The following is a 144,179-nucleotide window of genomic DNA, read 5'->3' on the forward strand; positions in this document are numbered from 1 at the left end:
ATCCTTCAAAACTGATATTTGTTTTTATGAAAAATAAAAATGAGGAAGAAAGAAAAAAGAGAAATAAGAGGGCTGGGTATTAAATAACATCATACCTTGACCTAGAGTATAATTACCTGTAGTTCTAAAACGGTGAAAAAAAATGCAGAGTAAAGATTATTTAAAGTCTTAATTCAAGCATACTCTCTATGGCAAATTGTTATTTAAATTAACTAATCCAGTCTGAAGGATTTATTCAAATAGTAAAACATGTATGCTAAAATACAGGAAATTTGGTGGGGGGGAAAGAACATTTAGGTCTTGAGAATTTCCTGAAAGCATCCTCTCAGTTTTGTCAGTTACAAAGTTTGATCATCCTTGAGGTGACAATGCACAAGTTTCTGTGTGTGTGTGACAGAGACAGAGAGAGAGAAAGAAATAGAAAGGGTAAACATCAAAATTGCCTGTTGTCTACATTGATTTTAATTCAGTACATTACCAAATTATGCCCACAAAGGAACCATCATCTTTAAATATGTCCATGAAAATGTGGAAAGATAATATAGAGGCACAGAACTTGACAAGTACAAGGTTATTGGGCTGATTTCAATACAGATATTTATATACACACATTCACACCCTTACACATATACACTTCAAAAACTCATGATTCTTCCCATTAATTTAGTTTCATTAGATCCTTTTGGGCATTTGTAACAATTATAACATCTGAAGGATGTAGGGGGTTATACTTCTTAGGCTACAGATGAAAACAGGTGCACATGGTGAGTCTTTATCTTCTGAAAAGTGGCTTTGCTTTTGGTACAGATGGCACTTGAGCTATTCACACCAAGTTTCAGAAGATGGCTTAGAGGGAGGTGTAGGTATGAAGACATCCAAGCAATGCTCAGGAGAGGCATGCTCAGACAAATCTGAGGATAACTGGTTCTTAATTAAAATATTTTCTTCCAAGAACCATTAAGAAGGTCAGAGTTATGATACCGCTGTATATAGTCTGTGAAAGTGACCATTTTGAAAAGCAGCAATCTGTTTAAGGAAAGGACAGGACACCATATTGGGAGTGCACCGAAGCTCTAGGCATTGTGGCTGGCAGAGAGCCACAGGGAGACGAGATGGCAGAAGGTTCCTCTCAGTGTTTTTCAAGACATGACTCTCAGATGGGTGTACCATTCTGTATAGCTCCTACCTGGAAAAGCTTAGTTGGATGAAATTATTTGCATTTCACCAGTGCATTCCTGTCCGTGATCGTTTTCTCTGTTTTTTACAAAGGCAATAGATAGGAAATACAAATAAACCTGAGAATTAAAAAAAAAATTAAAAGTTATTAGTAGGAGAGACATTTAGTTTTATAAATAAAAATTTCCATTTCCCAAACCACTTACAAATAATCTACTACTTGGCAATAAGTGCACAAGGAGAGGGGTGATTTCTATGTATGAAATATATTTATTTCTACAGCATTTTATTCTCTTCTATTTTTTATTAGCTTCTTTCCCCTTTTCCATTGTGGTAACATTGGTTTACAGCACTATATGATTTAGAAATAAAGGCTCACTCCTTTTCAGTTGTCTGTCACCACACCACACCTACCACCAAGGCGCCCATAATCCCCCCACCATAGGCTACCAGTCCTTTACCCCTTTGTTCTCAAATCCCTGCCCTTTAGTACTCTCAGTTCTGCAGTCATATATCTAAGGTTTGTTTTGGTTTAGTTTTATCTGTTCCTTTATTTTGTTTCTCTATAATCTACATGAGTGAATCCATAGCAATGGTTTTTATAAATATGTTAAGCCTGGCCTTTAAGCCTTCATTATTATCCCTTATCATTTGCACACTATACCCATCTAAGTTCAGGCAGTATAGCCTATTACTTAAAAACATGGGCTGCAAAGCCAAATGTCAGGTTTGATTCCCATTTCTACCACTTCTGAGGTCCTAATAAGTCTTAATTTTTTCAACTGTAAAATGCAGTTAACCGTATACCTATATTATAATGTCCAAATCATTAAATGTCTTTTACTTTATAAGTTTATCTGTTCTACATATGCAAATTGCTTTTGCTCAGTAGAACTTCACATATGAAATGCCATTTTATTTAGAAATAAAAAAGAAATCCCATCTATTACATGGAACAATTGTGAAAGCAGTCTTTCCCAACAGCCTTTAGTTTACAATTTTCTAAGGCAATGGTTCTCAAGGTACAGTCCCTCAAGCAACATCAGTATCACCTGGGAACTTTTTCAGAACTACAGATCTATGGGCCCAGAAATTGTGGGTAGGAACCCACAATCTGCATTTTAACCAGCTCTCTAGGTTATTCTAAAGCATACTAGAGCACAAGAATCAGAGCTTTTAAAATTTGTATTTTGATACTTGTATGAATACATCTGTACAAATCACTGATGCATTTTTTTTTAATTTTATTGACTTGCCAATCATAATTATATACTTTTGGGAGTACAACTTCACCCCTTTATATGTGCACAACTTCACTCACCCTCTACCATAGCTCCACACCAATGCCTGTCACCTTCACTCCCCTCTTCTCGCCTCCTTCCCAGCACTCCCTCTGGAGTGTACATTTTTTCACAGTCTTAGGATATTTTTTGCTATTCTCTGCCAGTTTTTTTCTTTTGTAGTTCATATTCTACAATGAGTGAAACATTTTCTATTTATCAATGCTTAATATGTTGGGTATATGATTCTATAAAAACTGAAAATAATTTCTTTAAACCCATGGTACCCTTTTACTAGACTAAATCAAACACATAATTATTGGTGTATAACAGTCTCTTGTTTTTGATGTTTCAGTCTGAACTCAGAAATACTAGTTGTATTAACCATGGTGTTAAAGGGGGCTCAAAATGCTTTAAAAGACACCTGAATCAAGCTATTTATAGATTGTACAATATTTGTCACACAAACACATCCTGTATGAAGCATGCTTCTCTGAATCTATATATCATATGCTGATTACCTCTCTAAACATGGAAAAGAAATCATGTCCACTTAATAGCTGACTCACATTACTACACTTACATTCTCTCTATGGCACTCAGAGAAATCTAATCTCAGATATGTTAAGTGTTTCTTACCGATTACAACTGCTATGGCCCCTAGTGCTAATCCCAAGACCAGGATTAGAGGCGCAACGAATAATTTTCCAGCTGGAAAACAAAAGGCAAAACATAAGCCATTTTAAAGAGTCTTAAAACCATTGCCCAAATATTTTCAGCAATGCTTTTCTAAAATAACAGTGTTCTGCTATTTTCCAATTAAGGCTATATTACTCTAAGGAAATGTATCAGGTACAGAACACATACACAGATGTAAATTTAGTAATAACCCTGAAGTTCTGGACATCTAAGTCAAACAGCTCATAAGTCATTTCTCCTTTACAACCAAAAAATATCCAAAGCAACTGGCTCTCTTTATCTACCAGGACCCTTCATCTTTGTGACTTTATCTTACATCTCTTCCATTTTCAATTTTCAAGATTCTGAAAGATTAAGAAGGAAGCAACACATTTTGAATTGGCAGGAGAAAATTTAGTTAGCTTACAAAATGGAGAGCTAGAAGGAGCTACCAAGGTCAGCTGCCCAAGTTCAAATCTGAAAAGGCAATTTATTTACTTTGCAGGTTGAAAGAAAACCAAAAATATGAACACCTAACAGACTTAACTATAAATGGGATATTTGAATACTACTGTTACGAGAAAATTACCTACAACATACAACATGTTCAAGGTTATTCAAGTGAATCATTTTAGCAAATTTAAACTTTTAAGATGCACTGGGAGGATGTCAAATGTTATCGAGCAGCATTTTTTCTTCTAAATGAATAACTGAGTAGTGATAATGATAAACTTCAGTCATATGTGAACAAAGTAGAAGTTCACAATTGGAATATCATTAACTTTGAAAGACACTAGCACACACAAAAAAGGAGGCTAGTAGTTAATATCTCATCATTATATAGTAATCTTGATCTTAAAGAATGTGATACAATATTATAACTACATAAGCAACAGCATTTATGAAGTGAGGGACTAAGCAGTAGAATCACACAGCCGTTTAAGAATAAACCAGGGAACACCATTCCCCGAATTACATTAAGAACAGTACTCTGGAGTAAGCAATTATATAAAAAAAAAAAAAAAAAAAAAACAGGGAGAAAATAAAGTCTAACCATGGATTTTATTTATCTAGAAATCAGTTAAAAATCTCTATTTTCTTTACTATTATATGCTTTGTTTAAATACTGAATAACTGCAATAAATAATGAGAATTAAACATCTTTTCTTAGTAACTCCTATTCCCAACACCATCCATTAACTAATATGCCTACCTACTCCCTAACAAGTGAGATCTCTCAAGGCCAGAGACTGCTAATCACTCCCAAATCTGTTCTCTTATTCTCTAAGAGCAAGACTCTAATTACAGCTGGACACTTGGCCACACGGATGGGGGACCGTATTTTTCATCCTTCAGCTGTGACAGGACAACAGGATCTTTCTTCAACTCTTACCACAGATATCTAGAGGCCACAGTCCCAATCTGAGTGAGCAAGAGAGTTACATTACACAAGGACAGAGGGCAGGAGGCCTTTGCTATAATCTACCTTTTCTCTCAGATTGCAAGGAGAAGGTAATTTGTGAGTTACAGAGTAACCCCTTGTCCTGCTCCGTACTTTGTCATGTTTGTCCTGACACAATCATGAGTACACATGTGCATGTGCACAAGCATGAAGTAGAAAAAGGCAAAAAAGAAAACTACTTACAGAAAGCTGACAATAAAGTTTTAATAGAAAATAGTCTACAGAGACAATATTTCCCTGCTGACAATATCAACAGGCTATCCAGTCTACAGAATATTAAATGATATCAAATATAATAATGTATATACTATATATTTATATCATTTATATATATTATATTTTATAACTTATGAAGAAGGTTCTGGTGGCATCCAGATAAATAGTGAGAGCCCCAAAGAGAATGCATCCAAAATATTACATTTGGTGAAACAGGGCAGAAAATAACTTCCCTTATTGAAGAATGACTAAACAAAAACAAAAAGGAAATCAAATGGTCAAATCAAAGATTATTAAAAAATAAAGATGGAAAAACATCTTACTACAAAATGGCAATGAAATGGAAATAAATGACCTTAACAATGCAGAAAATAAGAGCTGTCTTTTTAGGTTGCTTTCTGTATATACAGACTGACAAAGAGTTTATAGCTCAAAACTTAATTTGCAATTGGTTTTCTCATTGTTAGTATTGATATAAATATGGCTTAGCCCCTTAGCTCTCTCTCCAAAGTATATTTAACTAAGTAAACACTGGTTATATAATTACATACATTTTAAGGATCAGAAAAACATTGAAAAACCATTAACCCCAATCTTGACTATACAGAATGCTATTAGTTATGGAAAATTATGTTTAACTAATGATGTAAGGATATTTTCAGATATTATAAGGTTTTAGAAATGATGGGACTGATTTCCAGATACTGCAGTGAATTTTAAAATATATGTCCTGCCTTTTACCTGATAGAAATATATTATTAACACCAACTTCATTTTGATCAGCCAGCCAGCATATGTTGCTGGTGAAGGGATGTGATTTACAGCAGTAATAAGGTGAGAGAGACCCAAAGAGAGAAAAGTAGGTCCTCCCCTGGTGGTGCAGTGGTTGAGCACTGGGCTGCGAAGCTGCCCACAGCCTCTGCAGCGCCGGTTCTGCAGACCTCTCCTGCCACGCCCGCTGCCCCCCTCAGCAGTGTATTTTTTCAGTCTGCCTGTTCTGCTCCCCGCTCTTGCTCTGGTGAATTCTCTCACCCTCCTGCGCTTCTGACTGTACCCAGTGCTTGTATAAATAAATAAATAAATCTTTAAAAAAAGAGAGAGAGAGAATAGGAAAAAAAAAAGATTTATAGACGTTAAAAAGCACTCCATATATAGGAGAAAGACTGCCAGAAAAAGAAATACTATAGTTCTGCATTTTTATTTTTTAATAATCTTTGATTTGACCATTTGATTTCCTTTTAATTTTTGTTTAGTCATTTTTAAATAAGGGAAGTTATTTTCTGCCTGCATGATGAAAGAGAGGAAGAAATCTCACAGTGGTACATTCCAGAGGAATAGGGAGCTACTGTAGGAAGAAATATTAGGTCAGGAGACACTTCATCACACTAATTTGGTGGCTTTAGGCCAGAGCAGGAATTTGTTTGCATATCTGCATATATACAGCATGTTGTTAGGGATGAAGGGAGGGTAAAAAAGGCAATTCATTGAAGCATTTGTACTTGGATATTTAAGCTAGTGTCTGCACACAATGAGCGCATTTGATGCTATTTCCTTAACTATTAATGACAAATATTAACTATTAACATGATACAAAAATATATACAATAATTTATCAACTATAGAGATGTGAAGGGTACTCCATTAATGGGTTCTGGAACATTTTGATTTATTTTATGGTGCTGCATATCCTCTATGAATGAAGGGAATTTATATGCAAGACCCACTGGTAGGAATTATCAGTACAAAAATAAATGATATTGTCCATTTTGTCACATTGCTTAAAATGTAATTTCAAAATTTAAAAGACTATAAAGATTTCATATTTCTGTAGTATAATTAATTATTTGCTTTTTGAAGAAAATCTGCTTGTTTATATAAGTAATGTCCTGCTAACAAACTAAAAGTTTTTAGGTTTAAACTCAAAGGGACAGAGAATATGTTGCTCTTGTTTTGGAATAAAGGCTCCATTAGAATACCTGGCAGGTGTTTAGAATTATCATGGCTATTACATTTCTAAGTTCTGTTCACTTCCCAAGAAGATTTCCTGTAAGTCATAGCAAATACTCACCACAGACAGACCCTCGCACTAATCTCCTTAGATGAGGTCTCTCTGGGAGGTAGCGATATTTGCATCCAAATATACTGAGGTTTGATGTGTGGTCTCCAAAGAATCGGAGCTGGCGGTATCTCTCCCCACATCGATAACAAAAATTAGTGTTACATTGTGAGCAGGTCATATGGTCACATCCTTCAGTTCTCTGGATGTGGATCTGTAGTGACAAAGAAGGAAAGAGAAGGAGAGGTTACTAAAATTTTTAAAAAGTAGAATCTGGCAAACATAATGGAACAACAATTATGAGTTTCTCCAAAATAAATGCCTTGCAGAAGATTCATGAGACTGTCAATTTGTTTATAATCACACTCTCCAGGATTGTATTTACATCAAATGGTTTCCATGTGAAAAGAACATTTCAGGTACTCATGCTGTTAGCTTAGTTTGACCAATTTATAAACAAACACATCCCAAAGGAGACTCACTTATCTTTCTAGATGAACACCTAATTCAACTCAATGGTTTCAGGCAATTTAAAATGCAGTAAAGGTTAATTTTGTTTATGCTGTGATCAGCAAGAACTAGGTAACTTGGGAATAGAAGTGATGAAGAGTATTTCTTAAAAGCAAGGATTATGTAAAACTTTTCATCAACAAATCTCAATGTAGAGGAAATGATAGCAGCTGTAAGTGTATTCTCCATACCATTTTAGCTTCCAAATCTAGTATCATTTGCAGTATGTTTAGTGGACTGTTTATAAGATGCCATCAGTTCAACTAAGCACCTTTATTATTGCAGCAGTTACATTAAATACAATTTCACCCATAAAATAACAAGGACTTTATTCTTGAATCATTCATAAAATTTCTAATGTGGGACCTCCCTTGTGGCACAAGGGGTTAAGATGAAACCTTTGAAGATATCCACAGCCACTGCAGCACAAATTCCATCCCCGGCCGGCCAAGGAGCAACCCACATGGCACAGCAGACTTCTCCTGCTGCCCCCCTCAGCAGTGTACTTTAATCTGCCTGTTCTGCTCCCCACTCTGTCTCTGGTGGGTCCTCTCACCCTCCACACCTCTGACCTATACCCCAGTTCTTGTATGCATAAATAAATCTTTAAAAAAAATTCCTAATGTGGTAGTCAATCAAGTACCAAGGCCATGTTATAATCAAAAAGTTTTTCTTTGATACATAATTGGATACTTGAGACCCAGAATCCTTGTGGACACTGCATATAAATCAGAGGCATAGTTTAAGATGTACACACTTTCAGTAAGCACCCATGGAAAAAAATAACATTTATTACATTAAAAAAAAAGATTTGGTTACACTGCTCAATTCTAGTGACTAAAAGAGGATCAACTAAAAGGCTTTCCCATTTCACTACTTGAAGTCAGTTCTCATCTACTGTTTATCCAAATGCTCTTACAGAGCATTCACCAGACTGTTTATCAATTTATGATATATATATATCATATATATGATATACATGATATCTGACACACATATGACATACATGAATTTTTCTATGATGTCCCATTCTAAATACTGGTTTCATCTGCAGGCGCGCACACACACACACACACACATATTTGATTTAAAATGTATTTAAAATGTCCCTAATACCGTTTGACTATTGTAAGTTTCTAGGAATGACTTGGACTAGTGTGTCAGTGAATGCATTTATGCAGTGGGGAACGTCACAATTAACATATGTTAAACTCTCCAGTGGTCACTTGACTTTTAGTTTAGTCTTGGCGACAGTCCACAAATTTACATATTTAATTTGAAATCATGCTGTCCGTCACCTGATACACAGTGTGGTTCCCTTGTGCTCTTGCAATATTGCAATTATATTTTTCAAAAATTGGTCAATGTTTATGGAAGTGGAATAAAATCATCCGAAAAAAGAAAAGATCTTTAATGTGAAAAGATAACTTCAAAGTTTGAGAGATAAATTACCCATTTTAAAATATAACCTTATTTATAGGTTTTGAGAATATAAACATTTTGAAGTTGAACTTCAAATCATATATTGTATTTCATTTAGGTGATTAAATAACCAAATTTTAAAGGAACAATGTGAATTTTAAAAGGACATCTGAGGACCCTATTAAAATAAAAACAGATAATAACCATAGTAATGCTGTAAACTTTCATTTGAGCAATACATCTACATACTTTCCTACCTACCTATCTGGAGAATGTCCTGGTATTTACAATATTGAGGAAGCAATGACTAAGCAGAAGGCAGCGCATTATAGGCAACACAATGACTGACCCACAGCAGGTGCTTAACATGATAAGTGAATGAAACTAGAAAGAAAAGTTTACTAAGTAGCTATCAAAATCATTAGGTATATTGTAGGTTAATGTCCTCTGGCTCCTAATGGGTGATGGTTTTCGACAGGTAAGCTTGAGGACAATAGGAAAGTTGAAATACCTGGATTTGGACTAGAAGATGACCTGTGTTAGAAATCTGGCTCTGCTAGCTATGTAAAAAAGAACTGATTTCTCTCAAGCCTCAAGTTAAACATTACTAATATGAAAATAAAAATGTGATTATATATATATAAATTTATATATTATATATGTCAGGCACTATATATGTATATTTAGTGCCTAACTTACATGGCACATTCTGAGTCAGATCAATACACTACTGATTCCAATCTATCCCTTTCTCCTACCCATCAAAAAAATGTGAGTGATTAAATACATGAGCAATACAATGCTACAATACAATTGTCAGCAATCCCCTTTCTCACTTCTTCACATGGTTAGTTCTGTGGCTGACATTTGACAAGAGAGAACTTTCCTTGATAGCAGGGGCTAGTTTGTGGTCAAAGCATATGAGCCTCTGTGAAGAAGGATTACTAACAAATCATTATTTGGTCAATATAAGCAAAATTTCCTTTTGCTGGGATTGACCACCTTATTCTTTTAAATTATATTGAGGGCCTCCCTGGTGGCGCAGCGGTTGAGCGCTGGGTTGCAAAGCTGCCCGCGGCCTCTGCAGTGCCAGTTCGATCCCCGGCTGCTCCCCAGCCCCCAGAGGAGGGTCCCGCATGGCGCGCAGACCTCTCCTGCCGCCCGCTGCTCCCCTCAGCAGTGTACTTCGGTCCTTCTGCTTGCTCTGCTCCCTGCTCTGGCTCTGGTGAATTCTCTCACCCTCCTGTGCTTCTGACTGTACCCAGTGCTTATATAAATAAATAAATCTTAAAAAAAAAACAAATAAAATTATATTGAAATCTTTTTCCTTAACTAGACAGTCCAGTCAGAGTAGATCAGGTTTTATGAAGAAGATTATGTAACTTGAGGAGCCTCTGAGGCTTAAGCTCTTTAGCTTCTTGGTAAATCAGCCTCTAGCTTAGAACTTCTATGTTGTAACAGTTTCTCAAGGATCCCATGACTGTATCCATTTGGCACAGTACATGGTGCTAAGGAGTGAGGCAGGTCAAAGGCCCTACTGGGCTCTTGAACTATTTCTGATCCTTCTTAAACCACCTGAGCAATAGCAGAAAACATGTTCAAAGACAACCCTGAGTACCCCAAATAAAGGTGATGTCAATGTACATTCAACTTTTGACTGTGTAATGTATTTAATCTTAAAATGGTGACAATGAGGCTTAAATTCCCTGGTCACATGGCACAGTGTTGTATTAAACCTGTAATGGCAAAAGGGCTAATATTTGTTTAGAGCTCGATATTTGCTAAGTATTGTAGATAGATTAGCACCTTTAAGCCTCATAACCACACCATGAGATTAGCATTCTTATTCATAACTGGAGCTCAGAAAGCAATCTGCCTGAGTGAATGGAGACAGGATTTTGATTCATGTCTGTTTCTTTATTATTCTAAGTAGCCTCTTATTATAAATTTAAAGATAAAACCAGAGGATCGAGGGTATTCTTTGTTGACAGCACAACCTTTGTACTAGCCAGACAAACATGTCTGCTCTCCTTGCACAAGGCACATCTGAGTCTTTCTGCTTGCTTGATCTGCTCTCCGGGTCAATTCACAGTCTTCCTTCAAAACAACATCAAAACTTTTTCTTACAGGAAACTTGGTCTAAAAAGCTAAATTTGTCACTAACAGTTCATTTGCCTCAAAATTTCACAAACATTTTTCACTGTCATTTCATATCTGCTGAAAATATGGCTTTGCTGGACTGTAAAATCTGTATGTGGCTCCTTTATTATTTCATTTAAATAGTGACAACTGTTCTCTTTTAGCGGTCTTTTCCTATTTCTAAAATAATATTCTCAACATAACTGGCAAATAATATATTGTTGGCTCAATAATATTTCTGTACAGGAAATGATAAAATTCTAAGCTCTGATAATACTCCATCGTAATCTTGCACAAAGCAGGACCTGTAGATCAATTTGAATATTTTATACGTACAATGACAGTGACTTAATTATGAAAAAGTGGTTTCATAATTCACCAGCTGTCAAGTACTCAGTGCTTCCTTTAATATTATTGTGACTATAATTGACTATATATGAACATTTTAATTCGATATTAACAAAAAAAATACTTAAAAGTGCAAATTAATGTACACCAAGAAATATTATTTTCACATTTGCTGAGCAAGTTGTAATTTTGAACTCTTAACACCCGGGGGATACTAAATTTGATATGTTCAAAGAGTTCCATGAGGATACCATTAAAGGTCACACTCTGACAATGTGACAATGGCATTTTTATTAATAAAATATAGGGCCTTTAAATACACATAAAGCCCATTTTATTTTGTCCATGAAGTTGCTTTTATTTTTTAACAACATAATATTATTTTAATAATAAGCATTTCAAAATGCTTATTATTTAACTTTGCTTAAAAAAAAAAACAAAAACAACTAATCACCCAAACTTGTTCTAATTTAAAATTAAGATTCTGTTTATACATGAGAGATAAAGCCAGCTTACAACAGGCAAATTATTCCTAATCCATTAGATTAAACTGACTACTCATAAAACACAAATGGCATCTGATTTGTTATCATGCATAGGATTTCCTAATCTATAATAAAGATGGTGATATTTAATGATATGAATAAATAGTTATTTTTGCTTATACTTCTCCACACTTAAATGTCATGATAATGTGTCTCTGGACCACATACAGCTTTGTAATCCAATGTTACCTCAAAAAAAGTAATATTATGAAATGTTCATAATATACTAGGTAATTATTTAATAAATTTGATATTAAGTCCATATTTTAGTGGACAGAAATGGACTATTTTGAGTCTATGATATTCAGTACTTGTAATAAGAGAACAATCAAAACATATAATATATATAACACATATGCATACATACACCCCTTTGCCCTCCTTGAGGTGTTTATATTATTAAAAATAAAATGCCAACAAATCATCTAAAAATAGAACTAGAATAGTTTTTTTTAACTTTCACACACATTCCACTTAATCATAGATTGGATGAATAACAATAAATGATCTGCCAAATAACCAACTCATTTTATAATTAAATCAGTACACATCTGTTCATACATATTTATCTCAATTCACCAAGAAATAAAAGCTCTTTTATTCTTTAAGCAAGAAATGATAACCAAATTAACTGATGTATTACTATCACCAACAAATATTTTACTCTACATAGAATAGTTCACTTTCATTTATGCTAAAAAATACCTTTTTATGTATGTGTTTACTCTTATGGCTTTGGGTATCTGGAAGAATTAACTAGAAGTAATGATTACAAAGGAGGCTTAAAAATATTACATGAGTTATGCTCAGTTCATTACTTAATGCACTATCCTAATTCTCTGTAACAATGATTTTTCAAAAGTGAGATTATATGTAAAGCCTTTAAAGCTATGATAAAAAATATTATGAATATAGAATGCTGCACAACTATAAAATAAATATGGGGGCAAAATATCATAGTTCTAGAGATGCTATGACTTCTCTGCATCTTTCCTGGGGCCATGACTTAATAAAGCACTTCTTTAACCAAATGTGAAAGGACAATGTGAGCATATACAAAAATGGTATAAGAAATCTCAGAGGAAAAACTGGAAAGCAATCAGTTCCATTTAGAATAGGAAGTTAGTTAGTTTCAGGAATATCTTCCCAAAAAACAAGGTAATAAAATCCCCGAGGAGCTAGCCATTAAATAACATAATAAATATAGTGGTCATCTTTCTCTTGATAAGGAAAAAATCAATGAGAATTTTACAAAGCATGTCAACGTCTCCCTTCTTCTTTACCATATTTCCCTGGGCCCATGTTCCATGTTCATAGAAATCTTCAGATGCCAGTTTTTCTCTCTACATTCATCTTTACCCTCTCCCACTGTAATTGCATACCATGGGGCCTGTCAATGGCCCAGGTATCTGTTTATCCTAATAAATCCTTTCTTTTATGCCACATGACTTCTAGCCAATAATTGCCCTTAAGTTTGCATTTTTATCAAGCTTCTTAAATGAATACTCTAGTCTCACTGCTTTTCTTAAGGCACCCCTCAATTTCCCCTTAGCTGACTGCCACACCGCTTTACTGAAACACCCAGATCAGCGGTCTTTCACCAGAAGACATTCATTCATTCATTCATTCATTCACTCAACAAATATTTCTTAGTTCATTGGTAAAATCTGACATGGCTCCTGCCCTTAGGAGCTTGTAGTCTAACATGTAGACAGATATTAATAAATTGTACATTAATAAATTGACTGATGCTATGAAGGAAAATTTTGGACAGAAGTGAAGGAGCACCTAAGAGAGGAGCCCAATCTAGTCTAAGGTTCAGAAGAGGCTTCTCTAAAGAAGTAATATTCAATCTAAGAAATGAAGGATAAACAGCCATTCACCAGTTAAAAGAAGAGTTAGGAAGAGCATTCCCAGCACAGCATATTCAAGGCAATGTACCCATGAAAGGAGAAGCCACCTGCACTAGCATGTGGCAACATTTCTTACTCCACATTTAAAAACTTTTTAACTTTTTGTATCCTTCCACTCAAAACTGCTCTTCCAGTTGATAAGATTTACAAGGGCCTAGATCACATGCAACTTGTTTATTATTTTATTAAAGGGAGTTGCACAGGTCAACGCATGTTCTCAATCAATAGTTATTAAAATAACAAATGAGTACTACCCAGGAACCTTTAATTGCCAACTCCAGTAAAATTTTAATTCTTATCTTATTGTATTGTATCTCCCAGTGTCATTTAATCAGTTGATCAGCACCTCCTACTGACTTTTGGTAGAGTCTTACTTCACTGACTCCTTTTTTTCCAGGTGCTTCTCTTATCTCTCTTAGGTCCTATTTCTCCACCTATTCCTTAATCCTATCTGTGACTCACCACTGTGCACATACTGTTTGGGTGACCTCCTCCACACTCAAATAACTTCAACTTCCCTCCACTGAATCTCATTTCTTACCTTTTACAGTGGATCTGGCTCCTAAGTTTCAGACTCACATAGCGACTGTTTACTGTTCATCAACACCTGCCTCCCTTATAGTCATTTCAAAGACAAATAAGAAAAAAAAAAACATCATTCCCCAAACCTGCAGCTCAATGACAACAAAATAAAATGAGGCTCACTTCCATTATCTTATCTCAGTTTTATGGTATAACCATCCATTTAGACACCCAAGCTGAATACTTGGGTGTTATCTTCTTATTCCCCACATACAAATAATCATCAATGTCAGACTGTTTTAGCCCCAATATATTTATCCAACTCCTCTTCTCCAGCTTTTTGATCATGGCTTAGCTCATATTTCCTTCTAGATGCCTAAAACTAGCTTCATATAACGAAGAGTAACTAACTTAAAATATAAATCTAATATCACTATCGCCCTGCTTACAACTTTCAACTTGGAAGATAAAATCCAAGTTTCTTAACAATGCACACAAAGCTCAGTCTTCTGTTTGCTTCTGCAGCTCCACCTTTCACCACTTCCTTACTCTAAGGGAACCACAGAGTGCTTGTGGCTCCCACACATAAGGCACATTTCCTGGTGCTGTGCCCTTTACATGTCATTGTAATACTCCCACTCTTAAATATCTTCCATCATGTCAACATCAATCCAATAATCCTTAACACCTAGCTCTCTCTGGATTTCCTAAGATGAATGAGATGTTCTTTTACTATGAACCATCTTGTAATACTCTATGCAAAATCTCACTGAAGTGAAGAGTATTTTATCATAATCAGTGTAAATGACCATGTCTCCACTTCTGTGAGTTTCATAAGGAAAAGGACATTGTATTATAGAGCACATAATGGATCCTTAGTAAATGTCTGCATAAGTAAGAAAGAAAAATGGCATTTACTCATTCAACAATTATTTGTTTAGTGCTCCACAGTGACTATCTCAATGCTAGATATGCCTGTCTCAATGCTAGAGATGCCTCCAGGATCAAAACAGATCAAAATCCCTGCTTTCATGATTATAATATAAAATATACCCACTATTTTAAATAGTAGTAAGTAATATGGTGCTGCAGAGAAAAAAAAAATAAAGCACATAAGAGACATAGCACCAAGTGAGGTAGGGGAAGTGGTTACTGAGAAGCTGCATTTTGCTCAAAGACATGAAGTGAGAAGGCTGGACATGCAGATATCTGGGGAAAGGAGCTTTCAGACAAAGATAAGAGCTAGTAGGGAGATCCTGAGAAGGGAACATGCCTAGTGAGCAAAGAGGGCTGTGTGATGAAGCAAAGGAAAGGAAGAAGACGAGTTAGAGGAGGAATGGTGTAGAGGTGTAGTGAATGTGAGAGGTCAGATGGTCATTATAAGGATTAGCTTTTGTTCTGCATGAGACGAGCACCATGGAAGGTTTGGAGCTGGAGCCATGCAAGATGCCTTATATTTAATAGCTTCATATTGGCTGTTGAGTTAAGAACACCATGAAAAGTAAAAACCAGTGAGGAAGCCATTACAAAATCATAGAGAAAGAAGGTTGATGATGTCCTGTGCCAGATTAGTGACAGTGGGGTGCAGAGGTATTGTCAAGTCTGAACTGATTTCAATCTTACAAAGTACACAACTAAATGACTGAAGGGCTATGGGTGTGAGAGACACAGTCTGCAATGATACACTTGCATGTGGAATTTAAAGAAACCAAACAAAGGGTGAGACAAAGACAAATGTTAAAAACAACCCTTGAGAGCTGACCACAGAGCTGAGGCATCCAGTGGGGGGAGTGGTGGGGCGGAGGACTATAGGTACTTTGGGGGTGGGAGTACTATGGTGACTACACCTGAGGGGAAATCCTATTCTGTCAGAACATTAACAAGGATGTAAAACAATGATACTTAAAAAAAAAATTCTTGACTTGAGCAACTAGGAGGTTAGAGCTGCTATTTATTGTGATAAGGAAACTACAAGAAGAACAATTTTGGGGAGAAGAGAATAAATTGTGTTGGAGAAGCTATTAAGGTAAGGAAATACACTGAGTAGCCATTTGGACGTATGCTTTTTCTTTATGATCTGTCTCCCTACTACTGCCATCAGAAAAACCTGCGTCCTATTGTGAAAACTGAGTTTGCTGCAGAAGGAAAAAGCAATGTTTAAAACTTGAAATGAAAATGAAAATAAATGAGTCATCTAAAAATGCTTTAAAATCTTTTAGCAGAATTGGCACTGTCAGTATCCACATGGAAAATGGGCAGCTTTTTACTGATTCTCCTTTCTACACAGTTCGCTGGACATCATCCCTTTCAGGAGTCCTCAGTTATAACACAAGTTTTAGCCCTTTGGAGATGCTTCCAATTTTTTGGCAGGGGGATGTCTGGTTGTCATAAAGGTGACTAATGCTGTCATTTATAGTGCTTTGCAATGCTTGAGGCATTCTACATAGTATAAAATATGATTCTATTCATAAAATGTTTTAATGCATTAGATACTTGTATAAGTAAAAATGTGTTTTTAAATATCTAGATATAGACTGAAACTTTATTGTACATATAAACATGAAATAATGTTTTCATGGTCTTAATAAGCAAATTTTTATTTATATAATTACTTAGTAAATTGAGGACAGAATGACTATATTTGGGACCTAACTCCATTTTACATATAAAGCCAAAATGTGTTTGCATGCTTTCAAATTATTTTGAATATTCTAGCAATATAACTACAAATATGCATGCATATGCATACACATACATACCTACTTTTTGTCCTCATTTAAAAATCTCAGAAATAAAAGACAGTCATTGATAATATTTAAGTTTCACTTAAATGCAAATCCAAATTATAATAGGTGCAAAAATCGGACTGCTTCCTGCTTCTTTGTCTTTTAATATCATGGTACTTGAGTATCTGCATGTTAGGAAATAGTATTTTTTATAACATTTTTACTTATTTCTAGTTTATATTAAAATTAGGACAATCCATTGATTTTTTTTTTTAATGGCTTGTTATATGTAGTCATATACATTTAAACATTCAGGATAAATAAACATTCAGGATAGTAAAAAAATGTATTAAAATTATTTGTCATAAAAATGGGACATCAGCTGCAGTCTAATTTATAACTTAAAAAGTATTTGTCATCAAATAATCAGACTCTTCTAACAACTAAGGTCTAGACATTGGCACACCAAAAAAAAAAAAAAAAAAAACCAGCAGCAGTCATAACCACTGCTCCAAATTTGGCAGTTTCAAGCAATGTGGAAAGGTAAAAATGGGTAATCAGTGGTCAAGGGGAAGCTATTTTATTTTCTGAATGGGCACTATTTGTACTTCTGTAATGGTAATATGAAGTGCTAGTGAACTGCAGGATTATCTATAAGATCTTACATTAATACTCCAAGTTCTTTCTTCAGCAGCCACAGGCTGCATAGCTACTACTCAAATATAAGAGCTCAAAGACATGGTCTTTGTGCTAATTTTATGTGAACAGGGGCAAATTAATCATCCTTGAGTTAATGCATACTAGCCCAAAGCATTCTATTACAGGATTGAAGGAAATAAATAATTACTTGAAGGGAAATATCATACCAAGTAAATTCCTCTAATTTCAAATTTACAATAAAATTATGAATGAACATACAACTCACTTTCCTTTGTCTTCTTTTTGGTCACTTATTTAACCTCTCTGAAACTGTTTCTACCTCTTGAAATGGCAGTAATTACCCCTTTCTGTCGCTTTCCTTTGAAATAAATGAGATAACAAATTTACATACCATCATTTTATTATTGCTGTGTAGCACCTCAAAATTTTATCAAAATACATTTAACAATTTATATCTAGATTGCACATTGGAACTCATCACATCTAAGGATGTGATGAGACAAAAATATACTTTGTTCACAACAATATTTTAAACACAATGGATTATCATTATTTAAAAGCATTCAAATGAAGGTATATGATCGTTTTTTCACCTGGAGGTATAGTGGAATTATTCTTTTTTTATAAATTCCTGTCATATTCCTTATTTATAAATTTTTTAAAAACATTTATTTATTTATTTATATAAGCACTGGGTACAGTCAGAAGCGTGGGAGGGTGAGAGAATTCACCAGAGCCAGATGGGGGAGCAGAGCAGGCAGAAGGACCGAAGTACACTGCTGAGGGGAGCAGCGGGTGGCAGGAGAGGTCTGCGCGCCATGCGGGACCCTCCTCCGGTGGCCAGGGAGCACCCGGGGATTGAACCAGCGCTGAAGAGACCGCGGGCAGCTTCGCAACCCAGTGCTCAACCGCTGTGCCACCGGGGAGAACCTATTTATAAATTTTAAAGGATTATTTATGAGAATAAAAACTGAGAGCATAAAGCAAACATTAACTCATTGAGTAATATCTTTGGGAATTTCTATTATAGGCATAGAAATGTTTCATGCAGAAAATATAATCTTAGGATCTGAATTATAAATCAGAGACATCCTGCAGGGGAAGAGGAGGGAGAGGAATCAGAGGGAGGGAGGGAGAGGAGCACAGGGGACTGAGGTGATGGTGCACAGGTGCATTGGTGAAGGAAACTCCATGGGGACTACACCTGAGGGGGTGGGGGAAGCAAATATTGTTTAAACATGAACAATGATGTAAAAAATAAAAAAAATTCATATTAAAAAAAGAAACAAATTGGATAATGAATATATCACTTTGGAAAATGTAACTTTGCTTTAGCATTGTTGCAGTGTGGAAAATTTTTTGCTAGTTTACTGGCTGTTTGTATAAAGTTTAACTCATGAAACTGGTAGATGATAGAAATAAACATTTTTGTCAGATACAAATGGCAAAAAAAAAACAATAATAATAATCTTAGGGTCCAAACCAAAAAAAAATCACAATTAAAAAATATAAAGTTTTAAAGACTTATGCTTAAAAACCTGAAATTACTTGTATTTAAAGCTAGTCATAAAATATGATTTAAACTGACATAAATTTTATGGAACTTGAATCTTATAGCAAGTAGATTCTCTGCTATACACAAGATAAACTAATGCCATGATCCTTTCCTTTCAGTTATTTAAGAGCAATTCCTCTTAAATCCCAAACTTTTAGTTATTACGTGGAAAGGAAGTCAGCATATATATTTTTCCTTCACTGCTTATTTACATTTGTTAAAATTGTGGAAGTTGTCAGAACATTAAGTAAACTCCTTACAGTTGGGTGCTTTTTCTTTCTATACACCGCAGGCCATTTAATGTTAGGTTGAGGGAGTACAGTAACAAATACATGTTTTTTTGTTACTTCAATTCATATAATATTTCCCCAGTATATAATGCTGCAGTACCACTCACTCAAACTAGAGCCTTAGAGCCGGGCTAACTGGTAATGGAGTTTTGGCTTTCCAAACAAATATAATGTATACTTCTAAACAAAGTGTTAAAGTAAAATGACTAAATAACACTAGGAAATTCCTACTGGCTTTATTCAGCTTGAACTGAACAGCAGCGATGAATAAACTAAAAAGGCAACAGAAAGGGGAAAGGCCTCATTTTCTCACTGTTCTTCATTGGGATGGAAAAAAAAAAGTGTACTGAGTAATTGATGCAGGACCTGAAGCTGCCATAAGGCAAATGAGTACTTGTGGACAAATTTGCCATCTACAGGGAAAAAAACAAACTTTAGCTAAAATATCTTTAGACATTTGGTCATTCCCCAAAATTTCTTCCAACTGTTAAGTATGTAACATATTAATTTAGGGAATATTTTTACTTTATATATACATTAGTATGTGATTCAGCATATTCAATCTGTGCATTGCATTTATGCTTATAAACAGATTTCAAATATACTTTTACCACTTCAAGTTGGAGTTATAGTTATTAATTTTTAAAAATTTTCTGAAAATTCAAATTTCATTTATGTGATGCTAACTCATCAGGAAGGAGTTGCAGAATTTAGATACAATGTGAAAGTAAATTTGGCAAAAGACATATGTAGACAGACACATAATTTTCAAAGTGAGATGAAATAATTTCAAACTTTAATAGATCCCTATCCTGAAAATATCAAATCCAGGGTTTTCTGGCTAGAATTACTAGTTGATTTCTCTGCAGGAGTCTCTTCACTGGTTGTTTGCATGGCTGCCTTTCAATATCTCAGCTCAAATTCCTGCTAACTCTTGATTACTTGCACCATTATCAAAAGCAAAAAATGAAAATGAGATTCATAAAATCCCTAAGTCCTGATGTTAGTGTTAGCTTCTACTTTACTAGCTTTAAGAGGGAAATGATCAGTTGAATTTAATCCTAAAATGATAAGCAATAGCAGAAGGAACATATAGAAAAGGACTGCAGGGACTTAGACTCTGTCTAATCAAGAAGTGATTCCAGTACATGTGGCAATCTAAAAATAGTACTTTAATAACATTTTCATACTAGCTTTATCTTCTGCACACATCTCCATTTTTAATGGCAAAAAAAAGGGTTTTGAAGTTCAAAACCATAATTTTAAACTTCCTTAAATACTGAAATGCAATGCAAATAATATGTAACATTTATATATAATATCTTTAGATTAGTTATATAGTATAATTACTCTTCCAAAGTGAAATGGCAAATATCTTTTTCTCTACAATCCCATTAACAGTTATTATTCACTAATATCCAGATCATTTTTTTCCCATCTGAAGATGATCTCACCTTGCACTTTGGACACTTCTGGGCATTCCTCTGCCCATGTTCAATTTCACTGGCCCAGTGACGCAATAATTTGTCTCCTTTCTTGTACTCTTTGCAGTTGACACCTTCATGCCAAGGGGAGTGGCACTTAAAACACCAGACGAATTGGCAAGTGGGGCACTGGATCTGTGTGAGGAAAACAGTATTAGTGGATATACTGAATGTATTTAAAAGAGTAAGAATGATATGAGGAAACTAGCTAAAAGGCTCTAATTTGTCCAGGTTTAAATATCTCCACCAATATGAGCCCTGAACTACATGATGATTCTGTTATTAAAGAAGGAAATCATTACTTTGGCAAGGGTGATTTAACATTTTGCAGACTATATTGAAATCAAATACTTTGAACATTCTGGAAATCAATTTGGCCTTAGGAAAATCTCCTTGAGGAAAATGGAAGCATAGAGCAGAACTTGTAATCTTACAACACCTCAAATTCATATACTCAGGCTGCTGCCCTTAAATTTACTTCTCCCTTGAATCAATTTTCCAGCCATTTCCATTGCTCTTCTTATTGTTGACTTCATTTAATTTGATAACATCAAAGCCCCACAGATGCTTCTTTAAATGAATAACACACTGGCAACTAAACTATTCTGCCAGCATTTGCTCAAAAACTCTATCTGAAAATAATGGATGCCCTCTGGTTTGCTATTAATCGAAGAGAGGCTAACTATAAAAATATCAAGGATTCTACTGCAAGAAATAGATCCGTATGGTGATTCTGTGACATGTACTAGGAAACCATCAGAAAGATGTCTTTGTATTTTCATGATGTGGAGGTATATGGAAGCGTGCATGCGTATGTTCATTGAAAACATCTGCCTTTTACTTGACAAGGAAGACATTGTATCTGACTGTCTTCATTTCAAATGGCAACAGTGGAGTATGCCACTCTCACTGAGGACTTCTGGTCCTCACTCTTAGAAAGACTGTAGGGACTTAGAAAAAGGACTTGGGCATAACTTTGCCAGTCCTGTTTGATTAAAGTGAATTAATTCAATGTCTCACTATGAACAACACTGATAACTGATTATTTGGTATATTGCTACTATAGCATGATGAATTTACTGACTACACTTTGAAGATTATAATTTTTTTTTTGGTTAAACTGTACATAACATCACTATTTAGGTTTTTGGACACTCTGACAATGGTTCGAATAGATAGCTTAACTGAGTGGCAATTAAAATCAGGATTGGGGTCAGAATGGGGGGTTTGCAATTGTATGGGGGAATATAAAAATAAAATTTATTATTTAAATAAAAAAAAAGAGTTAAATGTTCCAATGATATTAAAAAAAATAAAATCACACTTTTTACATTTATAACTCAAAACACTGCAGTTTTTATAGTTAGTGTTCTTCCTATGCAAATATAAAGCAACAAAAATACTTTTGCATTTACCTTACATCAAAACAAAATGGCATTTTGTCATAATATTGTAAAGATCATGTTTATCTAATGATTGTTATTTCTGTTACATGGTAATGTTTATTACATGTATTTAATGCTGTATTAATGCTGCATTACATGTATTATTTATTTTTAGAAAAAATAATGCTGAAAAGTCGGTATGAACATCTCAGGTTTAGAGATTAGGAAACAAGACTCAGAGATTAGATAACTTGCCCAAAGTACACAGCAAGCATGTGTTAAGAAGAAATTTAAGCATTCTTTTCCCCATTTCAACATACTTCTACATACTAAAACATCATTCTTAATGATTAAAGCTTAAAATACCAAAGCCAAAGTTCTTGTGGTTGAACTATTCTGTGAGTTGGAATTCTATAAGAATACCTACATAAAGTAAATTCTGAAAATCCTTCTCAAGATTTTACTCACATAATTTAAGAGATTCTTTGACTTAAAAAAAGTGGGTTATTATTACTAGTCATTCGTATAAAATAATAATTTTTATTTTACTGACCATTAAAAATTAAGTAACTCATTTTGAAAATAACAATGATTTGAAGTGGGTGAGTGCCAGATACTAAAACAATATAAAATGATCATTCCTTTATGACACTGAACAATGAAGAATAGATGTAAATACCACATGAACACAATTTTTGAATAAAAGAAATGGAGAAATGTCAAAAAGACTTGATTTCCCTCATGCATCTGCCATTATAACAGAGGATTTCAATATTTAATTCACTTCCCTTCTATTAAACATTATTCATAATTCAAAGGGCTACTATTTCCAAAACAAAACGAAACAAAACAAAACAAAATCCTCTGGTTTTTAATCAGTAGGTCTCAGATTATATTTATGAAACGAATAGAAAAACGAATGTAATAGTGCTTTGAAACAAGCACTCACTCTTTGGATGTTAGATATAACAGGTCAAAGATCTATGTGATCAGAGGCTGAATTACCACATCTATGATCTCTAGTGAAGATTAATTAGAAATGCGGTTCTGGAAACTACCAGAGTGATAAAGAATCAGACACTATGACCACGCCAGGGACTCTGGCTTTCAACTTCTCATAATAAAAAATAAAATCCCACTGCAGATCCTACTGCCAGTCCTCACCCACAACACAGACGTGGTAACACACTGTGAATGGAGTTATGCGGCAAGCTTTCAAGTGAAGAGGACTAATTTAAATTCAGACAGTACTGCTTACTGTCCTGCACTGAACACATTAAAATACACGTTTTTATTTGGCTTAAAATAATAAAAGGACTAACAACCAAACGCAACAATTTGGTATGCAGAGACTGCTCCTGAATTGTCTAAATACTGACTTTTTGGTCTGAAGATGTCTTCTTAACTTGACCACACTCAAAATTGGCCTTATATTAAACACACAGACATCAACAAAGCATCTTCCTCCACTCCTTTATTTATTCTTAATCCTCCACATGAAGTGCCATTTCACAACCTCCCACACTGAGTGCCTGCTGTCTGAGTAATTATATTCACACAGGTCACCGTGCTCTATCAATGTTATTCAAAGTGAAGTGGAGAAGCAACATCAGTGTCACCTAAGAACTTAGCTTGTTGGAAAGTAAGCACTCATGTCATTCCCCAGACCTACTAAATCAGAGTCTGAGCTTTCATGTGGGTCCCTGTTGATTCATATGGTTACTAAAGTTTAAGAAGTGCCGCTCTATCCCATGTGACCCCTGACCACAATTGATTAGATCCAGGATAAATACCAAAGCCATAAGCAAATGTCCAATGGCTGGCAAGCAACCTATGAGGTGGCTGGCAAAAACTGTTCAATTGGGTTTGCACTGCTGAATAAAGATAAGCTGAAAGATATTTTCTCTCTAGGGTGAAATGGGGATATACATATATCTACCTTTGCAATGGAGGCAAAGACAAAATGGATGAGTGGCCGCACTGCAGCTCACTGGTGATGGGAACAATGGCGTTCACGTCTAACGAGGCAACAGAGGGACTCTCGTGCTGCCAGAGTTAATGTCCGATTCTCCATGAGACCTGTCTGGGTGGCTGCTGAGACTGCTTTCCTGACCTTCCTACTTACTTGGAGAGAAAGCTCATTAACTGGTCTGTACCCCAGTTCTTGTATACATAAATAAGTCTTTAAAAAAAAGAAATGGAGAAATGTCAAAAAGACTTGATTTCCCTCATCATCTGCCATTATATCAGAGGTTTTGAGTGCATCTGGGCTTCTTATAATTGGAAAAAGTCCAACAAACAGAATCCATTGAAATCATATCTGTAGCAAATGCTACTTGGTTCAAGATGTCTTCCCTATTCCTCCCAGGCAGGTTCAGCATCTTTCTTACAGAATTTTCATTTGCCATGTAGATGTCTAATTTCCCTACAAGTTTACTGAGGGCAAATGGTGTGTCTTATTCATTCTGTATCTCCTTAGTTAAGTACAGAAATTCTGGCACATGGTAGGCACTTAGTTCTTTGTAAAATGAATAATTTGCACAAAGCAAGTACTACCTACTGGCTAACATTAAATGAATTCAAGGAAAAACCAACATACTTGATTTACAATCAATGACTGTTAGTGTATCACTACCTCTGAGATTACCAGATGATGTTTACTAAATATTTTATCCACATTTCACTGAGCATCATGATTAATATGCAAATTATTCTATAACAGCAGGACTGAAAGTGTTTCATGAATAAAATTATCAAAGTTAGGAATCTTTTTTTTTAATATGCTCATAATCCACCATAGATAAAATAATTTTACATTATATTGTGACTTTTGAATTCCCATTGACTTTTCAGAAATCTGGGCTACAATGACAAGTAAAACCAACCTACTTTACTTGCCCTAGACAAGTGATATTTTCTCTTGACAATTCATCATGCCAAATAAAAATATGACCCACAAAATAAAAACAGCTCAAAACCAAAGGGCACTCAGATATGTATTTCCTTGTCTAAATTCTATATTCTCCTATATACACAGTATTTTAAATAAATCAAAAAGTCATTATTTAATAAACAAAATATTAGGCAACATCCACCCTTCGATGTAGCATTGCAAATATAAGAGCTAATTCAGTTTTCTAGAAAGAATTTGCTTTATTAAAACTTTGTATTAAGATAGATACTCAATAAAGAAACATCCATTGCTTCATCTTCACTTAACAAATATTTACTGAGAACGTGCAAGTAGTAAGCACTGAGTATACTGATACTAGGCACAGGATGCAGAATAAAAACACTTGTCCTCAAGGACTTTCCTCAAGGCAGACAAATACAAACCCAAAGAGCCATGAAGTCAGGCCCTAACTGCTAGAATAGAAGGGAAGGTTGCAACAGGAGGAGTCAGACAGAATGTAGCCTTGAAAGATGAGTGGAATGTCATTGGGATAAATGATGGGGCAACACTTTAGGCAGAGGGCCCCACCTGGACCACCATAAATAGGCTTTCATGTACCTGGTGCAATGCGGAAACAGCAGGTGTTCTAGTGCAGTTGTATCAGCAATGGCACTTCAGTTGGCTCATCTTGAGCCTTGCTGGATTGTCCAATAATAAGGGTCTAATTAATTATGCATTAATGTTCCTATACTCCTGATGTGCTTCTCAAAAAACACTGTGATTGAGAAACCCTTTAGAGGAAACACATAAAACTTTAGTGGTCAGACTAGCATGTGGGTTAAAAAAATGAATCAATACGTAAATAGAAAAATTTGGTAGTCATAAACAGTTTTCTAAGAACTGAAGATCACTTTCATGAAGAGGAAACAATTGTGAAGAAGTGCTGAGTGTCACTGAGAGGAGAAAAGAGATCTTCCATGCATCAAAAGCTTCAAATACTGTAAAGGTGGTTACTCTGCTCCCTCATAAGGTCAAATCCTCAAGCAAGAGTGGCAGTGGAGGGAGATGTTCCAGATGGGAAAACATGACCTGAGGTCTTGCCCTGATTCTTATTCCCTAAGGTAACACCTCTGAATATAACAAAAATATTATTTCAAATGAAAGGAAATTATTTTATAAGTAGTGATTTCCTTGACAAGTGAAGAGTTCAATCAGAGTCTGAATAGCCATTTGGAAGAGAGGATTTATAACATGTAGTTACATGACGATCCCTTATAGATGTGAGGCAGTAAATGTAGAAAAGTAGGGAAAAAAAGAGTATGGTAGATGAGAAACGCACTGTTCTAAGATCTTACAGACCATTTAAAAATGAGCAATAGGCTTGGTTCTTTACCCACTATCCAGCAGATCATCAGAGAGAAATGATTTTCACTTGTCTCTTGTGCTGCAGACCAAAAGGACGATGTGATGAAGAAAAAAACAAACAGTACTCAATCCAGTTCTAGGTCATTTATGGTAACTATGAACTTTGATTATTATAGTTTTTTAAGGTCAGATGTAGGCTAAAATAGCAAATGAATCCTAATATTTGATTTTTGTTGTTAGGAATTCAAGCATGTGTAGTCTATAAAACATTATAGCTAATTTATGCATCAAAAAAGTAAACAAAGAACAATGGTAGCAAAATGCCTCATTAGTAGCTAGAGGGAGAAATGCATCCTAATGAAATTTAATAGGCCTGCATCATTGGTAAGCAATATAAATCTTTCAGTGCTAACATATATAGCACAGCCTTTAAGTCGGCTTCTTTAAATTGGGCTGGACAGTTTTCTTTATCTCCTTCACAAATGTATGCCAATAATAATCATTTAAGAAACTATATTTATTGTCTATTAGCTTCTGACATCAGTGATGGATTAATGCCAAGAGAAATGAGTATGTGTCATAAGCTGAACTGACCTTGCAGGATATGTACAAGCTGAATCTCAATTTGTAAACAGTGTCAATTTAAAGTGATGGTGTCAGGGAAAAACAGTAAAAAAGCAGCACACCAACTGTACTTTCATGGGAAAGCAGTAAACGACTTTTATATATCGAAAAAAATCCCCCAGGCCTTATTAGAAGGAAGTTAAGGCACATGATCTTGCTCTCACTCTCTTAAAGTGAAAATTGTTTATTGGAAGCACAACTGAAGAAGTGTGGCTGGGGTTGGAACAAAGGATGGGTAAATCCCCAGAAACAGAAATCACTGGAAGCCACTGCCATACTAGGGCCAAAGAGACAAAGAAGGAAAGAAGTTTCTGGAGCCCAGTGAGAATTGGAAACATGAAGGAGGGACTATCCAGGGAAATTATAACCATGGGGATCATAGCTACTGTCAAACTCCACATTGAATTATAAGGGAGTAACTAAGTAAAACACCTATTCTTTCTTCCACCCTCCTATCTCCTGCAAATGCTGGCTCTTTGCTGAACCTGAATAGTAAGAGATAGTGTCAAGGCTCTAGAGAAGCAATTCTAGAGGCAACTTTCTGGAGTACAGGGCAGGTCAATCATTATAATGATAAAATGCCTGAATAATAGACACAGGAAGAGAAAAATTGAGTATGACCAGAATTCCAGTCTTCACTTTAGCACATTTTAAAGTACACCAATTAGGAATAACAAACTCATAGATTTGACTATACCCTTAAAGTTCTTAGAGAAGTTCTTTCACCACATGAAGGAATAATGTATTTGTGCAGTTTTATAAAATGTGATTTCTACCTGGAGAGTTGATAATTACAAGAGAGGAAATTGAATGTTAGATGCTAAAGATACAATGTAAGAACACAGAAGGCATTTCCATAGGACATTCTGTTGTTTTTTTCCCCCTTTCATTTCTATGCTTAATCAAGGCACCATTATGTAAATTACATAGATTCTGCTTAATATCTGTGGTAAGAAGCAGAGGAATTATGCATTGTTTTATCTTAAGGAAACCATAAAGAGAATCACCTCTAACATGTCTCCTGTGTTGATTTATGCATTCCCTTCAAGTCACTCCAAACTGATATGAAATGGGAAATCATTTCTTGGCCTTCATTTAGAAAAAGGAAACCTAACTGTATCTACTGCAGAAAAAAAATCCTAGGAGTGAAATAACTGCATCTAATCATTTCCAAATCTCTCCTGTGAATAACAGTTATAACTTTTCCTACTTTTCAGAGCATTTGTTTTCATTTTTGTGAATTCAATCCCTCCTTCCACCCCGCCAAGTATTAATTCCATCAGATTGCTCCTGAGCACAGGGCCTTCAAACCTCACATCAACATATTTCCAACTGAGTTAGTTTTCCACTCCCCCAACTGCTCCTCTTCCTCAAGACCTAGTCACCTTCATCCCTCCATTATGCTTATCACCCATCAGTCATCCAATCTTTATTCCAATCCTATTCTTCCTAACTCCTCAATAACCCAAGTTTCTCATTTTGCTGTCCTTGCCTGATCACAAAGTCATCATAGTTTCTAGCACTTGGGATTAAGCACTTTAAATGTGTGATCTCGTCTCATTCTTACTACACTTTTATGACAGGTACTAATCCTCCTCCCAGTTAAAGATGTAGAAAATGAACTCAAGGTTAACAGCTATTGTAGTATGTGGCAAGGTGAGATTTTAAATCTAGTCTGAAGTCAGTGCTCTTTTATTTTTTTTTACAGATATATTTATTTATGCATGCAGGAACTGGGGTACAGGTGAGAGGTGCGGGGGGGTCAGAGGATTCACCAGAGACAGAGTGGGGAACGGAACAGGCGGACTAACTGAAATACACTGCTGAGGGGAGCAGAGGGCGAGACAAGAGAGGTCTGCTACGCCAAGTGGGTCACCTCCCTGGCTGGGGATTGAACTCGTGCTGCAGTGGCTATGGATAGCTTCAGAGGCTGCGTCTTAACCCCTTGCTTCACGAGGGAGGCCCCTGAAGCCAGTGCTCTTGCAAATTGAACACTTCATGGTTTAGTTTAATGTTTCCTTTTTAATGAACTCTTCCAATCTCTTCTGTCTTTTCCTTCCCTATGCTCCCAGCATTCTCCACATGTATATATTATAGTACACATTATTATTCATGCATTGACCCGTTTGCTAGTTCCTTCAACAAATATATTTTGAGGGTATACTTTATTAGATAGTGCTTGACACAGGTAATCAGCAGTATGCAAACCTGGTCTCCTAGAGACCAGTGGGAAAGAGGGACTTTAAGTAAACAGCTACACAAATACACCATAAAATCCCAGATGATAATTACTATAGAGAAAAACTGTAAATGCTGGTGCTGTTTCCCAGATCTCACATGAGCACCATTACAGCCACAACTTCAACATTTTTATTTTCCCACTTCTATCTTGTTGCCTGTACTGATAAGCAGTTGGAGTTTTGTTTCTAAATTATAGGAACTTTATAGGTTAGAAACTAGATTTCTAGTTGGAAATTAAAATTGACCTTGTACAAGTGGAATGGAAAACCATTTTTTGGCCTCATTGTAAGAGATACAGGGACAAGAAGACAGAAATACAAATAAGACTAGATGTGACCAAAGGCAAGGTTGCCTCAAGTTCATAACTCCATTCAAGAATGCACTTGATCAGGCTGTATAGTGTCAGTTTAGTGGAGTTTAGAACATCATGATAAGCTGCATTTACTCAAACTTAAACTAGAAGGAGTTGTTGAGACTAGAAAGATAAACTGAGACCTAAGAGTTCTTGTTATTGCCTGTTGATATTATTATTTACCCCTTTTCTATGTGCTCAGTACAAAAAAATTAACAATCAGTATTCACAAAAACCTATTTAAATGAAACCCCCACATGTGGTATTTTAGATTTCAAATTTCCTAAAAAAAGTGCTAAAGTATTTTCTGATATAAAGTACTGAGATATTTTCAAGCATTTTTAACCTTCTACATTAAGTGTTTCTGCATTGTTTGCAGAAACCATAATAAATGCTCAGACAGTGATGCCTTAGATCAAGACATTGTGCTCAATGACTCAAAAAAGAATAATATTGAAATATGCATCATAAAGGTTTTGTCAATAGATACAAAGCACACCTTAGGCTGTAAACAATATTATTAAGAGGTTTTATATTTTTTAGGCATGTTTCACTTTACGGTAACCTTTGTTTTTCTATTGTTGTTGTCTTATCACTCAATTTATTGCACTTTATGATGTGAACTCACTATTCTTAAAGTTATGATAAACTGCACCTAGTTGGAAGTAGATTCCGTTATTAGGGAAAATGAATTTTAAAAATATGGCAAACTAAAATATATCCATTGTTTCATTACAAAGAGTAAAGGCATTAGTCTCAGTTTAGAGTGCTGTACTTTAATTCATGAATGTCAGAATTAGTTTGCCAGAGTATCCATGACCATTTTCTCCTTAACACATACTTTCCAGAGAGGGATAGCCATGTAAATTGGGTAGTTAATGGTTATGTAAAAACGTAGTGTTTAATGGTGTAAAAACTACATAAATATTGTATTAAATAGGGAAAATCATTGCTTCAGGAACTGTACGAATTATATTGCGAACTCTAGACAACAAAGAACAGGGAGTTTTTTGAGATTTTTTATCTTTTCTGTTGTAGACTTTCTCTCATACAAGAGTAGTTAAGATTCATCCGAAAATTCTGTGGTAGTTTTACTTTTGTTAAAAGTTGCTCCGTAGTTTCAGTTTATATTGATGTTTTTATCCTTCACCCATTCCCATTAATTAACTGCTTCATGATAAACACATTCATTTTGTATTGAATTCCCTCTCTTTCTGAAGCAAATTTCCTTCTCCTTTGCTCATCAAAAGTAAAAAATCCGAGTTGACTAGATTTGAGATCTTGATCCATTTGCCACACCCACCCCTGACTTCTCTTGCCTACAACCCTCTGATAAGACACATTGGAAAATGTTACCAGAGTTTTCTTGGTTTACTCAGAATGATACAAGTACAGGATCTTATATTTCTCAATTTTTCTATATCTCACTCTCAATAGATATGCATTATGATAAATATCACAACATGATTTGGTGATTTTGAATGAGATGAGATATAATATTTCACTATTGCTAAATTGCACCTTACTCTGTTTACCCATTCATAAGAATATTACATTTTAAAATGACTAAATTATTTCCATTTTGATTCAATTATGGATACATGTTTTGATTGTCACAAATTCAAAAACAATAGCCTGAGTTTATTACATATTATAGATTACATATATATCACAAACATATGCTATATAAGCAAACACATGTAAAATGTGAATAACAATTCTAAACATCATTTTAAAAAATCAAATATCCTACGTTATGGAACAACAAGCAGTAGTTTTAGAAAATAGTAATTTCCTGATAATATCAATAACATATAAGTGGAATAAAAATGACTTAAAATAACCTAAGAATAGAGAGTCAAGTAAAATTCTCTTGCTACTAAGTCAACATTCAAAAATGACTGTGAGGGTATTATTTTAGTTAAATAATATTGTAATCCTAAAAAGCCAGCTTTTTGAAGAAGAAAAAAATGTTTTCTAGATAATCATGTTGTTTGTTTGTTTTTTAAAAAAATTATTTATTATTTATACAAGCGCTGGGGTACAGTTCAGAGGCGCGGGAGAGTGAGAGAACTCACTAGAGACAGAGTGGGGAGCAGAACAGGCAGAAAGACCGAAATACGCTGCTGAGGGGAGCAGCGGGCAAGACAGGAGAGGTCTGCCTCGACATGTGGGCATCTCCCTGGCCAATAGGGAGTCAAACCGGTGCTGGAAAGGCTGCGGACAGCTTCACAGTGCTGCACTTAACCTGGTGTGCCACCAGGGAGGCCCGCAATCATGTCTTAAAGAAACCAGGCTACACAAAAGTCGTAACTAAAAAAGTTAAGCAGTTTCAAAGACCAGTTACTCATCAAGAGGCCCTGACTAACCTGCTACTCCTTTAGTTCATCATTGCAAAGATGGAGAAAACTACTTCCTAAACCCTAGTCTCCACAAAGCTATAGAATGAATTTACCTCCACTGCTTCCAACATACAGAACATGGGCAAAAAACTTACCTTAAATGAAGATGACTTGAAACAGCCCTTGAAACCACTTCATCCTGCCATTTTGCTGTAATGACAAGGATGAAAACTACTGCTACAGGCCTCATCATTTTTCTGCTTCATTTACTGCAAAGGTTCCCAAATTTGTTTCATATTAGAGTTACCTCCCAGGTCTCAAAAATTTGCAAGAAAATTGTTCTGAGGTGAGTGGGCAGGGTGGTAAAAGGGAGACCTGATGTGTTTAAAAGATCATCAGGTAAAGCTAATGTACAGTCCTGACTGAATCAATCATTTGCTCCCCTCGTTGACAGCTTGGCTTCTCTGCCTTCAATCTTACCTTCCTGGGATATCCTCTATTAATGCTTCCAGAATGATCTTTTTGTAATGTCTACGGAATTAAATTCAAATTTCTGAGTTCAGCATAAAATATTCCAAACATCTGTTAATACCTGACCAGCTACCTCACCCTACCTTTTCTCCATTAGCTTTACAAGCATTTATTTCCAACCAGCCTGCCTCAGCATTTGAACCTCAACTGTTGCTCATCCTTTGCTCTGAAATGCTCTCCACAGTTTATCTCCCAGAGAACTGCATCTTCTTTCAAAGCTTCTCCAATATCCTTGCCACTACTCCTCTGTTGGTGTTCTCAAAACGCAATATAATGGCTTTTGTGGGTCTTTTTGTTTTAGTTTTTTGATGACTCATAGAACTATCATTTTAGAACATATGTCTCTGATGTTCGTTAGACTTTTGGAGCAAGTATTATGTCACATTTGTCTCTGTAAACTCAAATTTAGCTCAGTACCTAGCATTTACTAGCATTTTATACCTACTAATAAATGAATGAATAACATTTTATACTGTTTTCACTTATTACAGGCATATCTGGGAAGTCTCACACTGGGTTCATTGAAAAAATCAAGCTATATAAAATTTTTTTGAAAGGGCCTTGGCAATTATTGAATATTAATAATATAAATGAGTATTACTTTATAGGTCAGCCTTTTAATAAGGCTATTAGATGAATTTTAAACATGGTTAAAGTCAGTGAAAATGCTATAATTAAATCCTTGAGAATATTCAGTTATCATCGACTTCCCCAAACCATACATTTTCAGAATCATAGCCAATATATACTCACCTTAGACTCTGGTAAGGGGAGGAAGCCCATTTAATGCCCACCACAAGTTGGCCTAATTTGGCTGCTCCCATCATGTGACATCTAACCCACAACTCTGGTGAACATGCTTACTTTGTATTTGCTTTCTGATCTGGAAGGGGTAGGAATATGTCCTTTTTTCTTGAAGGTTGTAAAGTGCTTGCACTGAGGACATGGTTTGGTGCTGGAATCAATACGGCCAAGTTCCAAGAAGTACTTATATTTTATGGAGTCTTCATGTGTTAAGTTATAGATAACCGTTGTTTCTTCCAGGAATTCAAAACATTCTGTGATAGGGCATTTGATTTCTACTTGGCCAAGTTGTACCTGTGTGAAGAGCAGATGGGAGAAAAAAAAAAGTTTCCGGTTATTAGGCTATCTCTCTTTTTTTTTTTCCATACAGTATTGCTTATTTCAGGATTGCAGTAAAGGATTATTCTCACTTTTCAAGATTCCTAACATTATAAATAGTAACCACTTTGGTACCTATCTCATATAGTACCAAAATAATTATTACCATGTTTTTCTTCAAAGTTTTCGGGCCAACCCAAGACCTACAAATTTTGAATCATTGTTGGTTAGCTGGTATTTTACACTATGCAACTTACAATCCACTGAATTACTCATACTTGATACTAATATTATATTTCTTTTCTCATAATAAAATACCTCTCATAACCTATCAATCTCTTGGCTTCTATGTGTTCATCTTTTCCAGAAAATATCACTAGCAAACATTAATCATAATTAATCTAAATGCATTCACTTATATTCTGTAAGATACATATTTCATCAATTCAATGGTGCGTTTTTTCCAACATTTTAAAAAAAGATTTACTATTTATTTATGCATACAAGAACTGGGGTGTAAGCAAGAGGTGCGGGGGCAGGGGTGTGAGAAGATTCACCAGAGAGAGAGGGAAGCAGAAGAGGCAGATGTACTGAAATACACTGCTGAGGGGAGCAGCAGGCGAGACAGAAGAGGTCTACTGAGCCATGTGGGTTGCTCCCTGGCCAGCCGGGGATCGAACTCATTCTGTAGTGGCTGATAGTAGCTTGATAGTGCAGTGTAACTTTTGTACTACCAGGGAGGCTCTTTTCTCAATATTTTAATATCTCAAAAGTCTAAATTATCTTACAGTCAATAGTCTTTAGCACTGTCCATAGCTTAATTTGCACTGTTTTTCTTGGTGGAACATAACATAATAAAGTATCTTACAATTGATCATCTCTTAAATTTCACTAAAATGTTGTTTTTTTTGAGGTTGGACATGTGACAGACAGAGAAGACAGGGCTTCTACTGGAGGAAATAAATGAACAAGTGAAGCAGTGGATTATAATCAGTATTATGAAGGAACTACACTTTAAGGACGGTACCTCTGAAGAGGTGACAACTTGAGCCAAGATCTACAGGACCTGTCATACCCAGAAGTTTGGAAACAGGCTGCAGGCAAAAGAAAAAGGACAATGGCTCCAGGGCAGAATCTGTCTGATGTATCTGTGTTTAGAGAACAGAAGTGAATAAGTGAAACCTATACTAAGTGAGCCAGAACACACAACCTCGTTTGCCATGATGAGAAAGGTGAATTGTATTTTAAGTTTACTATAAATCACTGATTTTATCAGGAGGCATGAATAACCTAATTTACATTAAAAAATCACTCAGCCTCTTCTGAGAGAATAGACTTCAGAGGGACAAATGTGAGAATGGGAGAACAAGAGGACTCTGGATTGTACCTGTTCTTCCTACCAGTGATATATGACTGTTGCAGTCATCTAGGCAGTAAATGACAGACGACTGAATGAGGTAGCATGAGGGAGTCAGTTAGGGGGTATACTCTGGAAATGGAACCAACAGAAATTTGTGATGGGCCAGATATAAGGATGAAGTAAAGGGAAGAATCTAGAATGAATCTATGTTTCTGCTCGGATAAAGTGAACATGATGGGCACAACTTACTGAGAGGTTACTAATAAAATACAGTTTGCGTGAATATGTGATATTTCTAAAATGATACACTGCAGTTTTTTTTATAGTAACAAGAATAAAGATCATTCATTCATCCAAAAAATATAAAAGGTCCATATATAAAGAAGCGTAAACCATGAATTCCTTCTTCATGGAACTTGAGAAAGTACCAATTCAGTCTTTGTTCATGTCTTCTTCCAGCTAGTTGGGATTTGATGGTATTAACTCATTTAATATTTTACTCAATTTTTTATTAACTTTTATTAGGGATAATCATAAACATATGCCAAAGTTCGCAGATTGGCATTACCAATCCTTAAATACTCATTTTTCTAGCCTAAACAAATACCAACTCTTGGCAATTCTTGTTTTTTCTATGTCCTAACTTATATGCCACTCATATTACTTTGTAGCAAATATCAGATATCACATAACTTCATTCATAAATTTCAGTATAGGGCTAAAATAAACAAGAAGGCTTTAAAAGACAGAACCTGATGCCAACTAATTCCAACAATGAAATTCATTCTTTAATATCAATTAACCAATTAAATAAGATGTCGTATGACTTCTGCTTACCAAATTTTCTGGACTTGTTATGACAAAGTAATTTTAAATTTCTGTTAGTTTCAAGAATAATATCACAATTTGTAACCCTGAAGAATATTCTCTCCATTTACTCTGAAGAAAAAACATGTCCATTCTTGTAAGAAGAAAACACTTAAATCTAAAGCAATCTCTAAGGATGTCATTAAGAGACACTATTATCCACTTAACGCTCCAGCTACATGGCTAATTTCCCATCCGGGAGAACTCTAGGTAATTATAATAGGTGAGAGGGATGTCTGGAAAAGTGGCAGATTAATTAATTAAACCATTCAAAGAAAAGCACAAAGTCTAAACCTTGGGCTTTGAAGCTCAATTTATCAAAGGTATGGTATAAACTTTGATCTTAGTTTTAAGTGTTGGTTTTGAGCTTTGTTCAACTGGATACAAAGGAATTTCAGATTTCCTCTTCCCTCTTCCCTGAAAAACTGCAATGTGTTAACAGGGCATAAAGAATACTACAACAAAATCAATACTAATCATCTTGAAATACATATAGCACCTCCTATATGACACCATCCTAGAACTTGCTGTGTATTAATTACTTTGTAAAGCACCATAAAGGGCTAAATCACTTTCAGGTTTATGGATTTTCCCATAACTTTACCTTCGGTGATTACAGGAAGGTGGCTGCTTTACTTATACGACGACTAATACAGAATATTTTGCAAGATGACTTTGATTAAAAAATAACAAACTTGTGGGGCCTCCCTGGTGGCGCAAGGGGTTAAGACACAACCTATGAAGCTGTCCGCAGCCTCTGCAGCACGAGTTCAACTGCTTGGCAGGCCAGGGAGCAACCCACATGGTGCAGCAGACCCTCTCCTGACTCGCCCGCTGCTCCCCTCAGCAGTGTATTTCAGTCCATCTGCCTATTCTGTTCCCCACTCTGTCTCTGGTGAATCCTCTCACGCCCCCACACCTCTGGCCTGTACCCCAGCTCTTGTATGCATAAATAAATAAATCTTTTTAAAAAATCGTAAAAAATATCAAGCCAAATATCCAAGATGTTCTCTTAACCCCAAGAGAGATAAGTATAAAGAAAATCAAACTTAGACAAATCAAGTAAAAGTGCCAAGAAACAAACACAAGGAAAGTAACTTAGAAACAAAACAGAAAAATAATTCTCACAGAAAACTTCAGCCCCAGGTAACGTGTTGGTAAATTCTATCAAGATTTAAGGATGCAATAACACCAATATTACACAACCACTCTCAGAGAAAAGTGAGGGGGCAATGGGAGGGATGTCACTACCAAAGGAGTTTTTGGAGACAAGCATAATGCTGATACCAAAACTTGACAAGGACATTGCAAGAAAGGAAAATTACTGACCAGTCTCTTCATAAACATAGACACCAAAATCCTAAACAAAATATTAGCAAAAGAAATTGAACAATACATGGAAAAGATAACATATCATGATCAAAATGGATTTATTCCGAAAAACACAAGTTTGGTTTAACACTGAAATGTCAATTGCTGTAATTCACTTTAATAAAATAAAGAAGAAACAGTATATGATTATCTCCATAGAAAGAAGAAATTTATTTGATAAATCCATTCATGTTAAAAAATTAAGAAACTAAAAAGAGATGAAAATTCTTTAATCTGGTCAAGGGTAGCTACAACCTACAGGGAGCATTATACTCAGTGGTGAAATAACTGAAAGTTCACTTCTTGAGATTAAAAATGTGGCAAGTATAAACTGCCATCATTATTCAACATTGACTAGAGTTCACAGTAAATACTAGAGAAAAAAAGAAATGAAAATAAAACAATTGGAAACGAAGCAATAAAACCTCCTTTTTTTACAGGCTGTAAATGATACATGTAGAAAATGCAAAATAATCTATATATACAATTAGAATAAGTGAACTTAGCAAATTTGCTGAATAGCTCAACAAACAAAAATCAAGTATATTTAAAAATATTTAAGAAAGATCATTTACAGCACTATCAAAAAAATTAAGTTTATAACTAACCCACAAAAGATGTGCAAAACCCTTTACTCAGAAAGACTGAAGTTCTTTGAGAAAATAAAGCTAATGAAGATATAGCAGCCTCTTGAATTAGAAGATTCAATATAATAAAAATGTAAGTTCAGCCCACATCGATCTGTAGATTCAAGGCTATTTTAGTACAATTCCCAGCATTACTTTTTTTGTCCTAAGGGGAAGGTGGGTTCAAAATTACAAGCTGATGGGCCTCCCCGGTGGTGCAGCAGTTGAGCGCTGGGTTACGGAGCTGCCCGCAGCCTCTGTGCCGCCGGTTCGATCCCCCGCTGCTCCCCGGCCACCGGAGAAGGGGCCCACATGGCGCGTAGACCTCTCCTGCCGCCCGCTGCTCCCCTCAGCAGTGTACTTCGGTCCCTCTGCCTGCTCTGCTCCCCGCTCTGGCTCTGGTGAATTCTCTCACCCTCCCACGCTTCTGACTGTACCCAGTGCTTACATAAATAAATCTTTAAAAAAAAAAAAAACAAAATTACAAGCTGATGTAATCAGGGAAATGCAAATCAAAACTACCATGAGATACCATCTTACACCAGTGAGAATGGCACATATTAAAAAAACTAGCAACAGCAAATGTTGGCGAGGATGTGGAGAAAAAGGAACTCTCCTGCACTGCTGGTGGGAGTGCAAACTGGTCCAACCACTATGGAGAGCCTTGTGGAGATTTCTGGACCTACTAAACATAGAGCTTCCATATAATCCAGCAATTCCACTCCTAGGTATTTACCCAAAGGACACAGAAACATCAATTCCAAAGAACACCTGCACCCCTATGTTTACAGCAGCACTATTTACAATAGCTAAACTTTGGAAACAGCCCAAATGCCCAAAAATAGATGACTGGATCAAGAAGATGTGGTACATATACACCATGGAATATTACTCAGCATTCAAAAAAGATAAACACATGCCATTTGCAGCAACATGGATGGCGCTGGAAGGGATCATGCTCAGCGAAATAAGCAAGAAAGAAAAAGAAAAATACCGGATGGTCTCACTCATAGCAGGAATCTAGAAAACTTAAATAAGGGACCAGGAAAATATTCATTTTCCTGGTCTCAAGAAAGTGAAAATCAAAATCAACAAAAAACTATGAACCAGAGATACTTTTTGGGGGTGGGGGGTGGGAGGGGAGGGATTGGGGTCAGAATGGGGGTGTTGCAATTGTATGGGGAATATAAAAATAAAATTTATTATTAAAAAAATAAAATTACAAGCTGATTCTGAAAAACATTATTGATAAATATGATTTTCCTGATCAGAGAAAAAGTAATAAGCTTGTTCTCCTGTATATAAGATGAATCATAAAGCTACAGTAATTACAATAGTGTAATACCAGCAAAGGGAGAAATAAGGATAGATAATAGAACAGTAGAACAGAAAGGGTGCACGACATACATGTGGAGACCACCTGCAATGACACAAAAGAGCACTGGGGAGTATTTTATTTTTCATTAAATTGTGCTAAGTCACTTAAATATCCATTTTAAAAACATTTCCTGACTCCAGCCTCAAGCCAGATATATTGTAGCTATACACAGGAAAGGTGGAAAAGTAAGGCTTCTAAGTATTATCAAGAAGAATATCTTCATGACCTTGGGGAAGGGAAGGATTTCTTATATAAACTGTTAAAAACACTCACCATAAAAATCAATACATTGGACTAAATAAAATTAAAATTTTGTTCACCAATAGCTGTTGTTGAGTAAAAATGCAAATTAGAAAGGAGGAATATATTTCAGTATGTAAGTGAAAAGGTTTATCCACTACACATAAAGATACAAAACAGTAAGAAAAAGGCAGACAACTAATCCAACAGAAAAAGTCTCAAGGCACTTTTCATAAAAGAGGATGTCTGGTACCAAGAAACATATGAAAGTATGTCCAACTTCATGAGCTATGAGGAAAGTGAACATTAAAACAACAATGAAACGTAATTTTTTAAGAAATTAACTGAGTTCTCACAGCATTTAAAAATTTACCTCACACCATACACAAAAATCAACTCAAAATGGATTAAAGAACTAGACATAAGACCTGAAACCATAAAATACATAGAAGGAAATATAGGCAAAACACTACGGGATCTGCACATCAAAGACATCTTTACAGACACATCACCCAAAGCAGTGATAGTGAAGACAAAGATAAACAGCTGGGACTACATCAAATTAAAGAGCTTCTGCACAGCAAAAGAGACAATAACAAAAACAAAGAGAAACCCCACCAACTGGGAGAACATTTTTGCACCCAACACTAATGATAAAGGACTGATCACAAAAATCTGCAAAGAGCTGATGAGACTCAGCAACAACAAAGAAAATAATCCAGTCAAAAAATGGGCAGAAGAGCTAAAAAGAAACTTTTCTGAAAAGGAAATGCAAATGGCCAACAGACATATGAAAAAATGTTCAACATCACTTGTAATCAGGGAAATGCAAATCAAAACTACCATGAGATACCATCTCACACCAGTGAGAATGGCACATATTAAAAAAACTAGCAACAACAAATGTTGGCGAGGGTGTGGAGAAAAAGGAACTCTTCTGCACTGTTGGTGGGAGTGCAAACTGGTCCAACCACTATGGAGAGCTGTGTGGAGATTTCTGGACCTACTAAACATAGAGCTTCCATATGATCCAGCAATTCCACTCCTAGGTATTTACCCAAAGGACACAGAAACATCAATTCCAAAGAGCACCTGCACCCCTATGTTTATAGCAGCACTGTTTACAATAGCTAAGCTTTGGAAACAACCCAAATGCCCAAAAATAGATGACTGGATCAAGAAGATGTGGTACATATATACCATGGAATATTACTCAGCATTCAAAAAAGATAAACACATGCAATTTGCAGCAACATGGATGGCGCTGGAAGGGATCATGCTCAGCGAAATAAGCCAAAAAGAAAAAGAAAAATACCGGATGGTCTCACTCATAGCAGGAATCTAGAAAACTTAAATAAGGGACCAGGAAAATGAATATAAGAAAGTGAAAATCAAAATCAACAAAAAACTATGAACCAGAGACACTTTTTGGGGGGTGGGGGGGCGGGAGGGGAAGGATTGGGGTCAGAATGGGACGTTTGCAATTGTATGGGGGAATATAAAAATAAAATTTAATATTAAAATAAATAAATAAATAAATAAATATTTAAAAAAATTTATAGGAATCTATTGACTATGGAACCATATAAAAAGAATGTTGTATATTTTGAAATTATTTGTAAATTGTGTTCTAGTCATCCTTTAAATCAGTAAATTTTATGCTTATATGCATACACACACACACACACACAAAAAATTTAGCAAAATAGTTCTTAATTATATAGTTAATATATCATGCTACACAGTAATTTCAAATATATTTCTGATAGACAATCATACTTCTGTTACTAAACTTTTTTCATCTTTCTAATTTTTAGAATTCAAAAGTTGATCTTGATTCTATAAGATAGTAACTTCTAAATTCTAATACATCTCTAAAGAACATTAGGATGAAGGAATTATTCAATACAAGTTATTATTTAGAGTGAAGGAGAAATAGTAAAATGTGTGCTCAGAAAAACAGAATGAATACATATTCACTTAATTATGATAAAATTTATTTCTCAAAAGTGAATAATTTTAGACTAGATAGTTGGTTACATTTTAGAAAGGGAACTATTTCTATAAGAAAAATTTTTACTTTGTTTAAATGTCCACTATTGCTTATAAAATTGTAACAATATGCTATACTTGATCTTAGCCAAAAGACTGAGAAATAATACACTATTTAAAAAATCATTACATTAATTAATTTTTTAAAAGATTTATTTATTCATGCATACAAGAACTGGGGTACAGGCCAGATGTGCGGGAGAGTGAGAGGATTCACCAGAGACAGAGTGGGGAGCAGAACAGGCAGACTGACCGAAATACACTGCTGAGGGGAGCAGCGGGCAAGACAGAAGAGGTCTGCTGCGCCATGTGGGTATCTCACCAGCCGGCAGTGATAGAACCCACTGCAGAGGCTATGTACAGTTTCACAGCACTGCACTCAACCACCTGCACCACCAGGGGAGGCCCAAAAAATCATTATATTAATTTAAATCAGATATTCTAAGATCTTACCATCAAAAACTAAAGATACTACATAAGTAATTTACTAAGAGAACCCCCAAATGTGATTATGCTCAGTGAAATAAGTCAGAAAGAAGAAAAATATCGGATAGTTTCACTTATAGGAGGAAGGTACAGGAACCAAAGAAGGGATCAGGAAAAAAAAAAAAACTATAATAAAATAAAAATCAAAATCAACAGGCAACCATAGACCAGGGATATTCTGTAGGGGAGGAGGAGGGAGAGGGATCAGGACAGAGGTAGGAAGAGCACAAGGGACTATGGTGATGGTGCACGTGTGAATTGGTGGTGGGGATTTCACGGGAAATCATACATTGTACAAAAATGAAGGATGATAGGGCCTCGCCTGGTGGCGCAGTGGTTGAGCGCTGGGTTGCGAGGCTGCCCGCAGCCTCTGCAGCGCCAGTTTGATCCCTGGCCACTGGCGAGGGTCCCACAAAAAAAAAAAAAAATGAAGGATGATACAATAAATATATTCAAAAAATAAAATTAAATTAAAACACACACATACACAAACCCAAACAGGAATGAGCTACATATTCCACTGCGGTTTATGTGGCTGCATGTTCTTGATTTCCAGGCATACACACAACTAATGCACTTAGAAATAGATTGCTTCGCCTTCAGTATTCTCTGTTGGCTCTAAATTTGACTGGAAGTACATGTAAGCTCTAAGATTTAGCTCTTGATAAACAAACAAACAAATAAATAAATAAATTGAGGATATAGTAGTTAACAGAGTAGCTTCCAGAGTCAAAAGGCTGTGCCCCTCACAAATATATCTTTATCTTTCCCTTGCCCTGCCTCTGCATATGTAATTCTGGAAATTGGGTCTGTAAGACACCTAGATGCCTGAAACAGTAACTGGCTGATACAGAATACTCAATAAAAATTTGCTTCCTTGGTACCCATAAAACAGTATTTCACAAATTAATTTTAGAAGTTAAAAACACTTATGCCTATTTCTTTCTTGATAACATTTTAAAAGTTGCAATAATTTATAACTCAATATTCTCATTCATAATTTAGTTTTCTTCCTCCAAAAGTATGTATTTAAGGGAGGACATATAAAAGTACAAATTACATGAATACACTGCATTCCAGGAGGCAGCACTGAATAAAAATAAATCATAAATCTTAACATCGAAATGCTCCTATTTTCTTATATATTTAATGAAGAATGGAAATATGCACACAGGGTTCTGAAAATGTAGACATGCAGTTAGAAGGTATTACATAGCACTGGAAATATTTTTAGTGGAGTTAGTACCACAGAGGAGTAATTAGCATTACTCTATTGGGGGAAGGAAGCTGCTTTTTTTTAACCCAGAGGGTTAAGTTCAGTAAAAATGGCCAAGTGAAAATTTCAGATACTAGTTTAAGAAACAACTTTAATCTTTAAAATATTTTACAGAACCAAGAAACCTTTTTAATTTCTATCTCACTTACTTGATTTCTTTCTCTTTGCCTTCAAAACTTGCTTAAATATCCTGAAAATGTCAAAAATAATTGGTGCCTTAGACACCAATTATTAGACAGCGGTTATGGAAAACCATTCTGCCATTTCACAAATCATAGTAAATTTTCTTAACTCTGACAAGGGAGATAAATTGAAAATTTGCAAATATAGGTGATTTTAGAAATTTGTAAGTAGCCAGATTTATGCCATTAAATCAAGTGTGGCTACATTTAAGGTAATGGATTCAGAGAAAACTGTTGCAAAATAGATGGGGTGATTCAGAAGAGTGACCTAGTGGCTCCTCAAATGTGTTCCTGTACACTGCTAGGTGTTTTTAATTTTCTCTTGAGACTTAGAGGTTGTGTTTACCCCCTTTCTTTTTTGCAAAGGGATCTTCAAATACTTGAAGACATCGATCATATGTCTCAGTAGGCTTTTCTTCTAGGAAAACATCCTTACTTCTTTATTCTTCACATGTTGTTTGAAGTCTTTCCTCCTTCTTAACTTTTTATAAAAATGTTGTACCCAGAAACTAAAGCCATCATGCAGGTGTGGTCTGGTCATGGGGGAAAACAGGGTTATCCTCAACCACAGTAAAAACTGAAAGAAAGGAAATGAAAAGAAAAAGCTCAGAGGAAGTATAACTAACCCAAGATGTGGAAAACTTGAAGAGGTCAATTACAATAGAAGGCATTCCAGTATGTCTTCTTTTTAGGAAAGCATCTGTTTCCTAGATTTTCACCTCTGTTGCAACTGAATATTCTCTTATTCCCCACTCCCCTCTGATTTTTTTCTTTTTCTCTTTTTCTCATGTCTACTTTTACTTTCTTTGATCCTTAAATCAGCCTCCTAAAATATTTAATCTTTTATTTCTTACAGTAACCACCTTTTTCTGATTTCTCTATATGTTTTACATCATTGTTCATTTTTAAACCACCTTTGCTCCCCACCCCTCTCCAGTGTAGTCCCCATAAAATTCCCTTCACCAATTCCCCCCTGTACCATAACCACCTTTGACCTTGTTTATCCTTTTGCTTTTCATTTTCCTTTTTGTTTTTATCATTAGTATTACCCTATTCCTGTTTGTGTTTCATTTTGTTCTTCATCCAATTTTTTTTTCATATTTGAGGAGCTTTTTTTATTGCAAAGGATGAAGAGGCTGTTAAATAGGAAAACACATTTAAATTCACTGAAGATCATGAGAAAAAATATGTAGATATGTACATTTAAATAAGAACAGGACTCAAAAAAGTAGAAACTTTGAAAGTATTATATATTGACTAGAGGTTTCTTTTTTTTATTAATAAATTTTATTTTTATGTTCCCCATATTTCTGAAGATTTCTTACTTCCTTTGTTTTCTACTTTTACTCTTCAGTAATGAACAGTTTTTGCTATATTTCAACATTTTGGTATGAAATGTTTTCTCTTTATTAGTCTCTAGGCAGTTTGTAATCTTTCTTCACTTCCTTTTTAAGTCTTTTTCAAATTCTATGCAGTAAGAACTTTGTTGCTGTTTCCTACTTATTTTCAACATTACCAGGTAATGAATAGAGAAAATAGACTGTGAAATCATAATTAATAAAGTATTGTTTTTATTTCTAGCTCATTATGCATGTTAAAAAAATCCTCAGACATTAAGATTTTTTACTCTAATCAAGAAGTATAAGAGTCTCTATTGATTTCTACTAAAGCAAAGGTTTAAGTCAGTTCCTCTGTGAGTTTACTCTTTGTCCACTTGACCTTATTCCCAAAGAATATTGAAATTGCTTACTATACTTGTCTCCAAATGATCTTTTTCCTCTTTCGGCTTTGTTAGTTTCTTCTTACCACAGCTGCTGCTTTTTTTTTTTTTTTTTAAAGATTTACTTATTTATTTATACAAGCACTGGGTACAGTCAAGAAGCGCGGGAGGGTGAGAGAATTCACCAGAGCCAAAGTGGGGAACAGAACAGGCAGACTGACGAAATACACTGCTGAGGGGAGCAGCAGGTGGCAGGAGAGGTCTGTGTGCCATGTGCAACCCTCGCTGGCGGCAGGGGATCGAACCAGCACTGCAGAGGCTGCAGGCAGCTTCGCAGCCCTGTGCTCAACCGCTGCGCCACCAGGGGAGGCCCATGCAGCTTCTTTTTAAATGACTTTGTTGTATATGATTCCACGGGGTTAGTTGCAATTAAATACCCACATACTTATCCAGTGTCTGTGATAGGCAAGCAAACCTACTACTCTTAGCAACTGAGGGTAATTCAAAGGTGAATAAATTCTTACCCTCCAGTCTTTTGCCATTTACAGGGGAGATAAAGAGTGTAAATTAAATAACCACAACTCATATAGAGAAGCACAAAGAACTGGTTTTGACAATTCATAGAAGAGGTATTTCAGGAAATGAAGAATGAAAAGGATCACAAATTTGGCTGTTACATTTCTTAACTAGAAAAAAAAAAGAAAAATAATATACAAGACAAATAATGTTAGATAAAAAAATTGTATTTATATAAATATGTAAAATAATGTGAAAAATTTATTAACTGAGAGGGATGATGGAATAAAATTTATTTTTCGGGTTCTGGAATTTTTTTCTCATTTAATATTCTAGTATTTTTGTTAAACTTTTGATAGCACAGTATTTATTTTGTATAAGTATTATGCACAAGCTATGGTAATGATCGATCAAAGACTGATAGCCAAAAACGAGTAACCAAAGTTTTGGATTAGTCCTGCAGACAAGAGAGGAACCTGAGAATTATGAGTATAGGACTCTACTTATCAAAACTGAATTATGAACACTAAGTTTGTCTCTGCAGTACACTTGATAGTTTTGTTTATATCTTATACCATTGCACTAATGAATTCTGGACTTTGTCCTAACCCTCTGCCGTGTGCAGTGGAAAAAGCAATTATGTTCTAAGTAAACTAAAGCCAATGATAATCTCATCTCACACAGTACCACTGTATGCCTAACTCACAGAAAGCAGTGTTCCTTTTGTGCCTGTTGTCAAAACAGTTTTTTAATGCAAAAACTTTTCTTCTTGAAAATTGTTTAACAAGCAGAACGGCTATATCACTCCTTATGATATTACTTGTAAACTTGGAGGTGGTCCATATTTGATACTTAAAAAAAAATACCTGTTCTATATTTTTATACACAACCACTTGAATATTTTTTTCCTACAGATTTTGGTCTTTCAGTACTGGCAAGCCTCAATGCTTTCTCAGACGTTAAACCAAGTTAACATAATTCTTTAACGTAAAAACAGCAATTTCAACAGGGCCTTTTCATGCCAAAACAAAGTATCTTTGTGCACCATCCACCCAGTTCTAGGAACATTCTGTTCATTACCTGGAGTTTTTAGATTCAATTTAGAAAAATATAATTCCCTCCTTCCTGGCTTCTATTCATTATTTCCAGATATAAAATACTGTTTAGTATAGACAGACCAGATTTCCTTTCTATCTCCTGGGAACAAAGTTTAAAGTGTATTTGAGTGTGAAAAGAGAAAAAGAATACATATGGCTTTAAAAAATTTTCTTCTCTTTTAATGTTTGAACTTTAATACCTCCAAAGTAGGAAGAAACCTAGGAGTATCACAGTCTCTTTTAAAAATAGGACTTGGATAGAGAGGTAACAACAACAAAAAAACATGCATAATGAATGGATATACTATAAACTCTTACTGAAAAGTTCTGTGATTAGATTGAAAAATTCAATGTTGTATGTCTTGATTTACTGCAAATATATTTTTGAAAATCCAACACTGCTTCAAACTGAGTTCTTTCATTAATTCAGGTGACTGCAATAAAATAAAAATCTCTCGACTTTGTTATTGGCCAACAAGGTAAATATTGCTCATGTATTAGAACTGAGATGGCTTGATGGTGCAGATTTTGACTGAAATAATTCACTTAAGCCAGTTAAAATAAAGTAGAAGGAGAGTAAGATGGAAACCACATCAGAGAACTGTTGTGGCTAAAGAAATAATAGAACACCTCACAATATTTTAACAGAGTAAATGATCAGAAGTAAAACTAAAAACCAAATGCTTTTAAAAATTCATAAGTAAAGCATAAGTGTAAGTGTACAGGGAGTACAACAATATAAAACTTAAAATTTTAAATACAGTGCCATTTTGGTTTTGTGGGTTTTTTTGGTTTTTTAAAGATTTATTTATTTATGCATACAAGAGCTAGGGTACAGGCAGAGGTGTGGGGGATGAGAGGATTCACCAGAGACAGAGTGGGGAACAGAACAGGCAGACGGAATGAAATACACTGCTGAAGGGAGCAGCAGGCGAGACAGGAGAGGTCTGCTGCACAATGTGGGTTGTTCCCTGGCTGGCCGGGGATTGAACTTGTGCTGCAGAGGCTGCAAACAGCTTCATAGGTTGTGTCTTAACCTGTTGCGCCACCTGGGAGGCCCTATAATGCCATTTTGTATTGGTATTATTTCCATTTTTATTATATGCCATTACCTCTTTTTTATATTGAATTACAATATATTTTCCATAATAGACATTCTAGAAACTAAGTCCTTTTAGTAGGACACAGATATACATATCAAAATTCTGTGCGTGTGTGTGTGTGTGTGTGTGTGTGTAAAACCTGGTGACCTGAAATTGCCTTTTATGTTTTGCTCACTTGTATATTGTGGGAGATCAGAGAATCTTAGATTTCATCATATACTTAAACAGATTCCAGACCAAAATAGGGATATAAGATAAATTGTATTAAGAATAGTGCAAATGATGTCATGTTCTGGCACCAGTTCAGTTTGTAAATATTTAGTATGCGCCAGGCACTGTTACCTTTACGTGTAAAGATACTGCTTCTGCACTGTCAGTGCATAAAGGCCCTTATGTGTTTGTTTCCATTTTTGTCATCCATAAGGTAGAGAGTTTGGGCAGATACATCATTCACACCTACCCACTTGGATTCAGGAGCACCAAAGAAAGCACTGCAGTGCAATCCCTGGAGAATTTAGGAACTCTATATGAAAACATTCCCACTAAGAGGACTGAGTTGAAAAATATCTAACTTTGATTATGTTTTTTTCTCAGAGAAAGTCTTTTAATATTTGTTTTAGTTTTATCCTCTCAAAGCAGAAGTGCACCACGCACCTGTCATTCTTTCCACCACAGAATAGTGAAGGACTGGTGACATGTGCGCCATGGTAAAGTCATAAACTCTAAACCTTCCAGGAACTTCTGAAATTGCCACCATCAAATGATGATGATGAAGTTGATGATAGCAGCAGCTAACATTTATTGAATTTTTATTAGCATAGCACTGTTTTAAGTACTTTCCAACTATCACCTCATTTTTTTCCTCATAAGGATCCAAAGCACAGAAGATTAAGTAGCTTTTCTAACATCACACAGGAAGAAAGCACTGAAGCTTTCATTCAAATGGAGTCACAGCCAAAGCCTGGGCATGCTGTCATTATGCCACTGTCAGTGCCTACTCAGATTTGGCAAAATTAGTCACTTGGAATAATAATTTTGTCTTGTTGGTGATGACTGAGAATTCTCCATTAAAAGTAATAGATGCCTTTCTGCACGTGGTACTTTCTTAAAGATAAGCAGTCTTACCCCTCCCTCTAGGTGCAGTCCTCTAACAAGCAATCTCCAAGTTCATCTTTGATGGGCTGTCATCCTTGGACAGTAGCCCTTCCCTGGGCCCTCTGGGTCACCTCTTACTTTTGAACAAGTTCTAATTTTCACCTTCCTCTTCAAGGCCTCACCCCCAACTTTCCTGTTCATCAGACTGAGACACATGCAATCAACAACCTCATCTCCTACCAGACAGAATAAAATCTAACGTGATCAGATAAAATATGTTCAACTTCTGTTCCCCACTATATGACAGTGCATTCTCATGAATCCTTCCTTCTTCTCTGACAGAAAGCAGGACTTCTCAGGCTGAGTATTTCCTAAGCTGAATGTTTCCAACTGTCTCATCAGGGATCGAAACTCTCTCTTGTAAGTACAGTCAAGTATATAAACATACTCAAGCCCTCCCATCATAAAAACAAAATAAAATTTTATTAGGACCCTATGTGCCTTAGTCTCAGCATCTTATTCTCCTTCCATTTTCAGTCAAGTCAATTAAAAAGTTAATGTTCTTGTCTCTCTGTCCACATTTAAAATCCTCCTGCAATCTGTCTCAACCCTCCAATTTCAGTCATTTCTACAAAATTACCAACAACCTTCTTGTTACTAAATGCCCTTGTGACCCCTAATCTCACTTTCCTCCTCCGCAGCATTAACACTTTCACCTTTGGTTCTTTCTTGACTTCTAGGACATCATATTCTTTTGGTATTTCTTCCTGTCTCTTTTTTGGACTTTTCTAAGTCTAAGTTTCCCAAGTCTCCAACGTTTTGTTTATAAGGCATTGTTCTCATTGAGTAACTTTTCTGAGTGTGATTCTTCTATCCTCATGGTCACAACTCCACATATATGCTGAAGGCTTCTCAATGCAAACCTCTACTCCAGACCTCCCTTCTGATCTTGTTATACCTACATGCAACTCCCCACTTAAGATCTCCAGTCAAATCTTTAAACTCAGTCTAAATTTGAACTTTTCTCCCCATCTCCCCCTGACAATCCACTTTAATGTTTCTTCTCAAAGTGAATGGTGGAGAAACTAGAATACAAGTATGATCACTTCTTCTGCCTCATCTTCTGCCTCATCGCTCCTCAATCAATCAATCAATCAAAAAGATCCTACTTTATTCAGTCTGCAAAGAACCCCTTACATCTTTTGATCCCCACTGCCACTGAGTTAGACCAGGCTCTGTATTACTCTTTCTAAAACACAAATCTGATCATGATGCTCTACTACTTGAAAACTTCAAAAACTTGTACTCATGATGAAGCAAACCTCTCAAGCTTGTGAAATGAAGACCTGATTCACAATCTACTTTTCTGGACTCTCTATTGCCATTCCTTCTCATCACAGGATATGCCTTAATCATACTGTTTTGCCCCTGCAACATGCTGTTTCTTCCACTGGGACATCCTTCACACACTCATTTCTCATGCCTACATTGTGCAGGTCTTACCTTAGATGTCAAATCCTTCTGCAAGATTTTCTTAACTCCTCAAAATGGCATTAGATGATCCTTAGTTAGCTGTAGCTTCCAAGGCTTTTTTATTCCTGTCATTTTGTTTATTTTACTTTAGAGTGAATGCTTATTTTTCCCATTATCCTATAAACCCTTTGAAACAAGGAACTGTGCCTTGTTTAATTTTGCATCTCAAATATTTCACTCATCACCTGGCATATAGTACCTGCTCTATTCAACATATTTGTTGAAATTAAAAAAAAAGGGGGGTTAATATAGGTAGTGCTGGTTTTCCAAGCAATAATTCTGAATTAGATCTCCAACCACAGAAGACCAAGGTTGAAGAAAGGAGTAATAAAGGAGAGTATGGAGTCATTAGTCCAAGTACAGCATCTTTTACAAGGGAGGAAATGTATTTTTGCTTGCTTTGTCTAGTATATAAAGTGGCTTCTAGGTAAATGTCCTGTTCTGGACTACTTTAAATGGGGCAGGTGTGACAATCAAATTGGCTTTTCTCAGTAATTCTAACATAAAAATGAACAGTCATAACTACCAAGCAGAGACCTCACACAAGCCAGAAGCCCAGATCACTGGCTGGCCACAGGTTCAACTCTGTTGAACCCAATATGCTAATTGAAAGTAAAATGGCTTGAGAAGGAGAAACTTCCGGACCTCTCTACTGGTCAGTTCTTTCTTCCTTGTCCAACTCCTTCAAGTTGTTCCTAAGCTGTGCTGATTAAAGAGCATTAATCTCTGTTTTTTCAATATACCTGTTACCAAAACTACTACTCGATGACCCAAATTTCATTGAATTACTGATACATATGGTGGAACTGTATACATTTTATCTAACTGTTGAATAATTTCATAATTTTTTGAGGAGAATAGAAATATATTTCACACACACCCTGCCAAAGAGTGGACCTTACAAGGCTCTCCTAGAACTGTAGGGTGTGGGGAAATGTTTGATAACAGTCTTAGGGGGGCACATGGGTTTGTGCAGCTGGTAATTTTATAAAGGAAATTTGGAAAACAGAAAAAGGAGGAAATTAGACTTTGTCTTATCATCTAAATGTTATCAATATTGATATTTTCATATATTTTCTTCTTGAATATTCTGTATTTATTCTAAATATACTGTAAATTCAATTTTGTATCTTGCCTTTTCAGAAAAGATAACAAGAGCATTTTCCATGCTATTGCCATTTGTAATCATTACTTCTGCACATTGTATATAACATTTCAGAAAGTAGAGGAGCCACAGTTAACCTGTGGTGGCTGTTTCCAATTTTATGCTATTATAAATAATGTAATGATGGATGAATAATTTCATGCATAAAGCTTTTTCTGTATTTCAGATTATTTCCTTAGGACACATTCCCAGAATTGGAATTATTGGGTTAAAGTCCATGATTATTATAAAACTCTTGATACATTATTACCAAACTGACTTTCAAAAGTCTTACTTATTTACAGCTTATGAGAATAAGCATTTTACCACACCTTGCTCTGATGAACACCATCATTTAAGAAAGCAAACATAAAAACAACACGAAGGCTCTAAAACTTTTACATTCAATGTGATAAGCAAAAAATGAAAATATTATTTAAATGTACTTTTAATTTTTTTATTAGTTACAAGCTTTAATATATAGCATTATATTTATTTTTTGTTTTCTCCATTTCTGTGTATCTTCTAGTCATGTGCTGACCTGTAATAGTTCAATGCTCTATATACACTAAGCAGTATTCATGGAGTTTATATAAGAATATTTTCCAGCAAGATGAGCCAAAGCAGCAAGCCTTTATCCAGAATCCAACCCTGAACAGATGTTTTGTTTGGCAGCCTAGTTGCAATAATTAACATCAGAAAGCAGGGCAATTAAAAAAAATACAACCAGATCTCACATCCATGAATCATGGTTCTGTAAATGTCCCAAACCATCTGGATGGCTGGCTCCAGTCCTCCATTTTGAGAAAGACCTGCATGGTAGTACTAAAAGACAAGGGACCTGAACACCAAATGTTCATGAGATATTGTCTGTCTGTCTCTTAAATCACTTGTTGTTCTCTGTCTTTTAATAATAGATGTTGATGTTAACTGTCTAAATTCTTTCTCTGGGCTATATACTTCTCATAGGCACATACCACTCTTTATTTCTCTTGGTATCCAAGAGAGCATTAGGACTCTGCCTTGCATACAGTAAGCACTTAGTATTTGTTTGTTGAAATAAACTGAAACAGAATAATCAGGACATTGGAAAAAGTCTGACTGTAAGCCAGAGGCTGTCTCTTAATTACACTGGTAGTTGTTTATCACTATGATAAACAACTCCATCAAAAGTCCTGCCTGTGGTGTGAGGTCTGGCACAGAATTCATACCACCAGGCCTGCATGTGAAGAGCAGTACAGAGAGAGAACAGTAGTTGTCTTCTGATGCAGGTGGAATGCCTTTACCACTCCTATATTATACCTGCCAGGTTTATTATTGGATCTTTATAAACCTGACAGAGCTTGAGGCACAGTGTGACTTTAAGTTGACATGCCAAATGGCAATATATTATTATTTTAATGTGTGTAATTTTAGGGGAGGAATTTTCATTTTCCTAATAAATAGATTGGGACAGGCAACTTTCAAAGGAAGGAGTGTGTCCACCTGAATTAGCAACCTAGAGAGATTTTCATTTCAATGTTTCAGTATGACCTGAGTGCATATTTTCAAAACATTTATATAAAATCTACTTCAAATTTTAGAAAAACATGGTAATTGCCTTCAATTCCATGCCATTTCTTCTGCAAAACCAAAATTTACACTAAGTGTCTGTATTGGCAAAGAATTCACTAGCACTTTTAAAATAATGCATGGCAAAATCTGTCTCTCCACAACTTTCCAGAATGTATGAGACACAGCAAAAGCAGTAATAAAAGTATATAGCAATACAGGCTTATATCAAGAAATAGGAAAGAAGTCAAAGAAACACCCTAATCTCCCATCTCACTAGAAAAAGAATCACCAAAAAAACCCAAAAAACAAAAAACAAAAAAACCCCAAAAGCCAGTAAAAGGAAAATAATAAAAAGCAAAGCAGAAATAAATGAAATGGAAATTAAAAAAAAATCCAAAAGATTTTTGGCTCAATGAAACCGGTTAATCAATGAAACCAAAAATTGGTTCTTCAAAAAAATAAATAAATAAACAAAATAGACAAACCTTTAGCCAAGGCTCACAAAGAAAAAACGGGAGAAAACACAAATAGGATCATAAATGAAAGAGGAAAAAATACAACAGACATAGCAGAGATCAAAAGAATAATCAGAGATTACTATGAATATCTACATGTAAACAATCTAGAAGAGATGGACAAATTCATAGAACTATACAACTATCCAAAGCTAGACAAAGAATAGAACACCTAAACAGAGCAATTACAAGCAATGAAAGTGAAACAGTAATCAAACCCCCTCCCCAAAACAAAAGCCCAGGATCAGACAGTTTCACAAATGAATTCTACCAAACATTCAGAAATGAACTAGTGCCTATCCTACACAAACTCTTTCAAAAAAATTGATAAAGAAGGAATACTACCAAATATGTTTTATAAATACAGCATTACACTAATACCAAAACCAAAGAAGACACACAAAAAAGGAAACTACAACCAAGCTCCCAAATAACAATGATGCAAAAATCCTCAATAAAATCCTAGCCAACAGAATCCAACAATGCATCAAAAGGATAATACACCATGACCAAGTGGGATTTATTCCAGGGTCATAAGGATGGCTCAACACCTGAAAATCAATTAATATAATCCAACACATCAACAAAAAGAAAAGTAAAAACCATATGCTCATATCAATAGATGCTGAGAAATCATTTGACAAAGTTCAACATCCATTTATGATGAAGACCTTGAAATTCTTGGGATAGAAGCAACATACTTTAACATAATAAAGCCATATATGACAACCCCACAGCCAATATTATCTCAATGGTGCAAAGCTGAAAGCCTTTCCTTTAAGTTCTGGAACAAGACAAGGATGTCCACTCTCACCACTGCTTTTTTTTTTTTTTTTTTTTTTTTATAAATTTTATTGTTATATTCCCCATACAATTGCAGCCCCCCATTCTGACCCCAATCCCTCCCCTCCCGCCCCCGCCCCCCCAAAAGTGTCTCTGGTTCATAGTTTTTTGTTGATCTCGATTTTCACTTTCTTATAGTTATTCATTTTCCTGGTCCCTTATTTAAGTTTTCTAGATTCCTGCTATGAGTGAGACCATCCGGTATTTTTCTTTTTCTTTTTGGCTTATTTCGCTGAGCATGATCCCTTCCAGCGCCATCCATGTTGCAGCAAATTGCATGTGTTTATCTTTTTTGAATGCTGAGTAATATTCCATGGTATATATGTACCACATCTTCTTGATCCAGTCATCTATTTTTGGGCATTTGGGTTGTTTCCAAAGCTTAGCTATTGTAAACAGTGCTGCTATAAACATAGGGGTGCAGGTGTTCTTTGGAATTGATGTTTCTGTGTCCTTTGGGTAAATACCTAGGAGTGGAATTGCTGGGTCATATGGAAGCTCTATGTTTAGTAGGTCCAGAAATCTCCACACAGCTTTCCACAGTGGTTGGACCAGTTTGCACTCCCACCAACAGTGCAGAAGAGTTCCTTTTTCTCCACACCCTCGCCAACATTTGTTGTTGCTAGTTTTTTTAATATGTGCCATTCTCACTGGTGTAAGATGGTATCTCATGGTAGTTTTGATTTGCATTTCCCTGATGACAAGTGATGTTGAACATTTTTTCATATGCCTGTTGGCCATTTGCATTTCCTCTTCAGAGAAGTTTCTTTTAAGCTCTTCTGCCCATTTTTTGACTGGATTATTTTCTTTGTTGTTGTTGAGACTCATCAGCTCTTTGCAGATTTTTGTGATCAGTCCTTTATCATTAGTGTTGGGTGCAAAAATGTTCTCCCAATTGGTGGGGTTTCTCTTTGTTTTTGTTATTGTCTCTTTTGCTGTGCAAAAGCTCTTTAATTTGATATAGTCCCAGCTGTTTATCTTTTCCTTCACTATCACTGCTTTGGGTGATGTGTCTGTAAAGATGTCTTTGATGTGCAAATCACGTAGTGTTTCGCCTATATTTCCTTCTATATATTTTATGGTTTCAGGTCTTATGTCTAGTTCTTTAATCCATTTTGAGTTGATTTTTGTGTATGGTGTGAGGTGGTGGTCAAGCTTCATTCTTTTGCATGTAGCGACCCAGTTTTCCCAGCACCATTTATTGAACAAACTTTCTTTGCTCCAATGCATAGTCTTTGCTCCTTTGTCAAAGATTAGTTGACCATAAACCTGTGGGTTTATTTCTGGATTTTCTATTCGATTCCATTGGTCTGTATGTCTGTTCTTGTTCCAATACCATGCGGTTTTGATGATTATGGCTTTGTAGTATAGTTTGAAGTCTGGGAGTCTGATGCCTCCATTCCCTTCTTTTTTTTTCAGGAGAGCTTTGGCTATTCGGGGTTTTTTGTGATTCCATATGAATTTCATCAATAATTGTTCTATTTCTTTGAAGAATGACATTGAAATTTTGATTGGAATAGCATTGAATCTGTATATTGCTTTTGGAAGGATGGCCATTTTAATAATGTTTATTCTTCCAATCCATGAGCAGGGGATGTCTCTCCATTTCTTTGTGTCTTCTTCTATTTCTTTTAACAGTGTTTTATAGTTTTCTTTGTATAGGTCCTTTACCTCTTTTGTTAGATTTATTCCCAAATATTTGATTTTTTTTGTTTCAATAACAAAAGGGATGGTCTTTTTGATTTCTTCTTCTTCAGATTTATTGTTTGTGTATAGGAAGGCTACTGACTTTTGCGTGTTGATTTTGTATCCTGCCACTTTACTGAACTGATTGATGAGTTGAATTAGCTTTTCTGTGGAGTTTTTGGGGTTCTCTATGTATAATATCATATCGTCTGCAAATAGTGATAGTTTGACTTCTTCTTTTCCTATTTGGATTCCTTGGATGTCTTTCTCTTGTCTTATTGCCCTGGCTAGGACTTCCAGTATTATATTGAAAAGCAATGGTGAGAGTGGACATCCTTGTCTTGTTCCAGATCTTAATGGAATTGCTTTCAGCTTTTCACCATTGAGAATGATACTGGCTGTTGGCTTGTCATAGATGGCCTTTATGATGTTGAGGTATGTTCCTTGTATCCCAAGAATTTCAAGGGCTTTTATCATGAATGGGTGTTGCACTTTGTCGAAAGCTTTCTCAGCATCTATTGATATTATCATATGGTTTTTATATTTCTTTTTGTTGATGTGTTGGATAACGTTGATTGATTTTCGGATGTTAAACCATCCTTGTGCCCCTGGAATGAATCCAACTTGGTCGTGGTGAATTATCTTATGGATACATTGTTGGATTCTGATAGCTAAAATTTTATTGAGGATTTTTGCATCAGTGTTCATTAGGGAGATTGGCCTGTAGTTTTCCTTTTTTGTGTTGTCCTTGTTCGGTTTTGGTATTAGTGTAATGTTGGCTTCATAGAACGTGTTTGGTATTGTTCCTTCCTTCTCAATTTTTTGGAAGAGTTTGTGAAGGATAGGCACTAATTCGTCTCTGAATGTTTGGTAGAATTCATTTGTAAATCCATCAGGTCCTGGGCTTTTGTTTTTGGGGAGGTTTTTGATTACCATTTCAATTTCGCTAATTGTAATTGGTCTGTTTAGGTGTTCTATTTCTTCTTTATCTAGCTTTGGGTGATTGTAGAGTTGTAGGAATTTGTCCATCTCCTCTAGATTGTTAAACTTGTTTCCATATAACTGTTCATAGTAGTTACTGATTATTCTTTTGATTTCTGCTGTGTCCGTTGTGATTTCTCCTCTTTCATTGATGATCCTGTTTATTTGTGCTTTCTCCCTTTTTTCCTTTGTGAGCCTTCTCACCACTGCTTTTTAACATAATACTGGAAGTCTTAGCCAGAGCAATAAGACAAGAGAAAGATACAAGGAATCCAAATAGGGAAAGAAGAAGTAAAACTATCACTATTTGTATATGATAGTATAATATACCTAGTGAACCCTAAAACTCCACAGAAAAACTAATTAAAACAATAAACCAGTTTAGTAAAGTAACAGGATACAAAATCAACACACAAAATCAGTAGTCTTTCTATATATACACATACACTCAAACATGCATACACATTTTTTTCTCCATATTAGGTTAACTATTTAAGAGAACAGGAGTATTCTTTTACGTAAATAACATAACCAACTCATTAGGAAATTCAGTATAGATAAAATATTTCTACCCTAGTTCCCTAGTTGTCAACATGATGTTCTTCAGAGCTCGATTTTTAAAAATTATTCAGGATCCAATTAAGGATTATACTACCAATTTGGTTGTCATTTCTCGTTCATCTCTTTTAAACCTTCAGCTTTTTAAAAAAAATGTAATTAACATTTTGAGGAATTCAGTTCAGTTGTTTTGTAGACTGTCCTACAATCTAGACTTGTCCATTATTTCCCTATAACCAATTTGAATTAAACATTTTGTGCAATATATGCTTTCATGGGTGTCAGATCAAAAAACATACACTTTCTTTCAGCTTACCCCATTATTGGTGATGAGATGACAAGTTTCACTACTTGGTTATGTTATGCCACAGTAATTAATATGTAACTTGTAATGATATTTGGCCATGTGATTATATGTTATTTCTCAAAAACACTTTACCCAATGGCTTTACCATCCACTGATAATCCTTCCCTGAATCATATGTTGCAATGAATGTTACAGTCGGTGATTCTTCCAGTTTTCTTATTCCTCCTACATTTATTAATGTATTAACTGACATTCTTTTTTTTTTTAATAGAGGCATGTTTTATTTATTTGTTTGTTTGTTTTTTTGTTTTGTTTTGTTTTGTTTTACATGCACTGGGTACAGTCAGAAGTGCGGGAGGGTGAGAGAATTCATCAGAGCCAGAGCGGGGAGCAGAACAGGCAGAAGGACCGAAGTACACTGCTGAGGGGAGCAGCGGGCAGCAGGAGAGGTCTGCGCGCCATGTGGGACCCTCCTCCGGTAGCCGGGGAGCAGCTGGGGATCGAACTGGCGCCGCAGAGGCTGCGGGCAGCTTCGCAACCCAGAACTCAACTGCAGCGCCACCGGGGAGGCCCAACTGACATTCTTTTTAAAGAGCATTTTTCACATCACATTTTTAAAAATATCTCTATAGCTTCAGCATTCCTTTTAAAATTCATTGTTATTATACTCCATTACCATCATATAAATTGTCCCAAATTTGGCCATTATGAGACCTCTTCTAAGGCAGTGTCCATTTGATGGGTCTGTATTAGTCTTGAATAATTCCTAGATAGACTAAATTTAATAAATTCTTAAATATACTGTACAATATGTAATATATATTTTAAAAGTATTTTTCCCTTTATTTTAAATTAACCTTTCATCATGATGCCTCCAATTCTAATCGAGTGCTACAGGGTTCTTCTCCACCTTTCATCATATTTATAACTTTCTTCTCCTGTGGTGGGAAAACTGTTATCAACATATTTGCTTAATCTTTCAATATATACATAAGAGTTTTCTGATTACTATATCAACAAACTAACAACAACAAACTACTAGATGAAGTTCATTAGTTATTTGGAATTCTCTTCCTACTCAGAATATATCTCAGCACAGTCAGAGCACTGTGCTTAAAGATGCCTGAGTTAAATTGTGTGCAAACTCTGATAAGGGTTAGGTTTTTTTTGTTTGTTTGTTTCTGTTCAGGTTCTATCTACAGGCGAGGCTTGTTCTTTTTTTTTTTTTAAAAGATTTATTTATTTCTGCATACAAGAACTGGGGTATAGGCCAGAGGTGTGGGGGGTGAGAGAATTCACCAGAGACAGAGTGGGGAATAGAACAGGCATAATGACTGAAACACACTGCTGAGGGGAGCAGCGGGCGAGTCAGGAGACATCTGCTGCACCGTGTGGTATCTCCCTGGCCTGGGATCAAACTCAGCTTCAGTGGCTGTGGATAGCTTCATAGGTTGTGTCTTACGCCACCAGGGAGTCCCTCATTCTTTTTTAAATCCTTTCTGATTTCATTTTATTTTTGTTAAGTAAAGCATGAATATGATTCAAAAGTCATAACCACATACAAAGGTATAATTATTTTCACTCCTACTTTATGTTTCACCTCATTCCCATCCACCTCTGTAGGCATCCATTTCACTGTTCCTAAAGTATTCTTATGTTTCTTTCTGTACAAATGGGCAAACATATTCATGTATTTCTTTCATATTTTTCCCTATTTATAATCTAGCTGAAAAGCTAAATAAAGCATTCCCACATAAAAAGTTAATTTAAGACTATGAGGCAGAATATTGGTTCCAAACATAGTTCAGACAATACATGCACTAGGACTAAATGTTCTGGTGGTCTTCTCCAGTACATCTGTAAGAAGTATTCAGAGACAGAGTTTGAGAATCATATTAATCATGCACAGAATTCAAAAAGGCATAAACATCCTATGTTTATATTACCAAATACATAACACAGAATAGACAAAATTAGTTAAAACAAGTTGTAGTCATTATGTGCACTTATTCTGAATGACTAAAAATGTGTAGTTACAATGTGCTATACACTCAGCAGAAAGAGTTGTGACAAGAGACACTCGAAACCATGAAAATCCACCTTAAAATTAAAATCTAAGTGTTTAGCAACAGAAATAGATATAAGCTAAAAGCTCACTTTATAACAGAGTTTCACTTTAAAATAGAAAACTATTAAAACAAGGAGTTCTAATAGATAATTCTATCCTTAGAAGTAAAAACTTTCCACGTGATATGACCTTTAGCAGGAAATGTATTAAATATCCAGACTCATCCAGTGATAACATGTACTAAGCACCACACCAAGTGCTTTGCATACATCACTTTGTGTTCTTTTCATAACATTCATATTAGGTTATCTTTGTTGTTATAATTACTTTCATTATCCCCATCTTGCAAATGATAGAACTAAGGCTTTTCAAATGTAAGTAACTTTCCCAGGGTTACAGAGCAACAAAAAACTGCCTAGCAACTTAAAAAGTAGAGTTAGGTAAAGCACCTGTATGTGATTGTCCACTCTATTTTTATCCACATTATACATGTGTATTATTTCAAATAGTCAAATGATTCTTAGAGGGTAGATAACAAAAGCAGATCCAACTCTAACCCCTATTCCTGAAAGCAAACCATTTTCAACTTGGCTATTTCTTTTGTTACTACCTTTATGTTTCTAAAGAATATTCTTATGTTCCTATATTACAGATGATCTACTGATTTCCTATAACAGATTAAAATTAAAACTCATACATACATTTCACCAATATTCATCCTCCCAATAGTTACAGCACATGATTTTTGTTTATTAGTAATTAGTATTTAGAATACTGTCACTATGTAAAAAATACTATGTGCTGCCAAGATTAATAGTATCTTATAAAAACACCTCACTTCTTATCTAACTATGTCATTCCTAGATTTTAAATTTTTCTTTTAGTTTTCTGTATCCCCATTACTAGTACTTCCTAAAATTCTCCACCTTCCCCTGAAAGCTATTTTCCACATAAGCAGATGGACCAGTTTATCAAGTTCCATTTCTTCTTTCTCAGATCACACTTTCTGGAGTCTTCTGTAACTCTTGACCTACATGGACTGGTACTAGGCTGACCACTTTGATCATATGTTGCAGTCTATGACTTCCTGGTTACCTGCAATCTTGCTTCATTTCCTTTGGTGGAAAACATCCTTTAGGGATGTCATCCAACTTCAGAGTGAAGCTGATTAGAAGGTTTGTGACTCAGCCTCATGGGCTGATTACAATCCCTGCAATTGCCTGGCAAACTGGCCTTTTGCTGAGAAATCAACTGTATGTCACCTCAGGTATTCACCCTGGGGCTATATACTTTCTCCAGAGATGAATGCTCCAGCTTTATGCCTGGAGATGTACATCCAGCTGCCAGAGCTGAAGCATGTGGCCAAGCAGGGTGTGCAAGATTTGCCCATTCCATGCACATTTGTCCACAGATCCCTATGGTCAGTGCAGTGCCTCAAGCTTACCACCCTGACCCAAGCATCCACGTCTCTATTACTCTGAGAGAGATAGTCACCCCTGTGCATGGTCAGGAAAGGTAAGAGGGTTGAGGTTCCTCTTACTTCTTCAGATTTTCAACTTAACCTATTACTATCGCACCCACAACTCACTACCATCTTCTAAATAGCCTGGTGTTGCCTATTCCAAAGGTTTTCTGGAATTCACTGGTGTGAACTAACCTCTTTCTTTTGGGTATCCCCTGTCTTAAAATAACCTAAGTTTAATAAGTTGTTACATTAATTATCCTTGCAACCATTTTCTTTCAAAATTGGTCTTGCTTTTTCCTTGCTTTCATTATCCTTATACATTAAAAATCTGAATTTTGTGAATACTAATATGTTTGGAAAACAAGATGCTATGCTTTCAATGAAAATTTTTGTACTCAAAGAAATTTGTCCTTGAAATAATACATGAGCTCATTCTGCTGTGTCAAAATGAGGTCTGACGTCATTTGAGTTCTGAAAAAAAAATCATAAATATTTCTAATATTTTACTCTATAACAGTGCCCCTGGATTTCTAGTAAGTTATTAGACCTTAGGAAAACAAGGAAAATTGTAACTTCCTTCAAATACAAGAAAGAAAACTAATAAATTATAACAATACTGTATAAAATGAAAATATAAAGCCATAGCATACAAGTTACCCTACAAGTTCTCAATTAGCCAGCATTAGAAATGGTTAGTGGTTATACTTATAAAAATTAATTCTATTGATTGTATACTATTAGAAGGTTGGGTGTAACCAAACACTACTTAAATGTATCAGAAAATCCGATTAAGGGGAATATGTGTTAATCTCTTTTGTAAAGTTAATAAGCACTTCTCTGTATCACTGGCTTTGTAATTCTAGATGTACTATCTTAACCTTTCACCAATGAATGCATTAATTCATATGCAATGCTATGTTTGTGCCAAAATAACTACAACACAATTCAAATCAAAAGATTAAACTGATGCCACACTATAAAAATATACACTTAATATTTAATAATAACTTCCCCCAAAGTCAGTGACATTTACATATACATAATTAAGGATGGAATTTAATACTGATTTAAATCATTGGATTATATATACTTGAGAATAAAGGCCTATAAAACACATGATCCAGGTGCCAATGGTAAGAAATAATACATGTCCCACAATAACTTTTCTTATCTAGAAATCCATTTTTACTCCCTGATAGGTGGCTTTTGTTATTTTATGTATTCATATACCTGTTTTCTATACCTAATTTATAATTCTGCAGAAGTCTAAAAAAGTATATGATAAGATAACAATGAAACTGAAAGACAGGGGCAAACAGCTGCTAATTCAAAGAGCTAATAGTGTTGATTAAAGACCTTGCTCAAGAAATAACTAATCCCCAGTTAACTCTGTTTCTCAGTGGAAAAAAAAAGAGAAAAGCAGTGAGGATAAATAGCTATTACTGTCCAATAAAGAAAGTACATCAACTCACTAAGAGAGAGGAATATTGTTTCCTACATGAAATTCTAAGAAAATTTGTATGACTTCATATTAAACATATTAAGTACCATGAAAGGCAATGTCACCCTAAGTGGTTTTCAAAAGATGTTTTCACATAACCATGTCTTTTTTTTTTTTTACTTTGTATTCACAGCTGAGATTTATTACAGCAAAAGGGAAAAAACTCAAAGGGGAAAGGCACATGAGGTGAAGTCCAGAGGAAATCAGGTGCGTTTCCAAGAGTCCTCTCCAGTAGAATCATGAGGGATGCACATAATCCCTGCAGCAAGAGTGAGTGTGAAGTGGCTTTCATGGAAGTTCACTAGAAACTCAGTGCCCAAGGTTTTTATTGGACACTGCTCATGGAGGCTCCTTTGTCTATCATGTACCAAAATTCCAGAATCCAAGAAGGCAGATTTTCAGCATAAACAAACAGCTTGGGCACTCTAAGCCTCTATTACTAGGGAAAGTTTTATAGCAGTGTAGGAAAATGTTTGCCATTCAAGCTTCCCTGTCATTCAGTCAATTGCTCACTTGCAAGTAGAACTTTCTAAGGTGAGGGACCGTATTAACCCTTTTCTGCACAGATTCCATTAAAATAAAATGGCAAAAATCCACTAAATTGATTTCATAGCCCATTAATGAGTCACAATCCAGTCTGAAAAACACAGCTTTAGAAAACCCATCTTAAATAAACAACAAGAAACCCTCTATTGTTACCAAATTTCCCTAGTTTCTGATTTTTCTCTCTGCTCTGTTTTCATTGTAAAATTTGTTAGAGTGCTCTATATTCTGTATATTTATTTTCACACCTGCAATTAAGTGTTTAATTTTATTGAGTTTTTTTAATTTAGAAAAGTACAAAAAAATGCAAGAACCATATTCCTATCATCTATTAATAACTATTAAATTAATATATTGATGCAAACTTTAATTATCAAAATTTATTTTATATAGAAGCCCAAAATAATATATATGGTATTTCAAATTGAAGCCCCCAAACAGTACATATGATTGTGGGTATTGTAGCATTACTACAATTGATATATAAAAACACACTTCAGAGGAGCAGAGTACATTTTCAAAGTCATATTCATTATACTTATAAGTGAATATTAACTTGATAAATTTTCAAAATTCTGTCAGGTATGCTACTAAAACTTAAAAATCCTTATTCTGTTGTGCCTACCAAGACAGCCCTTCATAATTATTTTATTTGAGTATTAAATATATTTAAATATGTTTTAAATATTTGGAAACAGTAGAATGTATCTTTCTTTTTATCCCTTGTAAGTTTATTATTGCTTATTTTAAGTATGACTTTTCTTTTAAAGGACTAGATTTCAAACTATCTTTGATTATCTGTTTTATTTAATCTTGACCTTAAATCAGATTCAATATATATTTGTTCATGGGGTATAGCTCAGGGACAGAACATCTGACTGCAATATGTATTTGTTCAGAGTTGTGACCCTTTCAATTCCCACTAAAATGCACTGAAGACAAATGAAAACGATAAGAACTCAGTACCAAATACTCGGCTAGCTGTTAATATGCTACCAGGAGGAATTTCTTTAAATGCTAACATTGATGGAAGTGGATATAGAAGAGGAAGAATGAAGAGAGAAAAAATAAAATATAATGATAAATAGAGAATTATATGGACAAATACCATGAAAAATTAATATTTGGTTCTTTTAAGAAATTACTTTTAAATTAAAAGTGACTTTTCCAGAATCCAACATTTCCTTATTCTCACATGTAAAACTTCTGGATCTAATTCAAAGAAGCATCTACACTAATGAATGTTGACAGGCTTTAAGACCTTACCTAACCAAGTAGCTTTCGAGTAATTATGTGAAGAAAATTGTTTAAAAAGGCTAACATAATCAGATCTAGATACCAAAAATCAGGAGGTGAGGTGAACACAGCACAGCGCTCTAGAATCAGAGTATTCTAGATCTAAAACCAGACTCAACACTTACTCTGGTCCAGAAGAACAGTTTAACTTTAGCTGTGAGGCCTTTTCTCTCAGGTAAATATATTATGGCAAAATTGTAGGACCACTCTACGGCTAATCACAGACAACGTCAGTTGACTGACACACAGTAGCTACTCACTCAACAGTGACTGTGATTATTTCCCTATTATTGAGGGTGAGAGCCCAACTACATTGGCACTCATTCTTCAGTCTTTAAGTTTCTACTATCCCCAAAGATAAAACTTTTTGTGGAGTAAGCCTAGGACAAAACTTTAAAACAAGGAAAAGTTATCTTTGGTGTTCTGCTTCCTTCCCTTTTAACATGACCATCTCATTTCTTGAATTCTTGGTTCTTTTTATTTCCACTCTACTACCTTGAAAATTATTGCTTTCCTTTGGGCGAGGAGTGAGAACAAAGCGGGGAGTGAGGAGCACAATGGGCTATGGTGGAGAACTAGGGATGCTTGGGTGATGGGTGCGCTATGCTAACTACATCTGAAGGAGGGGATCCTATACTTCCAAATTACCAACAATAATGTAAACCAACCTTACTTCCCCCAAAAATACTGCTTTCCAAAGTGATGGAACAAATCTACAGTCTGTGCTTAGTGTATTAACCTTCCCAATTTATAACTGAATTTCACCATTTTAATTGAAATTATGAATCAAAAAGCACAATTTTAGGTACCATGACAGGTCAGGGAGGGTTAGCCCTTAGAACTGGCATATATTTGATCATTTCTCAGCACCCAAGCACAGCAGAATCGGGGAGACCACTAAAGGCAATGGAATGTCACCATCCCTGGTTTAACTGGTGAGGTAATGGTACAGCCAGGAGCAAAATAGCAAAAAGCTTTCTGCTAAAGGAACTGAATAGCCAGGGATGGTCTAAACTCTTCTGTATATATAAACAAGAGTTGCTTTTTTCCCTTAAATTCTGAAAGGTCCACTACTTTTTTACATGACAAAAAGTTTCTATTTAAATATTAAAATAAACCCAATTGAAGCATTTTGAACAAAATTTCCTAGAGATTCAATGTGATATAGCTTGCATCAAAACCATACAAATTGGTTTGGCCATTCAAATTTATGAAACACAACACTCCCCTAAGCTACTTTGTGGACTGCCTACTTAGAAGACAAAGAATGCAAACAGTTAATGTCTTAATACAACTCTTTTACATCAAATCAGTTCGTACATTATATCTAGCTAGTTAGCACATTAGAGAAAGCAGAATGGAAACTAAAATTGAAATACTTGCTCACTAATGTATCAAGAATAAAATAGACAAAACCATGGTTAATCATCATGCTCTGATAGTTCCTATCTAAGAGGAAATAATTTCATAACACACTAATAGCATTGGATCTGCTGTTTTATAACAATACGTTCACTTCTTAGAACAAACAATCAAGAAAAGTAATTTAAGAAAATGTTGCTCATTTCACTATGTAAAATGGATGGGTTACAAGGAACATACATACGACAAGCCTTGAAATTTCCTGGCTAACTCTTGTTTTTTCCTCCATGAAGTCAAACTGAAATCCTGCGTGACCTTAGATTTATGTGAAGCTATCTTTAATCAGCAAAAGGAACCCACAAAGACAAGTAAGAATCATAAAAAAAAATTACTTAAACTACTCTAAAATAAGTAGATCAATACAGGAATGGGAACATTTTTAAAGATCCTATAACATGGTTAAGGTCAGCTGGAAATAAAATTACAAGTATATAAACTGTTTTCTCATAGAAATTTCTCATAGTGCATGTGTATGGAAAAGGACTGAAAGTTGTGAGCAGTTTATTTTGGTATTAAAAAAGCAAAATTCATCCATTATATATAATTAGCACACTAAAATGACAAAGCAAAATGGAAAAATTTATATATATGTATGTATACATACACACACATGCCTTTCAGAGAGGAACAACACAAGAGAAGAGAAAGAAAGGGAAAAGTAAGAGAAGGTAAGGAAAAAGGAAGGGGAAGGGAGGAGAGGGCAGGGGAGGGAGGGAGGAAAGAGTCTCTATTGAATTATAACACAAGTAGCCTAGGCAGATGCCAGAACGAATGCCTGGTTGAATCATGATGGGTTATTACATTGTCATGGCTCTCCATGGCAAATAAATCTCTTTCTTTTTCTGTCTCTCTCCCTATCTCCTATTCCCTCTCCTCCTCCTTACACTTCTTGAAAGAATCCCTGCTGCTTCTAAGAAAGTGAAAAAAGATCTGTTCAGGCACCATGTCTGTAAGGGCTTGACAGGAGGTGTTAAGAAGAAATCACAAGGGTTTCTGAAGCACAAAATAAATGTGCTCTGTTTGCACAGCTGTCCCTCATCCCTTTGTTAATCTAGTTTGTGAGTGTGAATGAGAGAACAGAAGACAACAGTCTTTCTATGCCTTTACCTAAGATTCAGCAAGAGAACCACAGATATGAGTAGAGAAAAAGACGGTGCAAGCTCAAACAACAAATCCTCTTTTACATACATTTCTGATATCTCTATTCAGAGAAACATATTGTAACTACTTCCTTGTTATTTTGAAGTTGTTATATAAAATTACATGTTATAGGGTATAAACATGCATGCAATAAATTACCACTTAACCAGAAAAGAAGTTTTAAATCATAATACTCAATGTTAGTATCAGGGTAGAGAAACTAAAGCTCAACAATAAACTATAAACCTAAACCTTGTTAGAAAGTAATTTGACAACGTTAGTTCAATGTGAAGTAAGTTAATCTGAAAGATCTTGTTACCTGACACAAGCACATAACAATAATGAATAAACAAAGCATATTTTACTACCTAATTAAATTTGAAATGAAGAGAGAAACCTCTAAAATCCAGAGAAGGATCTCCAAGGCAGGGATCAGACAGAGGCTATAACTGAAGGCAAAGGACAGGTAAAGACCAGTCACATGAAGATCTTCACCTGAGCTAAATGTACAAAGCCACAGAGGGTTGCTCCATTTGCAAATCTAACCAATACCTACCACAGCCAAGAGAATTCACCTTAGTCTTGACTGAAGGTAGAAAGAGTCATCTTAAAATTGGAACCCCTAGTCTGTGCTAAGGGTTGGGATGTACATTCACAATAGCCCTGGAATTCATAGCCCAGGAGCAGAAACTAAATATGATGACAGGTCTGGCACTGGCTAAGGCATAACTTCTTTGTTAAGTATGGCTTTCTAACCTGGAGTATGAGGGGTGTCTGTGGAAAACAATTCCAGTAAAAATGACTCTAACTGTCAGAAACTGCAAGTTATGATAAGGAACGAGGAAACACAAGTGCAAGAAACATTAGTCACCACAAACATGAGATTTCTGCACCCTAATCACGAAGACAGCAGAACAAGTTTAAAAAACAGATTTTAGGTAGGTTTAAAATGTCTAAATTGATAAAGGGGAGAAAAGAAACTATTAGGCAAGACTAAAGCTATTGGTTGAAAAATAAGAGAAATGAAAAGGAAGTAGACAAATTCTACATAAAAAGCACACTCTTTTATGCAATTCAAGTCACAAGTTGATGTATGGGCTAGACAGAGCTGCAGACAAGATTAGTGAATTAGAAGATGTATCTTAGGGTATCACCTACAACTTAATCTTACATAAATGTTGAATATATATTAAATATATGGACATGTTCAATAATTGTACTTATCCTAACAAAACAAATTCAAAATACAGATGAAGTTATATATACAATATGATCATCATTGAGGTCAACTGTAATCAGAAATATCTCAATGTCCAATGACAGATTATTAAGTGGCTATATATTCATTTAGTGAAATAGCATGCTTTCATTAAAATTAATTTTGAGATGTGGGAAGTAAATGGAAATATATATGAAAGAAATCTAAGTGAACAAAAAGGTTGAAATTTTTATGCAATAATTATAACTATGTAACATATATAGTGAAATAATGTATTAGTAACTGTGAGAGAGAAAGAGGTTATATACTTTGATCTTTTCTGTAGCATTGTACTTAGGAGTTGAATATTTACTAATAACTAGCATTAGATAACTACTTTAACTGAAATGTCTCCACTCTCATACCACAGTTATAGTGTAAATTTTAGAAAAGTTCAGGCCCTTTTCTCTTCATTAAATACAACTTAAACATCTCCAACATAAACTTTACTTCTATGCTCCACTCTTCAATCAGTCTTTGACACCATTCTGGGCATTATGTAAAATATATCTCATCAATTTTACATAATGAAATGAGACAAAGACAAAAGACCTGGCATACATACTCAGGTCTCAGACATTGACAGCACTTTCCAGAAACAGGAGGGTACCTCAAAAATATCTGCTGAATTAATAGACCATTACTGAGTCTATATAAAAGAACCATTTTCTTACCTATTCCTTAAAACTTTAGGATACCACATATATGATATTTCCCTGCATTTTAAATGCTACTCTTAGAAAGTGATATAAATCAAACTTGAATTTGCTGCATAAATAATTTCCTATAATTTCTAATTATGCTCTAATGCATTAGGCTCTATGGAAAGCCATATTTAATCAGCTAGCAATCTAGTCTTGAAAGTTTTCTAGTGCATATAATAATTCAATCAGAGATAGTAACAGTGAAAATAACCACATAAATTCACATTTAGAATGTAACATGGTATATGAATTTCTAGCAGTACCATAAAAATTCTTAACCATTAAGTGTTCTTTAAGATTTCAGAAGATGTGAATTTAATAACAAATTCTTTCAAAAGATTTTCAAAGAAAGCAATGAAGTTCTATTATAGGAAGCTTAGGTGATGGCCACTTGATGACTGAAAACCCAATCCAAATATCTGCTTTTATCATGAAATATTTTCCCTGCGGAGATCAAGTTTCTTTTTTTGTTGCCTGCAAAACAGAAAAGTCTTTCTGCTTTCTCATCACCATCAAAGAGTTTCAGATTGTACCCTTATGTTAAGCACAATTAATCTATTTAAATTGCAGAGTCAACAGTTTTACAGGGAATTTTTTATCTTTGATGTCTAGATGTGCTGATATTTCACTGTCAGAAAGCTTCAGACACTTCCATGAGTGACCTGAAACACTAAGTCTGAGGTCGAGTTCACAAAATCAGTCCTTTTTTATTTTATCTATAAATCCTATATAGATGCATTTAGAAAATACCTTTTGCTTCCTTTCGTCAACTATTGAAAAAACCCTAATGTTTTGTGTAGCTATAAAGTAGTGAGACTAACTGTCTAAGGAACAAATCAGAATTAGAACTTCAACATGAGTTCTGGCCTTTGTCCTTTGTGTATATATTTATGCATTCATGATTTTCTCTCTCCCTTTCCACAAAAGGTTTGCAATGAACACTATAGAGGATTATTAAAAAAGATTCAGAACCTTATACACCTTGTAGAGAGCCTTGTTCGTCTTCCAAAGATAATAGCTCAGATCATGAGCCAATGTACCTTCCTTTGGGGACAATTTCTTACCCAGGCAACAAAATCATTCTTGTTATCTTGAATGTGCTGCACGTTTACTCTCCCTGGGGCTAAGGCCTGCTTATCTCCCCTTAGTTTCCACTGACATCCCTCTTACCATGTGATTCATCAGTCACAGGAAGACTATCCTGGCTGGAAGCTGGAGGGCGTGGTTTGAGATGAGGGCAGAAGAAAAAGGTTAGGATGCAGGAGATATGTACTGTGGCAGGATGACAGCAGTTTGTGTGTCAGCCACGTGCCTACTCCTGACTCCATGACTGAACAACTTCTCAGTAACAGGGTCAAGATTAGATGCAGGCCCCCAATCAGAAGAGAAATCGTATCATTGGTATGCCTTATTTCTTTTAATATTTGGCATTAGATTTATTATTTATACATTTATCTAAAACATTCTTACTAGATTTTTTTCTAAAACTACCTCTGAGAAAAGTAACCTTATTGAATTGTTGAATTTTAAAGAAAAAAGGATGAGAATCAAAACTATAATTAAAAATGCATTTCAGGGGCCTCCCTGGTGGCGCAGGTGGTTGAATGCAGCGCTGTGAAGCTGTCAGCAGCCTCTGCAGTGCGGGTTCGATCCCTGCCGGCCGCGGAGCAACCCACATGGTGCCGTAGACCTCTCCTGAATTGCCCACTGCTTCCCTCAGCAGTGTATTTCGTCAGTCTGCCTGTTCTGTTCCCTGCTCTGTCTCTGGTGAATCCTCTCACGCTCCTGCACAACTGGCCTGTACCCCGGTTCTTGTATAAATAAAATAAATCTTAAAAAAGAAGTTAAAAAAATAAATAAAAATCTTTAAAAAAAAAAAGGCATTTCAAATGCAGAATTTTAAAGAGCTTGACATCATTTGGTCGCTGGACAATGAAACCAAACAGATCAATTAGGTCAGAGTTCCCATCAATAGCTCTTCCCTAACTTTTCTGAACTTTAATTTCTTCTCCAAAAATCATTTATCTCACAGGAGATTTGGAAGACTAAAGGGAAGAAAGGGTACAGCATGACAACTGAAAACAGACACTCATAGATGCTCAATAAATATTTTGCCTTTCTATCATTATAATTACCTTTTGGTAATGATGAGATTGTTGCTGTCTCACAACTGTTGAGTGTTTAATATGAACTAATTATTGTGTCACCATTATAATAAGAGAACCACGAGGCCTGAGGAAGTTAGGTAACTTTTGTAAGGTCACAAGCCAACAAGCAGCAGTGCTGGGAATTTAATTCATATCAGTCTGACTCCTGAGTCAGTGCTGTTTTCCACTACAATTTGCCTACTCCCTTCTCTTATCAGTTATTATAGAAAAATGCAGTTTCTCTATTCTGTTTCTTACAAACCTGAACTTTAAACCTATCATGTGTAACAATGTATTTTAGATTTACTCAAAAAGTATAATTCCTAGATCACCAATCACAACTATGTATGTTACACTTTGATGGCAAATTCAACAAAACATTTAAATGTTTAAAAAAAAAAAAAAACCAAGAATTCTATTTCATTCCAATCAACACATTCTAGACCAAATGCGAATGATAATCACTGAATCATACTATCTCAGCATGAGTGAAGACATTTAATCTTATCTATTATGCTCCCATATCTGATTCTCAGTCACCTTTATGTCTGAAAATGAGTGTGTATATGTATGTGTACACACACTAATATATGAAATAACAAGTTCACTACTTACTAAAGTAGACCACCCAAAATCTTTGACCAACACCACTACTACTAAATCAATCTTTCCAATAAACAACCACAATTTTCTACTTTCTCCTTATCCTACAGTAGTTTCCAGACTCCATAGTATTGTGGTTACTCTGATTTATCTGATATATCTGTGCTATACTCTGGATCCAGAATTATTACAACATAAGTAGGCTTCCCATATTATAACTAATACAGTTGCCAAGATTCTGACCTTGTTCTCTATAGAGTAGAGCTAAGTACATACCCCAATATACATCATGTACAGTTACAAAAATAACATAATGGGGAAGATTTCCTGAGTAAAGAAGAATGTGAAATCTAATAAGCCAGAACAAAAGTCACAGGGACACTGGCAAAAAGTGGACCACGAAAGGCTCAGAGGAAAGCACAGGGCTAGGGTTAGGCAGACAACAGAGAGATGACAGGGGGAAATAGGTAGCAGTGGTAGAAATAGATAACAAGGTCAAAAGAAATAATAAGCTTTGGGGAAAAAAAATCAAGGAAGGTTTCCAGATTGGAAGTAAATGGGGAAATGAAATGAGAAGCAAGCACAGAGAAGCAAGCAATTCTTCTAAGTCCCAGTGGGAGAAAAAAGGTGGCCAAGAGAGTATTTAGCTAGTGAGATGGAAGCAAAAACAGGACAGCAATTCAAAGCAATTTGGGCCAGTTAAAGATCATGAAGTTCATGATGAAGAGGATTAGGAGACTTGAAGTCATGAAATACCCACGAATGAGCACATTGTCCAGTGTCTGCAAAGTGGTGACTAAATTCCTCAGCAACCAAATAAGCCTCCTCAGTCAATAGCAACAGACCAGAGAGAAAGACACTTCATTCAGAAGATAACAATTTGACAAAAGATGTCCGGGACTAGGATAAATCGAGTAGGCCACTTAAGGGATTATTATTCCTTCTAGTATTTTATTCCCTAACATTATCAAATTAATTCAATATATACCATTAGTTAAGGATTTGAGGTTTATAAAAATTTCTGTAACTAAAGACTATTTTACAATAGCACTTAAAGTGTATCCACAATAATTATTTTAGTACACCCTGCCTAGACAGAAACAGTAATTCTAGAGGTCTGCCACAGAACACTCCCTCTTCTGTCAGGGATAATTGATGGCAGTAACATTTGCTCTTCAGCTGCTGTGCATTTTTTCACTTATCACTGCTTTGAATCACAGTACTCAGCATTAAAAGATAATCATTTTGTTTCCCTTTCTCAGCACAAATAATGCAAAATCCATGCAGTGATGCATGGAGGATTCCATTACAATATATGCTATCACACAAGGGGGAAATCCTATACTTTTTCAAAACCATAAATTTAAAGAGGAAAACTAAGATATGTCTGTAGATTCTGGAGTAGCAAGCAATAATTCCTAATTTTAGTGTCTGTGCTCAAATTTTCACTTTATATTTTAACAATAAACATGTAATTATGAGAATTATCAGGAAAAAGACTTATTTCAATTAATTTTATTTTCATTTTAATTTTTAGTTGATAAAACCTATTATTACAACTTTATCATGTTTTAAAGATAGTAATAAGTGGTGATATTAACATGGGGTTCTATGTGCCCAAGTCTTCACTAGATACTTCACTCTATAGTTCTCAAATTAACAAACCTAGAACTGCTCTATTCATCATTAACCTCAGTGATATTGTCTCTAAGATAAATGGTAGATCAAGTGGAATATTGGGGCAGAATAAACACCTAGAAAGATTGATATAAGAAAAAACGTATTAAGAAGACAAGAAAATTTATTTAAAAATTCACATAAATTTTGAATTTAGTATCCTCTAACAAAATTCTAATTCTCAGAATATTTATGCCTTCTTTATATCCCTCATGAGAAAAATCTCATTGATCAGCAGTAAGGGAAATGAAAGGACAATTAAGAAATCAATATTGTGCAAAATGCCAAATCAATTTAAAAAAGTAGTTTTTGAATTGATGATTAAAATTTGGGGCGCTTTATTCTACGGCTCTTTTGGACTGTTTTAAGCATTTGCATCTGAAAGATAGGACGTATACACTATGCTTCTATATTTTTGAAAAAATTTATACCACTAAAAATAACAAGTCCTTGATATAAACATATTACTCTTCAAGTCTATGGATTTATATCTTTTCTTTTAAAAAGTCTTTTACTGTAGTAATTCATCCAGGATTACCCCTTCCATTTAATGTACCATAAAACATGATTTAAGTTAGAATATGGAAAGCTTCCGTAAAATGTATTGGGTGACTAAATAATTCCATTCCCTAAAATAAGTAGGCATACATATATTCCCATATCTCAGTCAATATATTTAGATTAGATGATATGTATTCTAAAGCATCTATTTCTCTAATATGCAATCTGAAATTTTTCATTTTCCCCGAGAATAATTAATGTAAGATACAAAGTTCCTTAGAAAATAATGAAACAATAATATTTAAGGGTGAAAGAATCATTTTTCTTTATGGTATTATATTCATATAAAAAATGGCAATGGACAAATTATATTTGTCAGCTGACATCTCTAACACCTCTCCCTGCATTAACCCATTGTGTTATATATAAAACACATCATATACTATATATATATATATAATTTGTTAGTGTTTGTCAAGCTGTGATGCAATATACAGATTACCACTTTACTCAGAGGTTTTTTTAAAAAACAATTCTAAAGACAAAACACCTTTCCAAGTGATTATTCATATCTCATACTATCTAAATAGAATTTCTTTAATTTCTAGCTTTTTAAATAGACAGTTGTTTAAGATAAAAATTATGACACTACATGGCAAAATTTTGTATCATTAACTTCCAAAAGCTAAAACAAAAGGAAGAGATGTAACTGACTGTAGAAAGTACATATTAAATGATAAGGCTTCTCAGTAGTCCAAGGGAAGAAAATGAATTGTCTTGGGTGAATGGAGCCATCATATGACCTATGGCAGCGTAATTAGAACAAGATTCATGTGCACTGATTTAGTTTCAGGAAAAAAAAATTCATTATGCTAAAATGATCTTGCTAATCTACAGTTAATTTATTGTCCTGTGAACTGTTAGAATCTGTTTATAAGTTTGTTTCAGTTTTACAGGTGAAGAATTACAGAAGGGGTATGGGTATAGAGCATGTGAGAAATATAACTGGATGCATGTCTATTATATTGTAAGGAGTCCATAATTTTTTCCTTAAAAGGTGGTCTGAATATTTCTCAATTTTAAGAAACACTGCTCCATACTTTTGAAAACAGTCTTCACCATTTCACCTGATCCTCATAGCAGCCCTGAAGGACTCACCTCTACTTTCAAGATTATTCAAATGTGATAGAGTCAGATTACCTGCCCTGCCTGTAGTTACCATCCAGATCATGGCTGATTACACTGATTTTTCTATACTACCATTCTAAATACATCAGTGAGCTTGAACTACATTTTTTGATGTTAGGAAGAAGAAAAGAAAGACCATTTAAATGTATTTTCCTTAAAGAAGAGGGACAGATGTGAGAGGAGGCATATACTTATAGGCAGAAAGCATCCAGTGAAACTAGAGATCTGTTGGTCATGTCAGCTGAGGAAGCAGTGAATCCCTGCTAGCTCCTAGTGCCAACTTCCCTGTGCACCTGCGGTTAGCCACTGATGTCACAAGCTGGCTAAAAATGGAATGGCGTTCCTACAAGAGGAAATTTAAAATGAAATATCCCTAGACCAACCACTTTCATGACTCAACTAAAAGATTCAGAACCAGAACTAACAAGAGCCAGCAGGCCCTGCTTGTCCTCACATAATACACAGTATTTTTTCCTTGTATGTTCAATAGAGGCTTCAAGTCACCTTGAGACATGAAATTGTCTGATGGCAAACATTACTATTAATCAATTATAAGTTCTAACTATGTAAAGGTATATACAGATGTATTTTCTACTTAAAAACAAAAAAATGCCAGTAAAAAAGCCTATCATACATAAGGTATTGTTGACCAAAATGAGAATATAGCTTGATTGCCAACTACAAGTATCTTATAGATATTTATCTTATTTGACAAATAATTACCACAAATTTAATTAAGGCTAGGATTAATATGTTTGAAATGTCATATTCAGAGAATTCTGAATTTTGAGATTTGGGAAAAGCAAAAATGTAGATAAACTTATTTCCACGAGCATTTTAGAAACCCCCAATTGCATTAGTTTCCACTGCCCTTAGCCCATACCCCATAGGAGTTTGTACTTGTTGGAGAGTTTGAATCAGAACACAGTTTGAAGACCAAAGGCAGATGTAAATGAAGCATAAGGTTGTTCACAAAAGTAGAATGGAGGGGTTACGTGAAGTGTAGAAAATAAGGTAACAGTGAGAGGAGACAAGATTTAACACTATGTGACTGAGAAGGTAAGAGATGAAATGATAGTAACTGAGAAAGGAATACAGGGGAATGAAATGCTGAATACTCTGGAGAAAATGGAAAACTTTCCTTCTGGACATAATTGAGGTATCAGAAGATGAATTAAGGGATGCCCCATCTCATAATCAGAAAAGGGACTTGTATCAGCAACATCCAGGAATACTTACACGATGGAAAACAAAACTCTGAAAGAAGATCAGGAAGAAACACATTGAGATGATAAGATCAAGAGAAGCCACACAGAAGAGAGCAATAAAGCTAAAAGGGAAGAGAATGAAGACAAGCAAGGGCACAAAATTGGGGGCTCTAGGGAGAGGATGAGCAGACAGAAGCAGAACTTGATTCTGGAACTATCAGGTGTCTAACTTGCACAGGTTCTCTACAAGGCCTTAGAACTGTATTCATAGAGCAGTAGTATGTTTTGGAGAAATAAGATTACTTTAACTGCAAGTGGTTAAGAGTGCTGTCGCTTTCCATCTGACATCCCCTCCATCACTGTATACTGTGGTCATCACAGCAGCTATGAGTGAGCATTTTTGAGATATGCCCAAAGAGAATGTGACTTGAGAATGTAAATCTGAGTCCTGGGAATGTCTATGTGATTTGTAGTCACATGTGAATACAGTTAACCAACTGGAAGGGTAACAGGGTAGGAATGCCTTTCAGCAATATCTTACTTCCTTTTTGACTGATTGACATGGAGGAATCATGATGAGGGACAAAGACTGTATCACAAAACGATCATATTCAACAAAGTTCATCAAGAGAATACAGAACTCTTATGTGTAGTGGAGGAGAAATAAGTTTCGGATATATGGAACCACATCTTTATCTATAGAAAAATTCCTTCCAGCCATCAAACACAAAATACATTTAACAGAGGTTTTGTTCTCTTTGCCGAGGCTGAAACAGAAAATCTCTTAAATAAAGTTTGATAATTAAGAACACAATATACTTTCCTTCTTTTTTATGGAAATAACATGAAATATAACTTATCAGCATATCTGTGTTTGCAGGACACAAATTCGTAGGCGTGCTATGGACAGCAAGTCTATGTGAGGAGGTATATGTTTCATGCATCTCAATTACCAATCCTAAAATCAATTTACAAGGAACTACTTGAGGAACATATGAATTATCTTTATATTTCACTTTCAAAAATTATATTACATATTTTTTTTCACAGAAAGGTAATCAAAGTGAAAGAGTATCAAAACTAATTTTAAAAGATACATGCACCCCTATCACGGAGGCATTATGCATGAGTTAGCCAAAAGTTGAAAACAACCTATGCATGCATGATCAGATGAGTGGATAAATAGATAAAGGAAGATGGGATATATGATATCTATAGATACAGATATATGTATATCATTCAGCTACATAGAGGAAATTCTGCCATTTGCAACAAGGTTAGAACTAGAAGGTATTATGCTTAGTGAAAAAAGTCACCCAGGAAAATACATATACCACATGAATTCTTTCATATGAAATACATAAAGAAACAAATGAATTAGATAAAACTAAAGAGCCCTTTACACTATGAGGAAAAAGCAGTGGTTACCAAGAGGGAAGCTGGGTGGGTAAATTAGGTAAAAGGTGTGAACTGCAAGGAGATGGATGGACAAGAGCATTCTGGTGACAAGCATAAGGTAGTATATACAGATGCTGACTTAAAAGGCTGTATACATGAAACAAAAACATCATAAACCAGTTATCACGTCAATAAATATTAGTCATGATGACAAACAAAACAGTTAAAACATATATTTTGAAAGTGTGTGACTTTCTAGTATATGTCAGCTTTCCAAATTGATTTGTATTTTCTTTGTTCTTACTTTTATACTCCTAATTTAGTATTTTTTTGCCTATCTACATCATATAAGCTTCAGATTCCATAAAACCTGGATCTACTCCTGATTATAGATCTTACCTACAGAGAGCAATATGAGTAGAAGGGTGGGGGTGAAACCCAGATTGTCATATATTAAAAAGAATCAAAACTCTTCATAAAAACAGAAAAAGAAAACCATAAATTGGGGGAAATAGAACTCCTCTGAATCAATAGGAAAGAGACAATCCAAGAGACAAAGAGAAAAATGTGCTAAAGACATAAAAAAGCACTTCAGAAAAAAATATGTGAAACAAAATCATTCAAAAAATGCTCACTCTCATTGTAAATGAGGGAAATGGATATGTTAAATCATGAGATTTTTGTCATACACACCAGATTGGCAAAAACACTTGAAGTATGATATAACAAGTACTGTTAAGGTTATGGAGTGAAAGAAACTTTCATCAGCTGTGAGAGCAAGTGTAAGTTGGCAGAACTTTGGAAAACAATTTGGTAATACCAACCCAAGCTAATGATGCACACCCTTATGAAGCATTCATGTTTCCTGAATATAAATCCCAGAGATTTTTGTATCTGTGCATTATTTGCAATAGAAATAACAAACAATACCAACAGAAACAATTCAAATGTTTATCAGTAGTATAATGTATAAGAAAATCAAGGTATATTCATTTTTTCAAAGATTTATAAATTTATACAAGAACTGGGGTACAGGTCAGAGGCACGGGAGGGTGAGAGAATTCACCAGAGACAGAACGCGGAGCAGAACAGGCAGATGGACCGAAGCAGCGGGCAAGACAGGAAAGGTCTGCCACACCATGTGGGTTTCTCCCTGGCCGGCCGGGAATCAAACCCAGCTATAGAGGCTGCAGACAGCTTCACAGTGCTGTGCTCAACCCACTGAGCCACCGGGGAGGCCCAATCAGGGCATATTCATACAATGAACTACCAGATAGCAATAAAAATGAGCAAACTGTAGCTGAACACTTCAGAAATTTAACTTTGATTTTTAAAAACATCATAAAATAATACACAATATTTTTATTTATATAAAAGTGAAATCAAGTAAAAATGAGCAATACTGTTTAGGGATGCATACATTTGTGGTGAAAGTACATTAATAAATGATTCAATAAAGCCAAGACACTAATTAGCTGGGAAGTGAGGAGTATAGAACATGTTTGGATGAGTGCCATGATGAACTGAACAAAAAAAAATGTAGCATTTTTTAAAAAAAATGAATGCATAGTGAGTGTATACAAGTATTCATTGTTACCACTTTTTAAGTTCTAACATATGCTATCTATATTCCTTTATAGAAATGATATTTTACAAAATAAAATTTGCAAGAGATTAGAGAAAGGCGGTGAAAGTGTACTAACTTAAAGAAAAAAAAAACTATGACTCAAGAAGTCACAAATAACAAGCCACAAACATCTCCTTAGCAGAACTGTAAATAGAATCAAGAACTCTCAATAATCTTGTATCAATTTTTTCTTAAGGGAAATTTAAGCTTTTTTTTAGGTAATATTTGAGTTCTTAACATTTCATTTTTGTATAATACTTGTAGCCTGGATTTACAAATGATATGGTATATTCCTTGATCACCAAGAATTTTTGTTACTATATCCTATCTCAGTGCTGTATCTCTTTGATAATGAGTTCTAAATTTCTGAGACTACCAAAAGTCGTCACAGAGCTATAAAATCCAAAGTCAAGTAACAGGTGTACAATATTTCAAGTATAACTCATACTCCTAAAAAGATGAAAGCGGATTTGGAAATACAATGCGATACAACTGCCTACCACAGTGCTACTAGGTTTGAAGAAAACATTCGTTTCAGGATATATATAGGTTGTAGAGACTTTAGTTACTTATCTAAATTTATGCCAGAAACTGACTTTTTTCCTCCAAACTGGAAACAGCAAGTGTAGCTTACTAAGAGAGAAAGAAGACTCATAGATTTCCTTTATTAAACCTACAAGTTTGTGAATTTTGGCACTTAGGCAATTGGAAATTTGGATACCAATATAGATATTAAGAAATCATTGTTGTTAAAAATAAAAATAACACAAAATATGTTATTTCATCATAACAATAACAAAGTCTTATTAGATATTTGAATATTAAATAACTTAAGATATTAAACTTTTTATGGATGAAATGGTGTCAGGAATTTGTTTCAAAATAATGATGGGAGGGGAGTTGGGTGGGAATAGAGATAGAAAAATTGGTCATGAGTCATTAACTGTTATAGCGAGCTGATGGGCACAAGGGGATTATACTAATCTGTCCGTTTTTTGAATATTTGAATATTTTTTATTTCCATATAAAAATAGGCAAACACTTATAATGCATTCATAACACACATACATATCACTCATAATATTTTCTCTAGAATATATATTTTAAACTCATTATTTCTAAAATAAATAAACACAATCTTTTAGATTATGAAAGTGAAATAATGGAACCAGAAGGGTAAAAGGAAGAGGGGAGGCAAATCAGGTAAAAAGGGTCAGTTATATGGTGTCAGAAAACACTTAAGCTGGTGAATGTAATACATTGTATATAGATATTGATTTATAAGACTGTACACCTGAAACCTGTATGTTATAACCAATGTTACTTCAATTTTATAAATTTAAATAAAATGACCATTGCTTCCAGCTGTACTTTTTATTCTTCCTCCATTAAAACCTTCTCCCTTTTTCTAATCCCCTCTCCACACTACAAGGAGAATGATTTGTTTTCTAAAATAAGATGGGGTATATATACACAATGGAATATTAGCAATCAAAAAGATAAACTCATGTCATTCGCAGCAACATGGATGGAGCTAAAAGGAATTATGCTCGTGAAATAAGCCAGAAGGAAAAAGAAAAATACCAGATGGTTTCACTTATAACAGGAATATAGGGGAACCAAATAAGAAATTAGTGTAAAAAAAATAATAACAACAGTACAAAACACAACAAAGCAAAAACAGATAATTATAAACCAGAGACCTACTGCAGGGAAGGAGGAAGGAGAGAGATCAGAGGGAGGGTGGGAGGGACACAGGGGACTGTGGTGATGGTGCATGGGTGACTTGGGGAGGGAGATTCTATGGGGACTCAATCTGAGGGGGTGGGGGGAAGCAAATATTTTCTAAAAAATATAAAAAATGATACATGTTAAAATAAAAAATTAAAATTAAAATAAAATAATTAAATCTTTAAAAATAATAAATAAAATGCAAAACACTGCTGTTTTGATGACGTTCAAAGATTCCTTACATTCTACAGGATAAAAGTCCAAGGTCCTTGCCCTGGATTATAAGGGCTATTTGTGACTGATTCCTACTCACCGATTCAGTGTCTCCTACTTCTATTTGAATCAGCTGTGTTTTTTTTTTTTTTTAAAGATTTATTTATTTATTTATACAGGCACTGGGTACAGTCAGAAGCGTGGGAGGGTGAGAGAATTCACCAGAGCCAGAGTGGGGAGCAGAGCAGGCAGACTGACAAAGACACTGCTGAGGGGAGCAGAGGGCCGGAAGGACAGGTCTGTTGTACCATGTGGGACCCTCACCCGGTGGCTGGGATCAAACTGGCGCTGCAGAGGCTGCGGGCAGCTTTGCAGCCCAGCACTCAACCGCTGCGCCACCAGGGGAGGCCCAGCTGTGTTTCTTTCAGATGCAGAACACTCTTCATTCAGTCCTTTCCATGCCCAACTTGTACTTATTCTCAGCTCTCACCTGAGGCCTTTACAAAGCTCCCCTGGAGAAACAGGGTTCCCTATCCTTCCCCCCAGTACCTGAATCCTCAGCTATAATTGCAAGAAAATTGCTTTTAGTTATATGCTTATCTGTTCAACCAGAAACTCCTTGGCTTATAAACACAGTATATTTATTCTTATATCCCCAAGATAGTGCATATTTCATCTAGAAAGCATTCAGTGAATAACTGTGCTATTAGAAATAATGCTGTTCTCTCATATTTCCTTAACCTTTTCATCAAAGAAAAGATGTAACCAAATGCTGGTCAATATATGGACTAATGATAATAACTGTAATAATAACAAGGGAGAGGGAATGGAAGGGGAGAGAAGAACAAATATTTATTAGAGCATACTCCCTGACCTCTATACTTCTAAGCACTTTATTTATAGAAATTCATTTAACAAAAAAAAAAAAAATAAGGCACTTGGTAAAAAATACAGATTTCTGGGTCCCATCCTAGAATTACTGAATCAAAATTCCTTGGGACAGGGCCCAGAATCTATTTTTAATAGGTGCTTCACACATTTCTGATGTTAGGTCAGATTTAGGAATAACTGACCTAGCCATACAGAGCAAAAAAATAATCAAATGATATGCTCATTTTCCACTTTGAAGTTTATTATTACACAATGTTCATTATTCCATGATATACTATAAATTTGAGAATAATCCTAGTGTAGGCAGGGCCAATGTACTGGTGTCTCAGCCTACAAAACTGACAAATATTGTATTACATAATTTTAAAAAGCTTCACAGCAATGTCTTTTTCTGATATATACCTATATCATCAAAGAAATAAGTTGTTTTAGATAAAATGTGACTAATCAGCTTTGTTAGTAAGTTTATTAAATGTCCAAATACTGTAAAGTTAGAATTTGAAAGCAAATTACATTACAACAAAAAATAATATCCTGTTGAATAGTCATTCTTTACACAGATTTGGAATAGAAGTTCCTAAAGTAATTTTTCATTTAAAGGTTTATTACATACTTTCCAAAATCAAATCCAAATTCGGAACAAAAAGAAATGCCAATTTTATTTATAAACATCTCCCCTCCTCCCACTATTCCAAATTTTTATTATATAAAATAGAACAAGCTAACATAGTACAATATTTCACTTTAGAAATCAGCAGAGTAGCCATTACATTCTATCTACACACCATTAGAAAGGTAAAGCACTCCATTTCAAGGTAATGAATGCTCTATAGCCTCTCAAGTGTCTTGTTTTCTCCTGCCTCACTGTGTACTATTTATGAAGTTTTCATCTGAGAACAGGGAATATGTTTTAATATATGTAGATGTGTATGAGACCAGAATTTAAGATACCAGCTAGTTTTATTTAGGAAATATTATCCTAATTACAAAAGCATACCTTTGTGATAATAATGAATAAATGCCCTAATAAAACAGTACCAAAAGGTTGTATTCCTTAACATTTATAGATGTTCTGCAGCCTTCATACTCAAAGTGTGATGCCCCAGACTAGCAACACTGGCAGTACCCTGGAGGTTGGTAGAAAAGCAGCTCTTGGGTCTTATCCCAGACCTATTCAATCAGAATCTACAATGTTAACAAGATCCCCAGGGCCTTTCTATGAGAAGTTCTGCTGATAGTTTTCATAAATCATTTGTGTTCCTTCTGTTGCATCCCAGTTCTGGACTAATGACCTGTATGATCTTGGGGAATCCATCAGACTCCAACTTCCCAGAGCAGTATTGTCTGATAGAACTTTCTGCAATAATGGAAAAGTTTCTACACTTGTGCTGATAAACACAGTAGTCACTGGTCACATTAGAGCTTGTTATGGGGTTACTGAGATTGATGAAGTGAACCTTTAATTTTAATTAAATTTATATGTTTATTTAAACTAAGCTGGTATTTAAATAGTTCCATCTGGCTATTAGCACATATCTAGAGACAACTGAGAATATAAAATCTCTTACAAGTCATTAATATCTTCCAACTCTAGATTCAGGATAAAAATGATTTACAGAATCTCATTCAATACCATATTTAAAACAAACATCTGTTGAGTACCTACTATGTGTTAAGCACTCAGCCTCCCTCAATAAACAAAACATACCAAATCCTTGTCCTTGAGGCTTATAATCATGCAGAAAGACAAAGACAATAAATATAAATGACAAATTATTATCATCATAAGGCTATGAAAAAACAGAACAGATTAAGAAGGGATGAAGAATGCTGGTATAGGGATGAGTGTTGGTAGCATTTATACATCAGAGAAGGTAACCAGAAAAATTGATGTTTCAGCAAGGACAGGAAGCAGACAGGATTTAGATGGGTAAATGGTTGGAGGAAAAAGGTATCCAGTGAGAGTAAACAGCTATTGCAAAGGTCATAATGTGAGCAAGGACTTGTTGTAAATGAGGAACAGCAAAGAGTCCCAGGAACTGAATCTGAGTGAGCAATGACAAGAGTAATCAGAAATGGAGTTAGAGAGGTTAGAAAGAAAACAGTGGTAGTGGAGGGTCATGGGTCATGTACACTTTTGAACCTCTGTGAAACTTTGACCTTTACAGTGAGAAAAGATTGTAAAGGAGTAACATGTCAGATCTTACATTTTTATATGATCCTTCTGGTATCACTCTTGAGACCAATCTAAAAAGATACAGAAGCAAAAGGAGTAGTCAAGGTCTTATTACTGGATTCCTGGTCAGAAATGATGGCGGTTCACAGTGGTAGCAGAGGAAATGGTGGGATGGAATCTTGGGTTAAAGGTAGCGATAACAACAGTGTACGATATATAGGAAAGTAGTGTGAGACAAACAGAAAAATCAAAATTGACTCCAAAGTTTTTATCCATACTCATCAACTAAGATGGGGGAAACTATGGGTGGAATAGTATGAGGGAAATATAAAGACTGGTTTGGACATGTTGAATTTTGGATATGTTTACATATCCAAGTACAGATATATCACAGAGATAAACTAGTCTAGAGCTCAATGGATAGTCTATGCTAGAGATAAAATTGGAGAACTAATGGAATATAGATGATATTTGCTAAAAATAGGATAAAGTAACAAAGGCAATAAACAAACAGAAAAGATCAAGGCTGTTTATGTTAAAAGTTAAAAAAGCAACTCAGATGGTGGAATTGGAAAAAAAATCATAAAAGCAATATTCAGTGTAGAAAGAAGAAAATCAAGAGTATAATGTCCTTGAAGCAATGTGAAGAAAGTGTTTCAAAAGGGAGAGCTCTATTGTGTCAAATAATGTTGAGAAATCAAATCATACAAAAGCAAAAAATGACCATTAGATTAAGCAATATAAAGGTCAATGGTGACCTTTACAAGAACAGCTGCAGTGAAGAGGCAGAGGCAAAGCTTGACAGAAGTGTGTTTAAGAGACAATGAAAAGAAGAAAAATAAGAGACAGGAAATATAGACAACTTTCGCAAAGAATTGAATTATAAGGAGAGCAGAGAAAAGTAATACTATAAGGAAAAGTGGGTCTATAATCAAGGTTTTTATTTATTTATTTATTTATTAAAGAAAACAGCAGTAACAGTTGACTTTCATGCCGAAGAGAAAGATCCAATAAAGGGAAAAATCAATGATATTTCAGGTCAGAGTTCAGCAAACTATTTGATCTATGGGTCAAGTCTGAACTGTTAACTGTTTTGTACATCCCATGAGATAAGAATGATTTCTACATTTCTAAATGGTTGAAGAGGAAAAAAATCAAAGACAGAGTATTTCATGACAAATGAAAATCATATTGAGTTCAAATTTAAGCGTCCACAAAGAATTACTAGAATATAGCTATGTTAGCCATTTATGCTTCATCATCTATGACTACTTTTGCTTAATCAGATAGAGGAGTTTGTTGTATAGAGATTGCATGTGACATTTTAATTGATTCCTTTTGTTGCTCAGTACAATATGAATCACAGTGATACAGCTAGAACTTGGCAGTATTTTAAGTGCTGTGGGTACAGCAGTGTCACGATACTTTATAATTACTAAAAATGTCTAACAATATCTCACTTTGAGGTCATAGTGGAGTGTGAATTATTTTGTAATGAATTAAATGGCATAACATTTTGTTGTGAATTAAAGTATTTTGTTTCTTGTATTATAACACCAGTTATGCTAAAAGAATACTATATGTCAATATTACCAACCTAAGTATACTCAAAAATATTCTCCATTCATCGGAAAGCAATGGTCATAAAAAAACAGAACATTTAAAATACAGTGCAACCTGAAGAAGAATCTGTTAAGATGTATTACAACAGATGATGGTAAGAATGTACATAAAATGCTTAGTTTAACAAATTTTTAAAGCTAGTGAAATTTAAAGTACCTAAAGTCTATGATTACTTAATATATTATTCATCCCCATGTACCTTGGGAAAGTATTCAAATCTATCATGTTCTTAAACAAGTAGCATTAGGAGTGAAATTTATTTGTTTTCATGAAATTAACCAGGATTAGCTCTCTGAATTTTGTCAGCAATGATGATAGAGTTTAACTGCAATATTTTGAACTTGTGGTCAGGTTGAAATTTTTCTGAGTGAGAACTGTTTTCAATCATCTTTGGAAACTACCATTAGCTTAAATTTTTTTAAAAGATTTATTTATTTATGCATACAAGATCTGGGGTGTAAGCCAGAGCTGCAGGGGGTGAGAGGATTCACTAGAGAGAGTGGGGAGCAGAACAGGCATATTTACTGAATGAAATACACTGCTGAGGGGAGCAACGGGCAAGTCATTAGCTTAAATTTTTAAGTTTATTAGCGATTTCAACCTACAATCACAGGAACTATAGCACTTACATGCAAAAGTTACAATGCGACAGAAATCCTTCTGACAACTAACCTTTGTGACAGGAGTCAGACTGCTTTATAAAATTTTCATAGACTCAGAAATTAAAACAAGACATAAGATCTCCATTCCTACACAAATTTGCATCAGATATTTTTTTCTGAGCTCAAACTAAAATTTCAACATTCAGCATTTCAGCAGTTTTTGGACCTTGATACAGTACAATGGAAATTTCTGTATGTCAAAATTTATTTAAATCATTCAAGAAAGACCACATATTCTATGATTCCATTTGCATACATGTCCAGAATTAGCAAATCTACAAAAACAAAAAACAGATTAGTAGTTTCTTAGAACTGGAGGTGGGGGAAGGGTGGGAACATGAGATTTCTTTAAGAGGAAACTAAAATGTTCAATCTACCATAGACAGACAGATAGTATACTCTATATAATTTCACAATGGTAATGGCTTCATACTAAGTAACATTTAATTATGCATTTTAAATAGGTGAACTATATACAAGGTGAAATATTTTTCAATAAAGACATTTTAAAAATCCAGTTCAGTGCTGAATTAAAGAGCTTCCACTACATTTCAACTGGAATCAATTAATTTGTAATGTAGTATAATTCTAAAAGATAAATACCAAGAGAAATATCTAATATAAACCTATAATGAACTTCCAAATGATGACTATGTATATATGCTAGTTAGCTGATATCAATGCTTAGCAATATTTATCTGTGAAAAGACATTTTAAGGATAGAATACATAAAATCTTAATACAGTTCAGCATTGACACATGAATATTTGCCATTGATACTTATAGGAAACTTCTAAGTTTGAATCCCATTAAGCAAAACATTAACCCAAAAGAATAATCCTATTCTTCTTATTAGTAGATCTGTATTACAAATAAAAATCACTCTACTATTAGATTATATTTTCAATACTAGCTATTACAACTATATTGAAAATTATATTTCCTGTAGTTAAGTTCCTATATAATAGTCTTGATTTTGGCTGTTTTCCTACAAAACCTGAAATATTTACCATCTAGCCCTATACTAAAAGTGTTTGCAAACCCATGATTAATACCCGTGAAGAGACAGATACTGGAAAATTGGTTTTCTGTAAGAAAGAAAAGAAAGCCGTTGCACCAGTGGAAAGATTGACTTAACTTAGACTTTTAAAAAAATCCATTTAAAATGAATACACACAATAACTAGCACGGAGATAAGACATAAAAGTAATTAAAATAGACTAAAGGCTGAGGAAAAGTAGGGGATGGAATCAATGATCGAAGACGCGTTTTCTTCCTCCAAACCCAAAACTGTATCTTTCTCAATGTGAAAATAAAATGCCATCACATAAATAACTAAAAACAAGGTTACAAAAAAATAAGGTGTTTATAGAAAATAGTAATTTTTAGTCTTGCAGGTAGATATAAATTTAAGAGTAATACCAATTTGGCAGTAGAGACAGATGCATATTTGCACTTGGAAGAGAAATTGAGAAATATAATTTGGATTGTGCTCCTTTAATGGGATAATCATTTCTACCTTTATAACTGATCTAGAATTCACTTCAAAAGGCATAATAGGATTGAAAACAGAGGAGCATATTCTTAATGCACTCATATGTCCTTGGGCATTTAGTTTGTTTCCATAACTTGGTAATGAATACAGGAGTGCATATATCTCTTTGAATTAATGTTTTACATTCGTATAATAGATATCTCGGAGTGGAATTGCTGGAAAATATAGTGGATCTAATTTTAATAGTTTGAGAAACCTCCATACTGCTTTCCATAGGGACTGAACCAGTCTACATTCTCATCAACAGTGTAGAAGGTTTCCTTTTTCTCCACATCCTCACCATGACTTGTTTCTGGTCTTTTTGATATGGGCCATTCTCACAGGTGAAAGATGGTATCTCATTGTGTGTCTGACTAGAATTTCCCTGATGAACATTTTTATGTGCCTGTTGGCCATCTACATGTTATCTTTGGAGAAGTGTCTAGTTCTTCTGCCCAATTTTTTGATTGGGTTATTTTCTTTTTGTTGAGTTGTATGAGTTCAGCAATGTGGTGTGCAATACTTTCTTCCACTCAGTAGAGGGTCATTTTGTTTTAATGGTAGTTTCTTTTGCTGTGTAGAAGCTTTTTAATTTGATATAGTCATATTTTCTTAGGTTCCCTTTTGTTTTCCTTGCTGTTAGGGATAAATTCACAAAGGGGGCTGCTGGGAAGGGGGTAGAGCTAAGTGGTCATTTTGAGGAGACTTTACTAGGGAATGATGATCATGGACTAAGTCTCTTGTTTATCAGAGCTGCTGTGGCAGGCAGCCACACTACTGGGCAGTAAGCCTTCACATTCCCTCCCACATGGCAGGGGGAGACCCTGACTCAGCAGTGGAGGCCCTCTGCCACACCCTACTGGCTCCTGTAGCTGAAACTCCACCTCTCATCATTACCCTGTTGGTTACTAGCACTAATCAGTAATTAGTGACTGAAACTTGTGCCAAGTTTTTGGGCCTCAATGGCCCCACTTTGGGTCAACTATCTTTGGCTGGTTATTTACCCAAAAGGGTATGGGTAACTTTGGGTGTTCTACTGGAAAATGACTATTGTTTCTTCTCTCTCTATGCATACTAATACTATTAAAGTTATTTTCTATTAAAGGTCTTACACACTAAGAATATGCTTTATCTTTATGAAGCAGATGGCAGAACCCATTTAGAGCATGTGAATTTGGGAGCCCCAGGATGCCCCTTACACCTCAGTCTACATGCTAATAATCTCTTTTCATGAATCTGTGACTAGATAATATTGATAGGTTGATATCTACTTCGAATTAGATGACCTCTAAGGTCCTTTCCAGAATTGAGAAATTCAGCCACATATCCATCAAAACACCAATCAGGCTTAAATTTATACTCATCCTGCCCATACTTCATCCACCACCCCAGTCTCCTCTTTGTTCCTTCCTCTATATTAAGTAGACTGTAGATTCAGAGCTCTAGTCCATACCTTGGGTTATAATGAAAAATAAATAATCACCAGAATTTGATACCCCTACTTCCAGAGTGACTGAATAGCTTATCCACATGGATTTAGACGCCATCTTACATAGTTTTGCAAAAATAAGGCAGGTTGAGGAAAGAAAAAATTTCAGTTAAGAGGGTTGTTAGGAAAGCAAAGATATACAGATTTAAGTTATACCTTCTCAGCTGAAAAGAGATAAGGTTAGGTCTTCCTAGGAGAGGCCCTCTCAGAGAGTAGCTTACATATAAATACAAAGAGCTATGTCCAATCAATCTTTAGATCCCCTCCCATGAAATAAACCTTTAGCCAAAATGATATATTTTGGGGGGCAAAGTTTTGCTCCCCAACATTTACCTTCATAATGCTTCAATCCTATTCAAAGTAAACATCTGAATAATGCAAACTCATTTCCATTCTTCTTACCAGAAAATTACTTTCTGCTAATACCATCACATACCATAAAGTCATCAACTTTTAACATTTCCTTTATAAATTTACCAACGATATACCCAAAGTAACTTAGGGATCAGGTGTTTGAATACCATAGAGAATTTTTGGAAAACATTTTGCAGATAGGTATATAGGTAAAACAACTATTTACTTTCTGATAGGCTCTATTACAGATAAACCTGGTGCATCGAATGGGCACCATTTTCCTCTGCCCTACTCACAAGCAGCTCCCTTGGATAAGTCCCAGTATCCCATGAACTGGACTTCCTGAGTGGGGGGTGTACTGGGAACTAGGGGTGGAGCTGAGTGGCAAGGTGCAACTATGCAATGCAGAAGGCAAGCAGGTCATCTCTCCTGCTTTTCCATTTTTGACTTGTACCCACCGACATGGAGGAAAAACATTTAGAGACACTTGGAAGAGATATAAGGGTATGGCAGACATGAAGAGGATGTTCCTGGCCCTTGGCAGAGACAATGGCTGCTGTTATCTTGATGTAGTCTTATTTTGCATTTTCTCTCTCTTCATCTGTCCCAGCTATCTGGGATCTGTCTAACCACTTTCTTGGGGTTCCTTGCTAGAGGTTCCATAGACTTGTGGCAAGCTTTTCGGCCAAGCCTGTTTGGCTGGACATCTGCCCACAAAGGGACATGTAATTTTCAGTTTTATTAGAATATCCTTTCTATGCACAACAATTCTATCAAAAAGCTTTGTACTGACTCTGCTTCCTTTGCTTTTGTGTTTGTGGATGGCAGAATCCTTCTTAGAGCAGGCACCCCTTAACAGTTTGGAGTTCGCGGGCACCCTTTAGTCACATACTAACAACTCCACCAAAGTATCACATAAATATAATATTAATGATAGTCTACAAGATAGCAATTGTTATAAATTGTTATGTAAAATGTGTTATTTATACAAAATGCAAGGCAGGAATACTGTTTTTATTTTGGAAGTTGAAGGCAGAGTTTAGATATACCATGAGGTATAATATGAGGTATAAAATAAGTATCAAAGTATCTATAAAATGAGACACTGAAAAATATCTTGTATCACCTTATAAACCAGCTTTGTCTTTTCAATAAAATGGGTAATTCTGAGGGGAAATGTTAAAGTGCTATGATCCAAAAATTAAGCCCAATTCATACTTACAAGGAAAAACACTGAACTAGCCTTCAAATGAGTTAATTCTAGACAGGAAGTTAATATAAAGGGAAGACTTCCTTGCAAATAATTGAAATCAAATTTTACAAACAGTAAATGTCCCGGACATTAAATATAAAATTTTTTTTAAAGATTTATTTATTTATTTATATAAGAACCAGGGGTATAGGCTAGATGCGCGGGAGGGTGAGTGGATTCACCAGAGACAGAGCGGGGAACAGAACAGGCAGACTGACTGAAATACACCGCTGAGGGGAGCAGCAGGCTAGACAGGAGAGGTCTGCTGTGCCATGTGGAACCCTCACTGGCAGGCCGGGATTGAACCGCCACTGCAGAGGCTGTGGACAGCTTTATAGCGGTGCCCTCAAGTGCCTGCGCCACCAGGGGAGGCCGAAAATATAAAATTTTACTTTTTATTTCTACTTTCTTTTCCACCACCATCCATTGTATCCCTTTGACCCTCTGACCCTTCCCTACCTCTGAACCTCAGAGATGTCATTTCATTTATTACTGTCCAATCATTTGCTTTGTCAGTCTGTTATATAAATGTTCAATACTCATTTATCTTTGTTATGACCTACTTTACACAATTCCCTCAAAATCCTTCCATTTAAAGTCTACTTTTTAAAAAAAGATTTTTTATTTATTTACGCATACAAGAACTGGGGTGTTGGCCAGACATAAGGAGGCCTGAAAGGATGAAAGGATTCACCAGAGGCAGAGTGGGGAGCAGAACAGGGAAATCTACCAAGCGACACTGCTAAGGGGAGCTAAGGGCAAGACAGGAGAGGTCTGCTGTGCCATATGGGTTAGCCCTGGGGCCAGGGATCCAACAACCCCAAGTGCCTGGGGATAGCTTGATAGCACTGAGACTTAACCCCTGCACCACTAGAAGGCCCTAAAGTCTAATTTTTTAATGACTTTAACTTTTCTCAAGCTGTTTTAAAATCATAAAAATCCTACAAGTTACTACTCAGTGTTGGAGCAGTATCCAATTTGACATATTCTGAAGTTACTGAATCTTAATGCTCCTTTACAGTTATTAGACGCTACTAGATAACTTATTTTTATCCGGTGGTATAATATGTTGAGAGAACTGAAAACCTGTGATGATAGAAATATATAGGACGGATAGTCTAGATAAAAATTCCATGATAATTGAGGTTTTCTTATAAATTAAAGAAATGACATTTTGTTACTTCAACTGAAATATTGCTAGTTTTATTATCGATAACAGCATGTAATTAAACACTTCGGGATTCAATAAAACAAATGAAAGTATGGAGAGGAGGGAAAACTTAGTTACTTCACAATGAAATCAACAAAGCAAATCTTTGTTTAAGTAGTTACTTTATCAGTGTACCCTTACTAAAAACAAAAAGGACAGCTACAATCAAAATAAAACAGCCTTTGTATAGTTAAGCCATGACCCCAGGCCTTTCCCATTAAAGGTAGAGGAAGTGGAAATGACACCAAAAGAGAACACTGTTACAAAAACAAGAATTAGAGGAGATGAATATGAGTAATTAGATAGGAATTAACTGAGGAAGCTAATGACAATCAACCAAAACAATTTTAAAGAGTAAGGACAAGAACTAAGTAGGATTACTAAAAATGTCTAATAACTTCCTTTCAGAAGTGAAGGGTAACCAGTAACTTTTGTTATTTGTGGGAGGCAGGGGATGTGAGTTCCTTATTTGTTTTATTTTTTTTTTAATATTTATTTATTTATTTATTTATACAAGCACTGGGTACAAGCAGAAGCGCAGGAGGGTGAGAGGATTCACCAGAGCCAGAGCGGGGACCAGAGCAGGCAGAAGGACCAAGGTACACTGCTGAGGGGAGCAGCGGGCGGCAGGAGAGGTCTGCGCGCCCTGTGGGACCCTCTTCCAGTGGCTGGAGAGCAGCCGGGGATCAAACCAGCGCTGCAGAGGCTGCGGGCAGCTTCGCAACCCAGCGCTCAACCGCTGCGCCACCGGGGAGGACCCCTTATTTGTTTTAAATAATGATGAAAGCAAACCTATAAGCTGAAATTGAGCAATGACTAAAAACAGCAAATGGCAACAAAAAATATTAGGTAGCAGAGGCTACCTTAACTTCTTTTAATAAAGTGATTCTGACAATCAATAAAGGAACTACAGACAACTAGTCAAAAAATGTTCTCATATTTTTCAATCAGTGACTTTTTAACAGTGTCTCTGCAAACAATTAAAATCAGGCAAACAGGGACCTCCCTGGTGGCTCAGGGGGTTAAGCACAGCACTGTGAAGCAGTCTGCAGCCTCTGCACCATGAGTTTGATCCCCAGCCGGCCAGGAAGCAACCCAATTGACACAGCAGACCTCTCCTGTCTCGCCTGCTGCTCCCCTTGGCAGTGCGTTTCGGTCAGTCTGCCTGTTCTGTTCCCCACTCTGTCTCTGGTGAATCCTCCACCCCCCTGCATCTCTGGCCTCTACCCCAGCTCTGGTGTGCATAAATAAATAAGTCTTAAAAAAAAAAACTTTAAAATAAAATCAAGCAAACAAACCTATGCCAGACAGATAAAATGTGAGAGGGAATAAAGCTGAAAAGAGGTAAATCCTGTGCTGTCTGAAAGACTAAGACTGCAGCTAGAATGTTTAGTTATACACAGAACACAAAGTCTGCAAGGACTGAGTGACAAAACCCTAATAAATGAATGCACAAGAGACAGAACCAGCTCCACTGCTTGCACACTAGTGCAAACCATTGTCATCTCTGTGCTGACTCCCGCAATTGCCTCCAAACACACAGACCTGCCTGATTTCTTGCCACTCCACCCTTCATAGTCTCCTCAACACTGAAACCTGAATCATTTCAAAGCATTATCATTTTACAGCTTTACTGAATTTCCCCATGACTCCTATCACAGTTGGAATAAAGTATATCCATTCCATAGAAAGGCAACACAGCTCTACCAGATCTGGCCCATTCTACTGTGAGCCATCTCCAAATAGGCATTCCTCTTTTACTGTTCTTGAAACACACTTAACTGCAGTACCTCTGCCTAGATGCTCTACTCTATGCTGAGGTCTTTGTTCTGTTGACTCTAAGTCACCATTCAGCTCTCACCTCTTTACTTGTATTTGCCATACTATATTTGCCTTTTTCTAGTTGTCACCTGCATACCCTTTCTTCTTATTTCCAAAGGTGAGTGTGTGTATGTGCTTGCTCATGCCACCTCACTTAAAGAGATGCCCCTTTCCTGTCTCTATTCCACTCTATGCATCAACAGCTACTTTTAGGTAACAGCCAGTTCCAATTTGGTCCACTCTCATAAACAAACAGTACCAGTTAATCAATAATTAGCTTCACACAATTTTGTCACAAGCAGTCACCAATCTTTGCCTGGAGAGTTTATTTTTTACCTATTGAATTTCTGAACTTGCTAAGAGGATGGATCATGAACTATTAATTTCATCACTACTTCTGAAAAAAAAATTGAGGCTCATGTTCCAATAGAAGATAATTTAGTGGTTGCGGAGACTTTTGTGTAGAGAAACATTTCTCTACACAATGCTGGAAAACATTTCATCTTCTTACACTGATTAGCATAGTGCTAAAGCAAATATTTTGTGCTCCCAATTGTTAAAAATAGAATAACTAGCTATTTATAAGAAGAATAACTATTTCCTCCCATCCTCTTTGATCTTCTTAAAACAAGTGAATACTAGAGAACAAATTTTCTAGAGTTTCATCACAGTGAAAGAAAAGAAAGTATTGGTCAGTGCAAGAGTTCTCTACACCAAGTCTCCGCAACCACTAAATTATCTTCTATTGGAACATGAGTCTCTTTTTTTTTTTCAGAAGTAGTGATGAAATTAACAGTAATTCCTCTACTTTGTCTCAGCTCTATCTTGTGATCAGAAGCAGACACTTTATGATATGACTGTGCAGGGTTAAGGACAAGTTTATGGCCACTGACCAGACTGTCAGTAACCAGCCTTTAAGGAGACTGCCTAATTGACCTTGGCCTCATTAGCACCCTGAGCAAACCAACAGGGCTTTGTCCAATCCATCCAGATTATAACAAGTCAAAAGGTTTTTAGAAGGAAATAATCCACAAATTCCAGGGATTTTTTTTCCCATTTAAACTTTATTAATTAATGATATAAAAACATCATACTAAAGTAATAAACTGGTTAATAATCATGACAGCAAAGTATTAGAACTGGCTTTAAAAATCTTAGTTCAGCATTTAGTATCTGCCTCTAAGGTCTAGGGTCAATTTATTTTGATACATTGTTTATATAAATATACTGAGGGGGAAAAAGCCCTCATACAGAGATAGATGAAAAAATACATTGTTGCCCATGCTTACCAAATCATTATGCCTGTTCCTTCTACCAATTATTCTAAGACTGTTGCTGAATTCAGTTAGTTTACATATATCCTAATGTCCATCAACTATTCTTGCAACTAAAGAGATGCTAAATCTTTAGTAAATGATTTAAAAACTCTCTGAAGCAACTCATTTGATTTTTAAGCAGAACAGATAGTTCTGTTTCCCAAATTTTTTTTATTTTAAACTTGTAGACATGCTAGAGTTTTAAAAGGCAAAAACATACTTGAACAAACAGATTTTTTCAGAAATCCTGAAATCTAAAAAAACTAGAAGCAAAGTATTAGGGAAAATACTATCTTTTCAAGTATTTTTCTTTCCCTCCAAATATTCCTTCTAAGCTCCCTTCATCTTAAGGTAATGCCTCAAAGGCACACTACAAACTAACAAAAAACAAAAGGTAACCCCCAGGGATATCTATTTTGGTTGAGTCTATCAATGCCTGAATATATAAATAAATGGATTTTTCTGGAAATGATAATACTCAGATTTTTATAAATCAAGAGCAGCAACTACCCTCTTGTGATGCACAAATAGTAACCATGGGACCTGCACATGTGCATGTACACACACACACAATTTTAACATGTCAACATACTGACATACTGAACACAGAATATTTTTTTTTATCTTGGAGAGACTTATTTTCAATGTTTTTTCCACAAACATTCATAAGAAGAAAAAATGATAACATAAAGCTTGGGAAAAACAGTAAGGTTAAAGGTTAGTCTAGTTAAAAGTAGGATTAAATGACAACTCTTAGAATTACACCTGTCATTTTTCACCAAGGGCCTATCTAGCAGGAGAATAAACCCCTACTCTCTAAACAACTGTAGAAAGAAAGTCACCTTCCACACCAAGCTCATATGTCCCTATAAAAAAGCTACACTAAGATCAGACCATAACTTAGACTTGATTTCATCAAACAGTTCTACTTATACTAATAATAAACTAAACTATAAACATTAGAAAAATGACATTGTGAAAGGAAACAAAATGCTTGTGAAATATCATAAACAACTGTTTTATTTTACCTGCTGTTTTACATTGTTAAGCAACAAGAGGAAAAAGTTGTGGTGATTTAACTTGCCCATACACAACTCAGCACTAATGAGCTTCAGGAACAGTGGATAGGGCCAATAATCATGTGAGGAAATAAGGCAAGAATCTACACCACAAAAAGGGAAGTAATTTGCTAGGTAGCCTATAATTAGCCTTTGAATCTTGCAGCAGAGAATATTATTGAAGCAAATAGTTTAGGAAGATTTAAAAAGGGATTAGTCATGCACATGAATGAATAAGCCCAGAATTCAGTTACCTAAGCCAAGGGGGGGTGGGGGAGTAGGAGGAAAGCACATCTTAAAAACAATATATCCCCCTCTACTTCAGGTTACACAGATCTTTAACCAGGAAGAGATTTCTGAATACGACATATGGAAATTTGATGGTTAATATTTGAGAGGACACTAATCAAATAACATCACCGAAACCAGACCACCATAAATAACAAATACCCAATAGTAGGCCAACTTAACAAAGATTAACTAGGGTGGTTAAGTCTCAAGTGTCATTAGATATATTTCTATATAGAATATGCCTTGGTTACAAGGAATGTATCTATTATATCTACTACTCTTTTTTTTTTTAAAGATTTATTTGTTTGTTTATTTGTTTGTTTATACATACAAGCACTGGGTACAGTCAGAAGCGCAGGAGGGTGAGAGAATTCACCAGAGCCAGAGAGGGGAGCAGAGCAGGCAGAAGGACCGAAGTACACTGCTGAGGGGAGCAGAGGGCGAGCAGGCAGAAGGACCAAAGTACACTGCTGAGGGGAGCAGCGGGTGGCAGGAGAGGTCTGCACGCCATGTGGGACCCTCCTCCGGTGGCCGGGGAGCAGCCGGGGATCGAACCGGTGCCGCAGAGGCTGTGGGCAGCTTCGCAACCCAGCGCTCAACCGCTGTGCCACCGGGTAGGCCCTCCTCTACTACTCTTTTTATACAGAAAAATACTCATGTGAGGAACTTTTTCAAAGAATATTTTAAGCAGTATTAAGGTTAATTTTTTTATATGATGGAAAGAAATTATAAAATTTTAAGTTGAGCTTATAATAATAATAATTAGAAGATAATTCCGACTTTGAGGTATTTCAATTACAATGGAATTCTGTAAAATATTTCACTTTAAAAGAGAACAGCTTTTATGTAAATTTTGATTGAAATTAAGTGAAACTCTAAGAGTAAATTAATCAAGGATAAAGCACAAAAAACAACACTAAATTATATTAATCAATATGACATGAGTTGGAAATATTGGGCTGTCAGAAAAGTCAAGACACATTTTTGCTTAAAAAATAGAAAAAATACGTCATGACTTTTCTGACAACCCAATAATTAAATGATTGTTAAGATATCATCTAATTTTTAAAAAATTAACATTCAGACTCAAAAGCTTGACTATTTAAATTCCAACATTCCTGATTTTTGTGTGAAGTGCTGGTATTAAAACATGGCTCCCAATGTCATGACACTTTCACAAAAAAAGATAAGAGTCTAAGACTGTCCCTTGAATCTAGACAGACTGCTGACTGCTTTGCACAAGTAATGCTGAAGTGACTTTTGAAGTCAGGGCAGAAAAGATCAGGTGGCATCTGCACGGCTCCCTTGAGACTAGCTCTGGGGGAGGCCAGCCTCCACCTAAGAAGCCCACTACCATGCTGGAGGACACATGTAGGCAGTCGTATAGACAGTGGCAGCTGAGCTCCTTGACAACAGTCAGCCTCAGCTGCCAACCAAGTGAGCTGACTTCTCACGACAACTGCATGAGAACCCCCAAGTGTGAATTGACCAGTTGAGCCCTTCCCAAATTCCTGACCGACATGTCATGATCAAAATGAAATGGTTGTCTTAAGGCTCTCAGTTTTGAAGGAATTTGTTATGCAGGAGACATAGTACCCAGAATAGGCTTTATAATTAAAGAACCACCTCAGTGATAGAGGGCATGCCAGGATAAAGAATTAGATCACAACATTCCATTGCATTCAAAATTTAAATATATTGTTGAATAAGATGTAAAAAATTCAGGTTCAAATATTTACATTACTTTTCCTATCAACCTAAACATAATCTACTTTCAGTCATCACACACTGTCTTTTAATAAATATTTATCACGTACCTATGCTTTTCTGAGCTCTGCTAGGAACTAGTTAGGAAAGCAGCCCGCTCTGAAAATGGGAGTGGGGGGGGCAGATGATTAATTAAATAGCAAATCGTCACATAAACATACAATTGCAAAAGGGGAAAAATACAATGTTGGCAGAGAAAAAGGTCATCTAAAAGCATGAACAGCAGGACTGATTCAGTCTAGAGACCTAAGGAAGACGCTGTGTCTGATGGACGAGGAGAAATAACAAAGGAGAGGGCATTGGCTGAAGACATGTGAGCTGGACTGACAGAGGAACAGTAGAAACCAAACTTTATCAGCAGTGTTACGAACTGGGATCCTTATGTACAAACAACAGGAAGTTCTAACATGTTTTTAGGAAAGTAATGAAACATCATGTTGGCTATTTTTACATATTGACAACACCAGCCTCTAAAGAGATCTGGCCTAGAAATGAAGATTTGGAAGTCAAGAGCATGTAAGTGTTACCTAAAACCAAAGAAGTATGGATAAAAGGGTCCCACTAGTAGTGAGAAGAGAGCAGGTTTAGGATAAGGTCACGCAGACATGAACATTGAAAGATGGTAATACGAGAAGGCTCAAATGGAAATAAAAGGGCCGGTCACTGTTAAGAAAATAGGAAGGTATGCTGCCATTAAAATGAATAAATCAAATCATAGCTATTCTAAACTCTGAATTCCTTTTGATATTCTTTTTCTTTTAATTATGAAGATTTTTTTAAAGATTTATTTATTTATTTATACAAGCACTGGGTACAGTCAGAAGCGCAGGAGGGTGAGAGAATTTACCAGAGCCAGAGGGGGGAGCAGATCAGGCAGAAGGACCGAAGTACACTGCTGAGGGGAGCAGGGGCGGCAGGAGAGGTCTGCACGCCATGTGGGACCCTCCTCCGGTGGTCGGGGAGCAGCCGGGGATCGAACCAGTGCTGTAGAGGCTGCGGGCAGCTTCGCAACCCAGTGCTCAACCACTGCGCCACCGGGGAGGCCCTCTCTTGATATTCTTATATGCAAATGAGGATGCATTTGGCAGAAATCTCTCTGTATTTGGACAAGAATTTTCCACTTCCTCAAAACATGTAATTAAGTTTTGTCTCCTTTTGGAATTGGAAGTACTGCAATCTTGCAAAACACAAATACAAACTTAAAGGAAAAATAAATGTATTTACTGTGTTTATAATATTTTTAAAGACTGTAAAAAGATCGTAAGTTTGAGAACAAAGTGGGCCTGAATTTAAATCTCATTTTTGTAATTTCTTTACTATGTGACTTAGGGCAAGTCATTTTAATCTCTCTAACCTTGCGGTTCTTCATATAACTTTCTATCACCTAAAACACAGAAATACAGCTGTTCCTGTTTTCTTGAACCCACTCTAGTCAAAAAGCCAATCCCACCTGTGCCAATGAAAACAACACTGTTCATTGCTACAAATAACCTCCTTGTTGGGAAATTCAATGGTCATTTTCAACACTCATGCTGCTGAAAGTATCAGAAGCATTAGACAAAGATAATTACTTCTTTCTTTTGAAAACGCTCTTAGTTTGGCTTCTGGGTAACCACTGTACCTTGGGCTCGACTGATTCATTCTTTTTCCGACTACTTGCTGTTTATTTCATATTTCTCAGCCTCCATATCTGTAAGCACTGGTGTCCTACACTCAAACCTCAAATCTTCCTTCTCTAGCTACTACTGCTTCCAAAGTGACCTCAACTAGTCTGATGGCTGTAAATATTATCTAGCTACAAATGTTCAAATACGTTTCTGAAAGCCAGACACCAATTGCCTACTAAAGATTCTTGCATGAATGTCTAAATAGCTTTTAACTTTGCATGATCTCATGACTTTACCCTAAACCTAGTCCTCCTACCGTACCCATCATCTTATTAAATAGAATCCTCTAAATCCCTTGGATTCAAATCCTAAGCCATCCTAGATTGTCCTCTTATTCCATACCCAATCATCAGCAAATTCTGTCAACTCAATGGTCACAATATATTTAAAATTCCACCAGTTCAAACCATATCTACCTCTAACATCTAGTCTCAACTATATCATCACTCCTCTGGATTACTGCCATGGTCTTCTAACTGATCATTTTACTTCTACACTTGACTCCTAAAATGCATTTTCCGCAGAGAGCCAGAGTAATCTCTTTTAAAAGTTAAGTCACATCTGGCTAGCTTAGTATCTTCTTACAGATTTTGATCTTACTCAGAGGAAATGTAAATTCACTATGTCCTTACAGGCCTCTCTGACCAGCTTTCTCCACTCCTGTAATGTTCTAGTTATTGCTCCCAATTCATTCCTATGCTTCAGTCACATGGACTTCCTTGCCATCCCTGGAACACCACCTAGCATGCTGCTATCTCTGGAACTTTATATTTGCTACTCCCTTAAGATATCCTCATGGGTTGTTCTCTCATGCCATCATGAATATCTCTGCTCAAAAGTCACCTTGTAAAACAAACCCTCCCTAACCATTCTCCCCATACTATAAAAACATAAAGACCCCTCAGCACAGCATTTCTTTCTTTTTTTTTTTTTTCAAGATTTTTATTTTACACAAGAACCAGGGTACAGGCCAGATGCGCGGGGGAGGGTGAGAGGATTCACCAGAGACAGAGAGAGGAACAGAACAGGCAGACTGATGAAATACACTGCTGAGGGGAGCAGCGGACTTGACAGGGGAGGTCTGCCACACCATGTGAGATTCTCACCGGCAGGGATTGAACTGGCGCTGCAGAGGCTGTGGACAGCCTCACAGCGCAGCGGCCAACCGCCTGCACTGCCAGGGGAGGCCCAGCACAGCATTTCTTACTACCCTTCTCTGAGTCTCCATAACCCTTATTATCCACTAATATCCTAAACAATTTACTTATTTTATTGTCTGTCTTTCTACCTCCTTCCCTAATCTAGTATATAAACTCCATAAAGCCAATTAAACTGCTTTAGTTTTCGTTTCCTATACCTACAAACATTGCATGGAAAGTAACAGGTACTTAATATACAATTAAATTATAATTAAATTGTAAAACATGAAAAAATTCTTAGAATACAGATATTCAATAAATGGTTTGTTATTATTACTCGTAGAAACTTAAACATTCAAATGCAGTTATTCCCAAATTGATGGGGTAATAGTACTGATAAAGTTGAAAATGAATTATTATATATTCTAGGAATTCATTTCCTAGACATTGACTTTTTATGTTAAGATAGGATTTGATTTGGGAAAGGTTAGTTAGTTTAGCATACAAAAATTTTTTTGACAAAATGAATGTGAACAAAATAAGTGATTTTCAAAAAACCTAACTTTAAAGATTTAGCCTACTGCTGTGAATGATTCAAAACTTAGCAAAATGTTTTCTTTTAAATAAACAGATTTTGAAGGGCCTCCCCAGTGGCGCAGCAGTTGAGCGCTGGGTTGCGAAACTGCCCGCAGCCTCTGCAGCGCCGGTTCAATACCTGGCCACTGGGTGAGGGTCCCACATGGCACGCAGACCTCTCCTGCCGCCCGCTGCTCCCCTCAGCAGTGTACTTCGTCCATCTGCCTGTTCTGCTCCCTGCTCTGGCTCTGGTGAATTCTCTCACCCTCCCGCGCTTCTGACTGTACCCAGTTCTTGTATAAATAAATAAATAAATATTTTTTAAAAAATTAAATAAACAGATTTTGAAAGGAACAAGATATTTACTAATATTTCACTTCCAACAATTAAACACAGGTGAGAAATATATGTATGAATAAATAATAAATTTATTACTATGAGTAAAGGATATCAGGAGAAATTGTAATGTGCTTCCCAAAAGGTTAGCTGGTGGTCCAGAGTTGGTTTAATAATATCCTCCCAGAAAGAAAGGAGAAGACAGAAGAGACCTATAGCTCTCTGGCAACTTAAAGAAAAGTTTATTTATAAAACCAGATAAAGCTGGGAATAAAACCAAACCCTAAAATGACTCCTTGAGAGCACTCATACATGAAGTAGAGTAGCTCATGGTACTTGGCAAATAGATTTGTTTGAATGAATGTTACAAATGAATGTATGCTAAATACACAGTGTTACACTAATAAATGAAAAAGTTAATTACAAGAAATTACTACTCAGGTGATCTGTCTACACTGCCCATCACAAATTCTGACTAAAAAGCTGGGAGTTAAAACTCTAAATGTTTTCCTTTTTCTGTTTCTCATATTAGGAAAAAAAGGAAGAGATTTCAAGTATAAAAGATGAGCTCTGCTCTAGGAGAGAAAAAAAATCACCAATTTAAAAGCTTTAGTTGTCACATTAGGCTAGTATTCATCAACTTATTTGAGATCTTTCACAGAACACAGGACACAGAAGAGGGTTCCTCAATGCAGCCTCTCTATGTAGGAAGAAACAGGAAGAAGAAAATACCCAGGCAGCACATAGACTAGAGATGGCCCAGACCTCAACCCTTCCCAGGGGATTCCTCCTTAGAAATTAAAATTCAGTTAAAACCCGGTTTTGAATAGTGGGGGGAAAAGAAATTAATAAAGAAATTATTAAGGAAACAGAAGTGGACAATAAAGGCATTAGTCTGTAAGGAATAAAAGCAAATGTTACCAAACCCCCAGATATACACACAGGCACACACACGCACAAATTCTAAACACAATAGAGCAAGCATACATATGATTTAATTCTCACTTTTTAAATTTGTGGAGTGATTTAACAGATTCCAGTCTCCTTCTTCACATTTTCAGAACTACCAAATCACGCCTGGCATGACAGAATCTGTAAATTCACCTGTGTGAAGACAACTGTGTTCAAACTCGATACTGAATGTGATAGTTTCTAAAAATATACATGTTGCTTTAAGGTTTAAAGGATAAAAAGTAGGTTTACACTTTTACCCATAAAGGTCTGGATGACTCAGAGTTTAATAATAGGATGCACAAGCTTTCACCCCTAGGTCACTAATTCTAGGGTGACTATAGTAGATAGTCATTTTAGGACATTAACATCCAGCAGCTGTTTTGTTCACAATCTGTAGAAGAAATGCGTTGCTTGTCTCTATTAATACTTATTTGACAGGTGTACACATACCAACTCATATGCATCTGCCAATTGCTAGCACTTTGAAGCAGAGTGATGAAAGCCACACCAGCTGCTACCTTTAGAAAGCCCTTAGTGTACCCAATTTTCTCCTTCCTTTATCTGACATACTATATATTAATACTTCACAATACTACATATTTTACAGTCCAAAGCCAACATCATAAAGAAAGGCTACTGTGGAGGATTTCTGAAATGAGTGCATCATCATTCTACAAAACTAAGAGGGCAACAGAAAATCTTTTCTCCTAGGAAAGCATGGCAGAGGCCAAACTATCTGAGAAGGTTAACATTTGAAATGGCTCAGTGACCTGCGGGAGACTACAGACAACCCTGGAGTGTGTGCTTCACTTTAGTCATCCGTGCATACTACAGGGGTCACTGGGAAAGACTTCTAAAAGGCATGTACCAAGGGCCTCGCTGGTGGCGCAAGGGGTTAAGCAGCCTCTGAAGCAGGAGTTCGATCCCCAGCCAGCCAGAGAGCAACCCACATAGGTGCAGCAGAACTCTCTCGTCTCACCCGCTGCTCCCCTCAGCAGTGTATTTCAGTCAGTCTGCCTGTTCTGTTCCCTGCTATGTCTCTGGTGAATGCTCTCACCCCCGACACCACTGGTCTATACCCCAGTTCTTGTATGCATAAATAAATCTTTAAAAAAAATAAAAAATAAAATGCATGTATCAGAGATTTACATACTCAGGCAACATAAACCAATGTGACTCCTGCTACCTCTGTCATGGTGCTCTATAGTCTGTAAGCTAACACCTATGTGTCCTGTCTAAGATTTATAATCTATCGATTCAGTCCTTCACCATGGCAACTTGAAACTGGATGACACCTAACACACTCTTAAGGTCACTCCATTAAGAAAGTTCCCTATAGCCCTAGTAACAGCAATCACTGGAAAAGAATTATATTTAGAAAAATAAAACTATTATTTTTAAACCACGGTGTGGAGGCTCTTAAGTCACCACCTAATCTTTACTGAAATAAAGATAACACCTGGTTATCATGCTTTGGCACATATTTGGTGCATGTCACTCATGCCCTGAAATAAGATTTATTAACCAACAATCTGCCTTCCTGGGCTTCCCTGGTGGCACAAGGGGTTAAGACGCAACCTATGAAGCTATCCCCAGCCACTGCAGGACAAGTTAGATCCCCGGCTGGCCAGGGAGCTACCCACATGGCGTAGCAGAACTCTTCTGACTCGTCCGCTGCTCCCCTCAGCAGTGTATTTCAGTCAATCTGCCTGTTCTGTTCCCCACTCTGTCTCTGGTGGATCCTCCCACCCTCCACGCCTCTGGTATGTACCCCAGTTCTTGTATGCATAAATAAATAAATCTTTAAAAAAAACCTGCCTTCCTATATTCGAGGTTCACAATGACCTTCTTTCAAAGAATTCAGCAGGTTCTTCTTTCAGAAAACTATTAATTTAACTAGGTAATATCCCAACTCACATTTAATATGCATTTTAATGCCTGCATAGAATGCTTAATAGCTCTGCTTTTAGAATTTTAATTGTATAAGTTTTTATGAAATACTTATTAGACTGCTTTATTTTCTTAGGTGTTGTAAATAATGCTCATTTTGGCACAAACTCAAAATAATGGTGAAAAAAGTCATTTCAAATTTATCATTTTATTTCACAGGATCTAAAAAGCACTACAAGTTCAGGTTTGACAGATTTGCTTCTGTCAAACCCACGAATTCTTATAGAATGAGGGAATAAAAGCACTTCCTATACCTTTTTGTGATCTAGTTCAGAAAGGCATAAACACAAATAATAAGCAGACTGAGTTTATTTTGCTTTACAACTAGTGGATCACTCTAGATAATAGCCTGCAATTGCATTTCAATGATGAGGAAATTAAGACACAAGAGAGGTTAAATAACATGGAAACACAGATCCTTCCAGTGTAAGGGACCTTAGAATTAATATCTGAAATTTTATGATCACAAGTCTATAATTTTATCAACTTGAAAGAACTGTCATTTTTGTATAAGCTAGAAGTCTGTCTAAAATCTCTTTAGGGCCTTCCTGGTGGCGCAAGGGGTTAAGATGCAACCTATGAAGCAATCCACAGCAACTGCAGCAGGAGTTCAATCTCCGGCCAGGGATTTACCCACATGGCACATCAGACCTCTCCTGTCTCACCTGCTGCTCCCCTCAGCAGTGTATTTCAGTCCGTCTGCCCATTCTCTTCCCCACTCTGTCTCTGGTGAATCCTCTCACCCCCTCACACCTCTTGCCTATACATAAATAAATCTTTGAAAAAATAAAAAAAAAGTAAAAACCTTTTAATTCTCATTTTGATACCAAATAGCAAATCTATTAATTCTTTCTGCTTTAAAGCTTTATCTTTGTCTTAAGTATCAAGAAGTTCAAAGTCGAATTTAGTGCCCAAGCAGAGCACCACTTCCTAGCCAGGGTTCCTGGCAGTAATCTCTTTCTCTCTTTGTCACTCAGCTCTTCATAAATTTGATTTCTAGTAGTTAAATGTGTAATATGCTAGACAATGTGCTGTGTGTTAAAGATAAGTAGTGAACAAATCATGTAAAAATTCCTGTCTTCGTGGACAGTACTTGTATGTAAGACAGAGTATGTCAGTGGTATGGAGAAAATAAAAGCAGGACAGAATACAGGGAGGGTGGGGGTGACGTTTAACCTTAAAAAGGGTGGTCAGAGTGGTCAGAGACCTGTAAGTGACATGTGCATAAGTTTCTGAAAGGAGGAAGAGGAGGAGTCATCAAGGAGAGAGACTGGCATCAGGCGGTGATCACAGGCATAAGGAACAAGTACAAAAACCCTGAGGTAGAAACATGCCTGGCCTGCATGACTCATCTTTTTTGTTGTTGTTTACTATTTTAATAAAATAACAGTTTTTTATGAAAGTTCTGTCAAATACTTTGGAAGAAGATCAGGAATATACATAAAATCATAAATACTACAAATGAGCTTCAGATACTATGTCACTTCAGAGGAGTTTGGGGGGGGAAGTTATGCTTTGCAATGACACTTGACTCACCTTGCCACCCTCCCACTCCCTGTTCCTCCTCGTCTCCACTAGAAATCAAAACACTGACTTTGTAAAACTAATTCGTGGAGGTAAAAAAAAAAAACTGCTTTGGGGAAGAGGCCCACATTAAGGAAATCAAAAGCAAAGCGGAATACCCCAAACCACAATGACCACCTCGCTTGAATTTCTAAGCCCACTTTATTTGTATCCAACATGATAGTGCAAACTGCCACAGTTACTCTCTTTATATCATTATATGCTATTTCATGCAGTTCTTGCCTTCACATCTGCTCTCACAGTGAGCAAGGCCCTTTGGAGAAAGGCCCTTATCTTGGGAATGTCTGAATCCCATCGGGCTTTGCACATGTACCAATATCTGTTTGATGGTGATGTCATAGACACCACCACAGACATTCCTCCTGTTTTAAGTTATCTGTTTGTGGATAAAGCATGAATGAGCTATCATAGACTCTCACAGGCCTTTGGATAATCTCAACTGTCCTGGCCAAGTTACTGTTTGTGTAACATTCCATTCTGTTTAAATTTCCCTTGCATTTTCAGTTGGGTACAGTGCATACTTTCAGTCTAGACACAAACATGGATTAGCAACAAAATAGAGGGAACCACACTGAGTGGAGTCTAGCTCAGTTCACTTCAGCTAATGTTACTAAACTATCATGGGAAGGGGCTCACCATGAAACCACAAGATACAGGGACTTAAGATACTGTCCAGAGAGTACAGCCAGACAAACAGACACATAAGGAACAATTGCAGTGAACATAAGATACAAAGAAGCATTCTGAAAGTATATAGGCAGGGGCCTGGAGGGTGAGTAAGGCTTTGGGGAAGAGTTGGCACCTGAACAGCCAGGGTTTTGAAAGATGAATAGGCCTGGGACAATCAGACACAGGATCAAAGGGCATTTGGGATTGTGCAAAACACTGGCTGAAACATAACAGATTGAAAACTGCTGCAAGAAGACATGCACCACCAGTGAATGAGAGCCGGTCCACTGCACTCAAGCTTTCCAAGAAAAAAAACAAGCCTCAAATAAGGAGCTGAGGAAGAAAGTTTCACCAGTGCTTGTTTTGCAAAACCCCTCAGCCTTACTGTTTTGCCTTTTCTGTGTTGTTCCTTCTAAAAGTACTGAGCTGGCTGAAAACTTCTCCGAGAAAAGGCACATCAATTTTCCCTTGGAAAAAGAAAACTGAAAAGTAGGTGAGGGCCAAGCAATAAACACTTTTTAAATCTACCCTCCCTTTAGTGTATGAATGGGGCAAAATTCAGAATCAGGGGTGAGGGAGTTGATTTCGCCTCACCCACTCAATACATAATTGTTTTATGCCCACTAGCTGTCAGTTTCTGGGATACCAGACCTCTGAGCCGCTCTCATTGCCCCCCTCTTTGAGCAAGCTCCTGTGTGCAATCTAGAGCAAATACGCAGAGGGCAATTGATCATGACTTGTTCCCTGCAGGCTTCCACAGCCTGAGGCTCATGCAGTTAAATTCCGGTCAAATTAACCAATAAGGACAAAATACACTGAAATATTATCACAGCCACAAGCAATCGAGATGCGAGAAATTGACAGAATTCTCCGGGTGGGTGTCTAGTCACCTCCTCCTGTGAGTAGAGAGTTGGCACGCAGGACTAGCCCGCCAGGGATCTGGAAGGCTGAATGGGGAGCAAAGGGGGGTTCAGAAGGGGTGAAGTTACCTGGGAGCTCAGGTAGACTTTGAGGCACTCCTCGCACACGGCCTTCTTGCAGCAGGGCAAGGGCTTGATGGGCTTGTCTTCCAGGCACACCCGGCACATCAGCACCATGAGGGGCGCATAGGGATCCCCTACCCCACCCAGGCCAGAGTAGGGTGGAGCTCCCAACAGGCTGGGCACGGAGAACGGCTCGGGGGCCAGGTAGAACTCCAGCTCGATGCTGCCGCCGTCGGGGGCGAGGGGATCCGAGGGGAGGGACAGCCGGGGGCTGGGGAAGGAGGTGGGGGTGTCGGGAGGGCTCGTCACCGGCGGAACCCGCGGTGGCGACGCGGGCGGCGGCAGCTGCTCCGCCGGGGGGCCCTCGGGCAGGTCGTTCTCCACGCAGTACACGGAGCACAAGACTTGCCTCTGGGCGGGCGGCAGGCGCCGCTGACCCGTCACGTCCAGGACCAGTCCGTCCGGGGCCCCGACGCGGGCTCTCGGCCCCGGCGCGCCGCCGGCGGGCGCCTCGGGGCGCTCATCCCTGCCCTCGCCGCGGTCCCCCGGCTCCTCCGCTTCCGCTTCCAGCTGCTCGTGCAAAGTCTGAGGGTTGAGGGGTCCGGCGAGCGCCAGCCCCGCGGGCTGCCCCGCGGCTCGGCTCCGTCTCCAGCCCGCGCCCCCCGCGGTCCTCGGGGGCTCCGGGGAGCTCGTGTCCGCGCAGCCCGAGTCGCTTCCGCGGCCGGCGCCGCTCGGCTCCGCGCAGGCGGCGCTCAGCCCCGGAGCCCCGGCGCCGGCCCCCGGCGGCCTCGGGGGCTCGGGGTGGCCCGTGGCGCCGCCCGCCGGGGCCCGCGCCTCCTGGGGGCCGCCGCCGCCGCTCACTGTGCTCTGCTCCTCGCCCATCGCCGCCCGCGGCCCGCGCCGCCGCCGCCCATCCAGCCGCCGGGACCCCCAGCCGGCGCCGGCGGGCAGCGCGGGCAGCGGCTCGGCTCGACTCGCGCCTCCGCTTCTGCTTCCGGGTCCCTCCTCCGGGGCTGGGACGCCCCGAGCGCCCTCCGGGGAGCCCGTGCTCCCGGGCCGCGGCGCGCCGGCAGCCCGGCCCGGCCCGCGGCTCCGCCTCCTCGTCCTCTGGCGCGGCCGGGCACGGCCTCGGGGGCGCCGCGGGCCGCTCGTTCCGGGCGCGGGCGCGCCCGCCCCTCATGCAGGTCGGGGCGGCGCCGCGGTCCCGCGCGCCCCGGGCGGGGCGGAGGGGTCCGGGGGGAGGCGAACGTCAGTCCCGCGCCATCGCCGGGGCCCGCGGCCGGAGGGCGGTGGTCACAGGGTCGAGGGGCCTGTGGCGCCGCCGCGGCGCGAGCGCGAGTCGCCGCGGCCCCTGAGGGAGAGGCCGGAGCGGGCGACCTCCTCCTCCTCCTCCTGGTGCTCCTCCGCGTCCGCGGGCTTCACCTGGGGAGCCCGCCTCGCCGCCCCGCACCCCGCCCCGCGCACACCTCCCCGCACGTCCACACGCGCGCGGCGCCCGCGCTCCCTCCCTCGCGCGCCCCGGTGGGTGTGAGTCGCGAGGCGCCCTCGCGCCCCGGCCCCGCTCGGCCGCCCGGGAGCCCTCGGCGCGGGCGGGCTGCCCTGCGGGCTGCGCAGTGAGAACTTCCTACAAAACTAGTGAGGACGGCGAGCCGGGACGGGAAAACGCTGGCGACTTGAGGCTTTGGGTTGCTCCCGTTTCTCTTGGAGCCAGCCAATTGCAAAGCCTCCAGAGAGGATTTGACGCTGGAACGATTACTTCAAAATGCAACTAGGGATTGCTGGTGAAATGTAACGATCTGTTTTCTGTCTACCGGGCTAGGAAGGGTCTTGAAAGCCGCCCAGAAGACAAAAAACACTTTCAGGGTACTCCCTCCTCGTGAGAGCCGATAAATAACGAATGTAAGATTTAGTCCTCTTTTCGAAATCCTCTTGACTGTTCTCTTAGGAACTTTTTTACCCGCTTAGATTTGCCAAACGGAGTTGCACATGGAGTAAGATGCCCTGGCCTAATTAATAAGCTGGATCATTGGTGGAAATTATGAGGAGTTTCATTAGCATATCCTTTTTTATCCCCAAAACTGTTTCCAAGACAACAATTATGTTTGAGCCAGAATTTAATTATGTGTTGATCTATCTTTATTTTACAGGAAGTATTAGTCACACAGACTGGTGTGTTTTAGTTCCCTAAAGCCAATGAAAACATTTTTGGGAAGCCAATCCTTGTTTTTTTCATCGAGAGGGAATTTAATTTACACATTCATGTAATAGGAAGGAGCTGTGAAGTGCGTAGAGTTTTTTTATCCTGAAGTTATTGGATTGTTCTAAAATATTTTCCAAATTAGATATAAATGCTACAAAGGTGACTGCGTACCAAGACAGAAAACACCAAAGAACATTTCCATCGTGTGTGCGTGTGTGTGTGTGTGTGTGTCTGACTGATGCTCACTTGCACCCCAAAGGAGTGAACCAATCAATCAGTCTAAATGTCACCTCATTTATCACTCTGACCTGAGAATAAATAATTCTTATTTGGAAGATTAATTACTATTCATGGATTTTTCTTTTCATCTTGGCTAATTAACTTCCTGGTACTGCCCATTTCTCCAAATGATACCTCTAATGTTTATTGTTTTAAAGGCAGGGACAAGATGCCTGCATTTATGTGTCTTTTGTGTCTGCCATCTGCTAACTACTCTGCTATTCTTTCAGAAAGAATGTAAACATAATCTGTATTTACCAGGTGACATGCTGAGAGTGAGTATAGCCAGAGTAACAATAATGAATACTAAAAAGAATACTTCCAATAGCTTCTACAGAAATCAAGCCCCTCAATATCCTGCGGTAGGTTTGGGACCTCCTCCCCTGAACATGTTTGCGGTAGATGTCCAGAGTACTTGCTCTTGCAGTACCCACCATTTAGTTTCTTATTCCCCAGTCCTAGTTCACTAGTGGTGACTTTCCTTGATATGCAACTAGAAGTCACTCCTGGAATTCCTAAAGGCTTATCCATAACTCTGCAACTCTTGTCCCAGTGACTTTCTCCTTGTGGTATTAATCAGCCTTTGTGAAAGCAGAACCATGGCATGCCATGCCTCCACCTTCCAGACAGACTCAGACTTGCTAATTCCTGGGCCTGGTATCCCTCATGCCCAGTCTGGGGCCTTTGGGATACCAGCACTATGGATATAAAGTAAAATGCCATGATAAGAGGGTGTTCCTATCAGTTTCCTCTGAACTGAAATATATGAAGCACCTGTGATGATTGTGCTGCCTAGGATTCATTGTACTTAAAGAATAGGTTGAAAATATAGTTACCTTAGCAAAAATTTTACTTATCTACCACAAACTGAATATTCTTGAAACTCAGACCATCTGCTCCAGGTCAAGTTGTATAGTCATTAGTACAACATAAGTGCTATCTGCTACTACCGGTTTCAATTCTCAGTACTTTCTTGTCTGCATTGAGCAAACCTTCTCTAAAACCAAGACCTCAATATCAGGAGACAATGTCAAGTTTGAGAACTGACATAGTCAACTGCTTTTGATCATTCTTGAATATTATTTTTTTTGTTACCACATTTCTTTAAACATGACTTGTTCTTCTTTCCCTACTTTTTAAAATTCGGAAAATAATTAGAAAATTAAAGAGCCTAGACTTATTAGAAGAATATTATGAGATAAAGAAAAGTTGTGAATCATTTTATTTTTACATATTAAAGTGAAAACTAACTTGTGGAGAAGAGACATATAACATTTAAATACCATGAAATAGGGCCTCCCCTGGTGGCTCAGGCGATTGAGCGTAGCTCTGTAAAGCTGCGCGCAGCCTCTGCAGCGCCGGTTCAATCCCGGCCGGCCAGAAAGAGTCCCACATGGTACAGCAGACCTCTCCTGCCTCACCAGCTGCTCCCTTTAGCAGTGTGTTTTGTCAGTCTGCCTGTACTATTCCCCTCTCTGTCTCTGGTGAATCCTCTCACCCTCCTGCGCATCTGGCCTGTATCCCGGGTTCTTGTATAAATAAATCTTAAAAAAAAAGTTAAAAAATAGTAAACACCATGAAATAATTATACAGCAAATACCTGACTTGTTTTTCTACTAGTTCTTCAACTGTAAAAAGGGGTAAAAAGAAATAGAAATCGCCTAACTTCTTAAAAATCCATTTTCTGAAGGTCAGGGAACAGTGGAATGTTTCCTGGGCCTGCTTTGGAAGGATAGTTCGCTATTGGGCCTGTTTTTCCTAGTTTTTCTTCTCCACCCCCATGGAGGAGGAGAACTTAGAATCACTAAGGAAAAGGAGCTCCAGGTGGGGAAGAGAAACACAACTGTTTCAGTTTATTTTTTTCCACCTAAGGTCCCTATAGACATTTCAAACAGTAACTTTTTTATGAGATAACATTAAAAATAAAGCAAAACATTATATTTCTTTAAATTATAAATGCCCAAATTCTTGACAAATAGAAGAAACCAAGAATAAGAAGGAAGATGGGGAGGGGTAAGAAAGGAAGGAAAGGAAGAAGATAGTATATAAAATTATATATATATTATATATATAATGGTATATGCTTTTTTTTCCCTATTCTTGAAGTTATGGACTGAAAGCTTTCCCTCCTTAACTTTTTTTTTTTAATTTCTTCTTTACTTCTTCCAGTGACAATAATGCTCTAAAAATGCTCAGAGATAAACTCAGTCATAATACTTCTAAACCCCCAAAACTAATCCCCTTTGGCAACAAAAAGATGCAGTAATGTGAGTGCCCCAAACTTATTCCCAAATGCCAAGTTTGCCAAAGAAATCCCATCTCTCAACCCACACTGAAGAAATTCTTATAAAACTTTTTCAAAGTTATGTTAAAAGTTAAAACCATGAAAAAAGATAGGAAACGTACCATATGATCACAAATATGGAAACCCAGTTCTTAGCATTCTGCAATACTTATTCTCAATATAACATTTATAAGGAAAGCAACAATGAAAGAATAATATTCTGCAGTGACTTAGTCCATAGAATTATGGTTCTCAAAACTGTGTGCCTAGGTACCCTGAGGCATAGTACCAAACTCCTGGGGACACAATAGATCATTTAAAAATCTTTTGGGAATCACAGCATCGACTGTTGGAAACCATGTAAACTAATACTATATAGTGATCTGAATCAAATTGCTATTAGTAATTTCTTTTGGCATCATTTAAACTGAGACAAAAAGGCTCCAAATACCAGGAGTATAGGATCCTAAATTAGAAACTTTAGATAAAGGGCAGAAGTAGCAGGACAGAGACTCTCAGAAATTCATATCTAAAATTTACAAGAAACACTTGTGTAGTAGGTAAGGGTTAACCTTGCTTAAGGAGAACTTTGGTAGTTTCCCCAGCTCCTGGAAGGTAACCTCTAGACTACAAGAATGGTCTTTATTTACCTGAAATCCTTAAGTAATGCAATCTATGCTAATAATATGATTTATGATGGGTCCATTGGGTCATGTACCATCAGCTTGACCTGTGGAGAGTCTGGAAATTAAAGTTTAGCCATGCAAGTTCAGTCATGTCTGTATCACTGACATCTAAGAAAAAGGACTGCAGAGCTTCCCTGGTTGGCAGTAGTTTATGTATATTATCACAAATTGTTGCTGGGAGAAATAGGTGTTGTCCACACAACTCCACTGGGGAAAAAATCCATGCCTGTTCTCTCCTGGATCCTGTCCTATGTTCTTTTGCCTGTCACTGGTATTAAATAAACCATAACTGTGAGTAAAGTTTTTCTGCATACCTAAAGTCCTTGTAGAAAATTTCTGAAGCTGAGAGTGGTCTTGGGACTTCATGAACTATAACACTGCAAAAAAATAGAAGTTCACTGACTTTTCTAAGATTTTATCTTCCTTGTTTTTCTCAAGCAGAAAGATGTAATTGAGAAGGTATGGTATCACTCACATGAGAACAAGACAAGTTCTTATGTTCAATATAAACACAATTTCAATATAATGGAAATCTGAGATAAAATGCATTACTTTGTTTTTGTCAAAAAAGAAAGTTGAATTTATCAGATCATATAGATTTATGGATCTTTTGTGTTAGTTTTGACATTTTTCTTAATAAAATGCTTGATTAAATGATTCTGAAATTTTCTCAATTGACAGCTCATGCCAATCAGTTATATGTATTTTTAAATTATGGCAAATAATTTGATCACTTTCTCTCTTAACACATTGCTACTGAACAGGATGGGAAAACCCAGCTGCCTTGAGAGGATGTTAAGCAGCACAAGCTGTTTCTGAAATATTGTAGAATCAATAAAACTCAAAATATTTTCTCACATACTTTTAAAAAATTCCCAACATGCAAATATCTTAAAAAGCTTTTAATTCACACATTCCTAGATAATTTACATTTTTCTTATCTCTATTTGAGTTAAGACATGTTTTTAGGAACTTTATGAGAATGAGAATTTGCATCATTATTTATTCATTTATTTATTTACTTATTTTAAAGATTTAGTTTTATTTTTATACAAAAACCGTGGTACAGGCCAGATGCGCAGGAGAGTGAAAGGATTCACCTGAGACAGAGCGGGGAACAGAACAGGCAGACCGACTGAAATACATTGCTGAGGGGTGTAGCAGGTGAGGCAGGAGAGGTCTGCCCCTCCATGTGGGTATCTCCATGGCCGGCAGGGATCGAACCAGCACTGCAGAGGCTGCGGACAGCTTCACGGCGCTGCGCTCAACCGCCTGCGCCACCAGGGAGGCCCTGCACCATAATTTATAATGAGAAAAGGACCAGACTGTCAAATGAATATCTCAATCCAAGTTTTATTTTGCCATAAATTGAGGCAAAATAAAATTGAGGTTTTCACCTCACCTATTTGGATCTCAGTTTTTGCTTTAGTGGAATGGGCAGATTGAACTGGATAACTCTAAGTATGATTTCAACACTAAAACTAGTGTTTTCAGTTCAACCTACAGATATTAATCTTTACTTAGACCACAACTCAATCTATGTCCTGATGGATTTTGTAATTAACTAGAGAAGACCAAAGCCTAGCTATACTATCAGACAAATTTTGTTGGATTTAATCATAGATTGACAAACTCAGGGCTATGGGAGCTGCAATGCAGGTGATTTCTGCCTCGGTAGATCACACAAAGTTTCATGGAAGAACTAAAGATGAATCAGATCTTTCAGATAGAGAAGGTGGTAAGGATAGTAAATATTGCAGTAGAGGGACTACATGAACAAACACCTGAGTGCAGAATACATATGGTGTCTTAAATGGTAGCCAGTGTCCTGGGCATCTAATATGAGCTGTGGAGAAAGACTAGGATATAAAACCGGAGAAAGAACAGGAGATAAGACCACTTAACATGAAATTATTAGGGACTTTGTGCTAGATAAGTTCTATTTGATATTCTAGATAATTTTTTCTGCTTTTTTCTGCCCTCTTTGTCCTTGGAGGCTGACCCATAGGAATCTTGATTAACCTCGATATTCCAAAGAAGTTCAACTAAGAGAACACACTGGGGACTTTGATAGGTTGGAGATAATTATTTTTGTGGCTGTCAGTTTGCCAGGTCCCTGTATGCTGTCTGTGCCTCTTTATGCTGTCATCTCTGGGTTGTGAGAGTTCCTTTCAGATCTAAGGGAATGCATGGTTTCCTAAAGTTACTGTAACAAAATATTATAAACGGAATGGTTTAAAACAGAAATGCTTTATCATATACTTCTGGAGACCAGGTGTCAAAATCAAGGTGTCATCAGGGCCATACTCCCTCTAAAATCTGTAGGGAAAATCTCTTCCTTGCCTCTTCTATCTTTAATGATTGCTGGCAATCCTTAGCATTGCTTGGCTACTAAACACATCAGTCCAATCTTTGCCTCCATTATAAGATGTTCCTATAAGATCATAAATCATGTGGATTAAGGGTCCTCCCTACTCCAGCACAACCTTATCTTAACTACATCTGTAAGGACCCTTTTCCCAAATAAGATTCTATTCTAAAGTACTGGGGGTTAGGACTTCAAAAATGTTAGAGGGAGGTGGAAAAAGGACATAATTCAACTCATAGGAGGAGGTAAGATTCCCTATATTTGTTAATCCTAGGGTATTGTGCTAGTTTATACAAGTCTTAAAAAAGAATGCTCACACCTTTGTAATTGGCCTTGATACTTAATTCTCCTAAATTACCAAGTTTATATGTACCATCTGTTTTCTTCAGAGATTCTGAATATTGTGTTGAACTGATTGCCTTGACAAAAATTCGACCAGGTGTTTTTAGTTTGTTTGTTTTAGATAGTGGGATATAGTTAATGGGAGAGTAATGATCAGTTTCAACTTTAAGAAAAATAAATATTATGGCAAAGTAAAATACACATTAGAAGAAAGAGACACAGAAGGCCAGATAGGAGGCGACAGCCTATTGTTATGTTATGTTGAGACATGACAGTGGTTTCCTGTATACCAGATTAAAATCCAAAGTCTTCCTTAATGCCTATCATATGGTTCTCCCCACCAGTTGTCCACCATCTCCCCCCAATTATTACACACTCATTCATCCTCTGCTCTTTATCAAACACCCCAATCCTGCTTCTACCTCAGGGCCTTGATGGCATTCCCCCTGCGTGGAGTGTTCCTACTCTTTGACATATGCTGGCTCACTTTCACTTTCCACTGAATGTTTCTTTGTCATAAAGACCTTCCTCGAACAACTGTGACAAAATACCACCACACATCCAGCACCTCTTCTCAGGCATCAGTAGCCCTTTATTTTCCCATATAGTACTCACCAATTAACAGAATAAATGCCTCCCTTCCTTTTTGATTCTAAACTCTGTGAGAATAGGGATTTTTGCTCTTTGTCTGCTATTCCCTTTCCAGTGGATAGACTTGTGCCTGCCACATAGTAGGTGCTCAGTAAACATTTATTAAATAACTGTCACCATCAGAGATAGATTCTATGGGATTTGGCAATAGCTGTAATGTGTTAAAAAGGATGAGAGAAAGGGAATTAAATATGGCTGAAGGGTTTTTTTTTTTCCCTTCCTCTTTGGGAGACTATGAAGATATGCTAACCCAGTTTGGTTATTTTTGCATTTTAAATTTCAAAAAAGAAGTTTTTTCATTTCCAATGTTATTTTAAAAGGACTAATATTAGTCATAGGGTTCAGTAATTCCTATGAGAACTATGAGTAGGTTGTGACTCATAAATACATTTTTAAGATAGTGCTTGTGATTTGTACTGTTATTCTTATAACAGATTCTATTGATACTCTTCTGTCTGTGGGTTGTGGTGAAAAGTTCTAGGACATTTTTTCCTTTTCCTTAACTTCATCTAACTGTCTTCTTACATGGATGCCTCATCGGTTGACTCAGTGCTTCCCTCTTTACATCAAATAGTTAAATAAAGAATTAGTCAACATGTTTAACATGATTAGCCAGCTTGTTCTGTGATGCACATTTGTTATTTAATTACTTGCTTCCAATTTTAGGCATGACTAAGAGATATTGTGAAATTACAACTCATACACGCTCTATGGCACAAGCTCTCTCACACCTGAAAAACTGTCCAACATGGGGCCAGCATTTCTCAAAACAGTGTCTGTGGAAATGGCATCTGTGGATGAAAAGGAGCAGGCCTATGGGTACGCAATTTGCTGATCTCTAATTTTTATAGTAAACTGTGGTACTGCAAAAATACTGAGAGCCTATGCTTTAGAGAGTAGTTATGTTATTATTTTAAGAATAATAATTTTATCTTCACAAGGAAAATGAAGTAATAAAATAAGAATTGTTGTGGGTTTTTTTTTATTTATTTATACAAGCAATGGGTACAGTCAGAAGCGCTGGAAGGTGAGAGAATTCACCAGAGCGGGGAACAGAACAGGCAGACTGACGAAATACACTGCTGAGGGGAGCAGCAGGCGGCAGCAGAGGCCAGGGCCGGGGATCGAACAGGCATTTCAGAGGCTGCGGGAAGCTTGGCAACCCAGTGCTCAACTGCTGCACCACTGGGGAGGCCCAAGAATTGTTTTTTAATCTTACCAATGAGCTGTCTATGAAGCTGAATCAAACAAGAATTGACTCTTGAGGAAAATGCCTTTACTGTTTTCTCCCAGAAAATATCATGAATAAAATATTTAAGTCTAAACATAAGTCTTAATATTTATGTTGATTAAAATGAAGCAGTGATGATTCAGTGTGTGATCACTTTTTAAAATTTACAACACTTACTTTAAAACTATGAAATAAAAAATAAAAATAGGAGCTGAAAGAGAAATTCTATTGTTTTTTGAAAATTTGTTATCATTATAAAAAAAGATTGAGTTATGGGAACTTCATTTCTGGAAAAGAATATGACTATTGGTTTTTACACCATTTTTCTGTCTGCAGAGCATGCAGCTTATTTTATTTAAGGTTAGCTTTGGAAAAATCTGTGAAGTACACAATGTGTGTATTGGTAGTTCCTTTGCCTTGTATCAATGCTGCAAACTTATTCTGCTACTTTGCTGTGTTGCTCACCATATTAATCTGGCAAGACCCAGAATTTTCCTGCAACATTCCCTCCATTAAAGTTTACATTAACTATGATCAATTCCCTCAATCCTTTGTGCTATCCTCCAAATGACAAATATCATTATTAACAATATCACACACAGGGCCTCCCTGGTGATGCAAGGGGTTAAGACGCAACCTGTAAAGCTATCTGCAGCCACTGTAGCATGAGTTTCATCCCTGGCTGGTCAGGGAGCAACACACATGACACAACAGACCTCTCATGACTCACCCGCTGCTCCCCTCAGCAGTGTATTTCAGTAGATCTGCCTGTTCTACTCCCCACTCTGTCTCTGGTGAATCCTCCCACCACCCCACAGCTCTGGCCTGTACCCCCAGTTCTTGTATGCATAAATAAATAAATCTTTAAAAAAATCACACACATACATATATAATATGATTTACCATTTGTTTTCACATGCATTATTTCATCTGATTCTCTAGCATACAATAGGAATGTCTAATATGTGGAAATCAGCAAATGATAGCCCACCATCTGCTTTTTGTACAGTCCTTAATCTGAGAAAGGCATTATAGTTTTAGGGAGTTGTGAAAAAACAGAAGAATAGGAATCAGAATGTTGCCCACAATGTCTAAAATATTTATTATATGATCTGCCACTTTCAAAGATAGTTTCCCTACCCCTGGATTAGTATTGTAATCTTCATTTACAGATCAGTAAACAAAGACAAAGCTAGTCATAGATGAAGAACTAGAAGACTTTTAACTTCAAAATTATTTTTTTAAATACCAAGAAACTAGGGTATGCACTCTCTTTTGCTAAGAAAGAATTATTTTTTCCCCCTTCTCACTAACCATGCTTCTCTGTGTCTTTGAAACTGCAGTAGGCAGATGACTATGCAGTCCTAGTGATAAATAGGACAAGGAGAGAAGAAAGGTTGGGCATATGGGAGAGTCACTCAATTTTAGAAGAACAGAAATAAAAGATTATCAAGAAAAGGAGTGTTATTTCCCCTCAGTCTCCCTGAATTCAAATGTGTCCTGAGAGTATGAGCAACTAATAATAAGGATGACAAACAGGGAGATAAAGAAGAGTACTTATTGGGCACTTAATTTGTATCAAGAACTCTAGAGTTTGCTTTTGTAAACATTAGCTAAATTTAATTCTTAATATACCAGCATTGTCCTAAGTACATCAACTACTCAGGACCCCAACTGCTTCATAGCAGCTCATGAAATAATGTGATCCTAAAGACAGTCAACAGAAAGATATATCAGATTGTGATTTATATATTGTCCCTATGATATTATCCTCTCTTATTTGACATGCAACACCAGGAAATTTTGACTAATACCCACCTATGTTATTTTTTAAATCATATAATCATTTAGTCTTCAATTTATCATCTGCAAAATTAGAGGGTTTATCTAGATTACTCGAGTCTCCTCCATTTATAAGGCCTGTCCTATAAATTTGAAATGCAACCATTAAGCTAAGCTGTAGATAATTTCATCCTTCCAGGTGCAAAGTATACCAGATTTTAAAAAATAAAATATTTCAAGGGATTGTATCGTGACTTTGTCCTGTAGGCTATCAAAGTAAACTGGAATCAAGTTCAAAAGAAAACACAAGTTTTTGAAATTATACGTCTACTTTCCTTGACATCTTAGAGAGTAACACTGAATTTTTTTATCCTAGAGACTTAACAGTTTGTATGTTTTTAAGATATTGAAACAACCAGCCAAGTTCTGTTTCTATGCCCGTATAAGTTCCTAGTGGACTGAATCTCCACTGAATATAAGTGGACTTATATAAGCGTTATAAACACCGAATAAAAAACAAATACACAATAAACAATACCACACAGACCAAAAGAAGGCAAATAAAACCAAACTAAACCCCTGAAGGTTCTGGGCAGTGAGGAAAGCAAGCAGATTCTGGAGGAGAGTCAATAACTGAACGAAGAAACTGGCTCACCATGAATCACCTATTTCTATGGCTTTAACATGAGGAGTCATAGCCTGCATTACACATGGAGGCAGAAAACCTGTTAGAAAACTCAGAGATTTGAATGACCAGAGGAGTGTTTAGGGAAATCTTAGCTGCTAGAAAGTAGGGGGGGGCGGCGTGGAGTGCAGAGTGTGATCCCATAAAGAGAGTCAGAATGGTAAGCCACACATTCTCTGAATTAATTTTGCCCAAATGAACATTTTCCCAAAAATATACATTCACGTGCTGACTATAAGCAGTCCAGCTAGTAATAAAATAAATAGAATCAAGCTGGCACAAAAAGACAGCATTTATAGTTTGAATCTAGCCAAGTTAATTGCTTGTTGAAATAGAGTCAACAGTCAATAAATACCCACATACAACTACTATCAATTTGGAAAGATATAAAGAATTCAGAATTTCTAAAACAATCACTCCCAATGTCCAGGATGTGATCCAAAATTACCTAACATGAACAAGGAAAATATGACCCCTTCTTGGAAGACAAAACAATCCATGGAGACCAAACACAAGAGTGCCCAGATAACAAGGTATTAGCAGACAAATATTTTAAAATCAACATAAGTAAGCTTAGTGAGGTAAGGGAAAATATCATAATGAATTTACAAATCTCAACAAAAGTATAGAACCAAATGGAAATTCTTGCTGAAAAATACATCTGAAATTTTGGCAGTCACTGTATGGGCACAACAAATAGTGGAGATGGCAGAGGAAGTCAGACTAAAGGTAGACACAAAGTTATTTATTCTGAAAAAGGAAAACAATTTAACAAAAACTAGCAAGAGGTTTAGTGCCTGTGAGACAATTGCAAAATATCCAATATTTGAAGTCTCAGGAGAGGAGAGAGATTGTGAGGTGAAAATATTTAAGGAAAATATTGCCTACTTCCCCCAAATTACCCTAAGATGGTAATCAAGTATTGTAGCAAACCCCAAGCAAGATAAGATGTTTTGGTCATAATGGTTATAAGAGAAAAATTTAGAGGTACCTGAACAAAAATGATGTATCAGGAGAACACTGTTTTAAATGATCAGTGACTTTCCCAAAACTGGAAGTAAAAAAGATATTAGAACAACATCTTTAATGTGTTTTGGAATAGTGTCACCAGTGAAAATATTCTTCAATATGTATAAGGGTGAAAACTAAATGAAATCAATACCAGAAAAACCTACCTGTATTCTAGTTATTTCAGAAGAAAATTCTTCAGAATAAAGAGATATAATATCAGCAAGAAATGTCTAAGTGAAATATTGTCTTGCATAATTTCGGTATAAATTATCTTTTTCTTTTAAATTTCTTAAAGCTGCAAATGAATGTCTAAAGCAAAAATTTTTCTGAGAAAAATTTTTTTATTCTGAGTTTATTGTTTCTTTTTAAAAATTTTCAAATTACCTATTTTAAAATGAGAAGAAGAAAGACAAATAACAGGTTTAATATAGAGAATCCAAGCAAAGGGTCAGATAAAGTCATACTTAATATCCAACCCTTCAAAGGTGACTGTAGATGTGAGGAATCCAGGGGCCTCCCTGCTGGCGCAGGGGTTAAAGACAGCACTATGAAGCTATCGCCATCCACTGCAATCCCTGGCCAGGGAGAAACCCAAATGGCATGGCAGACGTCTCCTGCCTTGCTCGCTGCTCCCCTCAGCAGTGTGTTTCAGTACATCTGCCTATTTTGCTCTCCACTCTCTCTGGTGAATTCCCACCCCCACCCGCACCTCTGGACTGTACCCCAGTTCTTGTATGTATAAATAAATAGATCTTAAAAAAAGAAGTGAGGAATCTAGTGGGAGGGGGATGGGATATGAGCAGAGGGAGCAGAATGGACTGTGGTGGTGGACTGTGGGTGCTTTGGTGGTGGGTGAATTAAGGCAATAACATTTGAAGGGGGTAAATCCTATACTCCCCAAATAAAAAAAAAAAAAAAAAACAACCAAAATCCAAAAACATAAACCAAATCCAAAAACGTAAACCAATATTAATCACAGATGATGCAATTGTTTGCAAAGAAAATCCTTGTAATAATTTCATCTTGAATCAGCACATTCCACTTATTTTTCCTATATCTCTGGCTTGATTTGAAGTTATTCTTCAGTTATATCGATATTAATATTCACTGCCCAGAACTTACCTCTCAAATAGCAATGATTTTACTGTCTCCTATTTACATGTTTGTGCATGTCTCTTCCCCATCAGACCATAAACTCCCTGAAGATAGTACACCACTTAGACATCTTCTATCCCCCTTCACATAAGATCAGTCATATGGTCAGAAATGCAGTAATTGTTTGTTGGAGAATAAGTCACTCAGATTTAAATGACCTCTTTTTTTTTCCCCTCTTGGGATTTTTTTTAACATTTATTCATTCATTTATACAAGCACTGGGTACAGTCAGAAGTGCTGGAGGGTGAGAGAATTCACCAGAGCCAGAGCGGGGAGCGGAACAGGCAGAAGGATGAAGTACACTGCTGAGGGGAGCAGCGGGCTGCAGGAGAGGTTTGCTCGCCATGTGGGACGCTTGTCTGGGGGCTGGGGATTGAACCCGCACTGCAGAGGCTGCGGGCAGCTTTGCAACCCAGCGCTCAACCCGCTGCGCCACGGGGAAGGCCCTGAAGTTATAATTTGATCTGAAGACGAAGTTCCAGGAGTTCCTATCTCATGAGTCAATTTTCTTAAGTTCCTTTCTAGGACACTACCTTCCTGGTATCAAGATACATGGAAAGATGACGCTTCAATGAAAAGGTGGGTTGGATATATGTTTAACCTAGTCCCTGTGGAGGCATGCTTAGTCTGCAAAGAATACATTTCTCTAGTGACCATCTTCATATCCCCTAGCCCCTAGATTTACTGTCTTTGAACTTTAAACTATAATGGTCATATAGGGACTCCCCTGGTGGCGCAGGCGGTTGAGTGCAGCACTGTGAAGCTGTCTGCAGCCTCTGCAGCGCCAGTTCGATCCTGGCCGGCCAGCGAGGGTCCCACATGGTGCGGCAGACCTCTCCTGTCTTGCCCGCTGCTCCCCTTAGCAGTGTATTTCATCAGTCTGCCTGTTCTGTTCCCCGCTCTGTCTCTGGTGAATCTTCTCACCCTCCCACGCATCTCACCCTCCCACGCATCTTGTATAAATAAATAAATAAATCTTAAAAACAATAATAATGGTCATATATTGATAGATTTTGTGCTTCTGAATGTGTGCTTTTGCTGGTTATCCTATTTCCAATGATACAGACAGTAAATGTGTTTTTGTTAAAGAAAAATATCAGATGGTCTCATAGAGGTAAGATAGGGAGACTGAACAAAGGATCAGGAAAAAGACAAAATCCTAGATCTGAGGCATACAGCAGGGGAGGGAGAAGGAGCAGGGTCAAAACAGGGGAGGGAAAGCACAAGGGCCTACCATGTTTGTTAACAGGTACAATGGTGTAGGAGAATTATGGAGACTACACCTGAGGGGAGAAATCAAATAGTGTACAAAAATGAACAAGGATGTAAGAAAATTTAAAAAAAAATTAAAACAATGTTTTTGTTGTGGATGGAAGTGCTACCAATTTATTGTTATTACAGTTAAAATAAATCATCAAACATCTTACATTTGCATACAATTATTCCAACCCATTAAGTGATTTTTTTTCTCTGGAATTTAGAACCCGGTGCTGGTAATAAGATACAATTCAATATAAATCAAAATTGTTATTTATTAAATCTATATTTGGAGTAAGAAAATATATCTGAAATCAGTATGTAAAATCTCAATTCTTTTCACTGATCTGACTCATATCCACTTTCTTAACATCATGTCACAATGTTCTCTCCTTCCTACACTATGCTCCACATCTACAGGTTTTTATTTTCTCAATATATCAAAGTTATCCCAAACTCAGAGCTTGCACTTGTTCTTCCTCTGCCTAGACTATAATTTTCCAGACTCCATCTCTGCTTGGCTGTTTTCTGATTTATAATCAGGTCTCAACCCAAATGTAATATCTTCAGTCCTCTGTCACATAAACTGTTATTTTTCTTTTAAAAAAATATTTCTTTTACTTATTTATGCATACAAGAACTGGGGTGAAGGCTGGAGGTATGGGGTGGGGGGAGGTGAGAGGATTCACCAGAGACAGAGTGGGGAACAGAACAGGCAGACTGACTGAAATACACTGCTGAGGGGAGCAGCGGGCAAGGCAGGAGAGGTCTGCTGTGCCATGTGGGTAGCTCTCTGTCCTGGGATTGAACTGGATAGCTTGATAGTGCTGAGACTTTAACCCCTGTGCTACCAGGGAGGCCTGGAGTTATTTTCTTTATTCTACTTACTACCACATGGAATTGTTCTTTAGAATTGATTTTATTTACTTATTTATTTATGTACTGTATTTACTTTTCCATTTGAATACATGCACCACAAGAACTAGGACTTTGTGTATTTTCAGTGCTATAATACCAATCCTAGCGCTGAGAAGAGTACCCAACATATAACAAGCCTTGGAAAATTTGTATAATAAATAACTAAAGATAAAAGCGATCTGCTTCTTCCCATTACTTGTTGATATTTAGACTGATTTAGAAATCTTAAGAACATTTGGAACCTTCAACTTCCTTATATTACAAGTTTTAACACCCACTAATATCTTCAATTAGTTTTCAACCTCTTTCCTCTGTTTGGCCCATTCAGTGTGATCTCTGGCTAATTGTAAGTATTTGGAAGGTGGAGTTTTTTTATTTTCTTTCTTTGTGATTCTGCACTACTGTCTTCTCAGAAGTAAATGCATGATGATTGTTTGATGATGGTACATGTAAGTATAGATGCCCTCTAGACAATGGGAAATATGAACTTACTCTGCAGTAAAAAACAGGCATTCACACTGGTATTCATCATCATAGGGATGAGGCAGTGAGACAAAACTATTATGACAGTTGAGTTCAAAAGAAAAGAGCAGAGAATCCTAGTTATAGGCTTTGCAGAGTTCAGAAATTATAGTAGAAACCACATAGTGAGGGGAGAAGGTAAGAATGGGAAGGTAGAATTTTGTTTTTGTTTTTTTAAATTTTATTTTTATATTCCCCATACAATTACAACCCCCTTATTTTGACCCCAATCCCTCCTTTCCCCCCGACCCCCATAGTGTAGCTCTGGTTCATAGTTGTTTGTTGATTTTGATTTTTTCTTTCTTATAGTTATTCTTTTTCCTGGTCCCTTATTTAGGTTTTCTAGATTCCTGCTATGAGTGAGACCATCTGGTATTTTTCTTTTTCTTTCTGGCTTATTTCGCTGAGCATGATCCCTTCCAGCTCCATCCATGTTGCTGCAAATTGCATGAGTTTCTCTTTTTTGATTGCTGAGTAGTATTCCATAGTGTATATGTACCACATCTTCTTGATCCAGTCATCTATTTTTGGGCATTTGGGTTGTTTCCAAAGCTTAGCTATTGTAAATAGTGCTGCTATAAACATAGGGGTGCAGGTGCTCGTTGGAATTAATGTTTCTGTGTCACTTGGGTAAATACCTAGGAGTGGAATTGCTGGGTCATATGGAAGCTCCATCTCTAGCAGGTTGAGGAATCTTCACACAGCTTTCCATAGTGGTTGGACCAGTTTGCCCTCCCACCAGCAGTGCAGGAGAGTTCCTTTTTCTCCACATCCTCGCCAACATTTGTTGTTGCTAGTTTTTTTAATATGAGCCATTCTCACTGGTGTGAGATGGTATCTCATTGTAGTTTTGATTTGCATTTCCCTGATTGCAAGTGATGTTCAACATTTTTTCATATGCCTGGTGGCCATTTGTATTTCCTCTTTGGAGGAGTTTCTTTTTAGCTCTTCTGCCCGTTTTTTTTTTTTTTTTAAGATTTATTTTTATTTATTTATTTATTTATACAAGCACTGGGTACAGTCAGAAGCGCAGGAGGGTGAGAGAATTCACCAGAGCCAGAGCGGGGAGCAGAGCAGGCAGAAGGACCGAAGTACACTGCTGAGGGGAGCAGCGGGCGGCAGGAGAGGTCTGCGCGCCATGTGGGACCCTCCTCCTGTGGCCGGGGAGCAGCCGGGGATCGAACCGGCGCTGCAGAGGCTGCGGGCAGCTTCGCAACCCAGCGCTCAACCGCTGCGCCACCGGGGAGGCCCTCTTCTGCCCGTTTTTTGATTGGATTATTTTCTTTGTTTTTAGGAAAGGTAGAATTTTGAGTAGTGATTAACAGCAATGAAACTGGCTAGAAGAAATAGATTTACCAAAGCTGTGGGATCAAAACATGATCACTTAGTGTTCTGGAGGAGGGTGTTTAGCCAGAAGTTTAGCATTAAAAATTTTACCTTTGCTTCCTTAGTAAACAAAATATTGAATAAATTATTGGGATTTAAATCACTAAGTTGTCTGACCTGGTTTTCAAGAAGGAACATCCACACAAATGTATTTCTACTGCCTTAAGATTTATTGGTTCCAGTAAATATAATTGTTCTGGGATGTTCTCCATATATCTGTTTTATTCATTTCCTTTCATCTTTCTTGATAATCCAATAATTTTCATTTTTTTCTTTTGCTGTATCCCTGTCTCTATACCAATCCTGAAACAATTTTAAAAGACTTAGTAGTGTTGGTTGTTCTTTGAGAAATAAGAAAGAGATATTAGAAAAGACAACTTCCATAGAAAGGGAGGGAGAATAAAGTAGATAGCATAGCTCCGCTCTCACCTTCAGAGGGGAAGAAGAATGTGTCCATTGAAGATATAACTAAACTATCTTGGGCCATTCTTGAGAAAGTGGGGAGAGCACAGCTTTGGAAGAATATTAGATACTTGGAAGGAGTGAAAGAACACATATAATACACTTCTTTTATTCTTTTTTAGAGTTGTACTTCTTATGCAACAGTTAATTCATCAATATATTTGATTTAGTATTGTGGCTTAGTAAAAGGACTATTGTGCTCTAGTGCCAAATCTATCATGAAATGATTCTATCATCAAACACAAGTTATTTAGTGTTTGTATCTTAGTTTCATGTTTGAGTGAAGTTTTGGGCTACATGACCTCTAAGGTCTTATTGAATCTAATATTCAGTGGTTCCTTGGGAAAGGACATTCGAATATGGCAAAGTAAATAATAAAACAAATAAATAGAAAAATTAGCTTGTTAATTTTTCTCTTTAGATATAGAATGCACTAAAAAATCTTGTTTTAACGTTTCCACATTTCTAATTCTTTATTCTTGTCTTAATTTCAGTTATCTTTATTGATTTCTTTTTTTTTCACAAACAAATATATAAAACATATAACACATTAAGAGAATCCTAAAAAATGAAAGAAGATAAATGCCAAAGAAATATTCCCAACTCACTTTATACCTATGTTATATTTGTTGTTTAAGACCAAAAATTCACAGTCAAAACAAAAGGAAGAGTTGGTGGTAATGGTTTTTGTTTTTGTCAGGATAGAAGAAAAGAGATTCCCATGAATAATGTGCCATGGTTTAGAAAGGTATCAGTTCCTTCTGTTTCAGCTTACAAATAATGAAGAATGTCCTGTCTTTTAAATTTACTAACCCCCTTCTCTCTTTCCCAAATGGCTATAATTCTTTGATTACTAGTAATGTTGAATATCTTGGCATATGTGTATTCATTATTTGTTGTTTTTTTCATTATCTTTGACCATTCTTTCTCTTTATTAATGTATGTATTTTAAAGTTATTAACTCATTACTATAGATACATTAATTTGCTTTGTAGATGAGCAATGTTGTGATAGCCATTCTTATTTTATTTTTTCAACACTTGTTTTTCATAGGCATTTGTGATTTTATTGGAGCAACAAATCTGTTATTAGCCTATAGGTCAGTAGTCACTGAAAATATCCTTAAAGGTTTCATATGCCTTTTCTAATAAGCTATAGTTTTCAAATTCTCACAATACTCACTTGGTCCAGTTGGATTATAGCATAGTGCTTTCACTGAAACTCCAGTTAAGTTGGTCTCCATTGCTTCTGTATACCTCATGATCCCATCCCACATAATCATATTTGATGTATTATGCTTATGCTATTTAGGCTCTTCAGTAGGCAGGACTTTATTTTTTAAGAACTTAGAATAATAGAAATAGCAGAATTTCCACAGAGACTTGAATAAACTAACAGGAGAGGAATCATTGCTGGCAACGAGGACCTTCTTAGGCAGAGAAATGATAGAAACTATTGCAGATGGGCAATCTTGACATTGTGTTGCCACTAAATCCAATAAAATGAGAGTATAGTTTTAGAGTAAGAGCTGTAGAATGAGAATGAATAGACTTTGTCTAATTTTATGATATTTGGAAGGGCTTTTAGAGCAATGTAAAATAATAATCTAATTTACTGAGAGCTGCAACAAGCCCATGAGAAGAATCCTCATCCTAAGAACAGTTTTCTTTCTTTCTTCCTTTTCTCTCTCTCTCTTTTTTTTTTTTTTTTGCTTCATAAACAGGGAAACACTGGGCAATAGATTTTTATGTTATATTAAAATTAAGAATTAAATATTTCCATAGTATTACATGATAAACAGCAGGGAGATAAAAGCTATAACCAAGATACAAATGAATTATAACAAAAATTATTAAATTAACCAGCTGTTCATGCTAATATACAAGTGAATGTTGGAATAAATTAAGACTAAGTCACTGTATTATCCAAATTAGATCATGTATAATTCTCAACAGAACAGCTTATCATTTCCCTCTTTTATTTCTTTTTTTCTTGCTTGAAGCCACATTATACAATGAACATTTGCAAAAAAAAATCATTTAAAGTATTAATATTACAAAACCCCATTTCATCATTCAGGATATGAGTTTCACAATATCAATAATTTAAAAGTATTCTAGAAGATAATAAAATTAAGCAATTAAATATGATCAATCTGCATGAATACATGGCATGGCTCAAAATTGCCATTTAATTACATTTGTCTTCTCCTTCAGGCATACATTTTGGAATTAGATTTAAAAAAAAACCTTATATGAGTAAATGGAATAAAGCTTCCTTCATCACCTGATTTCATATAATCTGAGTCCTAAAGAAATTCATTTTACTCTGCAAAATTTCTGTTAATTATAATATGTTTCCTCAAATTATGAGTTAGCAATTAAATTATAATAAATTTAAAATTAATTCCTTAAGTGATATAAAGCCAAAAATTAAGTTTTTTGAATGATCAAAAAATAACTGTAGTTTATGGTCTCATTTGTTTTTATGAATAGTTTAATCTCTTGCACACACACACAGAGTCTACGTGTGTTTTATATTTTGCTTTAAATAATTCAATGGTGTCTTTAAAAACTGGTCAGGTCATCACAGTCAGATTACCTGAAATAATTTTTAGATCAGCTTTTTCTTGAACTTCTTTTCTTCCTTCACCATATATAAAAATTTGGGGGAGGGTCTTGGGGGAGTGGTTTACTGGGAGATTTATCAGAAGTAGGACTGGGGTGATGCTTATTTCCCCTTCTCCAAATTAAAAATGCTCTTCAGGGTTATTTTTTCACAGACTGTATTTGAGACACCCTTTTGAATACAAAAATGTTGATTAAAACCTGAAACAAATAAAATATTCAAAACAAATTTGCAAAATTTACAACAAAAACCTTACAAACATAAAACCTCTTAACAAGACCACACAGAATTTAGAAAAGGATCTATAGATACCACATTATTTGATGACTTTCTGAACTATGCCTTTGAATAAAACTCCTTCCTTACTGCTCTAAAATCTGTCATATACTCACAGAGCAAGTTTCACGACAATCCTTGAAAATACATGATTTTTCTTTAACACTGGATATTGCAATGTTTTATCTTTTTTCTTGAAGCCAGATCTCCCTCATTTTGTCAAACCTGCTCATCCAGGTGTCCACATGATATTATGTAGCTTCATTGCTGACAGAAATGAGTTTTCCACACTATGAAAAATTTTGCAGTACTCCACAAATCACTCTGAAGTTTCCAGTAAAACCATGCAACAGAGAGCATCATTGTTGAGAAATACTCTTCTGGAATCTAGTTTGCTTATATGCCCATTTCCCTTTCTTCTGATTTATGCTTTTATACTCTATCTAAATTTCCTATTGTTCTGCATCATTTAATATTTTCCAGGCATGTAGTAAACTTTGCTTCATTTCCTCTTTTATTTTATTTTTTTTTTTTGGGGGGGTGGCTTGCTGCTGAGCAGTCAGTCTTTTAAATTTTTCTCCTTTTTCTAAATCCACTCCCAGTGATTGCTTTTCTTTGGACTAACTCCAGCTTTTGTAGTTGGTTTATAATAGAAGTCAGGGGAAATTAAGAATCCTTGGATCTTGGCTCTAAGGACAGAAGCAGAGAAACACAGTCGTGTTTGGAGTATGCTCTTCTCTTCAATACTTGACATAGTCTAGAATCTGGATGGTTCAAGTAGCCCTGGAGGGAGTACCATCTGGGGACTGAGAGAGTTGGCAGAGGTCCAAAACCACCGTGTTTAGGAGCCTCCTTGGGAGTCGGGAGCATGACTCATCATAACAATGAAACTGCTCCACTGCACAAATACCAGTTTTCAGCAGTATCTGTACTCTCATTCTGTCGCTCAAGCAAGGCAATATTGTACCTCACTTGCACTGCCTGTCTGGAAATAACAGTGTTACAGCTTGAGGTCTGGATGATGGCCAAACTTCAACCTTTCTCAAACTGTTAAAGAGCTCACTGTTTTTGCAGAATTGTGTCTGTGGATCCACATTTCCATTAGACTGGAGGACCTCCAGGTGTTTGCTTAAGGAAGTCATTGAAATTCAATGCAAATTGAGGCCAGATTTCCAGGAGAAGAAATTCAGCAGTAAGAATTTTCAGGCACACGATTTCAAGACACATTATTTAGATGTTCAATATGTGATTATAATGAGTAGTTAAAATTTGTTTTAACTTTTCAAAATGCAAGTCCTCTTGCAGTTTGAAATAAGGAACACTTTGGTTGGGGGATATAATACAACATCTATGGAAACTTTTAAGTTCATATAAAATTTACTTATTCAAGGGTGATATCATACGGTTTTTCCAGGACTTGTTCAAGATGTAATTTTCCATTGCAAATTCAAAAGCATTGTATATATAGAAAAAAATATATAGAGAGAAGCACTATAGGAAAATCAAAAGATTAATTTTAAGAGATTATAATAAAGGCCAATGAAGAAATAATTCTAATTTAAAAAAATTAAGTTTCAATTTACTTTGCTACACACAGCCAAGTGTTATCTCTTGAAGAAGATTTTACATACATATTAAAAACAACAGTAAGTCCAGGGACTCCTTGGAAAGCCAGACTGAATGGAAAGACTAAATGAATAAATGATATGCTACATAAATGCAAAGTTGAATGTGTACAACATATCTAGATATAACATTTATAGGGAAAAGACTATTATTTTTTATTTAGTATCAACTTGTAACAGATGAGGAAACCCAGGTGGTAAATGGATATGAGATTAGCCGTCACCTAGCTGGCATGGTTGAACTCTTTTATTGGCTCCTGATCTAGTGCTCAGCAAACCAGATAAAAGAAAATTATAAAGACAAAATTAAACATTATAAAACAAATTCCTTAACCAATAATATTTAAAAAAGTTACAACTTTACAGCTTTTTTATTATAGAACGTATTTTCCTATTAATTGTAATTAGTTCTGAATAACTTCCTAACCATATATTTATATGAGTATTTGAGTAAATTTGTAAATATTGATAATAATATGGAGAAAAAACATAAAAACCTGTATTGACAGAACCAAAATGATGGGTTTCATTTTAAAAGGTCAACGTAGCATATTTAATTCCAAAAAATACTATTTTATTCCAAGACATACTGAAGCTGAGACTCTTTCCCAGTAAAAAATATGAGTTTATTTTCTCTAGAAGGTGTTTCTTGACAGAAACAGATGTCTTTTTGGAAAAAAAAAATAGGTGCTTTGGGGAAAAGGGATATAAAAGTACAGGAAAGATAGGAGAGACAACTAAAGACATACACTTATCCTTTGTAATCTAGTAAGTCAAGAAAATCACTAGAGTGGCTTTTAAAAGCAAATCAAATCAAGCCCCACTGTTGCACGAAATTATCATTGGCTTTCTGAAGCTAAAACAAAAAGTCTTTGCCATAGTCTGTAAGGTCATCCTGCTCCCTGGAAGGAGACTCCTCTCCTCCAACTCCAATACGGCTCTTTTTCCCCAGGTGATTTCCTCCTCTATATTATACTTTACTCCTAAATGCTATATACCCTATTCACACATATATAATTAACATATTACCACATATTATTATATAATATATAATTATACACATTATATATTATATATTACCATCTGTATTATATAAGGTCTCTTTCTCCTACCTTTCCCTCTTTGCCCCCAGATGTCAGCATGGCTGACTGTTAGATCTGTACAGATGTTGTCCTTGTAGAGTTGTCTTTGCTGTCTAGAACACTGCTCCCACACAACTCCTGTATCTTTATCCTGTTTTTATTTCACTGCCCACAATTTATATTAATTAACCGTCAGTTTCTCCCATGAGAATATAACATCATTAAGGAAGAAATTGATACTTTATGAGGATATATATGTTTTTGTTTATATAAAAATTGTAAGATTTCTTTTGTACTTACTATACTCCCTATAAGGGTTTTACATTCATTTCTCATCTTTCTGCATAATAATGATATTAGAAAAAAATGTTACTATCATCATGACTTGCAGGTAGGGAAATTGAAGTTTGTAAAGATTGAAATATTTGTCTTAAGTCACATAGATATTAAATATTTAAGACAAGATTCAAACTTAGGTCTTCTGGTTTCAGACATGAGCCAAAAACAATAAGAGCAATAAGGTTTCAAGACATGTGAGTGACATAAAAACTCATATATGCAAAGTGATAGACGAAAAAGCAGAATGTAGATAAAATGACCCTCTGGGAACAGAAATACAAAGAGAATTTTAGTACACAGATCACTGAAAAAAAAGTCTAAGATAAGCAGAGCTGTATACATAATAAGCACTTAAAATATTTACTTAATGAATAAATTATTCAAATTATTATCAAGTCAGTTATACCACTTTGCTTGATTATAGAATATGGATTCTTAGAAGTGGGCAGTGTTTCAAGATCCCATACCTAGCTTCCTTCCTCAGTGAAGTTAATATCAAAAATATCAGTGAGAGATTCTCTTCAAATATTAAGTATTTCTGACATGGAATTTTCTTTTTTTTCATCAAGTAAATTTTTCTCTCTCTTAACAAGTACTTAATTATTGTGTCCAAAATTTTCTTTTGTTCAATGTTTTTGTGGCATTTGAGAGAAGAATAGATCAGTATTTCCTCATCATACATGACTCATCTTGGTTGTCAATTTTCTTCTATCCAGTCGAACCTGTACTCAGTTCTACTGGCAGTAAAGTGACCCTCTGATTCCTCAGTAACAAATTCCTCCCTTTATACATGTACCGTGAAGCTTAAGAGCTGACTCTAAGGTGTGAGTGAACTTCTCTTATTTCTAAAGCAGCTGGAAAATTGCTAACAAGTTTTGGAGTGAATGTTTCTTTTGTTCATCCTTTAGACTCCTCTAGCACCTTGGAGGACATCTTCAGAAGAGTAAGTCCCAGCAACAAAGACTGCAGCATCAGCGACCAAGTTCACCACATTATAGGACTAGGGTGGAAGTTGAATCCATTTTGGTTGAATAAGTCTGGTCAAAGCCAGTTTCTCAAAGTCAGTCTTCTGTTTAAAGGCAAAGATTATGAACTAATTACTCTACATGAAACACAACCGACTCATTTGCCTTTTGATGCTTAAATAGAAACCAATAGTGTAGACTGGCTCAAATTAACTTAAGTGAATCAGGCTTCCTATGGAATTAACCAAACAATTATATCTAGTACTGGTTTGAACATGCTTTCAGGGATTTTTGAATAGATGATGTAGTGATTAAAAGTTGGAGTGATGAGGTTGGACTATACATACACATCTCTGTTAACCACAAATATTTCTTTTTGTAGGGCACAGAGTAATTCTTGTCTTTAAAATCCCTAATGAAATCCCTAAAAGCATGGAATATAATTAAATTCAGAGTTTTTCAGGTAATTGAGGTTGTCTGTGTGAATAAACATGTGGTTCAACTGGACCAGCTTAAAAATTCCTTGCTTGGCTTGTCTGTATTTGCTCTTGCTGCTCACAGTGCTTTCAAATGGTCCAGTTAAATCAGACTGTCAAAATGGTGAGGTTCCCTGTTTGATTTACTCATGCCACATAAACCCACGCAGACTGTTATGAATGCCACATTTGAGAAAATTTCCTATTTGTGAAAACATATTGGGTCACATTAAAAAAGGAGATTAAATGAATCCCTTTTTCAAAAAGTTGTTGGTAGGTAGAAAGGAATGCTGAGGTGACGCCTGTCTAATGGCAGAACTACAGATGTCTCTTTCTCGTGGAAATATGCTCTATGGGCTAAATTTCATCACATTGGGGGGAGGGAGAACTATAAGAAGCATGCCTCAAAAATCCCTGAAATGGAAGGCTGGCAAATTAGATCCTGACCTTCTGTAGGCTATCTAGAGTACAGAGAGAGAAGCAGCCCACACATTTTCAAAAGAAACCCCATTTGTGAGCTTTGCTGTACCTAAACACTGCCAGGAATGCTCTCCTTCACTGTTTGGCATTGTAGAATGCAGGCAATTTAGTGTGTGACCCATATATTCCACTTCTATAGCATTTACTGCCAGCACACTTAGTTTAAAAGGTCTCAGGTCCAGTGCTTTTCAACGGAGTTTTAAAACCAGTGGATTTAAATGTGTATGTAGGTATATCATATAGATTTACATAGAAATGAAAGACTATACACACAGAAAAAAATCCCATCAAATATTTAAAAGAGCAATATTTCATGCACATGGACACAAATTAATATTGTGGGCTACTTGTAGGCAATGCCTAGGAAGTAGAAAGTAAGTCTTCCAGAGTGAAGTGTGTGCTAGTGTCCAGCTAGGTGCCTATGAACAGAGAATATTACTGATGAGTCCTCCTGGGGATCTCAGTTCATGGAGAGCAGTGGGGATAGATGGACAGATGGAACTATACCCTTCAATTTGCTTACCCTTTACATAGGCCCATAAGGAATGAACCTTAATGTGACTGACTCTGCTGGAAATAAACTATGATGGTTGGAAAAATATATCAAGTTCTATCAGCTACTCACTGAAAACTGAGGATTTTAAGTTAAAAGATGAAAATATTGAGTGAGGTGGGTGGGATTTCACTATTTTATTTCTTTGAAAGGCAGAAGGATGAGCAAAATTGCCTTATATTTTTTATTATAATTTTACTGCCTTAAGATTTAAATTTTGCAACAATTAAAAGGTACAGAGGATGTGCCATTTATTAAGATCACTTATTTGTTTCTTTTAACGAGACACACTAATCAAGTGAGGCCCTGTGGAGTCAGATCACAGCTGCGGGTCTAAACCCTACAACTACTGCATTGTAGAACCTAATGGGACATGACATGTTTATACTGATCTTCAGCTCGGTTTAGTGACCCTTTACACTTATTTTTGCTCTGCTCCCTCAATATTACAAAGCAAACCATTTTAAAGCCCAAATACTTAGAGTTTAAAGCCCTAATACTAATTTTGTAGTAAAAAAAGACCTAAGTAAAAAAATACAAATTAACTTTATTTTTTGCTATACATTTTCCCTCTCTGACTGAAAAAATGTGGGAGATTCTACCTGAAACTGGAAAAAAATGTTCTGCCTGCTCCAGTTGTGAACTCTTTTACATTGTTAAGTAGCTTTAAAACTCAGATGACTTGAAAATCAAATATAAATGAAGGGAACCATTTTATTTGTTAAGTCTTTGGAATTGAGTCTATAGTACCTGAATCATGAATATAGGAATACATGAAACAAAATATGTGGATGAGACTGGACATAGTATATTTGAAGGTGCATTTGGAGGGTGATCAAACTTGGGGATGACAAAGTGGCTGGCAGTGGAATGTTTTAACATAGGGGCAGATTCCCTTAGAGGGGCTGTGAGCGTGGCCACAACAGAGATTGTCTTGAACTCAGCATCGCATTTCTGTAAGAGACATTGGGATCTTGTGATAAAACTCCCTCCTACTGGGTAGACTAGTCTCTGATCAATATTGGGTCTTATTCAAGAAACTACTATGCAGCTATATCAAAGAGATTAATTTGTTTTTAAGCAATTTCTCCCAAAAGGCAGAGATATTTCAAGGATTTCAAGGTTGGCATGATTGCATATATGCTGTTTCAATATCTGAGGGTGTATAACTTATTTCTATAACTAGCTGCCATCATCAGACTACATATTAAGTATTAATTTAACATCTTTGAAAATGGTGACAACTTCTACACTAAAAGAAAATCTTGGCATGTAAGGGTAGAAAATAATTATTTTATTTTCAAATTCCAGGATCAGAGCAAGATTTTTTCCCCAAGTAACAGGGACACAACACATTGTACCTTGAAGGTTATATGATGTTAAAAACAGAAAAAGAGAATGTTTGCCAAAAGAACACATAGTGGAAGCAGAATTTACTAAATTATTCTTTCATGATAACATTACAATAGCCTAAATATATTGAAAAATATAGTAGAATAAAGGTAAAAGTTTTCCTTATCAATTACAAGTCATCTTAGAAACAATAGAAACATTCAACAAAATTTGTATAATTAATGCATGCCTCTCATGGTTTACTTTTATGATTCAAAACTTACTTAACATATCAGAATTTAGTGACAAAAAAACTTATACAATCAGCCTTCTATTTATTTATCAACAGAAAATCTAAAGATGTACATAAAATCATAGTCTAAAAAAGTGTCAATGTTTAGAAAAATATACTTAATGAAAGACAGTCCTGTGTGGTGATTTTTTAAAAAGAACAAAATTAACAGATAATCTGTGTGCATGGATGAACTTTGATAATTCATGACAAGTAGATCTTGTGATTTATTTTTAAGGAATAAATGATCTTTAATAAATATGAGACAATACATATGCAGTAGATGAGGAAAATTTTGCAAGGAATCAGTAGAGATTAATCTAGTCTTAAAATGGTCAGAAAGACCTTCTCAAAGGAAGTAGGGCACAGGGGCCAGAAAAAAAATTTACGTGATAAAACACATGAATTAGGAAAGTCAGCAATGAGCTGTAAAAAGAAACAAAGGAAACCGATGTGGTGATTCATTTACAGAGAAATGAAAGACTATACACACAGAAAAAAATCCCATCAAATATTTAAAAGAGCAATATTTCATGGACACAAATTAATATTGTGGGCTATTTGTAGGCAATGCCTGGGAAGCATTGAAATGACAATGTTTTTTGCTAGTAAACTAAGGTGAGGATGTTATTGAGGAGATGGGTTGTCAAGTTGTAGTTTTAAGAGGATCATGGACTTGAATTTTTCAGACTTGATTCAACATTCTTACTAAACTATTGGATTGCTTAGTAAGTGTATCTTGACAGCTCATCCTGTAACAGGTTTTCAAAGCCTAATAAACTGAATTTGAAAGATTTTCCCCCTTTATTGTTCATTATAAATGTAACTTGTAATTGCTACAAAGAACCGTAATTACCAAAAGCCAGATTAGATGAACTCTAAGTGCAATTACTAACTCTCTTAATTAGGAAGGCAAGCTCAAGGGAGAAAGAAAATGGACCTGGTGATACTGGCTTTTACTTAAGCAGAACAAGGACACTTAAGGGGAGTTAGACTACAATATTCCAATTCTCAGTGTACTATTGCATTAAAAAGAATACCATTCAGGAACTATTAACACTGATATTTTGGATTCAAAGCTCAATTCCCTGAAACCACTAGTTTCACTTTTTGCCGTTAATAAGACTTTTTAATGCATGTGTCCAATAAGAAATTCTTCTGAAAACTAAATATAGAAAGAGAATGACTTTGTGGTTAGAGCCAATGAATGAGCTTCCCTAATTTTATACTCAAATACTTATTTTTCTCTTGAATTGTTTTGCAATCATTTCATTTCTCCAGCACTTTGATTTATAGATGATAATTCTAACATAAAATAACATAAAAATTCTAACATAGAAATGGAGGAAACAAAAGAAATAGCCTTTTCTCTTTGTGCAGAGAAAATATATGTGCAAATGCAAAGAATTACATACTTGCTTTCTTCCTTTCTAGGTCTCTTTTATTACTGCAGCATTGGTAAGTAATTCTCAGAGACTTATATAGATGAACTGATCCAAATGTCAAGAAAATCAAACCAAAACCAAAAAAGCAACAAAAGAAATATGTGGACCTTCTGCTTGTGTCTACCCCCAGAGCATAATTTCCTCCCTGGGTCTGTCATGAGACAAGATCTTGGGTAACCCAGAGCTTCTGAGAAACTGCTCCACCACTCTCGATGACTCAGTGGGAGCCTTTGAACACATTTTAATAAAGATAGGGATTTTTTAAAAAAAAGATTGATTTTTATTTATTTATGCTTACAAGAACAGAGGTGTAGGCCAGAGGTGCGGGGGCTGGGTGCGAGAGGATTCACCAGAGACAGAGTGGGGAGCAGAACAGGCAGATCCACTGAAACACACTGTTGAGGGGAGTAGGGGGGAAGACAGGAGAGGTCTGCTGCACTGTATGTGGGTTAGTTATCTCCCAGGCTGGGATCAAACTCATGCGGCAGTAGCTGGCTATAGCTTGATAGCACTGAGACTTTAACCCCTGTGCCACCAGGGAGGCCCCTAAAGCTAGGAAATTTTAACTCTTTTTTCAATAGCGTACTTTCCTTATGGTCAAACAGGGCATCAAGAACTTTTTCTAATGAACTTGGCAAAAGGGAGTAAAATAAAGATGTCTCTTCTACATATTTTATACTAGAGTTGGGATGCAAAGCTGGATGATGCCTAAGAGTATAACATTTGTAGTAAGAGAAGTCAGGGTTTAAATTACTTTTGCTGTGTGACCTTAGAGAGCTCTCTCTCTTTTTTTATTGAAGCAAAATATTTTGCTACAAAATAATGCATGGCAGCTGCAATAAAAAATATGCAAACCACATCTAACAAACACAGATAGAAAGCCCGATAATTTCTTTTTCTCTCTCTCCATTTTACCATCCAGAGAAAGTCATATTTACAGCATGCCCATAGGAAACTTTCTCTATACATACATATTTTTTTTCTGTCATGTAAATGCTATTGATATTTAACCAAAACAAAGGATTGCATTTATTTAACAGAAATCTTACTGAAAATAATGTAATTATGTGGGTGAATTGTTTAAACTCTCTAAGCCTTGGTGTCCTCAGCTTTAAAATTGGAAATGTTAAGTCCTATTTCAAAGAAATCGCATAAGAATTTGATGAGTGGACAAAAAACAGTGTTTAGCTGAATGACTGAAATATGGAAAGAGCTCAATAACTCTGAATGTTAAGCATACACCTTGTTCATTTTCTCTTCTCTGATTGCACTTCACTTCAGGGGTACCATGGTTATTCAAGCACATACTCTTTTAATCTTATACTTTTACTTTGTATAAGAGATATACTACACCAAGAATATATCTCCTCACCAGAGAACTAACTCTTTGAGAAGAAGTTTCCATTCATTTTTGAATAGGGTATTTCATTGTATGTCTATGATAAAATGTCTATCTTAATTTTACATTTAGATTCATTTACTTTTGTGTTAAAAATTAGTTTTCCTTAACCAAAATAATCTTTAAAAAGAATAAATTTGGATATCTCACACATTCTAATTTCAAAATTTACTACAAAGTCACAGAAATTAAAGCATAGTAGTATTGGCATAAAAAAAGACATATAGAGGGCTTCCCAGATGGCACAGTGGGTGGAGAGCTTTGCTGTGAAGATGTCTGCAGCCTCTCCAGCAGGGGCTTGATTCCTAGGCAGTCAGGGAGGATCACACATGGCGCAGCAGACCTCTCCTATCTTGCCTGCTGCTCCTCTTAGCAGTGTCTTCGGTCAGTTTGCCTGTTCTGCTCCCCACTCTCTTTGGTGAATTCTCTCACCCTCCCATGCCTCTGACCTGTATCCCAGTTCTTGTGTAAATAAATATATTTTTTTATATATTTTTTTTATATATCCCCCACCAGAAGTGCGGGGGGGGGGGGGGTGAGAGAATTCACCAGAGCCAGAGCGGGGAACAGAACAGGCAGACTGATGAAATACACTGCTGAGGGGAGCATCAGACTTGGCAGGAGAGATCTGTAGCGACATGTGGGACCCTTGCCGGTGGCCAGGGATCGAACTGGCGCTGCAGAGGCTGTGGGCAGCTTTGCAGCCCAGTGCTCAACCGCTGCGCCACCAGGGGAGGCCCTAAATAAATAAATCTTAGGAAAAAAAAGACATATGGAACTGTTGTGCCCAAGATCAGCAGACTTGGCGAGCATAGCCTCCAAGAATCCAAAGACAGCTGATGCAAATACAAAAGGGAGTTTATTACGGGCTCAAGTCCGGGCTCATGGCACCTACCAACACCATGGCAGATAGCGAGAGCCCCAAACAGAGGAAGTAGGGGTCTATTATAGGGTCACGAGCATCACGAATTTTGAAAGAAGTTGGCAATTACTCATTGGCTACTACAAAGGCATTTTGGCACGCGCGGTTACAGTTTCAAACTGACTGGACGGTTAGAGATGTTGTCCCATTTATGGACAGGACTGCCCTCATTGGCAGCTCTGGTGGTCTGCTTTTTCGTCACCAAGTGGAGTGAGGGTTGTGACTGCTGAAACTATCTCCGGAATGCAGCTGGACAAGGACTAACATATCAAGGTGGAGGATATACAAAATAGCGAAACCTCGGCTAAGCTTGGTTCCACAGAACAAAGGAGTAAAAGAAGACAGAAATAAATCCTCATAGATATGGTTTAAATATTTCCAACAAGAGTGTCAAATCTACTTAATAAGTACAAACTTTGCAACAAATGGTGTTAAGAAAACTAGATATAAACACTCAAAAAGGGGCCTCCCTGGTGGCACAAGGGGTTAAGCTTCAGTACTCTGAAGCTATCTGCAGCCACTGCAGCATGACGAGGTCAATCTCTGGCTGGCCAGAGAGCTAACCAACATGGCGCAGCAGACCTCTCCTGTCTGGTCATCTGCTCCCCTCCATTGCTCCCTTCAGCAAAGTATTTCAGTCAATCCACCTGTTCTGGTCCCCACTCTGTCTCTGGTGAATAATCTCACCCCCTACACCTCTGACCTGTACCCAGCTCTTGTATGCATAAATAAATAAATAAATCTTTTAAAAAACATCCAAAAAACTTAATTTGTGTATTTATGTTACCATATACAAACTTAGCTCAGAATGAATGAATGAACTAAATATAACTGCTATGATCAAACTCACAGAGAAAAACCTAGGGGAAAGCTTCATGACATTGAATGTGATAATGATTTCTTGGCTATGACTTCAAAAATACAGAAAACAAAAGACAAAATATAGATACATTGGACGTTATCAAAATTAAAATTGTGGTCGATCAAAACACTCTGACAACAGATGAAAACATAACCCACAGAATGGGGGGAATATTACAAATCTCATAGCTGGCAAAGTATTGATATCCAGAACAGAAAGAATCCTGCCAACTCAACAACATAAAAACAACCCGATTTTAAACATGGGCAAAGAACTTGAATACAATATATACAAATAGCTAACAAGCTATATTCAGAAAGACAATAAGGTATATAAATAGCCAGCAATCCCATGAAATATATACTACCTTATTAGTTGCTATGGACATGCAAACCAAACCCACAATGAGACACCATTTCACTCCAATTGGGATAGCTATAATGAAAAGATCTGAAAATAACAAGTATTGTTACTTCCAGGTAGAATGTGACCTAGACTGGGTTGACTGTGGAAAAATTAGAACCTTTATGTATTGCTGGTGGGAATATAAAATGGTGTCATCACTATGGAAAACAAGGATGATAGTTTCTCAACATATTAAATACAGGCATATCGTGTGAATTGGCAATAGCAGTTCTGGGTGTATACCCCCCAAAAGTGAAAGCAGGGACTTGAACTGATATTTGTATCCTCATAGTCATACAGTAACAGGGTGGTCCCCAGGAAAGGGGGAGGTTCCAGGTTTCCTGCCCCACCCAAAAGGAGGGTGGAGCTGAGCAGGGAGAGAAGAAACTGCAGAGGAGACTGAGGAAGGAAGGAAGCAGGATGGAGCCAGAAGGAGACATGGAGGAGGCACAGGGAGCCCAGAAATGTGAAGAAACTACATTTGCCTTTTGGTCATGGATGGTTGACACACAGATGTGGGTGAGAGACCCATGGGGAGGTGACAATGGCAGTTTTTGTCT

The 144,179-nt window shown here is 36.5% G+C and overlaps 1 protein-coding gene across 1 annotated transcript; it reads right to left on the reverse strand.

Moving 5' to 3' along the window:
* Positions 1 to 1,221: 1,221 nt before the first annotated feature.
* RNF217 (ring finger protein 217) lies at positions 1,222 to 110,233 on the reverse strand (the record flags this gene model as incomplete). Its single annotated transcript, XM_084228813.1, has 6 exons — positions 109,326 to 110,233; positions 33,580 to 33,813; positions 20,953 to 21,117; positions 6,881 to 7,082; positions 3,096 to 3,167; positions 1,222 to 1,295 (listed from the first exon to the last, which is right to left on the reverse strand). Exons 1-6 carry the CDS (start codon positions 110,199 to 110,201, stop codon positions 1,222 to 1,224), a joined length of 1,623 nt encoding a protein of 540 aa, XP_084084939.1. The 5' UTR covers positions 110,202 to 110,233.
* Positions 110,234 to 144,179: the final 33,946 nt, after the last annotated feature.

The sequence above is a fragment of the Talpa europaea genome (genome assembly GCF_964194135.1).
Source record: "Talpa europaea genome assembly, chromosome: 2".
Lineage (NCBI taxonomy): Eukaryota > Metazoa > Chordata > Mammalia > Eulipotyphla > Talpidae > Talpa > Talpa europaea.